The sequence below is a fragment of the Triturus cristatus genome, chromosome 1_1 (genome assembly GCF_964204655.1).
Source record: "Triturus cristatus chromosome 1_1, aTriCri1.1, whole genome shotgun sequence".
NCBI lineage: Eukaryota > Metazoa > Chordata > Amphibia > Caudata > Salamandridae > Triturus > Triturus cristatus.
In genome coordinates, this window is record NC_140579.1 from 597,238,044 (window position 1) to 597,382,222 (window position 144,179).

Sequence of the window (144,179 nt, forward strand, 5' to 3'; positions counted from 1 at the left end):
TGCTCTCTCTTCACCAGTCAGGTGCCAACTGACAGCTCCAACTGTCAACTCTGGCTTAGCTTCCCAACATTCCAAACCGCCTCCAACTGTCACAGGGTTCTGGAATGTTCTGGAAGGTGCTGGTAGGTTCCAGTGGGTTCTGATGATGTCACAGGTGGCCACCATTTTGTGCTCCAGGCCCTCAGACAGAAGTTCCAGGGGTAGATAAAATGGCTCCCTGAATCTGCATCAATACTAAAAAGTCTGGTGGTTCCCAAAAAGGAAAAAATTACTAACAGGGTTTGAGGCAAAAGTGGGACAAAATAAATAATGATGAGGAGGGACCACCCAAAGGGCTGACAGGTCTAACAGTGCACTTCTAAGGAAGTCTTCACTTCTGACACCTTTTTACTCTCTTGCCTGGGAAAAATGCTAAGTAGGGATGTCACCTTAGAGATAGAGTAGGGATAGGCTAATTGATCTTTTTCTTTTTAGGTTGATGACTTCTAATTTAGAGATTGGAGCAGTTATTGGTTGTCTAATGCTTCTGGAGCTAACTATTCTTCTTATTCTGAGTCGGATGAGACTCCTGCGTAGGATATTTTTTGTATTAGTGCCCATTTATTTCCTTAACCTCATGATGAGGTGCTTGTATGTTCAATTATTTTTGGCTTTGAAATAAACCCCTAAAATTTGAAATTCGGAGTCAGTAATCTTTTGTAGTTCTAAATTTGATTTGCTTGATAATGTGCTAAAATTGGATTTTCTCCCCTTTACACTATTTAGCAGATAGAAAGATCCTGGCGACCTGAGAGGATTCTTGGTGATGGTAAGATAGATAAGAATCTGATTTTATCAATTGCCTTTGAAAGAGCCTCAGGACTGGGGCAGAGTCAGTTGCATGTCAGACTTATGTGATCCGAGTTCTTCGCATGTCTGCAGAAGAGCACCCACCGAAATGTGATCTCAGACTATACTGGGGGATGGAACACCCTTTGGGAAGCCTTCCGTTTAGCAGAGGTTGTTGTAGTTGTTGAGCATATTGTTATTAAACTGTTGCTCAGCATACAAGGACAGGTTCGTGCATGTAAAATCACGAGTGGCTGAGCAAAAATAGAAATACACCTCTTTTACAGTGTCCATTACATGATGTAAGTTTACTAACTCTGATTTTTCACGTGGCAAATCTCGGTTTACTCTGCTTGCAGTTCATGCATGTTTCGTTTGTTAATGGGTTTCCTTGGCAGTGGTCTCGGCTCCAAGAGTTACATGTAGCAGCACACGCAGCAATGTGTTTGGGTCTGAGGGGGAAACTCAACACTCATTCTAGAGTTTCTTTTTGACCAAAATCCATCCACATTTGTAAAGAAACTTGCAGCAATCGCGGGTTTCTAGTCTTCTTATCTGTGTTTAGGTTGATTTAAATCTAGCATGAAATGCACACGATTGAACCAGCTTGTGTTCCTAATGTTTTAACCCTCCTCCGCATACTTTTTCTCCGTTGTGCAGGCGCCGCTTGCTGTATTCAGGAGTCTCTCTTGTGGAGCAAGTGGCATGTCTCGTAATTGTCATTTTAGACAACAATTGCATGAACATACTTTTGAATGCGCTGCACATGGGGGCACTCGTTTATTTAAGCTAAAAACTTAAAATATGCTAGCTTTCTACCACTTAGGGATGTCCCTGCTTTCCTTTGCACAGCCTCCCCCGATGCCTCCTGAATTTGCCCCCACAAACTGGTCGGGCCTGCCCTCGAACAGCCCTCTGTCCGTTTTTTCCGCCCTGCCCTCTGCAGACTTAAGGGTTTGTACCTGTATTGACTGTTTAACAGTGCACCATTTTATAAAACGTGCAATATGTTGATGGAAAAGTAATGGTTGTATTTATTTAAACATATTTTAATGCCTCATACCCCTAACTAATTCCTGGCTTTTAGAATGCAGCGTGGTGTTTCAGAGGTACAAGCTTGAACATTTGAGATGGAAGGGGGGGGAGGAGGCTGAGTGTCTGACTATTTGTCTGCATTGGGTGTCTCTGCTTTACAGTTTCAAGACAGAGATGTGTCTGCTTGTTAGTTGTGTATTTGTCTGTCTACTTGGCAATCCCCAGTAGAGAAGTGTGTGTACACCTGTGAGTGAGCATGGGTCTCTGTGGAGCTGGGTGAAGGGACAAGAGCAAAGCTGTGTGAAGTGAGGGGAGGGGAGGTGCAGTGACCGGTCTATGTTTATTAGGCCCAGCACTAATTGCTTTATTAACCTTCCTGCTTCCTCTAATTTGCTTAAAAATGCACTGTTTGTCTACTCTTTTTTCAAAATTTTCTTGGGGGGAGAACAACCCCATACCCCCCCATAGGTCGTTTGAGTTCACTCGCTATGCTCGCTCGCCGCAGTGCAGTACGACATTGTTATGCCACACCACTTTCAAATGTCAGCAGCCACCACTGGGTTCAGGCCAGCTGCTGAACAGCTGGCCAAAGCCAGTGGTCGCTGGCCACCTTTGGAAGCACTTGGCTCGAATCCCAGTGAGCTAGCAAGCGAGCCTGAATTCTTATTAGAGGGTCACTGGGGGTTCTCCTCCTGAAAAAACACATCATGATTCAACCCCATCATACAGTCTTCAAGTCCTGTATGGATGGAGAAACTGTTTGTGGGGGAGTGAGACTAAAAGTCAATGCAATGAGTGAGAGTGATGGGAACAAATAAGTGATTGAGAGCGCACGCAGGAGTGAGAATGAGTGAGCAAGAGAGAGTCAGAGTGGGTGAGGAAGACGACAGTAAGTACAAGTGACTAAGGGCCTCATGTAGGAAGCCTAATACCGGTCGGTAACGGCCGATTTTCGGTAAATATACCATTACCGACCGGTATTTAGGCTTTTGAGATGTAGGGGGATCATTTCATGATTCGGTATTTACCGAATCGGTAAAATTACCGATTCGGTAAATACCGAATCATGAAATGAGATGTAGGGGGAGTGTGTGGTGGGTGTGGGGATTCGTTATTTACCACCAACTAAAGGTTGGTGGTAAATGACGAATAGGTGTAAAAAAGCATTTTTGTGCACGTTTAAGTGTGCAATGTGGCAGACATACATGCCCTTAGGGCATGTATGTGCGCCACATGTGCACACATGGCCAAATCAGGGGTGCAACAGGGTGTCAATGTGACACCCTGCCACCCTTGCATGTGCTCCCCCCATTACCGAATCGGTATTTACCGAATCGGTAATGAGGCATACCTTCCCATCAATGGGAAGGTATGCCTCATTACCGAATCGGTAAATACCGATTCGGTAATTACCGAATTTCTACGAATCGGTAATTTTTACCGCATAAATACCTACATAGCATTTACCACTTCATAAATACCGAATCGGTATGATTCGGTATTTATGAAGTGGTAAATGCCAGGCCACCTACATAAGGCCCTAAGTGAGCATGTTAAAATGAATGAGTGAGAAGGTGTGTGAGAGAGTGCGATTGAGAATGAATATGAGTGAGAATGAGTGAAAGTGAGTGACGGAATGAGTGTATCATAGTGGGAATAAGTGAGACAGAGTTAGAATGAGTGCAAGTAAAAGTGAGATAAGGTGACTGTGAGTGAGTGGGCAAGTATGCGTGTGAGTAGCAGTGAGTGCAAGTGTGAATGAGAGTAAGTGAATGTGAATGAGTGATACTGAGAATGAGTGAGTGAGAATAAGCAAGTGTGATTGAGTGTGAGTGCAAGTAGGTGAGGGTAAATGGATGAGAGAAGAGTAAGAGTGATGGAGTATGAGTGAGAGTGATAATGTGTGTGAGTGAGGGAGCATAAGTGAATATGAGTGAGTGAGTGGCTACACAGCGGAGTGCTATCACTAGGCCCATCTTGATGCTTTAGACATACTTTGTGTTTATTTTTCCTGCCACTTTAGACAATCAACACCACAAACAGTAGCAAAGTTAGAACCAACATTGTAGCAGAAAAGGCTATTATGAATTATAGGTTACATTCATGTTTAGTGCACCCCCACTCTGCATAAATCCATAATGTCACTCATCTCCCAGGGCTCTGTCCAAGGCACCTTGTGTGCTCACTAGCAAAGTTCGCAACCAAGGAGGACAGTGGTAGGAGGGCAGTGGCACTCCTAAAATAAGTGGTCTACAGTTTAAGAAAATGGTATAGCACACATCGAGGTAGCTCTCATTTAAAGCAAAGCTGACAGTTAGGGTAACCACTGCACCCCATGTCACAACGGACACACACACCTGATAGTAATGTTTTGTAGATTAAAGGTTTAGGATTGGAAACTATCTGTGCTGACGAAGAGTGATGGAGTCACCCAACTGACAGCAGAGAAGGCCAAAAAGTGAGCTTACTGTATGTGAGTGTTCTGCTTGTTCTACAACTTCAGTGCAAAGAAAGCTGTAAATTACCTTAGACCATTCAATGACAAGCAGACGATGTTCTTAAGGATGAATCAATAATGTCCACTGGGGGTCTATCACATCACTCCAATAGAACATGCCACTGAAGTACACCAGTGCGCTTCTGCATGTGTGTGTGCGCACACACACACACACACTCTGCAACATAGCACACCACATAGCACATCTTGCAGCCACAAACAACTATTCCTAGACGCCACACAGCCAGTAACCCTAGGCATGGGCTATATTTACCTCTTAGTGGCGGGAAAAGGATACTTAACGCACCCAAGAGAATTGGTCAATTCCCTCCGGCGGAAATCTCCAACAAACAAACACCACACCCAGAGTTCATTGAACATCATCACACATCTGCCCAACCAGGGCACACCATAACATAATACCAACTACTTGACAAACGATCACCTGATCTACGATAGAGATCACGGAATTCCATGCAGCCAACAACTCAGCGATGCCCGATGGCAGACTGGATATTATACAAATGCCAATAACAAAAACATAATATAATATGACATAGTGTTTGGGCTCTTGAGGGCCGGGTTCTGAAAGTGGCGAACCATTAAAGCACACCGTCTGGCAGCACTTGACTAAGCCAACACATCTGACTTCTTTTTGAATCTCAACTAAAACTTCAAAAAATAGCCTGATGCAGGGAAAAATGATTGTTTTCTGTAGATCATGCATCTATGAGATAAGTAATTTAATTTGTCATGAATCAGATGACTTATGAGATGCATTGCAAGCGCTCCATGAGGCGGAATGAAGCACCAAATAGCCATTAGCATGAGGCAAAAGAGTAATAATCCCCTGAGTAAACTGCACAAATCTAATTATGCACAGCTTCGCTGGGGACCGCAAGTTAACACCACCCCCAGGTTTCCAATCCTTAAAGGGGTGCAAGAAGGGTGCGTTCTGGCTCCCACCCTGTTTTAATCGTTTATAAACGGGGTGGTTAAATATTTTTCAGAATTCTCCACCGACGCACCCTTAGTTGCAGGCAAAAAGGTCCCAATACTTATGTTCGCTGATGATTCCCTAATTCTATCAAAAACACAAGTTGGGTTGCATCGAGCATTAACCCACTTCGAATCATTCTGCAAGGCACTCAAGCTAGTGGTAAATGTGGCCAAAACTAAATTCATGGTGCTGCATAAACCTTAAAGTAATAAAGTCAAGGGTAGTTATGAATGAGGAACCACTGGAACAAACAGATATATTCACCTACCTTGGAATAACTGTTGGCCGTAAACTAGACTGGAAACCCCAGACAGAAATTATGGCGCTTAAGCATTCCCAGCTTGCAGGAGCACTTCTGAAAGAACATTGGCTCTCCCTGACAAGCCGGTTGGACCTGTACTTAAGATATACAACTCCAAGGTTATGGCCTCCACTCTCTATGGTGCGGAACTCTGGGGTTTTGAATATCTGTCCCCATTAGCCCTGGCCCAAAACAGATTTGTGAGAAGTCTTATTGGCCTCCCCTGAAGCACTCCACTCACTCCCCTATATTTTGACCTGGGGTGCAACACTCTGGCAGAGGTTGCTAGGTGTAGACCATTTGCCTATTGGAGAAGACTATGGTCCACTCCGGAGCTAACTCACTATTAGAGATGCCGATAACTCTCACAAGATCAGCTGGTTACAGCGGGTGAAAAGCTCCCTAGCGAACATGGGCATGAGGTACCTGTGGGATGACCCGGAAAATAATACGTTACCGCCCCAAAGGTTTTTAAAGAAGCATACTGGGCTATGATTAGAGCTGGCAATCTGTGTTTTTCTAGCTCATCATCACTGACCAGTATCTTCCTGGAACACAAGGTGGAACCTTTGTATGAAGACTTCTGGGACTTCATAACTAAGCCCACTGACAAGAAACGTTTCTTTCAGTTTAGGACAGGTACTTTACCGATTAAAGATTTCACCAAAACCTGGCACCACTTCCAAGACAGTAAATGCACATACTGCCAGAACGTGGACGAGTCAATTCCTCACATTTTATTTGTATGCCCAGCATATAGCTCTCCACGGAGCAAATGGCTCAAACCAATTTGCTTGAATATGGGCACCAGGTCAAGTGCTACAACAAACAAATGATGGACGGAATGCTGACAATGCAGACATTCTCCCCCAGTCAAGAGATCTGGGTTAAATCCATCGTTCTTTTGCCCACTACACCACCCCAGTTTAGACATGGCCATATGCAAATCAGTCTTGACCCTGTGCCTCATGGGAACAGTCCAGCCCGAACTGCCAAGCCATGTCTTCCCTGGACCGGAATCAAGCATCCTAGGACCGGTTTCTGGATATCAGCCGTCATCAGCCAGGATAGCTTGACTCCAGTGGCGTAGTGAGCACGGGTCCCACGTCTGGGAATACCCATCCCACTTAGGGCGAAAAGCGTTACAACAAACAAATGATGGACGGAATGCTGACAATGCAGACATTCTCCCCCAGTCAAGAGATCTGGGTTAAATCCATCGTTCTTTTGCCCACTACACCACCCCAGTTTAGACATGGCCATATGCAAATCAGTCTTGACCCTGTGCCTCATGGGAACAGTCCAGCCCGAACTGCCAAGCCATGTCTTCCCTGGACCGGAATCAAGCATCCTAGGACCGGTTTCTGGATATCAGCCGTCATCAGCCAGGATAGCTTGACTCCAGTGGCGTAGTGAGCACGGGTCCCACGTCTGGGAATACCCATCCCACTTAGGGCGAAAAGCGTTACAACAAACAAATGATGGACGGAATGCTGACAATGCAGACATTCTCCCCCAGTCAAGAGATCTGGGTTAAATCCATCGTTCTTTTGCCCACTACACCACCCCAGTTTAGACATGGCCATATGCAAATCAGTCTTGACCCTGTGCCTCATGGGAACAGTCCAGCCCGAACTGCCAAGCCATGTCTTCCCTGGACCGGAATCAAGCATCCTAGGACCGGTTTCTGGATATCAGCCGTCATCAGCCAGGATAGCTTGACTCCAGTGGCGTAGTGAGCACGGGTCCCACGTCTGGGAATACCCATCCCACTTAGGGCGAAAAGCGTTACAACAAACAAATGATGGACGGAATGCTGACAATGCAGACATTCTCCCCCAGTCAAGAGATCTGGGTTAAATCCATCGTTCTTTTGCCCACTACACCACCCCAGTTTAGACATGGCCATATGCAAATCAGTCTTGACCCTGTGCCTCATGGGAACAGTCCAGCCCGAACTGCCAAGCCATGTCTTCCCTGGACCGGAATCAAGCATCCTAGGACCGGTTTCTGGATATCAGCCGTCATCAGCCAGGATAGCTTGACTCCAGTGGCGTAGTGAGCACGGGTCCCACGTCTGGGAATACCCATCCCACTTAGGGCGAAAAGCGTTACAACAAACAAATGATGGACGGAATGCTGACAATGCAGACATTCTCCCCCAGTCAAGAGATCTGGGTTAAATCCATCGTTCTTTTGCCCACTACACCACCCCAGTTTAGACATGGCCATATGCAATTCAGTCTTGACCCTGTGCCTCATGGGAACAGTCCAGCCCGAACTGCCAAGCCATGTCTTCCCTGGACCGGAATCAAGCATCCTAGGACCGGTTTCTGGATATCAGCCGTCATCAGCCAGGATAGCTTGACTCCAGTGGCGTAGTGAGCACGGGTCCCACGTCTGGGAATACCCATCCCACTTAGGGCGAAAAGCGTTACAACAAACAAATGATGGACGGAATGCTGACAATGCAGACATTCTCCCCCAGTCAAGAGATCTGGGTTAAATCCATCGTTTTTTTGCATTTGTCACCCCGAGTGGGAAGGGTATGCTCAGACGTGAGTCCCTTGCTCTCCATGCCACTGGAATCAAGCTATCCTGGCTGACGAGGGCTGAAAGCCCGAAACCGGTCCTAGGATGCTTGTTTCCAGTCCAGGGAGGACCTGGCTTGGCAGTTCGGGCTGGACTGTTCCCATGGGGCACAGGGTCAAGACTGATTTGCATATGGCTGGGTTCAAACTGGAATGGCATGGTGAGCAAAAAAACGATGGATTTAGGCCCAGATCTCTGTACTGGGGTGAATGTATGACATTGTTCTGCATTCTGTCCATCAATTGTTGTTTTTGCACCAGGTCAAGTGCTACTGCACTGCGAATACTAAAGACAAGCACACAGGAGGTAATCGTGATCGCCCTAGCGAAGTTTCTAGGATGTGTGTGGAGAATTCGACACAAGATTGAAAGCAAGTAGACTGCGACAGTGATTATTTGTAATCACTGTCTTCTACTTTGCTTCTTCTGCCCTGGCATGTATTATACCCCTCAGGCAGTATTGGGATCAGTGATTTTAGAATTTTAGACGTAATGAAAGATAATTTCCTATAGCCACCGTCAACGGCCTGCACCGTTTTAAAACTTTTTAACTCATAAAATATTTGTGTACTTTTTTTAAACAAAAACAAATTTGCTTGTCTTTTATCATGTATTATTATTTTGTCACATACTGTCATTGCTAAGCTTTGGAGACTATGTATATATTGTTTCTTTTTTTATTCTTTTTTTGTGATGTTATATATTTATTGTCTATCATGATCAGTATGGTCGAAATAAAGACTTATTAAATTATACAAATGTGAATAACAAAAACATAAAATAATATGACATAGTGTTTGGGATCTTGAGGGCCGGGTCCTGAAAGTGGCAAACCATTAAAGCACACCGTCTGGCAGCACTTGACTAAGCCAACACATCTGACTTCTTTTTGAGTCCCAACTAAAACTTCAAAAAATAGCCTGATGCAGGAAAAAATTATTGTTTTCTGTAGATCATGCATCTATGAGATGAGTAATTTAATTTGTCATGAATCAGATGACTTATGAGATGCAATGCAAGCGCTCCATGAGGCGGAATGAAGCACCAAATAGCCATTAGCATGAGGCAAAAGAGTAATAATCCCCTGAGCAAAGCCAAAGTCAATTCAATGTACATTTTGAAGAATTAGTATCAATAGGTCAAGCAGATGTGTTGTAAACCAGACTTAAAAAAACGGACTATATGTTTCTCACATGTTGAGAGTCCGAAAACACTGTTATTTTATTTAAAAACAGTTTTTTAAATTGGGATAGGAACTGGTGAAGAGCTGTCCTATGGATGAAGTGGGCGACTTTACCTCTCTTCAGGATCCCTTAATGTCATCTGAGAACTGACACCCAAGAGTCAAATAGAAGGGACAGTCTGTCTCCTCCAGGCTAAGAGACCTCTGACATGGGCGGATGGTAAAATTGAGCATGAGCTTCAAAACCATTACACAAAGACATTGATTTCAAAGAGCAAATCAAATTTACTTGACTCGTCCACATTCCCATTTGCTAAAGGCAGGATGCTCATAAGGAAGGCAACCTTTACAACATGAGAAAATGTCACTTTTAAAGCAAACCATATGAACGCTACGTGTGGGTGCATGCAGTGTCTCACAGGATGACCTTGAAACCACCTCCGGGGCATGATTTTCATTTAAGCAACCCTGTGGTTTCAGATCAGGAACCTCCTATGGCATTGAAACCTATGCTGCAGAACAGAAACGGACATCATGTAAGTTTGCTTGTGCTTTCACAAGAGAGATATTTAGGGTGGGCAGCTTTCCTATCTACAGAAGAGTGATTCCACGTAGAAGGTTCAGGGTTGCCAGCTTGTGCACCCCTCCAGGAAGGAGATTTAAGGATCCTTAACCAGTATGATCACCCAGGAGTGACACAGAGACATGCATTCTCGTCGTATTCTACACCAAGCGACCAGCACCTCGCCCCTTGCCCAGAGTGTGAAACAAATACACACACCACCATTTGGAGGACTGACACTCCACCTGAGATTGAAAGACATCCCAACACCAGCATTGTTGACATATCAGGACTTCAGGGTTTATTGCACCATTACACAATCAAAGTAGATATATTTATATATATTTATATTTTATATAGATCTTTACAAAACACAAGTCATGTACAAAGTGGGTGCAATGTAGACGACAGCAGCATCCGGGGGTTTGTTCGAGTTTTGCAGGAGAAGGGGTGGGCAAACGGGGTCTGATACAGGCTAGCCACATAATCTGCTGAGTGACAAGCAGGGGCGCTCCCCATGCAGGAGCAGCCCTTGGCTCAGAGATGCAATGGGTAATGTCAACGAAGTGAGGACCTACAGGAGAGTTCTACACTACATAAATAAGAGATTACATGAGAGCATCTGGGCTTGCATGTGTTTACAGAAGATTAAGAGGGTGGTCCAATCCACTGTGTGAGTGTGCCATGAACATTAGAGTCCTTAAAGATCATACGGTATATCCTGAGTGGTTTTGGTGTTGGAAGGAGCGCCATCATTCCCTGCAGCATATCTTGACAGGCGCCAAAAGTGAAAGTATGTCCAGCGGACACTGGATGTCCAGAAGCTATATCAGTGCGACTATAGCAGTCTTAATACAGAAAGGTTTCCCAGAGGGCTTGCAACAAGACTAAGGGCTAACAGGACGCTAAGGATCTCTAGGGAAGCCTGCAGCTCCTTAAACCCAACAAGAGCGGAAAGGTCACCAAGGTAATTCCAGCACATCTCTTGACTGATCTCAGGGAGGTTATGGAGTAGCATCTTGCAGCAGATGGTAAGGTACAATGAATGGGGGAGGGGCTATATCAAGGGGCCCTTCCAGCAAATCTTGAGTTTAACCAGGAAAGGACGGACTCCCATGGACCCTTTCTGTGAATCTTGAGGGGGGGGAGAAGGGTTAAGGGAGGCCAAAGGGGATGTACACTGTAGCCTGGGGGTAATGGCCTGTGCCCACCCCATGTCCAGTACCTCCGGGAGTTCCAGGATTGACCAGTGGCCCCTGCAGCACATCATAAAGGGGACTCTGGAGGCAACGAATAGATTCTCGCTGGCCACTGCAGAATATATTTAGGAGCATCAAGGAGAAAATGCTTGCCGGCTGCCTCTGCTGTGCCTCATGAGGGGTACCAGAGAAGAAGGCAGTCCCAGAGCCAGGGCCCCCAGCAGAGAGAGCCACAACTGGTGACAATGTATCTGCAACATCCACAAGGACGATCCACAGGGAAGTAATAGACAGCGGCTCCTGCCTCCGTTGTACTAGGCATTTAAATGGAAAGGATTCAAGGAGACACCTTTGGTGTTTCCAGGGGCCCCGATGGCAATAATGAATTTTGGAGGCCATTGCAGCACAATTGGAAAGGTCACAGTGAGATGAGCAATCAGATGGCTCATTATAGAATACCATGAGGCATGCAGGAAAAGAAGCCCTACATTGTGCCATCACACATAGGGAGTCAGATCAGGAGTTCTGAGGCCTCCTGCAGCTTGCATTGATGCACATTTGTAGGGGTCTCCACAGTATCTCAGAATAAAATACCTGGAGTAGATGGGCACTAAAGGACTCTAAGAGGGGTCTGCAGCTTGTGTTTTGTTAACTCTGTGACTCTATTGCAGAGATTGTCCCATTCTCTCCAAATAATTATTGTTGTTTCTTATTTGTTTATGAGGTGATCTCACAGCTAAAAGGGACAGATGGGGTTCAAGCTAACAGCAGAATGTAGAAACTAGGTGAAACTGAAGCTGGAGCTAGTGGAATATCTTGCAATTAGGTTTGCTCATCTGGAGCTGTAGTTGGTTGGGAGTATCTCATTCTTGGAATGATGGTTCTCCAATTTTGAACTGCTGGGGTACTTCACCATCAAAATGGAAATTTCCACTTACTTCCTTGATCTTGTTAAGACTGGTATATTGATAATCATTCTCTATTGGGGTTTCACCATATCAGACTAATGAATCTTCAGCAGTGGTTGGTCATGGAATCTCATAATGAGAATTGAGAATTTCCTGTTGTATTCGATGTGAGTAATTCATTAATGGAAAGATGAATCTTTCCATTGCTTGCATAATTCTTAATCAGACTCGCAAATTTCCTGATTTTGTTGGTCAGAGGAAATGGCAACCTGAAGGGTAAATTGTGGATGCAATTAGGTAGCGGTATACTTGTGGTGTGGCGTAAACCTAGCTGGTCATCACTTGAGCACTGTACAACAGGAGAGATGCCTAGGACAGGATTCCAGAGAGTTTATACTTCCTATCAAGTAGGGGGGTGGTGCTTTTAGAAGATGTGTCTTTTGTTAGGGAGAACTGGTGTGTTTCTTTATCCATACTGACATTCTCCAGCCATGATTAGTGGAATGATAGCTCTGCAGCTGTGGTAGGCTGGGAGATTTGTTCCCCGACTTGCAAATCTCTAGATGCAGTTGATGTTGTAACTCCGTATTGGGCTCATGAATCATCAGCATGCTGTTGCATTAGAGATATTGTCATTGGAACAAATAATATGCATGTGTTGTTCATTGGGATCTCATTGCTGAACTAGTCATTTTTGAGTTGTTTAGTTGTAGTAACTCGTTATCAAAATGGTAAATCTCCAGCAGTAGTTGAGTGTAACTTCAATCTTCTGTTCTTGTGAATACGCAGCCATTCAGCCATTTTTTGAGGGTGACAACATTATACAAATGGCCAACCTCCAGCTGTGCTTGTTTGGGGGAATGCATGATCAGACTGGTCAGCTTCTGTAGTTTTGGAATATCATTAGTGTAATGGTGAACTTCAGCTGTGGTTGGTTGGGGTAACTCTTTATCGTTATGGCAATTCTCCAAATGTAGTTAGTTGGAAATGTCCTTATCTTATGAATGTTCAGACATCATTAAGGGTGGGCGGAGTTGATGGAGCGGCACTATGCGGAATTCCATAGAGTTGCCTAAAAAATCAGCAGAATTTTGCTCCGCTCCGCTCTATGCACACAGACCTCAGCTTATCTCTGCTGTCACCCGTGGCAGTGATCCTGGTGTTTCCTCTCCACTCCTTCCTGACTTCTAGCTGGGCCTCCTCGGTGCAGTATTCTTCTTCTCCTCCAGTCCTGGGCTGTGAAAACTCCTTTGCTTCAGGACTTGTGAGGACTGCGCATGTGCGCACATGGAGAATGGAGACCTTAACCCAGTCTCCACTCTCCACGCGTGCGCATGCGCAATCCTTGCGAGTCCTGCAACAAAGGGGTTTCACCACCCGGGACTGGAGGGAAAGAATAATCCTGCACTGAGGAGGCAGCTCAGGCACGGAGGACGTCATGCGGAGATCCAGGTAAGGAGAACTTGGACAGGGGCAGGGCTTGGTTGCTTGGTTAGGGGTGGGTGGCAGGGGCAAACTCCGCCAAGTGGTAGAATCAGTGTTTTTTTGCTGAACTTCACACTCCCAGTGGAGTGCGGAGTTGGCAAAACTCCGCAAACTCCACTGTCTGAGCAGAGTTCGCCACCCACCGTTAGATATCAGTAAAACAGTTTACATTCTGAACATATAATCCCTCTATTTCATCCTACAGCATTATGCTAACAGTGCTCTTCCACATCACCTCCTTCCCCTTTGTCTCCCTGTTTCAATACTCTCTCTCAGCCTCCTCGTTACCCCTTAACTCGCACCAGAAAACATATCTTTTGATCTGCTTTGTTAATGGAAGCTGAAATGCTTTAAATGTAATCTATTAACTCTCCTTGTTGACTTTTCCATCTCTATCAGGCTCTGCACAAAAATATCAGGCCACTGATAAACCGGTGTGGCTCTACAGGGCGAGGGTTATCTGGTAATTAGTTGCCTACTGAGCTTCTCAGGAAAATACTTCAGTGAGAACAAAGAGACCTGGGGAAGCACATGTAGAACAGGATCTGTGCAATGTGGTTCATCTGAGTGCAGAGCCCATCCCAAACGTCCTGTACACTGGCCCAAATCACCAACGCACCATATGGGGAAAGAAGAGTATCCCAAGGCCAACTAAGCGAAGTTTCGACTCCACCTTCAAGACTAACAAACTGAAACCAAACTATTCCCAACCATACCAGCTAAGCCTAAAAGCTACAAGCCCCTACAAAAGTGGGAGGAGGAATTCCCCACTGCACTTAAACTAAGGCTACTATCCTACAGAGATAAATAAGACCAGGCTACTCATGTGTTTGATTACTTGGCAACACATACCTCAAGAGTGCCATCTTACCTTTTCACCTGGAATGTAACAGCCTTGGTGGTCAGAGGTTAGGGTCTGTAAAAAGGTTATTATAGATTCAGAAGTGCCAAATTATAGATATTAGAGAACCTCGTGGTAGCATGGGAGCAGAGATTAATACCTTGAAATAGATTGCAACCTGGAATAAGCGATCTGGGCACAAATTCAAACAGATGTGGAACAAGGAGATTGAGAAACCTTGAGTGAGGAGAGAAGAAATTAGAACGCCACGGGGCAGAGAGTCGAGATAGTGTGAAAAAAGGAAAAAGAAGGACACATAGGACTGAAAAACAAAAGCAACAGAAGAATAACATGAGACAACAGAACTGAAAGCACCAGCTCGACTTAAGCAAACATAGAGGACCTCTGGGGGAGAATAAAGGTAAGACTAAATAGTTTTTAAGGCAGGTTCAGGCCACACCAGGAAGACAAGAGATCTAGTTATTAAGTGGCGTCTGACTAGTAGGACATAATGAGGTTGCCAGGGTGACCTTAAAACATTAATCAAGGGACTCAAAGGACTGTGCAGTGAAATCAGGGACCTCATGCAGATGGGAGAGTAAAGTTCATGAATGCCAAGAACATTTAAGAGGGGTCTTCCAAGACTACGAGGAGCGGCACAGATTGAATTTCCATGAAAACACATTTTAAATCTGCACCAACATTTGGGTCACATCATTCTAAAACTATCCCTGGCTACCTTCAGTACAGAATCTAGTATTTCAGCATCCTGGAGGGTCTGCTCCTTCATTTGTCCCATCATTGCATGAAAAAAGAGAGCAAAACCTGCGGGCATTGTGGAGCCGAGGGACCATCCAAGCAAATCATCCTAACGAGACCCCAGCACAGCTGGAGATAGTAACATCTAGCCTTCGACTGAGAACATCTCCTCTTTCATTGGGTTTGGAGACCTGCCGAATCCATATACCCATGACAGAAAGACATCATACCACTGTTCCAAGCTACTTAAGGAGGGAAAGTGAAATCTGAAACAGACACATTTGCCTTTAAGGAGATTTAAGAAAATATAAAGTTGCTCAGAAAAGAAGATATATTTTTCGGTTTCTGTCCATGAAGGAATCACTGGAACCAGCAGGTTGTCTAATGAAGGAAGTAAAAGTGGATGGAGGAGACCACATTGTTAGATAGACTCGACATAATTGGCTGGATAGAGGCCAAGCTGCCCATTATGTAGACGTCCTTTGCACCATCCCTGTTCATCCTCCTCTCCTAGCTTGGTGAGCTCCTCACCTGCAAAAATAAAAATAAACCATTTCAATCAACCTTTCTGGGATCTACAATGCATGCACAAAGCACTAGATGTGGGTGTGGTGAGGGAGACTGGCATCAAACACATGCATACTTGTGTGATAGAGGTGAGAGAGACTCGGGAAATAGCTTTTACATTTTTGTTTAAATTAGTTTGTACTGTTGGCTGATTTTCCATAGACGTGATACAAGATCTCCTAATGAAAGAGGTTGGTGATAGAAGTAATGTGGATGCAGTAGGTTTTAGGGTATGAAGATCTAGGTTTTGTGTCTTCAGATAAGGTAGCAGAGACTGAGAAACATATTGTAGAGATTTAACTAAAGACCAGGATGGAGGTTTTGGAGACCTTGTTTGAGATCTTGAAGAGCCAGACAGGGGCACTTGAGACCTAGATAAAGGCTTTGAAAACTGGGATGCAGACTTTGGAGGGTAGCTTGGAGAATAAGAGAGAGCTGATGCTGATGGATATGTAAGTTTTGGTATGTAGACTTTGCACCACGTCTTTTTTGCAGACAGACATTTTGCTGCTTGCACTACAGCTTATAATTAAACAGCACTGCAGTTGTAGGTTGAGAAATGTCCATCACCAGGGTGGGAAGGGGAGTGGCGGTACGGGAGGCACCCCATAAAAAAAAGAAACTGACAATCACCACGAGGCAGATACTAGTGCTGAGAGTGAGTCGGTCTTTATACCGCTGTGAAATGTCCACAAAGCAGTCGAATTGGGTCCGGACCTTAATGTGGAGGAAATGAAGTGATAGAGAAGAAAGACAGTAACTCGTCTGTTAAAATAGTTTTGTAACATCAGCTAATGTATTTAGGTGGAAAAACCTTGCATTATTTTTCCATTTAGTGGTTGGGTTTAGAAAAGAATCTAGCTAAATGTAAGATGGATGTCAATACATGTGGCTACTTCTGCTGACATTGACTACAAGCCCACAATGCCACAGAATGTGATTGCCATCTCTAAATTCTATTTTAAGAAATCAAAAAGAAGTAATAAGAGACTGAAATGGAATGGAGCAAGCAGAGATTGAGAATGATGTGCTGATATTGTAATAGAAATTACGGCTGTTTTGAAACTAAACCTGGAGTGGTGTAGAATGAAAAGCTGAAGACTTGACTTGAAGAATATTAAGATAATGGTAATGAAGAATGAGAGAAACCTGATTCAAACTGAGAGGAGATTAAAGTGGCATCAATTGAAAACGATATATTGGCATTGAAGAATGTAGAGAACAGAGACTGGAGATTGTAGTATATGTCTTGGCAATTGAGTAGGAGGGGGTAGGTAATAGGATGAAAGACGTTGCCTCTGTAATGAAGATTTTAGTGTGTTAGATGGAGGTCGGCTGAGGAAGATTTCAGTGGGGAAAGTGGCAGCTTTCACTGAAGGGTGGGGATTCCTATTTAGGTGCTGATAAGTGTAATAGGGTTGGTGAAGATTGAGATTGTGGTAACTGATTTTGGAGATTATGGTAAGAATATTGAAGATTGTAATGCCATGGTAGAAGTGGATGTGAATTTGTTGAAGAATGAGACAGGTTGAAGAAATTCATAGAAAAGGCTTAGGGATGAAATCGAGAGAAGATAAGAATGTAGTGATAAAGCCCAGGAGAGAGGTATCACTTAAGAGGAGCAAAGGACCAGTTAGTTGTACGACCATTTCATTTTGTGAGTCACAGGTTGCGTCGAATTGCTACTCGCAAAATGGAATGTACAACAATGTCTTAGACACCGTTTGTGATTCCAAATGGGGTCTCAAATTGCATGCCTCAATAAAATCCATGAGGCAGGCGCAATTTGCAACCCCATTAGGAATGGCCAGCACTCACAGGGACGGTGGCCTGCTGGGGTCAGTAGACCATGTCTGTGACTGCTTTTTTAATAATTCCTTAAAGGAAAACGGGATGCATATAAAAAAAAATTAAAAAACTTTTCAGTTTCATTTTTTAAGGGTAGTCAGTGGTCCCTGGGACCACTGCCGTCTCTTAAAAAATATTTTTGCACATACACACACAAAGAGGAAGGGGTCCCCTGGAGACCCCTTCCCTTTTGCGAGTAGTTTACCACCTACTTGAAGTAGGTGGTAAACTGTGAGTGTTTTGCAGCTGCAAATGCTGTCCCAAAACAATAGTACATTGCATGGAGACTCGCCATTAGGAATGGACGCCCATTCCTAATAGCGAGAGTGGCAAACGCTATTTTGCGAGTCAGTGACTCGCAAACTAGCGTTTATACTTGCCGAGACCCTTTTTTGCGGTCGCAAACGGGTCGATCTCCCGTTTGCGACCGCAAAAAATGGTTATAGATCTGGCCTAAAATATTTTGTTGGAGTTTAACATGAACATAATTGTTATAATCTGCACCTGTTCCCTTCCCTCCTCTTCCCCCCCCCCCTCCTTTCCTCCGCTAATTGGTATTGCCCAGCCTTAGAACGTTGGGGCTGAAGCTCCTGTTAGAATGTTGTATTCTCACTACGAGAGGCTGAAGGATCTGTTCAATAAACTTCCATCTCCTGACAAACCTATTGTGGTGGAAGTTATTACAACATTCATTTGGCGACGAGCTGTCTTACCGTGCTGGGGACGGTTTGGATCCTTCCCCCAGTGCCCTACCGCCTCTCGTTGGACTTCTCAGGCAGTATTGGCTTCTTTCTTGCCATCGGTCCCAGTGCCGGTGTTGGGGGGGAGCTTTCCCCTTTCATTCCGCCGTTTGAAGTCTCCGGCTGCTGGCTCCTTCACGCCTCCTCCGGACTCCGTTGATGGGAGTTCCCGGCTGCTGGGCTCTTTCGTGCCTCCCCCGGAGCTCGCTGCCTGCGTGAGTTCTTCTGTTCTTCTGATGTTCTGATCATCCCCCGGTGAGTCCCTGCCGTTGCTGCTCGGCGCTGCTCCACGGACTTGCTGTCCGTCCTGACTGACAGGGAGACGCCTACTCTCCCCTAGAGAGATCGCCTGTTGTCTTCTGTGTGCCGTCGTTGAGGAGTGAGCGCTGTGAGGGGAGGTTGTGTTGCGGATGGTCGGGGACGACAGTACTGCTCTTTGTGTGTGGCTGAGGCGACGCAGCAACTCTCCTCACAAACTTCTGGTTCCTGGTGTTTCCGCCTCTCCTCAGACTGAGCGCTGTGAAGGGAGGTTGTGTTGCGGATGGTCGGGGACGACAGTACTGCTCTTCGTGAGTGGCTGAGGCGACGCAGCAACTCTCCTCACAAACTTCTGGTTCCTGGTGTTTCCGCCTCTCCTCAGACTGTTCTCCACAGAGGACGCTCCGCAGAGAGACACTACTCCCTGTTGCTTTTACGTCTGCTCCTCCTGCTGGTGGAAAATAATATTGCACGTGTCTTCCCTCATCCAGCCTGCTTCGAAATTTTCGCTGACAGGCTCAGCCCATGGAAATGTAGTGTTTTTATTTAACACTTCCCACGTTCGAATGTTTCCATTATACGGTGGGGGTGTACTGGTGGTTTTTTGTCATTTCTACTGCTACTGCAACTTTCTGTGAATTTCACACTTAGCTTTCCCTTACGCTTTTATTCCCAATCCTCACCCCTATCTCCGTCTTTTGCCTCTTTCTTCCCTATCCCTGTATTTTCCTCTTCCACTACTCTCCACCATGTCGGCATTCGCTATGTCCCAACCCCCCCCATTCCTGGATGAGAGTGGAGATCCGGTGATCCCATGGAAAAAATGGGTAAACCTGTTTGAATCTTACCTTATCGCCATTGGTGGGGACAGATTTTCGGCGGTGCGCAAACAACATGTTCTACTGCATAATCTAGGAAAGCAAGGGAGGGATATTTTTGATGACCTGCCAGATTATAATGTAGAAAATGCTAATGAGGGGGCTGGGGGTGAGGGTGATATCCAGTATGATGTGTATCAGTTAACATTATTGAAACTGGAAGCTCAATTTGGTGACAAAATTAATATTGTGTTAGAACGCCACAAATTTTTTTTGCGCATTCAAGGAAGAAATGAAAAAGTGATAAATTATATTGCTGTTCTGAGAGGTTTAGCCTCTACGTGTGAGTTTGGGATATTAACTGAATCACTAATCAGAGATCAACTAGTTAGATGTACCTCTAACAAGAAGATACAAGAAAGACTCCTAGCAGAAGCCCCTGATTTAAAACATGTGATTGATATAGCTAAAAGCATAGAGCATACAGCGTACTGTATGAATGAAATGAAGGAAGCGGGGGAAGTAAAACAAGTGGCGGAGAACAGTGTACACAAGATCTCCAGTAAAGTCCACAAACACAAACCTTCACCTTCCAATCCGGAAGCACCTACAGCATCAGGGAATAAGCCAAAATGTTATAGGTGCGGAAATCCAAATCATCTGGCCAACAGCGTTAACTGTCCTGCAAGGGGCGTTGTTTGCAGCAAGTGTAAGAAAAGAGGCCATTTCTCTAAAGTATGCCACAACGCAACGAACAGTGTCACCCACATGATAGGCAGTGATCTGGATCCTCAACTACCTAGCGAAGATATTGTTTATCAAGTATCTAATTTTTCAGAAGGCAACAGCACTCCTTACCCCAAGTGTGAAATATTTCTGGACAATGTAAAGTATGAGGTCTACGCAGATTCCTGTTCCCCATATACACTTGTGAATGAAGCTACATTTCAGGCTAATTCGGGGACAAGGGAGTATACCCTCGTACCTCCTGATGTCAAACCAGGGGGCTATAATCAAGATCCCATACCACTAGTAGGAATGTTACTCATGAACATTAATTTTAAGGATAGGTCAACCGTGGGAAAAGTCTACATCACGAAGAATGGTTCCAACTTACTAGGGTGGAAACACCAAAAAGAGTTAGGAATCAGACTAGACCCCAACGCGTCGGAACCTGTGTATCTTATCGACAGGACCAACATTGGGATGGAAATCTGCAATCGGTTCCCAGAGGTGTTCACAGACAAACTCGGACTCCTAAAAGGCTTCCTCCACAAAATCAAACTTAAAGCCGATGCCAGACCTATCATCCACAAACCAAGGTCTATCCCGCTGTTGACCAGAGAACCGCTTAAGAAGGAGCTGGACAGGTTGGAGGAGTGCAAAATCATAGAGAGGATTGAGAGCTCTGAATGGTTGGTGCCCATCGTCGTAGCAGCCAAAGGTGGAAACAAGGGGATCCGCCTATGTGTTGACCTTAGGGATTTGAACTCTAACATTTGGGTGGATCGACACCCCCTCCCCAACATTAATGAAATGCTGTCAGCCATCCATGGAGCTAAAGTCTTTACTGTTCTAGACCTATCCTCGGCTTACCACCAAGTCGCTCTCCACCCAGATTCCAAGCCCCTCACTTCTTTTATAACCCCGCATGGAGCTTATCAATTTTCCAGATTACCATTTGGCCTGGCTTCTGCTGCGGCAGTATTTCAACGCGTCATGCAGCATATCCTGCAAGGTCTGGAAAAAGTTCTCTGTTTCCAGGACGACATCCTGATTCATGGCTCATCCGAGGAAGAACACAATAAGACTCTGGAAGCAGTGTTGACCAGACTTAGTAAGGCAGGTTTCACCACTCAGAAAGACAAATGCAGAATCGGGGTGGAATCTGTAGTATACCTGGGTCACACCATCTCAAGTGAGGGAATCAAACCCAGATCCAGTCTGGTGGACTCCGTTAAATTAGCCCCGGCACCCACCAACAAAGATGAACTCAAATCGTTCCTGGGGCTGGTGGAATACATGTCAAAGTTTGTCAAAAACTTTGCGGATCAGGTGTGTCCCCTCAGAGAGTTGCTGAAGAAGGGGTCTGAATTTGTTTGGAAGCAAGATCACCAATCAGCCTTCCAACTCATCAAGGAGGCCATCGTTGATGCACCTATCTTGAGTGCTTTCGATCCTAATGCTAAAACCACCCTCACCACAGACGCTAGCGCTAAGGGATTGGGTGCTTCACTCACGCAGAGGACGAAAGGTCAAGAGACGGTGATTGCTTTCGCTTCCAGAACTTTGAGAGATGCCGAGCTGAACTACTCGACGATAGAGAAAGAAGCATTGGCGTGCTATTGGGCCATAAACCACTTCAAATATTTCTTGTGGGGCATCCCGTTTGTGCTGAGAACGGACCACAAACCCTTAATTCCGTTATTCTCCACTAAGCGCCTGGAAAATACCACCCCACGAATATCTAAATGGGTGCTGAGTCTGCAAGGGTTCAACTACACCATGATATACGTCCCAGGAAGTGAGAATAGGGTTGCGGACTGTCTCTCCAGACTACCAATCACCAATGGGAACCCGATGCAAAACCCTCCGGAGGAGACTATTCTTCTGGTGGAAATCCCGGCCATCAATCGGGAGGAGTGGGAAAAATCCATGAGTGAGGACAGTGACTTAGCCACATTAAGGAATATGATTCACAGTGGTTGGCCTGTTAACAAGCAGGAGGTGCCGGAGTCTGTTCGGCATTTTTGGCCGATGCAAGATGAATTATCCATCGTTGAGAACCATATTTGTAGAGGAAGCAAGATCATTCCTCCGAAAAACATGTACGAAAGAATAATACAGATTGCCCATGAGGGCCACCTAGGGAGGAGCATGACGAAAAGCAAAATCAGGCAACACTATTGGTTCCCCGGGATGGATTCGCGAGTGGAGGAACAAGTAAAGAAGTGTTCAGCCTGCGGTTCCTGCGACAAAACCAAAGTTGTCCGGAAGTCTCCACTATTCCCGGTGGAGGTCCCCACGGTACCTTGGGAGAAGCTGGGATTGGACATAATTGGTCCCTTAAACCTGCTAAACCAATCCAATAGATTCATGTTTGTTCTTATAGACTACCACTCCCATTGGATTGTAACAAGAATGGTATCTTCCATCACCACCGCGTCGCTGTTGGACTTCCTGAGAGACACCTTTTCAAAGGAAGGTATTCCTGGGGTCATAATAACGGACAATGGTGTTCAATTCGCTTCAGAGGACATGAAGCAGTTTATGTCCACGCTGGCCATCACACATCTCAAATCCCCACTGTATTGTCCCAAAGCCAATGGTCTGGTGGAAAGGGCGAACAGGATGATAAAGAACACCATCCAGCTCGCATTGAATTCCCAGGTTCCAGTGGAAGACGCCATAAGGAAAATGCTGTGGTCGTATCATACATCGCCCAATGCTGTCACGGGGGTGTCACCTTTTGTCTCTCTTAAAGGCAGGAACCCGAGTTCCAAACTTACTCCTAACTGGCTAAATGGTGGATCCCCGGTGTGGGTGGATAGAGACGTTGGGCGGGAAAAAACTCAGAAACATCAACAAGAGTACAAGCTCAGGTACGACAGTCGTTGGGGAGCATCGAACAAAAGGTGGAGAGAAGGCCAGTGGGTGGTTGTTAAGAGGCCGTCCCTGTCCAAATCCAAGATCTCCTCATTTTCCAAACCACTGAGGATAACGCGGGTCAACAACAATTCAGTTGTCCTGGAAGACGGTGGCATGTGGAGTATGGACAACATAGCAAGTTGTCCAAGCACTACTGGTTTCAAACCCACTTATGAAATGGACCTAAGTCTTGAAACGCCCAGTGGTAGTGAACTCAGGGTGACTAGAGTACGTAAACCCCCAAGTTGGCAATCCGACTACAGAATGGGATCTTAATTGTTCCACCTTGTCCCATCTCCTTACCCGTTGGTGTCATATAGGCTCCTTTCCGTAGGGTATTTGGGGGGATTGCTAATTATGTACTTCTCTATCGCTGTATATTGTGGAAAACGTTTATTCCTTACATTCATGTACTTGGAACGTTTGAATTGTTGATTTCTCTCCTCTTTGCTTTGTTAGGCAATGTTATCTGAGGAATTCATGTGCTGTGTATATTTTTCTCTGCTCCGCAGGGAGATGTGTTATAATCTGCTCCTGTTCCCTTCCCTCCTCTTCCCCCCCCCTACTTTCCTCCGCTAATTGGTATTGCCCAGCCTTAGAACGTTGGGGCTGAAGCTCCTGTTTGAATGTTGGATTCTCACTACGAGAGGCTGAAGGATCTGTTCAATAAACTTCCATCTCCTGACAAACCTATCGTGGTGGAAGTTATTACAACAATAATCAAGATAGACACAATGGAAACTTAGTTGTAGCTGAAGAAGATTAAAATGGAGCTAATGTAGATCAAAGATGTGATGGGGCAATTTAGATTATTAAAGAGGTAATAGTAGTGGAATTGAGGATTGCTGCAGTTGCGGTAAAGATATGACTTGGTGAATATTGAGATAGAATTAGTGAAGATGTGTAAAAGATTGCAGTAGATTTGGCAGAGCCTGAGATGGCTTTGAAAAACTTGAAAACCGGATTGACGAAAATCAATGTGATTATGAGAAATATTAAGATGCAGTGCTGAAGGCTGTGATTGAGATGATGGAAATCTATATGCAGGCACTGAAGACTGGGATGAGATGGTGAGAACAGAGAAGATGGTGATAGTGACCTAGATGGGCACAATGAAGATTATGAATAAGTGGCCAAGACTGCGATGGAAGGAGTGGATTTAGTGTTAGTAAATGCAACTCACAAGCTGGTGAGGGGCACCAAGATGAAAATGAGATGATGGTATGGGTGAATGGGATGGAAGGATTAGAGATTAAGTGCCTCAATTTGTCAGATGTCCTATCTTCCCAACCCTAAGTTATCCTATAATTTTAAATGTGTGATCAGCAGAGTTACCATCCATTCAATGAAGGCAGTTCAGAAAATAAAAGTCCACTAAAGTTCAAAATGTGTTGGGAGACTCTCTGTATGTGGAGGACATTAGTTATTACTTTTCTAAAGAAATACCCATGTTTTAGGGGTGGTGTGTTCAGAACAAATATAAGGGATGAAAGGTCTGCTATGGCATACAGGACCAATCGTCATTGTTTTTCCCACACAAAACAGCTCCTGCCATGGAGAAGAATGCCACTCTGGGAGGAAAGACCACCAATTGGTCTACCATGCCTAAATTTAATGGGCAGGCTGGGGTGCTGGATGCGGTGCTTCTGTCACCCCAGTGTACGGCAGGTCATAGTATAAATGACCTCCTATTTTTGTGACTGAAATACATATTATCGGTCTGCAAGGTGAGCTTGAAGGACTACAATGAGATTTTGGAAAATAACTTGAAACTTTGGAGAGGGATATGGCAATTTTAAGAACTTCATTTTGAGGCATCCATAGTTGAAACCAAGTGGATGTAATAATCGGAACTCTTAATACACAGGTGTGTGGCTATAAAGCAGTGCATGATGCAAGACTTCACTTGTTCCTGTACCTACAACAAGAAACACAACATATGACAAAGTAACTGATCAATGTATGAATGATGTGTACCAAAGACTACAACATTGTGTGTGCACTACACATCAAGGACCTTCAAAAACACAGGGTACAATATCACTAAAATAAATTACGGTCAAAACACTTTTCTCACAAACAGCCCACAGCCATCTAAACAAAGTATAGAATAGATATCACATTCATTTGTGCCTGGAGCATCTGAAGCAAAGAGAAATGGGTCTCCTTTCCCCACACTTATTCCTTTCATAAGGTGTTGTGTGCTATTACAACTCAATCCAACAACCCATACTAATCTCTACCAGGGCAACTTGTGCACTCAGAAGCAGGAATTTTGCAAACAGCTCTCTTTGAATACAAACACTGCTCTCTGAAACAATAAATACATCTTGCAAAGCACAAACAATAATGAGGAATACACACTCACAACATTTGTCTATCAAAAACGTTGGTACTCACACATGGACTGAAAGCTCAATTAATTGGGTTCCACAATCCTCAGTAGCCTCACCATAAGGGAGAAAGTATAAAGAAAGTATAACTGCAGAACCATGGTAAATCGCATACCAAAAACATCATTCCATTGTATACGTTATCACTAGCATTCAATAACCACATATAAAGTCTACTGAATGAGCAACAATGTTATCTGAGTTGTCGACTACATGTTGATCATAGTGCTTTAGAAAAACAGATTTTCATAGCGGAAACCATGACAGTACGCGCTTTATTACTATTTTCCTTCTTTCATTTTCCTCCAATCACCTTTTCAGTGTTTTGCCCATCTATATCTAATAGACCAATGGCCTTGATCATGAGACCAGCTGGACCGCTCTTATACTTTGATGGCTTCTGGTGCATTTTGACACTGGTAGGAAGTCAGCAGTTTTCTTGATTGCTAGTTTCAAGATGTTTAGTCACCTTTTCCAAGTTTCAGCACATTTAGATTATCCATTACAATGACAGGCGATAGAGAGTGAAGTGCTGGAGATAATAATGAAGATAAGAAGGAATAGATGGTTGTTCATTATAATTTTCGTGATTTCAATCTTTATAATCTCTGTCTTTATAAGAGATAATAATGAACTGAGGTCATGACAATTATAATTAACAAAGTGATGTATTGTAGATTATACCGACTGAGGTGATAAATATTAACATGATCACAATGATTTAGGTTTTCCTGATCAATGTGATGGAGACTATATTGACTGAATATACCAAGATTGTGATTTTAATGATGAAGAGATTATGATATTCATGTTGACGAAGACTAGGGGATGGGGATTATAAAGATTTAGATGAGGGACATTCTAACAATGTAAGTGATGGAAATTATAAAGACCCAGTTAATTGAGGTTAGTAAAAATAGGGTTGCAAAATCAGTAATCATTGTGGTGGCAGGGACTGTATTGGTTCAGGTGATAGAGACTGTTAAGAACAAGGGGGTGGAATCTACACCCCTAAGGTAATTCATTACAAGACAATGGAGGTGGTTAAGACTGCAAGAATACTTTTATATAAAATATGATATAGGAGTGAAGACAACTTAGATGTTGACAACTAGCATGACTAGACTGAAAGGGGTTTGTTGAACAATGTGATGATGGGTTGTTTAATGAGACAAAAACTATCCCAGATCACTGAGGCGGGTACCATGAGACTCTTTTCCATGGTGCAACCTATTTGAGGTTAGTACCTCGTTGAGCTTGGTCATGCTTTCTGTTTCAACTTCCCAAATTATTTTCTGCCCATCTTACAATCACCTCATCTATAAGTGAGGATCCACTGAAGGGCAAAATCACTCACGCCCACATCAGAAATGAATGTTGCGGACATAGCCTTGTCTCAAACTATTTTAAATCTGGCCAACTAGAATCAAACCCTCTTCACTGTACCTGCTTTGAAGCTCAGCTCATCCTGCTCCTGCCCATCATAGTCATACAGAGCCCGAACGCGGGACCCCTTTCCAGCTGCCACGGAATCTTCTTCAAATGGGTTGGCACTGCCGTTGGCCTCGCTGGTAGTGAGTGAGTTGCTGCCTTCATCATCGGACCACTCCTGTGTATACGCTTGGCTCCGGTCATAGCTGCTCACACTATGAAGGCGAAAGTCACAAAGACACTGTCAAAGGAAAGACACTGAATGGGAGAAAAAAAAGAAAAGAAGATCAAGGTGGGAAGCTAAACTGAATGAATACACTAGAAAAATGGGATAACCCTCAGGAAGGGTTGGGAAGTTAAGTCTTGCTAGAGTTAATCATCAGTATAAGATGAATGCATAATGAAAAACTAGGGATGCTGGAGGATATTTTAATTATTCATGATTATTTGACACTTTCTAATATACCAAATGACCGGCTCAGTTTAGTATTCAGTCCATTCCAGCACCTTCTTTTGCCTCCAGCCTGCTCCTTTGGAATTTGATTACATCTAAATGAGGGGGATCAGAGGGAAGATCATGGGCTTCTAGGGGATTGGACAGACATCCATATTGTGATCGGTGTCTAATCAACTATGTCATTTAATATGTCATGAGGAATGTATTTTGTGAGGTCATAAGCTGTGCAAGATGGTGGAGCAAGTTATAGCTAGGTGGCAAAACTATAAACAGCTTGTTCAAGTGGTGTTCGGTAAATTTATCATTAGATTGTGTCATTCATATATATATATGATGAACTTTTCCATTACATACCCGTATGAAATGATGCATTCTGGGAGCTGGATGCCAGGATCAGTCAGGTGACCAGAAACATTATAAATTTGTACGCACAGACACTATGGTTGTTATTTCCTGCCCGTGACCAAGGCTCAAGGTGCCGAAACTAGTTGGGACTACAGGAATGCTGTGCTAAAAAGCTCGATTAAAGGCTTTCTGTTTTCTGAAGTGGGCCTCTTGTGTGGTGCTTCATTGTTGTGGAATTGCCAGGGAATCTCCGTGCCCTGTTGAAGAGGCCGCCCTGCAGGGTCGCGGGTTCCCTAGTCGGAGATGTTTCTGTGGATGTTAAAATGAGGGAGCATGACCCACACGCTGCGGTCAGACCTACTGAGGTAATGCCAATTGGTAAAATGAACGGCAGCGCTGGAAGGGGTTTGGTCTGGGATGATTCCTCTTCCAATCGTTCAGACGACAGAGGCATGAAAACCGAGCAGTTTGTTATTTCAGCAGTGTGCTTTTTACGAGGAACCCTGCCTGATCACCACTTGGATTTTAATTTCTCACTATCAAGAATGCACAAGGGTGCTGAATAGTATATTTTGCTAACTGCCAACATGATGAACTTTTCCATGACTTACCCGTATGAAATGGTGCATTCTGGGAGCTGGATGAAAGAATCAGTCAGGTGACCAGAAATGTTATAAATTTGTAGGCACAGACACTATGGTTGTTATTTCCTGACCATGACCAAGTGTCTATATAGGTTATTAGTTGTTTTTTTGAGTATCAGTATCAGTGTCTGAGTGTCTGTATGGTTCGGTGGGGGGTATTACGTAGTGCATAGGTGCAGGAATGAGTGAGTCACAGTTTGTATGTGTTGAAGACAGCATGTGTGCAGGACTGTATGGGTGGATGAGTGTGTGCTTGGGTGTGTTAGTGAGTGAATGACTGTCTCAAGAGTGTCTTTATGAGTAACTACATATGTTTTAAACTAGTATATGGGACTATTGGTGTATATAAGTGAGTATATGTGAGAGTGAGAGATTGGAAGAGTTCCTGTATGAATAAGTATGTGTTTCTATAAGTGATTGTTTAAAAGACTAAGTATGTGTAAGTTTCTGTAAAAGTAAGTGTGGTGGTGTGTGTATAACTGTATATGCAAGTAAATGGATGTTTGATTCTTTATTAGCATGAGTGGCTATGTGTGTGAGTAACTCTATGGATGAGTGGCGTTGTGTAACAGGATGTATAGGTGTATGAGTACATATGATGAGTGAGTACATGTATGAGTGACTGTATAGGACTGTTGGTGAATGAGTGGATGTGTATGTGGATCTTAGAATTATTGAGTGGGTTGTTGTAACTGGTATTGGTATGTCCATTGTTTTGAAAATTTTAGTTTCTATTTTTGAATGTGTTTATCAAAGTTTATATTAGGGTGAGAGGAGGAATGCCACTCTATCACAAGGTTGATGTCATCAGGGATGTCATCAGTGATGTCATTTGTCATTTGAGATGTCATCAGTGATGCCATGAGTGATGTCACTGACCATGTCATGAGTGATGTAATATGTGACGTCATCAGCAGTGCATTGCGGGCGCGCGACTTATAGTTAGGAGGGAGTGCGAGCAGCAGCTGTGCACGTGCACGTCATCGTGCACTCAAGCTTTAGGCCTGCCAAATCATGTGGGTAGCACTTTTGAAAGCCCACTTACAAAATGTCTCAAAGGGACAGCTTGTGCTGTCTCAGCGAGACCTAAAAAGGGGCACGGCCTAGACCACCTCTCTGCAACGCAGCGCAGTGGCGCTTACTGGAAGCACCTGGTGGGCTAGTTGGCCCCCAGGGTCCCTCAGAATTGAAGGTGAATTATTTCCCCAACTTAAAACGCGTCACAGGGCGTGTTTGCACACGTTAACTCAGGCCCCATCTCCTCCCTTCACCACTGTGTAAACACGCCCTGTGACCATTTTTAGTTGGGAGATTAAGTTCATTTGAATCCTGAGGGTCCCTAGGGTCCAACTAGCCCACTAGGTACCTCCAGTAAGCGCCACAGAGCTGCGTTGCAGAGAGGTGTAAAAAGTGGCACAGCCTGGACCACCTCTCTGCAACGCAGCTCAGTGACGCTTACTGGAAGCACCTGGTGGGCTAGTTAGCCCCCAGGGGCCCTCAGGATTGAAGGGGAATTATTTCCCCAAATTAAAACGTGCCATAGGGCGTGTTTGCACACGTCACCTTAGGCCCCGTCCACTCCCTTCCCCACTGTGTAAACACACCCTGTGGCCGTTTTAAGTTGGGAGATTAAGTCCCCTTGAATCCTGAGGGTCCCTAGGGGCAAAATAGCCCACTAGGTACGTCCTGTAAGCGCCATTGCAGAGAGGTGTAAAAAGGGGCACGGCCTGCACCACCTCTCTGCAACGCAGAGCAGTGGCGCTTACTGGAAGCACCTGGTGGGCTAATTATTTCCCCAACTTAAAACGTGCCACAGGACGTGTTTGCACACGTCACCTCAGGCCCCGTACCCTCCCTTCACCACTGTGTAAACGCGCCCTGTGGCCATTCTAAGTTTAGAGATTAAGTCCCCTTGAATCCTAAGGGTCCCTAGGGTCAAACTAGCCAACTAGGTACCTCCAGTAAGCGCCACAGAGCTGCGTTGCAGAGAGGTGTAAAAAGAGACGTGGCCTCCGAACACCTGTCTGCAACGCAGCTCCCTGGCACATACTGGAGATACCTGTTGGGCTAGTTGGCCCTCAGGGACCCTCAGTATTGAAGGGGAATTAATTCCCCAACTTACAACTGGCCAGGGGGCGCGTTTGCAGAGTGCTGCAAGGAGGGGGCGTGGCCTCCAGCGCGATGCCGGTCTTTTATTTTTTTAAGAAGGAGGGCTGTGTGGCCCCCCTTCTTTTTCTAATTTATTGGCCCTGGGGACCCCATCCCCCAGGGCCTGCCCCCTAATTTTTTTTTTTAAAATAATTTGGAAGGGGGCCGCGTGGACCCCCTCCCAACCCCCAGGGCATGGCCTTTTTTTTTTATTCTGTAGGAGGGGGGCTGCATTGCCCCCCTCCTCAGGCCACTTATGGCTCCAGGGACCCCATCCCCCGGGGCCGGCCTTTGTTTTTTATTATTTAAAAAAATATATATTTATAGAAACACCTAGGACATGCTGGACAAACCGTATGTACCTTTCACCATGACGATTTCCGTGATATTCATTAAAAGGCGACTATGCATACAAGGAATCCACATGGAATGTATTTACACCGCTAGTGAAGCTCTGACGTGTCTGACGCCCTAACGTGCCTAATCCCGGCGCCCCCGCCGGTGGGTACTCTCCAAGTAGACACCCTTGTAATTTATTTATACAAACATGGGTAGCTATTGACGAGCACATTTAATACACATGCACACCAAGCCATTCAAAGGGGATTCGACAAAAATTCTACCAAAACTATGCAAGAAACCCCCCTCACGGTTAATAAAACACACATCCACCGCCGGATGTGTAATACTTTTTATTTTACTCTCTGGAAAGGAGACGAACCTCACTTGAGAGTCACAGCGCGCTCCTGGCTGAGCCCAATGCTGTGTTACACCCACCAGTGCCCGCTGAGTGCCACACACCTCTGTGTTGTATTCCACCAGCTAGTGCATATGCTATGACACTCTCTAGCCCATGAGCACTGTAACACCACCCCATGAATATGTCATGCCACACTTGCCTTCGCACAGGTTATATTGCCCCATCTAATGTGCCTTCCTTGATGCCTATGTTATAACGCACAGCGCTATGCCATACATATTACAATCTGGGATCCATATCTTTGTCACAGTGCATATGCAACGTTACACTCCCCAGCACATATTTTATATTACAACTTTAGAGACTAGTTAGGTTACACAACACTGCCCTGTGCATATTACACTCCAAGGCGCATATCGCATAGCACGTGCTAGTGCCTGTGCTATCTCGCGCTCTCCAATGAATCTGTCATTGCACACAATGTATTGCATATTATATTTCACGCCCCGGTTCATCTTATTTCACACTTTTTGGTGCATAGTTCATACCATACACTATATCTAGTTTTCATTTCCAATCGTGCTCTCAGGACTATGTTCTATATAACACTGCGTTCACCTACCCTTTTCACGGGCATTACATTTTGCGATGGGGGTGGAGGGTCAGGGGGTGTTTCTGCCAAGTGAGCCCGGAGTCACACTCACAAACGTCCTCTTCTTCCTGAATAAAAGTGAGATTCTGCTGCATACTTGTTCATATTTTAAGTAGTTTGCACAGACACACATTTTAAAAACAATAACGTTCCTAATACCCACCTTCTCTGAACAGTTAGCTGCCCCATCCACCTCCTCCCTATCCTTGTCTGAATCCATGGACTAGCCTCCTCCCTCCTGCCATGCATAGTCTGATGTGCTGCCACTGCCCTCCATTTAGCATGATGTACCAGTCCACTCCTCCTGCCCTCCATTGCTCAATTCTATGACCCATCATTGACCTCCTGCTTAGCCTCTGTGCTTAGCTTGCTGCCCCTATTCTCTTTCCCCCTGCCCTCCGATGTCTTTGTGCATGCCCCTGCTTTATCCTTTTTGCCCACCATGTTCCATGGACCTATCTACTCTGAGTGTTCTGTTGAGCTGCCCATCCCCTCCCACCTTCCTAGCATTGTCAGATGACTGTAACCTGTCCCAGCCACCTCCACCCTGCCTACATGCCATGCCCCTATCCCCTTCCTCCTGTCCTCCATGGTCCACTTTACTGCCACACCCTTCTGCCCTCCCTGGTCTGTTGTGCTGGAACTGCTCCTCCTGCCTGCCCCGCGCGGTCTGTTATGAGGCCCCTTCCCCTGAACTCTCTTGTCTGTGCCCATGTCCTGATCCTCCCGTCTATCCTCCATGGTCCTTTGCGCATGCCCCTGCACCCCCTTCTTACCCATCATAGCCATTGTGATGCCACTAACCCTCCCACTTGCCATGCATGGTCTTCTGTGCTGCCACGGCCCCTCCCACCTTCCCTGTGTGGTCAGCTAGCTGCCCCTGACCCCCTCCCACCTTCCCTCCACGGTCTATGTGCATGCCATCATCGTCTCACTATTGCTCTCCATGGTGTGTCTTGTTTCTAGTGCCCATCCTGCCTTACCTCCATGGTCATCTTGCTGCTCCTGCCATGCCCCCTTGCCCCCAGCCCTCTGTTTCCATGTGCATACCCCTATTCCCTCCCTCCTGGCTTGTCTGTTCCATTGCAATGCCCCTGATCCGTCCCTCCTGCCAATTATGGTCTGTTATGCTGCAGCTTTCTCTCCTGTCTGTCCATTATGGTCAGCTAGCTACCATTGCCTCTTTCCCCTCTGTTCTCTGTAGTCCATGTGCATGGTCCTGTCCCCTCCCTATTGCTTTCTATGGATTGTTGTGCTGCACTCCCGTCCCGCATGCCCTGTGTGGTGTATTGTGCTGCTGCAAACCCTGATGCCTGACCTGTAGGGTCAGTTTGGTGCACCTCTCCATGTCTCTCCTGTCCTCTGTTATCCGAGTCCATGTCCCTACCCCAATTCCTCCTGCCTTCCATGATCCAATGTACCATACTTGTGAACATTTTGAACAAGGTAAGAGGGAGATTTTGAAAAAAAACTGGGGTATTGATTTTCCCCTTTGAGTTGCATTGAAAAAGAGGATATTGTAGACAGGAGACAGATCAAATAAAGCCCATTTGAGCTTAAAAACATTGGACGTTTCCTGGCTGAATCGGGTCTGTAGGCATGTATGGTTGTACTACCACTGCCTCTTCCTTCTGCCCACAATGGTCTATTATTTTGCCACAGCCTCTCTTGCCAGTCCTGTATTGTTGGTTTGTTGCCTCTGCCCCCCTTTCCACTGCCCTCCATAGTCTGTTGTGCTGCCACTGCCCCTCCTGCCTGCCCAGTGTGGTCAAATTGTTGCCTCTGCACCCTCCTACCTGCCCTCAATTTTCAGAGTCCGTGCCCCTGGCCTCTGCCTCTCAACAGTATCCTAATGAACAACTAGATTGCTAACATTCTATATTTATTACAAAAGTGTGGAACGCCTGACGTCATCTTGATGTAATCAAAACTGTAATACCTAGAGCATTTCCTTTAGAAATTACATATATGAGAGGGTCTTATTTGCATCAAAGTTATGGTTAGTGCTCTAAAAAACTAAAATGAGGACATATTTTCGGAGTTTTCAAATAGCGACAAAGCACTTTTAAATTATTTGTTATCTTTATGTTTTTTTATCCAGTTGACCACTTGATTAAATGTTGCACCTAGGGGAGAGGATGTGGTGTTACTTCCAGAGCTGCAGACTTTGCAACTGGGGAACCAGGTTGGGGTTTCTGCTTCAGCTCAACATTCTGTGAGTCTGGTCAAATCACTTAATCTCCCCATGTCTAAAACCAAAATGAATTTGATCTTGTGCGATGTAACCAATGCTCATGTAAAGCACTCCAATACCTGACAAGTCTGCACTATATAAAACTACACAAACACAAAAAATAAGTGTTTTGCACACTTCTGTCATTGGGCTACATGTGGGCTACATCTGGGTGATATTTGTGCTGTATTTGGGCTCTTTTGTCTCTGGTGGCCATCTTGGGAGATTTATTTGTTATGAAGTTTCCTAATTTCCTCATTTACTGCAGTCTCCTCAGTAGGAAATACTTTCAGTTTTTTACTTTGATTCCACCAAGAAGGCATTCAGATGTGTCACACATTTGCCATAAATTCTGAATGTTAGCACTCTAGTTCCTCATTAGATCACTGTAGTAAAGCTACTGCTCACCAGGGAAGGCTGCTGCTGGTATTCAAAGTGCATGTTTCACTCTGCATGTCAGAATTTTTTTATGAAATAGAAGAGGATTTGAGAAGTCAAAATGTGCCCTAATTTTTCTTTCTGCAGCACTAATCATAATTTCTATGGCAAAATGAACCCCCTCATTTTTTTCCTTTACAAATTAAATGTTTTAGGTGTTACCACTTTATTCCAATCAAGATGGCTTCAGGTGTGCCATACTTTTGTCATAAGTAAGACTGTTAGTGCTCTAGTTGTTCGTTAGAACACGCTGGGACATTCTGTCATTGGGCTATACTTGGGCTACATCTGGGTGATATTTGTGCTACATTTGGGCTCTTTTGTCTCTGGTAGCCATTTTGGGAGACTTATTTGTTATGAAGTTTCCTAATTTCCTCATTTACTACAGTCTCCTCAGTAGGAAATACTTTCAGTTTTTTACTTTGGTTCCATCAAGAAGGCATTCAGATGTGTCACACATTTGCCATAAATTCTGAATGTTAGCACTCTAGTTCCTCATTAGATAACTGTAGTAAAGCTACTGCTCACCAGGGAAGGCTGCTGCTGGTATTCAAAGTGCATGTTTCACTCTGCATGTCAGAATTTTTTTATGAAATAGAAGAGGATTTGAGAAGTCAAAATGTGCCCTAATTTTTCTTTCTGCAGCACTAATCATAATTCCTATGGCAAAATGAACCCCCTCATTTTTTTTCCTTTACAAATTAAATGTTTTAAGTGTTACCACTTTATTCCAATCAAGATGGCTTCAGGTGTGCCATACTTTTGTCATAAGTAAGACTGTTAGTGCTCTAGTTGTTCGTTAGAACACGCTGGGACATTCTGTCATTGGGCTATACTTGGGCTACATCTGGGTGATATTTGTGCTACATTTGGGCTCTTTTGTCTCTGGTAGCCATTTTGGGAGACTTATTTGTTATGAAGTTTCCTAATTTCCTCATTTACTACAGTCTCCTCAGTAGGAAATACTTTCAGTTTTTTACTTTGGTTCCATCAAGAAGGCATTCAGATGTGTCACACATTTGCCATAAATTCTGAATGTTAGCACTCTAGTTCCTCATTAGATAACTGTAGTAAAGCTACTGCTCACCAGGGAAGGCTGCTGCTGGTATTCAAAGTGCATGTTTCACTCTGCATGTCAGTATTGTTTTATGAAATAGAAGAGGATTTGAGAAGTCAAAATGTGCCCTAATTTTTCTTTCTGCAGCACTAATCATAATTTCTATGGCAAAATGAACCCCCTCATTTTTTTCCTTTACAAATTAAATGTTTTAAGTGTTACCACTTTATTCCAATCAAGATGGCTTCAGGTGTGCCATACTTTTGTCATAAGTAAGACTGTTAGTGCTCTAGTTGTTCGTTAGAACACTCTGGGACATTCTGTCATTGGGCTATACTTGGGCTACATCTGGGTGATATTTGTGCTACATTTGGGCTTTTTGTCTCTGGTAGCCATTTTGGGAGACTTATTTGTTATGAAGTTTCCTAATTTCCTCATTTACTACAGTCTCCTCAGTAGGAAATACTTTCAGTTTTTTACTTTGATTCCATCAAGAAGGCATTTAGATGTGTCACACATTTGCCATAAATTCAGAATGTTAGCACTCTAGTTGCTCATTAGATCACTGTAGTAAAGCTACTGCTCACCAGGGAAGTCTGCTGCTGGTATTGAAAGTGCATGTTTCAGTCTGCATGTCAGAATTTTTTCATGAAATAGAAGAGGATTTGAGAAGTCACTTAAAATGTGCCCTAATTTTTCTTTCTGCAGCACTAATCCTACTTTCTATGGCAAAATGAACCCCCTCATTTTGTTCGTTTTTACATTTAATATTTTAAGAGTTACCACTTTATTCCAATCAAGATGGTTTCAGGTGTGCAATACGTTTGTCATAAGTAGGACTGTTAGCGCTCTAGTTGTTCTTTAGAACACTCTGGGAAGCTGCAGTAGAACACAAAGGAATCAACTGACAGTCTCTGCCCTTGTTGGATGTACATGTTTTACTGAGAATGTCAGACTTCATTCTCACATGACTGAGAAAGATAATGTGAATTTACAGAAAATATGCTCTCAGTTTAGCTTATAGATCACCTTCCAAACCTCTGAGAAAATAGTTTTCTCTCAAACATGATTCATGATATCACAGCAGAAGGCTTTTTCACATGGTAAAATCACCCTAGAACACACCACAATTCCTAAAATGAGTATGGTACTATCAATAAATGATTTATAATGTAACTAAAGTCTTAAAACCTTCTATTAACTGCAATGCTTTTTAATGAGGTGCTATAATGTATATTGGTTCCAAGATGGCTGCCAACACTTCTTGGATGAAGTACTGACAGCCAATCAGATCTCACGATGAGATGTGTGGTTAGGCTCCGCCCAGATATATATGTGATTTTGATTTTCGTAGAACTACTGAACGAATTTACACCATTTAAGCAAAAGGCATGACTCTGAACCAAGGTCTACCTTTCTGCCAAATTTGGTGTAATTCCGTTCAGCAGTTCGGGCTGTAGCTGCGGCTAAAGGTCCTATGGGAAATTGCATGGGGAAAACACGTTTTGGGACCCCCATTTTTTCTCAGCCCCCGCTACACAATCATCCCGAGACTTTCAGGATAGGAGCGGACCGGAGCTGGCCAAACGTTTTGAAAATTTCGCGAAGATTCGTCAACGGGCGCCAAAGTTATTCCAAGTAGAATGTTGCGGATTTCCTATGGAAAATAGGTCCTAACTATAACTACCTACTGGCGACCTCCAGTAGGTAATATATATATATAAATATATATTGCAATTGCAATTATATAGCGCTTTCTACCCCTGACGAGGCGTCAATGGTGCCTTTTGGTGAGTAGCAAGCTACTCCGGAACCCAAGAACTATTAGTGGTGAATTAGTAAAGGTAAATCTGAAATTATGGTGAGCAGTGGACATGTGAGTCTGTTAGTTGGATTGAAAAGGATAGCGTAGGGATAGAAGAGGGAAGGGTCTAGAAAGTGTTCATTTGGAGATCATAGCAGTAGGAGGAGGTTTGGGATGAGTCAAGGAAAGAAGGAGGAGGGAAGAGTCTCTAGAAGTGGATTAGGAAGAGAGAGGAGAAGTCTAGCAGGGATAAATGAGGGAAGTGCTTATAAAGGTTTATTTTGGGAGGTCTGAATAGTAAAAGAGGTTTGAGATGATGCAAGGAGAGGTAGAGGAGGGAGGAGTCTAGAAAGGCTTATTTTGGAGATCATAGTAGTAGAAGGGGATGAGTGAGAGTGGAGGTAGAGTATATATTGAGAGATGTATAGGGTGAGAAATGGGGTAATGCACTGGAGAGAGTATTGGAATGAGGTTTGGATTGAGTCAGAGAGTGGAGGTAGAGGATATATTGAGAGAGGAATAGGGTGGGATATAGGGTAGTGCATTGGAAAGAGCATTGGAATGAGGTTTGGAATGAGTCGGAGAGTGGAGGTAGAAGATATATTGAGAGAGGTATAAAGTGAGAAATAGGGTAGTGCACTGGAGAGATTATTAGAATGAGGTTTGGGATGAGTCAGAGAGTGGAGGTACAGGATATATTGAGAGAGGTATAGGGTGGGATATAGGGAAATACATTGGAGATGCTGAATTAGGAGTAAAGTAATAAATATAAAGATACATTAGTACATGGATGGTATATATGTATAAGGATGGTAATATATCTAGATTTAAGTTGTATTTAATAAACTCAGACTTTCACGTGTTGCTGTAGTTTAAGCTAATTTGGTTGTTTTAAAAAAACATTCTTTTTTTTCTTTTAATAATTCAATGGTGAAGCGATTGTGGATAAATAGCTATGATAAATATTTACTTGTTTATACATAGAATAATATAACCATATGTAATTTGTACATTTGTTAAGCAGACCTAATGAATATCTATATATTTATAAACATAATTACTATACACATTTATACAAAGCAATAGACATATATAGATGTATACGTTTAATCCAAATAAATGCTTATATACACAGGGATTTGCTGTACATTTACGTTTGAGTATGGTGGTTATGTGGGGAAGAGACAACTCTTGTTCTTCCGAAGAAAAGATAATAATCCATGAATGTTTGGGGCTAAAGAGTGCCATAGTTTGGCTGCTTGGACAGAAAAGGATGTGCCACCTGTTGTTTTTTTTTCATGTATGGTGGGATTCTGAGCCGAGGTGCCAATCTAGAGTGGACATTCCTTTGTTGAATGTATTTGGTGATTTTATTCCTGACGAAGAGAGGCCCTGTTCTATGCATCGCTTTGTGGGTGATATAAATGAGCTTGAATGTGGATCTTTTGGCAACTGGTAACCAATGTAGGGCCTTCAGCACAGGGGAGATGTGGGCTTGTGGCTTTACATTCAGAAGAAGTCTGTCAGCAGAGTTCTGAATCTGTTGAAATATTTTCATAGTTGTTAAAGACGATCTATGCTAGAGGCTATTGGCATAGTAATGAAGCTTGCTCTTGCTAGTTTGTCCACTTCAAAAAGAACAATTGATGGACATAATGCAGAACAATGCCATACATTCACCCCAGTACAGAGATCTGGGACTAAATCCATTGTTGTTTTGCTCACCATGCCATTCAAGGTTGGACCAAGCAATATGTAAATCAATCTTGACCGCGTGCCCAATGGGAACAGTCCAGCCCGAACTGCCAGGCCACATTCTCCCTGGACTGGAAACAAGCATCCTAAGACCGGTTTTAGGCCTTCAGCCCTCATCAGCCAAGATAGCTTGACTCCACTGGCATGGACAGCACAGGACCTACGTCTGGGCATACCCGTCCCACTCGAGGTGACAAATGCAAAAAGAAAAATTGATGGACAGAATGCAGAACAATGTCGTACATTCACCCCAGTACAGAGATCTGAACCTAATTCCATTGTTTTTTTGCTCACCATACCGGTTCAGGGAAGACCTGGCTTGGCCGTTCGGGCTGGACTGTTCCTATGAGGCACAGGGTCAAGACTGGTTTGCATATAGCTGGGTCTGAACTGAGGTGGCGAAGTGAGCTAAAGAATGATGATGGATTCAACCCAGATCTGTGACTGGGGGGGGTGAGTGTTTGAAAAGTTTCAGTGCTCTGTCCATCAACTCCTTGTGTTTGCTTTGTTCGCCCTAAGTTGGCAGGGTATGCCCAGGCATGGGTACCTTGCTCACTTTGCCACTGTATTCAAGCAGCCTGGTTGATGAAAGGTGTTACCCAGAAACCGGCCCCAGGATACTTGTTTCCGGTTCAGGGAAGACCTGGCTTGGCAGTTCTGGCTGGACTGTTCCCATGAGGCACAGGGTCAAGACTGATTTGCATATAGATTGGTCTGAACTGAGGTGGCGAAGTAAGCTAAAGAATGATGATGGATTAAACCCAGATCTGTGACTGGGGCTGAGTGTCTGAAAAGTTTCAGTTCTCCGTCCATCATCTCCTTGTGTTTAGTTTGTCCACTTGGGCATCCATTGATAGCTTGGAATCCATGGTAATTCCAAGGTTCTTTCTTCCTTAGATACTTTAGGCAGTGTTCCCAGATCGTCAGGCCAGGCAGCGAGTGGACCATTACTTTTCCAATTGCCACATGTGAGTATTTCTGTTTTGGAACCATTCAATTTGAGATGGCTTCATGTCAATCACTGATCCACAGCTCTAAGGCAACTTGAAATTTGTGAGTTTCCAATGTCCATGGGGCATTCCATTTTAAGGAGTATTTGTGTGTCATCTGCATAGATATAGCATGTGAGGTGAAAATCATTGATCAGCACCGGTAATGACTTCCTGTAAATGTTGAAAAGCATGGGTAAGATGATAGAGCCTTGAGGGACCTCTGCTTTTGTGAAGTACAGCTTGGATGAGAAAGGGGGGGTATGGGTGACATTTGTTCTGTTTTGAAGGTAGGATGTGATCCAGTTGAGAACAGTCCCCTCCCTCTTTGCTGGTTTCGTAGAGTCTTTGTATTAGAGTGTCATGGTCTACTGTGTCAAAGGTAGCTGATGGATCCAAGAGGAGTAATGAAGCAACCCAGTTCCAGTCAACTGTGTTCTTAAGGTCATTCCAGTTGGCAATGAGAGCAAATTCTGTACCTATTCCTGGATGGAATCCTGTTTGGAAGTCTGAAAGTATGGAATTATCTTCAATGAAATATGACATATGGGGAATGCTGCTCTTTCTATCAGTTTGTCCGGGAAAGGTTCATTTGTAATCGGCCTGTAGTCGTCGGGGTTAAGCGGATCCTGCTTTGTTTTCTTTTTTTAATGGGCATATGTATGCATTTTTTTTAGGTCTTCTATAAATATTCCCTTAGTTTAGGAATTGTTGATGACTCTTCTTAGTGGTGCAGCAGCAGAGGTAGTTAGAAGAATTATTTTGAAGGATTGTGGTGGACATGGGTCAGTAGGGCTGTCGGAAGGCTTGCTTGCTGTGACCAGATCCATGAATCCATTGTGTAATATGTGTTGGAAGAAATTCTGAGGCTAGGTTAGCCTACTTCTGGAGAGTGCTTTTGGAAAAGGGTGGATGCTAGTGGTTTTCCTTTGTTTTAGGTTTAAATCTTATATTAACATGGAGCAAGGGGTCAAAAAGTATTGAGTGACTGCGCTGCACAGGGCGCAATATGGCAGATGTCCATGCAGTGAGATATCAAACTCCAATATTATATCAACTACCCCCCACCCACCCACATATATAAAGAGTGGAGAGGAAAAGAAGAGAAGGAAAGGCAAAATAAAGAAGAGGGAGGAGAGGAGAAGGAGGGGAGGGGTGCCATGCCTTTAAGAACGGAGCGTGTCACGTGACAGGCGTACAGGTTGGGTGGGCGATAACGCTTCGGCAGGAAGGGGATCTTCATGAGGGACACACCGGCAACGGCCCGATCTTGGAAGAGCCAATGTTTCTGTGATTCCGCTCTACTCCACTCAACCAAGTACCGGAGTTGCGTGGCATTGTAATAAAGTGTCAGGTCCGGGACCCTGAGGCCGCCCTCATGGGGTGGGAGGAAGCTTACCTGTCGCTTCAGTCTCGGCTTACGCCCCTGCCATATGAAGGAGGACAGTTCTGACTGGATCTGTTGGAGCCATCCGACTGAGAAAGAGGCAGGGTCTGGAAGAGATATAGAATCTTGGGAAGGATGGTCATTTTGACAGCTGCTATACGCCCCAGCCATGATATCGGATATCGTTTCCATTGTGAGAGAGCGGCCCGAATGTGTGTTTGCAGGAGGGAATAATTGATGCGGCGCATGTCTTGCAGGGTAGAGGCCAGCCGTACACCCAGGGAGGGGACCGACTTGATGGACCAATGTAGTGGGTAACGGGCTTGTAGGTCCGCCAGAGCTGCCGGCAGCAAGGACAGACTAAGCGCCACTGATTTCGGCAAGTTAATCTTAAAACCAGAAGCCTTCCGAAGGACTCTAACTCCCCCAGAAAACAGCCTAGGGCTGTCGTGGGGTGTGTGAGGGTGGCTAAGACGTCATCTGCATAGAGGCTGACGGTGTGGGTGTCACCGCCAAAGCGAATGCTGGAGATCTGGGGATGGTCACAGACCCTCTGAGCGAAAGGCTCCATATATAGTGCGAATAGCAGGGGCGACAGAGGGCACCCCTGTCGAGTGCCCCTGCTGATGGGGAACGATGCTGATGTATAGCCGTTCACTCTGACCGTTGCAGTAGGGAAGCGGTAGCAGTTCAAGATATGCGTTCTCATCTTTTCCTGGAGGCCGGCACGTGTTAACGTCTGCTCTAGGTATGGCCAGTGGACACGGTCGAAAGCCTTCTCCGCATCCACGGCCAGCAGCATGTATTCGCCCGGGATACGGGAGGCCTTTTCAATTAGATGTACTACTCATTTTGTGTTCTCGCTCATTTGGCATTGCGATATAAACCCCGCTTGGTCGGGATCTACTAGGCCCTGCATAAAGGGAGACAGGCGAGCGGCTAGGATCCCGGTGTATAGCTTCAAATCAATGTTTAAGAGTGAGATGGGCCGATAGGAACTGCACAGTGTCTTGTCTTTCCTTGGCTTCGGGATGACAATGATCGCCGCCTCGAGCATGGATGCGGGAATAGCGCCAGGTTTGACAAACGAGTTAAAAAGCCGGGGTAAGCAGGGGCGTCAATGTGGAGCAAAATTGTTTATAGAAGGCCGCGTTGTAACCATCGGGCCCAGTGATTTGCCCAATTTCAAGCGGGCGATGGCGGTGATGACCTCCTCGACCCTGATGTCTCTCTCTATGTGGGCCGCCTGATCAGGCGTTAAGCTAGGGAGATTGGCCCGAGCCAAGTAGGAATCCATGTCCGAGGTTGTTCAGTGTATAGCTGCGTGTAGAAGTCACAGAAAGACCCAGAAATAGCTGTGGGGTCCCTAATCTCTCAGGCCCCATCTCGCTGTCGGGCTTCTTGGAGTCTGTGTGCAAGCTGTCGCCCACACTTGTTCCATCCACATAGAAGGAGTGGCGCAGGCGCATCGCCGCATACTCTGCCCTATCCCTGTCTAGCGCCATCAATTGCGTTCTGGCCGCTGTTAGCTGTCTCCACGCCCACGGGGCTCCCGTGCGGCAGTGCATCTGTTCTAACTCCTGTACTTTCAGCGTCAGTTCCTCCCTTTTCTGTTGGTGTTCTTTGTTGTCAGCCGTGGAAATAGCTATAACTTCCCCCCTTAAGAAAGCTTTGAGGGCCGCCCACCGTGTGGAGAGGGGAGTGTCCGGGTTGTCATTATGTGTTAGGTAATCGTCCAGTGCCTGCTGTAACATCGTGACCGTGTCCTGGCGGTGGAGGAGGGAGTCCTGAAATCGCCAATGTCGGGTCGGGGGAGGTGTCTGGGGAAAGGCTAAAGAGAGCAGCACGGGGGAGTGATCAGAGAGGGTCGCCGGCAGTATGTCCACTGAGCGCGCACTATCTAGAACGGGCCTAGTGCCCAAAAATTAGTCTAGTCTGGCGTATGTTTTATGGGCATTGGAATAGAAGGAGAAGTCCCTTGTGTCAGGGTGGAAGTGTCGCCAGAGGTCTTTGAGGCCCCAATCGTGTAATTTGGCGTGGCCAGCCGGGGAAAGTGAACCAACCCGACTAGTGCATTGCGTGGAGCGGTCTATGACATTATCGAAAACCAACTTGAGGTCAACCCCAATTAGTATGTGATGCTCCTGAGTGGCCATCGCTTCCATCAGTGCTTCAGTCAAAAAGTGTTCCTGACCCTCGTTAGATGCGTAGATGGAGCCCACCGTGAATGCGCATCCCCCTGATGTGAAGTGGTATGTGAGAAGCCTGCCCCGTATTTCAGCCCCTTTAAGTGCTACCCCACCCCGGATGTTTCTAGATACTAGAATGGCCAACCCCGCTCTCTTTGCCGGGCCAGAGGAGTGGAATTGGGTGGGGAAGAAACGAGATCTAAGCCTGTGACAGTCTTTGGCGAGAAGGTGGGTCTCCTGGAGGAGGCAGATGTCAGCCCCCGTGCTCTCAAGATACGAGAGGAGGGTCCGCCTCTTGATCGGGTTGTTTAGGCCCCTCACATTCAGGGTTAGGATCTTGATGGTGGGGGGCGACATGTCATCCTATAGGGGATGGTTGTGCTCTAAATGGAACCCTATCCGGCCAAAACTCCAGACTAGCCCAGACCCCATGGAGGAGAGGTGAAGGGAATGGCAAGGGACGAGGAAAGGAAAGGGGGAACCCCAATGACAAAAAAGGAAGATGCATAGAGAAGAAAAGAAAGAAACCCCAAATACCGCAACAGGCACTAGGGTTGGTATAGTGTCCAAACATTGTCTGTCATCCAAGGATAGACAGGGAGGAAGTCGGTTAGGCAATCGCATGGCCAACATCAGATTAACCATCCTCCCTCCTCCACCCTGAATGAAACACAAACAGGATACAGCAATAGAGCCAGATGTGATCACTTAGCTGAAGCTTTAGCCAAAGTCCCCGGGAGAGTCTCCAAGGCCCCTGTTGCTCCATCTTAATTGCTGTGGGGTCCGGTCTGTGGGCCGAACGCCGTCATCCCTGCTGTCTCCATCGCAGCCGTCCCTCACCAGAGCACTGAACAGGGCGGTCGCCGTCATCCGAGTCATCCGGTAGAGTGATCCAGAGGAGTTTGCAAGCCTCCGACAGTGAATGGATCTGGAATAGCTTGCCGTCGTGCCAGAACACCAGGTGAAACGAGTGGCCCCAAGAGTAGGGGACATTACGCTGACGAAGAACTTCTGTAATGGGCCGAAATGTCTTACGTTTCTGGAGGGTGATCGACGCGAGGTCCTGATAAAATGCGGGCGTTTGGTTACGGAAGGAGATCGGTTGTAGCGAGCGTGCCTTGCGCAAGATCTCCTCCTTGGTCTGGAAGTCCTGGACACAAACTAATATGTCCGCTGGAGGTGCCGTCGCTGCCCTGGGAAGACCCACCCTGTGAGCTCGATCAAGCTTCAGCGGAGCGTCGGGGGGGGTTACCCAGGATCTGGTTGAAGAGTGCCCGGATATAGGCAAAGATGTCCCCGGCTTCCTCGTTGGTGCCTACCCCTCGGATCCGGATGTTGAGTCCCCGGGAGCAATTTTCCAGGTCCTCGAAGTGGGACTGCACATCCACCTGTTGGTCATGGATGCGAAGCACCTCCTGCTGGAGAGCCTCCACCTCGGTGTCTCTAGAGTCGCTCTTGCCCTCAAGGGTCGCCACCCGCTCCCCTATGGCATCCACTGTAATGTCACGCTTAACGGACTGGAGGTCTTCCCGGAGGGTGGCAAATAAGGACTCCAAGAATTCTCGTGTCACCGGAGCGTCTGCCTGGTCCTGCATCTGAGACGGAGGGTCCGGACGAGTCGGGTCACCGGACTCCTCAGTTTGTAGCTTGGCAAAGAGGTCCTTAAGTGCGTTTTTTTCTCTGGTGGTGGATTTGTCCCTATGGCCCTTGACCGTGGACATGGCCAGGATCCTCCCAGCCCCGAGAGGCAGCGGGGTGCAGGCGGGGTCTGTAGCGATAGATGAGGGGCGCCGGCTGGGGCAAGGCACGTCTTGTGATGGCCGTGCGGAAGCCCCGCTGAGGGACCAACGGACTAGGCTGGTGCGGCCCAGTAGTGTGGAGCCTGTGGAGGAAGCTAAGAGGGCAGTCTCAGTAGAGCGCTGTGTTGAAGGCGTCGGGCAAGACTCCCAGGGCCTCAGAGGCCGGAGCGATGGAAAGCCAGAGGGCCCAAGCGTGGAAACAGTCCAGGAGGCAACCGCGGTCACCCCCGAGAGTCGCCGACGTGGGCCCACGGGCCGGACGCTGAAACACCCCTCTCAGTACTGCCCCCCGGGATCAAATGGTGTCACCGCGCCAAGAGCGGGGAAGCAGCGATGGTAGTGTCCAAAGTGTCGATGGCGTGGGGCCGGCCTGGAGCAGCAGAGCCTCTCCCCGCTCGAGTAAAGGCGACACAGGGCAGTTGGCAGGGTGGGGGGTAGACGGCTGGTGTTCGCCGGGTCCAAGGCAAGCTGATGACCACACAGAGGCAACCACCAGCACTCCGGAGGTCCGCAGGTGTGATCGAGAGCCCACTATCGGAAGCGCTAATATAGCTCCAGCCCAGGAGTAGCCCCCGCCGTGGCCTGGCAATGGGCCGGGGAGGTCACCGCGATGGTGCTCAATGCCCAGGCTCTTCTGGTCCCCAGTACTGGTGAGGGCGGCTGCAGCCGGTGGCCCTCCCACGCGCTTGGACAGCAGTGGGTGATGGGTGGTCAGGGAGGTCCCCAGCGGAAAACAGAGCCGCAGGCTCGAGGAGCTGTAGGCGCGAAGTGTGGAGTGCGGAGGAGTGCTTAACCCACCCCCCGGCGTCACGCAAGTCTGCTGCCTCTGGGCCCAGTAGGCCTCACCTGGGCTTGCGCTGAGATGCTGAAGTCACTGTGGCTTCCGGCTGAATCTGGCAGGTTTCCGGGCCCCCAGGCCAAAGCAAGTGGGTGATGAGGGGTCGCCACCCCCACGAAGGAGAACCGTCCGCTCTTGCGGCTCAAGGTCACGTCCGTCCCTCCCGGCGGCAATCGTGGGGCCAAAGGCTGGCGTGTAACAGCAGCCGGGCAGACCCCCGCGGAGGCATTTTGAATTCTATTTGAATAGTATCTTTTTAATTTCGCTTTTTTGATTGCTGACTTGTATAATCTGTTAAATTTATGTAAATGAAGTTTGTCTTGAATGGTGTTTGTTTTGAGCCAGGTGAGTTGCAGCTGTCTAATTTGCTGTTTTATCTCTTTTACCTCTGTATTTCTCCAATGTATCTGTTCTTTTGTCCTGTTTTGTTGTCCTTAGTGGTGTTAGGATATCAAAAGCTTCCTGTAGCCACTCATATAGTTGTTTAACATAATTTATTGTGCATAGATCTGTATTGAATGTAAGTTTTGTTTCTAAGTGTTCAAAATTAAGTTTGTTCAACGATTGATAGGTGGATTCCTGTAAAGTAGTTTTAGGTGTGTTGCTTTGTGTTCTTTTATACTGGAAAGCAAGCAAATTGTGGTCTGACCGTGTGACTGGAGTCATCGTTTGAAAGGTAACTAGTTTTGTATTTGCAAAAATGACATCTTGAGGGTATCCAGCGATGTGTGTGGGCTTGTGGATGATCTGATATAGGTTCAATGCGTCTAGGCCAGTGATGATTGTTTTCGGATGGGGCATATTGAATTTGTCGTACCAAATGTTTAGGTAACAAGGAATGCGTAGGTAGGAGTGCCATATTATAAGGTTTGAAATTGTGTCTAGAAGTGTGTTTGGGAAAATTGCATTGCTAGATGGTGGTCTGTAAAGGTGTAGGAAGCTACAAGAGGAAGATGGTGTAGGGTTGCATCTGGTGTAGAGGGCATCACCACCTTGCATGGAAACGTTGTCAGCTTTAGTAATATTTAATGTTTGCTTGAAAACAACATCTAGGACACCTCCTCATTTGCCTATATGAATTTGTGTGATAGGTTGATAGCCTAGAGGAATGGCTTCATGCAACACTGAAACCATGTCATCTCCCAACCATGATTCAGTAATGAAGAGTAAGTCAGGTTGTGTGTCAATGAGAAGGTCGTAGATGTGATGCTAATTTTCAGAGAGTGATCGAGCATTTATTGGTGGGTAGTTTAGAGAATGTGTTTTGGTGATGGTGTGACTTTGTTTTGTAAAAGAGTGACCAGTATTTTGTGGACTTGTAGCAGGTGTGTCCTTAGTGCTGGTATTAGCTGTATGAGTATAGCAATAGTGTAGCTTTTCTGTATTGTATTCTTCATCCAAGAGGCTAAGAAGGCATTTTGTTGAGTCTGCGTGTGTAGGTAAAGGAGATGTTGGTTGAGAGTGAGTTGGTGAGCTATGTTGTTTTTGTAGAGTAGCCTTGTTGTGCATTAGATATGGAGTTGTGAAGTTGTGAAGATTGAAATGTTGTTTATTTTGTTAGTGTCTGTTTAGGTTGGACGGTGTATGAGTTAGGGGTGGTGGTGCAGCATGTGGGTCATGTTGCAAGGTTCAAAATTGTCCAATGGTTGAGAGGCAGTTGAAAGAGAGTTGCTGTGTTGCTGTATATTTGTTAGGTGTGGGGGAAGAGAGAAAGCTTGTCACTCCAGTAGAGTTGGTTTAGGGTGTGTATTATTTGTGTAGCCAGGATGGTGGGAGTGGGGTGTCTGTTTGTGACAGAATGTATTATGAGGCAGTGTGTGTGTGAGAGATTTTGTTGTGTTGGTGTGTGTGTTATGTTTTGATTTTGAGGAGTAGTGAGAGGAGATGTGAAGATTTAAGAGTGTTTCTGTTAGATATGATCGCTGGAAGAGGTAATGTGTTTCGTAGAGTGGAATATAAGGGTTGTGTTTTTTGGGTAAAAAGAGGAGGAGGGTATTGGTAGATGGAATGATGGATGGTTGAGTATAGTTTTGGTTGCTACAGAAAGGGGTCTGTCAGGAGTAAGCAGAGGGCAGAGCTGGTGCTTTGTTTGAGGAGGGAGTGTGTGTCTGGATGGGATAATGTTACAAATAGTACAGATTTGGGTTGTATTGGCGATGTGTGGATTTGTTAGAGGTATATGATAGAGTGGTATTTTGTATGTGAGTGAAGGCGCCATTTTGTGCTAGTTGGGGTAAAAGGGTGTATAAGTGTGGTTGGTGGTGTTTTTTGGTAGTTGTTGTGACAATAAAAAACTGGTTAAGGTTTGTCTGCAGTGCATTTGTTGTGAGTGTGTTAATATGTTTGTGGATGTGGATGGGTTAAGGTAGGTGCTGGTGAATGTAAAAAATGGCAACATTTCTAGCCCTAGGCCCGACCATCCAATCAGGCACTCATATATCAACTGATTCACCAATACACCTTGGTATGCATAATTAACACTCATACACTTTTTAGAAACACTCAGTCATTTGAGAAGTCATTAGTGATGTCATGAGTGATGTCACTGACCATGTCATGAGTGATGTAATATGTCAGGTTATAAGCAGTGCATTGCGGGGGAGCGACTAATAGTTAACTCAGGTAACTAAAATGGCTGAATTTCTCTGGTTTCGTACGAGTGAAATGTCAGCCTAACTTTAACGTTCTTGAAAGCTTTGGGTTTTTTTCAGCGAATTTCTAAGTTTTTTAAAAATGTTAATTTCTAACTATAATTTCCCTGAAACCTTTTTTTCAGTGAATTTCTACAGTTTTCTAAATGCAAATTCCTAACAACAACATCCCTGTAACCTTTGGCTTTTTTTGTGAATTTCTAAGGTTTTTAACTAGCAGTCGCATTTGCAGAGTGGTATAAGAAAGGGGCCTGGGCCTCCGACTTGCTCTCAGGAATTCTGCTGCGTAGGGCTTATAGTATGTACCAGGAGGGCTTATTGGCCTCCAAGGTCCCTCTGGAGCCAAGGGTACTTTATCCCCCAACTAGTAGTGCACCGGGAGGCACATTTACAGAGTGAGGGAGAAGGGACGTGGCCTCTGACAGCAATCCTGCTGCATGGAACCTAGTGGAGGTAACAGGAGGGATAGTTGGCCCCCAAGGACGTCCTTGGGGGCTAACTAACCCTCATATTACCTTCAGTAAGTCCCATTCAGCAGGATTACCGAGTTCTGATAGCAGGCCACGCCCCCTTTCACCACCACTCTGCAAACGTGCCTCCTAGTGCACTCTTGGTTGGGGGATGAAGTCCCCTTCGGTGGTGAGGGTCCTTAGGGGCCAACTAGCCCACCTGTAACCTCCATTAAGTCCCACACAGTGGGATTGCTGAGAGGTCATCAGAGGCCACACACCCTTTCTCCACCACTCTGCAAACGCACCTACTGGTGCACTACTATTTGGGGGATGAAGTCCCCTTGCCTCTTGAGGGTCCCTGGGGGCCAACTAGCCCTCCTGTTACCTCCAGTAAGCTCCACACAGCTGACAGATTGAAGGATCGCCTCAAAACTTTCCTGGAAGGAGCTGAGGTGAATATATATATATATATATATATATATATATTGGGAAGGTTTTGCAGACATTCTTCAAACAACACCAAAGATATAAGCAAACCCAAAAATGTGCTTCCTGTGGAAACTCCATCCTATCTATAACTACTAAGTGGCTACTGCCACTGGTTAATATATATGCTTTCCAGAATTTAAAGCCTAGTGTCCAGGCACTAGTTCCATACTTGCATCCACGTTTCCTCTGCATGTTAGGTACCATGCAATGCACGCAAATAGATTACCCCGTAATGTGAGATACTGAAGGGAGGAGGGAGAATATGGCATGAGACTGCAAACAGATACAAGAGGAGAAAAGGAATGTAGAAAGTGAGACTGTACTGGCAAAAGAGGGACACTGCAAGAGTAAGGGGGCATAGAGAGGGAAGGAAGGGTAAGAGTGATCAATAGTGAGTGAAAAAGGAAGATTAGGAGTGAGGTTAATGATGAGGAATAGAGTAGGGAAGAGAGATACAGAAACAATGCAGTCTATAGAGATTGGTACACTCACCTGCCCCGATCTCCGGCTGGTGTTCCTGGATCACCGGTAGCCCCAGCATTGGTCAAGACCACCCCTTTTGCTCCTTTCTTGGGCTTCTCACGCTTGGTTATCGTGTGTGTAACATCAGGGTTATACTCCTGTGGGACCGAAAAGAGAAACCACATGATGGGACAAGCATTGGGCTGTCAGTTTATATTCAGGCTCAACGATAGGGAACATCCCATCTTCAGGTCATGCATCTCACAGCACCACTTTCTCCAACTCCGACTAAACATAGGTCCCCACAGGGGGCAATATAACCATGAGCTTTGAAAAATGTAAAAAAACAGGGCTTTCGAGGAAAGTTCAGATCCGTTGGCAACCCTAACAAAGATGCATGCACCAACCCTTTCCATAAAGTATGTCCATGAGCACCCTTGACAGCAGACAGACGGCAGGTACTGTGTAACATAAACTACTGATTGGAAGAGCGTGCCCTGAGCCATGGGATCCACTTACTCAAGGCTGTCCAACTTTCCAGCCAGCCGTCTTAGTTCCTGTGAAGAGTAGCACATTGATCCCAGGTGGGGTGGTAGTATGTATCTAACAGAAATGTTCAGGGAGATCTTAATATGTTGTAACCTACAGAGGATTACATCCAACTCCTGCAGAGCTAAACTGTGCTAAATCCTTCCCACAACAGGTACCAACGTGCCGACATCTGCACAAGGCACAGAATGAGTAGTACTGTTGGAACGAATCTCAAATATGCACAGAAGACAAGGTGGAAAATTAAAATGAGAGAAAGGGAGTGAGACATTTTAGAAGAGAAGGTGGTGGAGGAGATCAAGGAAATAACGAGGTGATGGATAGAAGATGGGGTAGATAGTAGGTGGCGGAGGACGAAATCGGGGAAAACAAAATATGAATGAAAATGAGGGGACAAGCTTGGAAGACCAGACCTGGATGAAGTGATGAAGTTGAGATCTGAGTAAAATGTGGCTGTGCAGGTGGGAAGGAGCAAGACTCATAATCGGAGTGGTCAAGCTGCTGCGTTAGGTTCTAAAAACCAAGCCTCTAACTTCCACATCTTCATAGGCATGCACTGTGTGATATACTGCAAGGCCTTGCACCTCAGAAACTCAAATACAAGGGGAGAACTCAGAGAGGTGTTTGAAAGCACATATGCAGACTATCACATAAGCACTTCACTTCTCCTCTGAACCCACTGTTCACCATGGATGGTACCCTGGGCGAAAGCTTGAAAAGACAAACCTACAACCTTTTTCAGCACACACAGACCAAAGGCAAACTTCTTCCAAGTCCTGCACTTTCCTTCTTGCTATATACATGTATTGATGTTGATGCTTCTGAAATGTGCTCATTGGGTTGTGTGATCCAAGGATGTGTTTGACACAATGTGGCTACTTTATCTGACCAAAGGATGTGGCAGTTCTTCTTCTGAGGGTAGTCAGTGGGAAGTAGTTTGGTCAGAAGAGACAGCAGAGGTAGGGACAGAGCAGTGTACATCCAGCAAGGGTTGTAAGCACAGCCCTGGTGGAAGAGGCGGTGAACAAGGGAGGCAATACTTTCAGGCTAGATAGGGCAGCGTTAGGGTCTGAGAGTGTGTGATGTTGGATGTGGAAGAGAAGCCTTCACTGTTGGGACAGTGTCAGTGTGAGAACTGCCTACTCTGACAGTAGGTGAGGCTGTGACTGGAACAGTGGGCCAGTCTGACAAGTGTATGCCAGTGTTGGGCCTTGTCGCTCTTATGGTCACTCTGCCAGCGCAACTGATATTGGGTGAGAAAGCTGATCTCGGGGAGGGAACACTTCAATCATAGGGCAGGAGCAGGGTACGGTCTGAGTGCTCTCACGGAGTTTAGATGACGAATGCTACCAAAGGAATGCTTTTGTGTTGGTCTTGGACCACAATTAATGCATGTTAGAATACAAAGTTATCAAGCTGTGCAAATAATTCTGTGAAGCTGAAATGTCGGCCCTGTGCGAGCCAGAGCTACCTGGGGCAGGGCGCATTCAGCGATGAATACACTGTGGAGTAACATGTAAAGATAAAGTTTATGAAGTGGAATGCCTGAAGGGTTCATATTTGTGGCCTTCGTTCACACACACCGACACCCACTAACCCTTGAGAGTTGCACTGGCACACTCTGCTCACTGTGCACTATCCCTCTGCGCTATCACGCAAGCTCATGAAGCCTGTCCTGACTGAATCGCTTGAAAACCAGCACATTTTCAAGTTATCTTAGGAACATGGTCAAGCTGAACTCACAATTTATTGAGAACAAGTACAATTTGAAGGAGATGTATTGTGCAATATTTACCAACGTTTACACACGCGTTTTGATGGCAAACTTTTAGCATTGTTTAAAGAACTGAGGAAGAGGCCCAGAGAGGAAAGTGCCCAGGGAGCATTGGGCGTCGCTAAGAAGGAAACAACAATAGCGGGAAATGTTCACTTGGGTACTTTAGGAGATATTATAGTGTTTATTGTTTGTGTGAATGTGTATTTAATCAAACTAGGTGAAAGGCTCGTCATGTCTTGTTGGTTCTTTGTCTGTTCGTCTTCCCAAAGTATGTCAAGCAAGCAGGCAAGAAACAACACAATCCTGGCTCAGGGACATGAACCAGCTGCATCATTGACAAAGCCAACCCGACCACCACCTGCTTATCTTGCAGACAAGCTCACCACCTCAGGTGGCTCTTGGCCAACCGACAGACTGACTGGAGACTAAGAAACGTAAAGAAAAAATGAATAAAACAAGGTAGTTGGCCTTTTCCATCCATGCACCACCCAGAATATGGACCATCTCCGTAGCCATGAGGTCCGACCAGCACTGCTCCAATTTACTAAAGAGTTGAAGACTCACCTCTTTAACTAACACTACATCACAGTGCATTAACAGCACACAGACCGGACACCTCTCCTGTCACTTATTGTCTTAATTCTTGTCCATGACCCTGTACAGCGCTCCTCTGCCGGTTTGGCCAAGTTTGTGATATACAAATACCAAATACATACATATACGTACATACATACATGCCAATCTAAGTTTCATAAAAATAATTTTATGGATTGTCTTTCTGAACACATAATTGAAAAGTTACTATTAACTCTGAATATCTTTACAAACTGCTTATCAATATTCACCATTTGGGTAACACACACAAACTAGCAAAACAACATAAATAAGTCAAGTATGCTGAATGTGAGGTATTCATCTTTTATTGTTCACACTGCTTTGATAATTACAAGTCTTTTGCGGGTCATTACTGTTGAATTTACAACTGGTCTTACTTTCAAGCTTCCTTGCTGTTTACATTCACTTACAAATCTTCATAAAAATATATAAATACATAAAGTATCTGTCCATTGAGATTATGCATCACAATTCATATTGTTTATATATCAAATGTTCTTAATGTGCTCTGAGTCCACATTGGCTTTTAATATTTTACGTATGTCTCACTCATAATTCAGCGACTTCAGTTTCTGGTAATATTTTTCGTCCATTCTTTGGTGAAATATGTTTGCGTGAGGCTCACCCTGATAGCTAACTAACACAAATGTAAAACACTCAAAAGAAACCCGCACGCTCGGGCGAAAGGAGCTTAGTCCGTACTACCAACGTGTGTTTGTGAGTGTGAGTGTGTTAGTGACCAGTTCCTACTCTGCCTACTTGGTCATGCGTCTAGTCTGCGCTGCGGCAGACCCCGAGCCCCAGGACCATAATAATAACTACAGATACATAGCGCCCTCTACCATTTGTCTAGTATCTAGGCACTGACGAGTGGAAGGATAAGTGGAACTGTCGGGATCAGATTTCACACAGGTTTCATTCTACAATGCATGCATTAGTCTCACCAGCCATAAGGCACGTGGGAGGCGCGAGATGGGAGGTGAGTTTTGAAGGGAGTGTTGGGAAGCCGCAGTATTGCCAGTAACATTCAATTTGATTTGTCCCAATGGTAACGGGTTTTTCCATTACATGAGCATGTGATAATACTTGCACACCGTGGACCGCTGCTATTATTTCTTTTCAGCCTCGGACACGCACTCCTCTGGTGTGAGACCCCTCCCTCTGTGGTGTTTGGGGCCCTAGGCCCACATGGTGTACACAATGACCACACAGACACTCAGCAGGGGGTACTGTAACTGGCCCAGGGCACGTGCGCCGGCGCCTTTTATTAACAGGGTCACCTGACTGGTGACGCCTTTGGTGGGTGGGTGTAGAGTGTCTTACATCACAGGCTAAATACTAGAATGTATCCAGCCGGATACTACATCCCTCCCAAACTTTAATGAAAAAAAACAAACGAGAGTCCAACCTGTAATGAAAACAGATAAATAACACATAGCACCAAATGAGTCTATACAGGCCGTCAGCCAGGCAGCGCAGGAGCCTCGGACTGCATTGTTGGTATGCCTTCAGTCACCTTGGCGATGTTCTTTAGACCTGCCTGGTCTCGCGGTGTGTATAAAAGTTCAGTGTTGGTGTATCTGGAGCTGTGGTGGAATCCACTCTGGATTTGGAGATGATCTCTGTGAGTGAGGCCTTCCTTTGGAGGTGGCGTGCTCGGTGACCCTCCTTACTCCTGACTGCTGAGCAACGTCTGACATGCCTCTCTCGCCTGGACTCCTCTGCCACTGGAGCCTCTTGGAGGGCTTTTCTGCTGGCTGTCATGGGACTGTGTGGACCGTGCGGGGCTTCGCGTGAGCCGCGCAAAGGCGTCGCTGAGGAACTGCCAATGAACTCACAGCCAAGTCGCTCATGTAGCATCCGATGGTGCTTTCTTCGTCGGGGCATCCTCACCGTCTGGAGTCGGGTTGTGCGCCTTCCTCTGGCGATCTTGTGGGTGACCAGTCTTCAGCAGTGACCTTCGTGTTTCCTGCGCCTGACGTGGAGTCACGGCCGACACATCTCTCCTACTCTGATTAACTTTGTGCGGGAATTCCGATGAGGCCCTTGTCCCCTGGACTGCCACATGACCGCGTGGGCTGTACGGGCCTTTGCGTAGGCCGCGTGTAGGGGTCGCTGCGGAACTCCCAACAGGGCCCCAGCCAAATCTTGTGTAGTCCCCAAGGGCAGATCTTCCAATGGCCGGGTCTGCTCGACTCCGGCAGGCTGTCGGTTGACTGGGGTGCACAGACTGTTCCTGGGTGATTTGCCTCCTTGCGCTCCAGTTGTTCTGGGCGTGTGTGGATTCACTCGGGTGGTACAATGCTCCTTGATGATGATGCACCTGGAAGGTGGTAACAGGATGTTAGTTTTCTTCAGTGGGCAGACAGGCGGGGATCTTATGTCGGGGTGACCTTAGGGAGTGAGAAGGACTTGATGGACTTCGTGGCACCGCTCTGTTGACTTCAGGCAGGTGTACTGCGAGGTGTGGTGCTGTCGATACCAAGCAACCGGTGACAGGTGAGAGGACGGTCAAACTGCGAAGCGTGGGGCCAGGACGCAGATCGCGCTTGCTAGCAGCTTACGGTAGGTCCTCCAGCGGAGCTGTCTCCAGTGACGTCTCTGCACCCCGGTGGCTGTCTTGTGTGGATGAACACCTTCCTCAGTGCTGGTGTGCGTCCTTGGTCCTGTCGCTCTTCTCTGTTCCATCTTGCGCGCCTGTGGTGGTTGTCTGCCCTGTGGCGTCGTGCCACTGTTCTTTCCTCATTTGCTGAGTGGCGTCGTACCACGATCTTCTCCTTCTTCCAACCAGGTTTTTCCTTGGATGCGGCGTCCTGCCACCTGTCTCAGGCTTGCGCCACATGGACATCTCACTGGTCACGTCGCTCGTGACGGTCTTTCCTTTTCTTTTGCGGACCTATTGCAGGCCTGTCCTGTCAGTAGTAATTGCATGTACCTCTTGGGGACTTCCAGTGGCACCATCCCCTCACAGGGATTTCATGGCGTCCCTCTTCTCTTCGCTCGAGGGCGTCGTGCTTGCACCTCAAGGCTGCGCCGTCATGGTGGCTGCTTCTTCCTTTCTTTCGGTGCGCTTGTCCAGACTGGTCACTTTGCGTGACGGGCTCCTTTGTGGCTGTGCGCTGTGACGTCCGGTCACGTGTTGCCATGCTGTCGGAGCGCCAGTCGCTGTGGCGACCTGCCACATGGAGTGGCGACTCCTCTCTTGCCTGTCTTGGGTCCCTACCGACTCCGTCTTGAGGCAGTGCGAGGGAGGACACTCGGTGTTTCCTCGGACCACTGCGGGGCTTCGCTGGGGCGGTGGAGATGTGGGGGATCTCCCAACAGCAATCCTTGTGACCGTCTGGCGGGTCAGCTTCTTCGTTGCAATCGTTTGGCCGGTCGGCTTCACTTTTGACGCGCATCCGACTGCGCCCTTCGTTTGCTTCACAGGACGTGCTGGCTGCGCATTCTCTTCGGTCTATCCCTCCTCGAACGGTAGCAGCTGTCCCTGTGCTGCTGTACACTTGCTTGGTGCTGTGTTCTCTTCTTCAACCTCGGTGCAGTAGAGATGTGGTCGCTCTCTGTACTGCATTCAGCAGTACTTCTCTCGGTGGAGATGTCTTTATCTCCTAGGTGCCTGCCCGTGCTGGCAGGTTCATTGGCGTTTTCTTCTGCGCGCATCTGACGTAGTGTCCTTCGTCTTCTTCTGGGGCACTCTCCTGGCTGGCAGTGGTGGCTATTCATCACTGGGATAGGTGGCGCACTCTTCTCACTTGCGGTGGCTTAAGACAGCCACTGGGGGTTGCATGCTCAGCACGCGTCTTTCTCGTGCCAATCGTGGGCTGGTAGCTTTTAGCTTTCCTGCTTGGGTTTATCTTGGCGCTTGGTGGCTCTCAACCATGGCAGTCTTTTTCCTGGCAGAGGCAGCTTTTGACTTCGTGGGCCGAGACAGGTCGTGCAGGGCTAGGAATGCCCTGTGAGTCTTTGGTCAGCGCTTAGACCCGGGCTGCTTCCTTCACTTGCAGGCAGTGTTGTGCTGTCCTGGTGCAAGGGTTGAGCAGGGCAGCATTTTCCTGGGACTGTCTCGCCTTGACCCCTGGGTGGCCCTTTCAGGCTGTTCTCGGGACCTTTGTACTGGTGCTTCCGCTTGCAGGTGGGCGGTTGCAGAGGTGTCAGCAGGTAGGTGAGACAGTGTCATGGGCATCGCGGGTCTCACATGTCACTTGTCTTTAGTTTTCTCCTCAGTGCAGTAATTGTAATAGCCACTAGGTGGCGCTCCAGGCAGTTCCCCGGAGGCCCGGCACTTCGCTGGTGCTGCAGACTGCTTGGTTGTCTTTTGGTATTGGAGGCCTTGTGGCTCACATAGGCATGGTGCAGGAAGGTGCTGAAGAGGCAGGGGAGACACTGCTGCGGCAAGGTAGGGCTGCGCGCTGGTGCGGACTCATCTACCTAGTGCTGAGTAAAGTACCTGTCTGCTGGCCAAAATTTCTACCATTGACTGTCACTTTCCCTACAGTGTCTCTCGGGTTGGAGTGCGGAGCAGGATATTGCCATTGCCGCCCTCTGGTGCTACTGATGCCTCGTTTGGCCGCTACAGTTTCTCCAGTGCTGTGAGCCTTCCTGCGGTGTACTCAGGTGACCAATAGGTGGCGCTCCCTCCACCATTTCTTTCAGTCCACGGTGGCTTCCTCCAGCCGCAGGGGATGCTGGTTCGTGGCCCTGTTCAGTGCTGGCTGCTGTGGCCCCCAGCTCTCTATCACTGATCCCAGGCGTCTTCTCCGCCGGTGGGTCCGTAGCGCTGCACGGTGTATAACACGGCTACAGGTAACTCCACCGTCTTTTACCTTTTGCTCGTGATGGCCCTACTCCACTGCGAGGTTTCCTGGGCTGCAGAAGGGTCACTCTTCCCCACCACACGGGCTCTGCCACAGACAGAAAACAGCCCCGTTGGAAGCAGGATCACAGGGCGGGACGTGTCTCTTCGGGGTCGCTACACTTTCTCACACCGATCGGTGACACAGTTTGACGAGGTGAGAGGGGCTGCTGGAGTGGCGCTGCAGACGTGGGCAGCACCATTCAGGGCAGGTAATCTGTCCCATTCTCTCCGGCTTCTTGGGCAGCAGAGGGAAGCCTTTCTTCTCCGCAGCTGTCCCTTTCGCAGGCTCTGGGCTGCACGGAGATAGCAGGTGCGAGTATGGGGTCGCGGGTTGCAGGGGCAGCTGGGCGAGGCTTGTGCATCTTCACCCTGCTCCGGGTGAGGCCTCAGCAGGCGGCCGACGCACCTCATGTCCCGTTGCCTGCCTTGGGCTGGTGCGGGAGTGGTGGTCCCCCTTCCCTGGTGCCGTTTGCTTTGTCGCGTTGGGTACTGTGGTACTTGTAGGCGCCTCGAGCATTGAGGGCCCACGTCGCTCCTTTCGGCCCTTCGTCTCTAGCTTTTTTTTGTCCATTGTTGGTCAGCACAGCGGGGGCTGCAGATGGAGGCTGCGGACCCTTGCTGGTGGGCACCTGCGTGCTCGCCCTCCGGGAGGCTTTACTCTAGCTTTCCTTCAATCGCAGTCATGTTGGCAGTAGGTGCCTTTTGATTGGACTACTCTTCTTCCACCAGGTCCTGCGGCCATCACACGCGCGGGACCCACCCGCTCATCGCCATTGTGGTGTTTGGGGCCCTAGGCCCACATGGTGTACACAATGACCACACAGACACTCAGCAGTGGGGTACTGTAGCTGGCCCAGGGCAGGTGCGCCCGGCCCCTTTTATTAACAGGGTCACCTGACTAGTCACGCCTGTGGTGGGTGGGTGTAGAGAGTCTTACATCACAGGCTAAACACTAGAATGTATCCAGCCGGATACTACACCCCCCTTGACTCTCCCGCGTTTGTTTCCAGAGGCCGGCAGCAGCAGGCTCTGGCAGGCCTGGATCCATGATAGATTTAGTGCAGCACTGGGGGGTGGGGGAAGACTTACAGGCCAATGTTTCCATCAGAGGCACACAAACATCACCTCAATGCGGGGGTTCGCCCACATATTCTGCTCTGGCCTCTGATGTAGCATCCTAAAGGTGGCGCTGGCAGGCGGTGCTCGCCGCCATTACCCGTCGTGCCTGCGGGTCCCGGCTGCGGCCGGGGTGGAGTGTGAGTGCTTCCGGGCACCCTACAAGTGAGGGCCTGGAGGGTCCGCTCCAGGGGACCGTGCTCCCTGAAGCAAACACACTGGGAGGAGGGCTCAAATGCAGAGTTATCACCTGTGACACACACCTGGGGCTGTAATCTAGCAATGCTGCACCAGCACCACATGTATCATGTACATGCCAGCAGTGGATTCTCATAGACTCGGGAAGTGGGGGTTAGTCATCAATAAAACAAGGGTGTTACAATGTCCTGGCAGGGACGCCTGTCAGAGTTTTTATATTTATTTTTGTTTCTGACTGGGAATGGAAAAGCGCTTCAGCCATTCAGCCTAATATCAGTAATGTAAACTTAACAGGTGTGACGTCAGTGCTGCGTTCGATTCCGAACAGGTGTGCAGTGAGAGGGACTCTGGCAGTGCCGAGCCTTGAGTGTACACCTTTCCCTCTCCACAGCATCTTCTGTACCATACACTGAGGGGCTGCAGCTTCAGGGAGGCCGCTCTCAGCTACCCAATGAGGACGGAAGTTTTTCTTGAAGGAGGTAAGTGTGTGCACGTGCACAGCATTGAGAACAGGACAAGGGCTCTGAAATCTGTAGACGCCCTTGGACTGGGAGCCAGCGAAGCTATTCATGGATCCAGTGATCTGGTCAGAGGGAGCTGAGCTGAAGATGAGATGGCCACCTGTTGTATCTCTCTTTCTTAGGTTCACTACCCTGTTCCATTTCTGTACTCTGTCATAGAATGTTGTGGTTGCTTAGTAATGCATGGTTTGTTGTCATTTAAACTGTTTGTGGAGCTGTTGGTGAAGGAGACAGCCTTTCATCGTGCTCCTGTCTGCTGTGTAGCTGTATCTGAATAAACCTGATTCAGAACCACCTGCGTCTATGAAGTCGCTTACTACACCACCATAGTTTGGAACCTCTGACCACCTAGAGGTGGTTTTCTTTGGGAGCCCCAGGTAGTCGAGGGGGAGATTAATAAGAGTCCCCCACCCAACAGAATGGGATAGAAGTTGAGGATGAAAGGTGTGCTCGAGGCACCTGGCAGCAGGTGGAGAGGCTCTTGCCATGAACCTGCTCTTGAGTATATTACTGCTTTGCTGTTTTCAGGTGCTAAATGTAAAGGAATGATGGAGCCTTACAGATGGGTCAATGCATGGTTGATGCTTGTATACAGAGAGCTATGGTTGAGTATAATGTTAAGTGCCAGTTTTTGTTGATCAAAAGGTGCACCTATTTCTCCCCATTCCCTCAACTCTGTGACTATGTCTAGACCCTAGTTATGCACCACCTGCTTACCTGTGGTCTATACAGTATTGATCGGCCACACAACTGTGGTCTGTACAGTATTGATCGGCCACACAGACTATCAAGTGAGGGCTAACATTGTCGAATAGAAACAGCATCATTAATAAAGTCATTCAGTGACAACTACAAATATTGGGATGCCAGACAATCACCTCCCCACAGCACGTTTCAACAAACGTGTCCTTTAAGTGGAGTTAAAGTGGTGTGAACATCAACAAGCACACAACACATACACACATACACACACACACACACACACACACACACCGATTGGCAGTTAAGGATGTTTAAGATAGAGAGGCACGCTCCCTACTGCATGATACTGCATAGAAATCAACACAGAAAACTATTCCGGTTCCTACGGACAAGAAGAAGATGGCGTCTAGAGAGTGCACACATTTGCCACTTGCAGTCTCGGGCTGTGCTCGCGCGTCAGGGCTCAAGGATCCAGATTCAAAGGCGCCACCGGATCCGTCGTCAGGTCATAGTTCTAATGTCCTGCCTCTTATCTCTCTGTGACTCCCACGTCCTGTCTTGTCACGAATTCCTGTCAGTTCCAAAGAGAGGGGTGGGATGAGATGACACCAGCAGATATGATGGAAAAACAAGGGAGAAGAGAGTTGCTGAGGTCTAGCCTGCATAATATGACTAGTCATCAAAATCTGATCGCACTTGGTGGGCACATCAAGATGCAGGCACAGAGAAAGGCCTTTCTGACAATGTTTGATGACATAACACACATTGGGCAGCCATTTTGACAAGCAGAGTTCGAAAAAGCAGAGGTCTTGTGAAGTGACAAGGTGAACATGGGACACAAGGGCAGGCCCCTGCGTCAGAACCCGGAATAAAAGGGACTCCAGAGGAGTGGAGCATAGAAGGGATCTGATGCAAGAGAGAAGGTGGTTGGGCATAAAAGAGACTCACAAGCTAAAGAGACTCATGAGGTAATAAGTGGTACCCAGAAGGAAACAGGCTCTACATGCAGAGGACGCCCAGGTGGGTAGGGGCGATAAGAGGAAATCCTATAACGGAGGGAAGAGTATCCGGAAAGAAAGGAGGTCTATGTTGGAAATAGCTCAGATGTTTACCAGTGGTAGGAGAGAAGGAGACCCATCTAGGAAAGGACCTAGGAAGGACTGAAACCAGAGAGAAAAAAGTGCCCTAGAGAGAAAGTGTCCCTGGGATGGCATAAAACACACAGACAGTGACAGGAAAATTGACCAGGAGAGAAAGGGACAGTATGGAAAGCATCCGAGGTGGAAACAGGGGTCCAGGATGGAAAGCTGTCCAAGAGGGCAACGGGAAAGCAGTCGAGAAGAGAAGACAAGACATCTCAGGAGGGAAAGGTTCCTAGAAAGAAGGGAGGCAGGAAATAATAAAATGCATAAATGGGCCCAGCTATGAAAAAGGTCTAAGAGGGAAGAGAGACCAGGATAGAATAGGGTTTGGTGAGAAAGGGGCTCTGGAGGGAAAAGGAACCTGGATGGAAATGATGAAGCTGGAAAAATGGGATTCAGTGACCGAGAGAAATTAGAGCGGCAGGACAGCCGGGAGGATGCAGCAAGTACTATGAGCAGTGGGGACTCAGGATGCTAAATGTTTAAAGATAACAGGAGAGTCAAGCAGGATTTGGGAAGCTCCTTCGAGATGATAAGACTTGCTGCACTCAACAAGCAATTCACAGGAAAATGGAGCAGAAAATGTCAGGCCTCCTCATTACATAAACTGCAAAGACATCACCAGCCACGTAACTAGTGGTGTTGTAGCTTCTAAATCGAAGCTGAATGTATCAACGCATTGGTCCGCTGATTTTACTTCACAGAACTAAATTGTAATACAGCCATAGTGCTGTGGTGGCATGCAATGGAGTTTGGTGGAATAAGAGATTCATGAGACTGAATGAGATAGGTTTAAATAGATGCATGGCCAGCGGATTTTGCCGGTCATTTGTTTGCCAGCCTGATTGTGAGCACGGACTCCAAGCCCCAGGACTCTGCGGAGCACAAGCTTCAGTTGCGGCCCTCCCCCAAATCAGGGGGGGCTACATCTACTGCTCGCGCCGCCCGCTTCGCGGGAGACGCATCGCCAGCGGATTTTGCCGGTCATTTGTTTGCCAGCCTGATTATGAGCACGGACTCCAAGCCCCAGGACTCTGCAGGGCAAAAGCTTCAGTTGCGGCCCTCCCCCAAATCAGCGGGGGCTACATCTACTGCTCGCGCCTCCCGCTTCGCGGGAGACGCATCGCCAGCCGATTTTGCCGGTCATTTGTTTGCCAGCCTGATTGTGAGCACGGACTCCAAGCCCCAGGACTCTGCGGGGCACAAGCTTCAGTTGCGGCCCTCCCCCAAATCAGCGGGGGCTACATCTACTGCTCGCGCCTCCCGCTTCGCGGGAGACGCATCGCCAGCGGATTTTGCCGGTCATTTGTTTGCCAGCCTGATTGTGAGCACGGACTCCAAGCCCCAAGACTCTGCGGGGCACAAGCTTCAGTTGCGGCCCTCCCCCAAATCAGCGGGGGCTACATCTACTGCTCGCGCCTCTCGCTTCTCGGGAGACGCATCGCCAGCGGATTTTGCCGGTTATTTGTTTGCCAGCCTGATTGTGAGCACGGACTCCAAGCCCCAGGACTCTGCGGGGCACAAGCTTCAGTTGCGGCCCTCCCCCAAATTACGAGGAGTATATTTTGGAGCCTGGAATGCCGCCTCGCGGGACGCGCGCGGGCGGTGCCGGGCTAAGCCCGGGCAAAGGGCGGGCCGTCTGTGGCCGTCAGGGGCCAAAGGAGGCCGGGCTGGGCCACGTCCCTTTCATTGTCACTGGAGTACTGTCATTTTGGAAGGATCCCTGGCCACACATATGGACATCAATACTCTTGCGTCCCGTCCCGCTACCCAGGTTATACTATAATAAGTTGCACGTATGATTCCCACTGCTTAAAGTATTCTTTACTGGGGTTGATGTGACCAAAAGCGGTACTTGTGAGGAAATTTTGATTATTAGGCACCCTAACTCTTCACCCTTGATTCTATATAAAAGGGCGGGGTAGCACCGCACATCCCAATCATGGTTAAGTCAAAGAACTCTCAGCCTAGGGCGGAGGGAGGGGTAAAGGGTACCCTTGATGTCTTTATCATACGAGCTCAGTCGTTGCTAGCACATGAGATTCAGCTGACTGAGCAGAGACTCTCATTGGACTCCCTAATAGCTAAGAAACGGTCTTCACTGGGCAATATAGCTCTCTGTCCCACGCCCTGTGGAGGAGTACATTTAACTCAAGCCAATCAAGTCCACTCAATCCAGCCTGACCCCACTGACGTATTAACGTCGGTCGAGTCTAGCTCACAGGGGGACCCAGACATAGTTGGCTCAACCGGGCTGGTATCTTCTAATCAAAACACATCAAAGCGAATGCCCAGTACTGTTGATACCCAGCTGGGTATTCAATATAAAACATCGGAAGAGGAAGACTCGCGGGAGGGGCCTAGTGCTCAACTAGCAGTGATGGACGGAGATCCCACACGGACCCCCATTAGGGAAGTAGGCACATGCTCTAAAAGATCCCTAATGTTGGTGGGGCCTTCAGATCCAGGTGGGTTGCATTCATCAACTCGCGCCAGTAAGCCTAGCCGTAGAGGGCCGACAAAGTCCAACAAAGGAGCTATCAAGAATCCCGAGAGTATAGCATGTCCAACCTGTCAAATTGCAAGTGGGGCGGAAGGGCTTCATGAAATCACCTCAGCATTTGAGAAAAAAATTGAACAGCTTTTACTCCAATACTTAGGCCCAGTAATGACAGCAATTTCCAATTTGGAAGGGAAACTAAGTAGCCTGGTAGACCTTGATAGGGGACAGCCACCCGGGAATATCCTACAGAGGAGGGAGGAGGGGTCAGCAGTGGTTAATTGCGGGAGAAAGGACGTTATTAATATTGATCCCGAGCCTAGAGAGCACAGAGAGACAATCTTGGAGCCAGTAAATACTAGTAACAGGAATCTGCGCAATAAGGCCCCAGGTAATACGCAGACTCTTTCCGACCCTAAGGATAATTGCCTGGGACTAAAGGAGCCTGAGAAGGCTTTTAAGAACAATAGCACTGACTGTGCCCAGAGCACCCCAGGCCTTCAGACATTGGATTTACCCCCTGCATCCTGCCCCTACTCGGTAGTGCTAGTAGGCGTGCCTGGTCTTAATAAAGATAGTGAAGAATCGACCAGCACACTGATAAATAAGGCCTCGCATTGGTTACTCAATAACACAACTGCAAGGAGACTCCAGCACAGGCACATCCTTATGGCCAGGAGGGTGGCTTGGATTGGGAGTAGTGAGAAAAAATTTGCAGGCGACTGTGTCATTGTAAACTTTAGGCATCCCGAGTTAGTAAGAGACCTGCTTGATAACCACCATGGGGAGGGTGCAAGTGGGTCCTGCATAAGGATGTTACCCCTGTATTTCTTTTACAGGGATAGCGCCTCAGAGTTCGGGCAGAGATGGCAGTGGCCCCAGGTTACTAAGAAATGTAGGGAGGATGCCCCTGGCCATGCAATGAATAGATTTGCCCCTCTCTTTAGTATTTCCGCCCTGGACGAACAAGACTGACTGCTGAGAATAGGGTGCGGGGAGACTGAGAAAGAACAAGATAACCATTATAAACCTGGAGTTATAAGCCCATTAGAGGCACACGATTTGGAATTAGCAGCCAGCACCCTAGTAGGGCACGTGAGGGGCGAGGAAGTTATGTCACCGACAGTAATTTGCTCAGAAACGCGCCCCCCACTCAAGAAAGATGACTGCAGCGACTAGTGGCCTTGACTTAACCCCCAAGGACTTGAGGATGATCTCCTGGAACATTGCAGGACTTGCAGCCAAGATTCAAAACACAGAATGGCTAGACTTTATTAAAAAAACACCATGTCATTTGCCTCCAGGAAACATGGGAAATTAACAACAGCGTGTCATTTCTGGAGGGATATAAAATGTTCTTTGTCCCGGCTCGGAAATCATCAATGGGCCGTGCCAAGGGTGGCTTAACTATGTATGTGGCATTGATGTTGCAAGGGAGTTGGCAAGATCTGGGGTGGGATTCAGGCTGTCTCCAGGGTATAAGATACTCTAAGAAGGGCTTAAAGCTCATTTTTATAAATTTTTATAATGCGGGACAATCTTTGTTAAATTTGGCCGAGTTGGAGGAGAGATTGGCCAGCTTACATGACACAGGGGATTTAGGTACCCAGTTGATTCTTATGGGGGATTTTAACTGCCATCAGTGTCCTTATTTGAAATGGGAAGGAGGTACCTGGGATGCATGTCCCTCCACCAAGGGATGGCACCCTGAGCATTCTAGAGAGGGTTTGGCATTAAGTACAATTCTGGGCAAGTTTGCCTTAACCCACACGATGGATTTGATCGATTGTGGGTTGCCCAATACATTAACTCCCTCCTTTAAGGGAAGGGGAAGAGACTCAATTATTGATTACATCTTTATATCTAACGTACTAAAAGGTAGGGTTAGTCATTTTAAGATAATGCCCAGTGTGTTTAGTGACCATAATCCCCTGGCACTGTCACTGAGGGATACTAACTTAATCACTAAAGTGGATAAAAGGACTACTGTGGGCAAATATAAGGCAAAGGACCAGGGTAGGAGAATCAGATGGAGTAATATTGACGGGGTAGAACTCCATAGAGAGCTCCTCACCAATATTGACAACCATACCTGGAGGTGCCTAGACCCCACTGTAGAGAGGAATGATTTGATCGCAGCGGTTGAGGGCACCGCTCAGCATATAGATAGCCTTCTAAGGAGCAAATCAAAGATGCAGGCCGATTTTTGCCCCAGGTGGTTTGATAAGGAGTGCTCAAGGGCCCATAGGGACCTGAAGTTGGCACTTAAAACAGTCCCAAAGGATAGAGGAAAGATCGTTGCCTGCAGGACTCGGTATAAAAAAGGCCACCAAGTTGCGGAAAACTTCCCTACAATTCGAGGCTTGGGAGTCACTGAGAGAGGCTGCAGAGCGTCATGATATGAATAGCTTCTGGAGGGTAATATATGACCCGTGCTTCCAACCCCCAAATAAACCTCAAGTGGCGTCTCACATTTTGCCAGAAGCATGGGTGGCGCATTTTATAAGCTTATATAACCGAGGTGAATTAGAGGAGCAGCCAACTCTAGTCACAGGACTCCCTGTCTGTGACTGGATGCTTATCACGGTAGCCGAGGTCAAATTAGGAATAGATGGCCTGGTAATGAGAAAGGCGCCAGGGCCTGATGGGATTCCCCCAGATCTATTCAAAAGTCAGGCAGACCTTTGGGCTCCCATATTGACTAGGGTATTTAACATAGCCATTGAAGTAGGCATGCCCAGATCTTGGTCCACGGCCGTTATTGTGCCAATATTCAAAAAGGGTAATAGAAACGACCCACAATGCTATCGCCCAATATCCCTTATAGATGTTACGGCGAAAGTCTTGGGAAGAGTCATTTTAAACCGTTTAATGGTCTGGGCGGATGAAAATAATATTATCACAGATGTTCAGTATGGGTTCCGAAATGGGCATTCTACGACTGACCAATGTCTCAACCTCTATCACTTGGTGGCAAAGTATACCATGGCCAGGGAAGGCACTGTTTACCTGGCATTCATGGATCTCTCAGCAGCATTTTTTAACTATCTGGGGATTTTATTCGATAAGGACCTTAACTTTAAACCCCTAGTAAGACACAAATGTAGCCGACACCCCAGTGCGGTGGGGTCGATTATGAGTTATGCGACCAGACTCGGCCGCTGGTCACCTAATGAAATAGCGCAACTATATAGCTCGGTATGTTGCGCTAAGACTCTGTACGGGAGTGAGGTGTGGGGTTTTACAGATGGAGAAAAACTCCAATCGGAGGAAAATACATTTTTAAGAAGACTTCTGCAAGTGCCTCAATGTACCCCTTCCTTTATTGCTCACGAGGAGTTGGGCATTTCCTATCTTAGTGAGAGGGCTTGCCTTAAACCCATTATTTGTTGGATCAAAATCTGGACAAATCCAGAGGCAAGTCTAAGCAGACAAATTCTGGAGGACTGTATGAGGGGGGATAAGGGGTCTCAAATACCCTGGCTCAAACACGTAAGGGAAGTCTTGAGTAGATTGGGCCACGTAAACTTTTTTAATGAACCTTCTACATTAGTCAGCAGAGACAAGGGTGTTATAAAGGCAGATTTTCTGCGGCATTTAGCCAGGGTCAGAGAGGATAGAGAAGGGCGGAAAAGTACAGTAAGACAATATCAGCTCACAAAATCATGCTCGGGCATGGAATTTTATCTCTCTAATATGTACAATAGACAGGACAGATTTCTGATGACCAGATTCAGGTTAAACTTCTTGCACCATATCCTGTCAGTCCCAGCTGGTTTTGTAAGTGACGCAAGTATAAAAGGGTGTTGCGGCTGCGATCTAAGATCTCCGCAAGATACCCTTCACTTTGTCCTAATTTGCCCCTTCTATGCTCACCCAAGGTCTCTGTTTTTAAAAACCATCCTAAGACGCTCTAAAATTAGACAGGCTAAAGTGGCTCTTTTATTTCTTAAACTCTCCCCTGACCCCTTTGTTTTATTTAGCACAGTACACTTTTTGCGATTGGCTGTAAAATTAAGAAACACTAGAGGAGAGGACTAACTGTGTTGGTCTTATTAAAGTCTTGCAGGATTTAAAGATTTTTATTCAGATTTGGCTTGTAATCCCTATTGCGAGAAAGGTGTATTATACAGGGTCTCTCCTTTCATGTTATCGGGGAAACCCTATATGGTCGAATGAGTTGAATATTGCACACGATTGTCCCGTTTTAATTTGTTTGTATTTTTGGGTTTTTATTATTATTGTATTTATGTGTAATGTGTATATTGATTCAAATTTTTAACGGAAGTAGGACTGTTTTATGATATGTATCTTTTATGGATATTTTTAATACCCGAATAAAGATCATTTGATTGATTGAAATAGATCCCAGAGAATATTTTTATGTCATGATTCACAGTCACATAGTGTAGTGCTGCGCCACTCTGTACGGTCCATGGCTGCGCACTGACCCAACCACAAGACGGACAATTTTACAAAAGCCTAAGGAACCAATCTCAGGAGAGCATGTGAGACAGGTCACTGGATGTCAGGTTCAGAGGAGGGCATGGGAGAAGCCATGGAGCTATGAAGCTCAGGGGAGGGTAAGGAACAGACTAGAAGACTTCAAGGCCGAGGAGAGAACACTTGCCAGACATTAAAAACCTTATAGGAGAAGGTGTGTGCATGACACAGACCATAAATGATGAGTCTCACTTGAAGACGCAGAATAACAGGCAATACAACTGTGCAGGATTATTGGAAAGACACCACAGGAAACCGGCCTCTGAAGAGTTTATGATACACTCTCAAGGAAGTTTAAAGGTTACACACACACACACACACACATAAAATACACAGATGTGCATGGCACAGGCCATACGGCGGTCGAGCTCATGGAAATGTAAGGGATGGGCCATATGGACACTACATGAATGAAACCAGTTGGCTTTTTCAGAGCACAGTGCCAACATACTTTGCATAAATGAGGAACGATGAGTGTATAGCAAGGGAGCAATTATACCGGTAGGCTTCATACAAATGCAACATTGTACACTACAATCAATAAATGCACAATAAGAGCACTAAGAGGCTCTTGTGCAGCAAAGTCTTACATTTCATCCAGAAGGCAGAGCCTAACACTGCTAGGCAGAGGGAGGCAACTGGACGGACCATTTGGGAGTGAGGCCCAGAAGGGGATACACGAGAGACTGATGGACAGAGGTTATCAGATCATTACATGAGATACACCACAGGATTCTCATGTCTGGGAGATAGGCTGAAGAGGGCACAGATTGAGCCGGTAAGGAAGAGCGGTCTTCATAAGCATATGTTCAATTCTGTATTAGAGAGATTTGACTTGGTAAGTGTAAGTGTGTAAATTAGTTAATACTGTGCTTTTGTGTAACTTTTTTAAGGCTATTAGTTTTACATTGTTTCTATTTATACCCCAATGAACCTTTGAATGGACAAGAAGCCACCTACACTTAAATACAGAGCGGCAGGTAGATGCCACCTCTTGACTGTGCTATACGACCTACTACGCATGTGCTACCCGGACCATTATTGCATGTGCAGGACTCTGCACATTTTATTCCTCAGTGGGTGTGCACAGTGCCGTATCCACTTGGTGAACCCAGTTCATGTGTGCTCTAGAGGAACCGGGGACCAGAACCTCTGATCTCTAGCTGTACACTTATTCAGTACTATTTCTCCCATTTCTCTCGCCCTACCCATTCCATAACAATATACTGCACCGGTCTCTGCTTGGATGGAAAGCTGCTCTGTGTATTGCCTACCCATTCTACCAAAGCATTTTTTCTAAAACCATCTTTGAGCCTTTCCAGTCATGAATTCTATCATCAGTTGTGTCTTGCACTAATTCACCTTGAGAGGTGAAATGTCCCAGTCACTGATTCCTCATCACTTTGCTGAAGTTCCCATATATTTCAACTCTTCACCCTCTCATTGTTAGGCTTGTATTTGAAATATTTCATTATATTATGAGGCAACCTATGAACTGTGCCAACTCTGCCTTTATCCTTCTTAATATGTAGAACTGGACACAGTTGGCTGGGTAATTCATTCGTTAGCAGCTGTCTGAATAGTAGTAACACACCCAGGGGTAGATTTACGAACCGTTCATGCAAGGCAGTGCAGCAGCCAAAGTTTTTCTACAGTGTGAACTGGATAGAGCAGAATCCCTCATATCTACTAAACAATGGTGCTGTTTCCCTCTCCCCTTTGCAACTGCACCATGGTGCAAGGGGGTCTGTATGATGTCTAGCACTGAATTTTGTACTGGACGGTTCACCTTCCAGTACAAAATACTATACTTAGACATATTTTAAATTTGTCCTAAATTGCATGTGTGCTGCTCAGTACTGCACACATGCAATGTTGGAAAGGTTAGGAGAAATGAAAAGATGCACATTGATGAGGCGTTATTTTTTAATGCAAAGTCTTGTCTTCCATTTTTAGTAGCTAGGGCTTTGCGTTGAACCCCAAGGGTGGTTGCGTAGGAACACCTGTGTACCACCCATGGTATGCCCCCTTGATGTAAAGTAGTGCAAAGTTGTGCATAGTACTCCCTGACATTACTTGATGGCTACTTTCCAGGGCAAAACAAGCTGTTTGCTGGAAAGTAAACTCCAAATCCACACTGTGAGCCAGTTTGCATCACTTTTTTTGATACTTCTCCTTGTGCAGGAAAACTATCGGCAGATCCTTTTTACACTCATCAGCCATTAAGAGTCCCCTCAAAATGTCTCTCCTGTCTGAGGATCTTACACACTCCATTCCCTCTTTATTGAAATCAAAACTTCAACCCTCAGACCAGCTGCTGAGCTTTTCCACTCTTTTTCCACTACTCAGGGGTCTGTCTAGAACTTTTTTTGAAAGGTGCTTAGACAAATGGATAACATGGAGGGCTCGCAGGCTAGAGGGAGTAGCGCTTTCTCATCTATAGCAAAAGAGGATCAATTTGCTCACCCTGAAACCAGCTATAAATATCTTTCAACAGCATTCGCATCACACTGTATCTCGGTCGGGTGAACAGTCACAGATCACAGAACAAGCATTTGCAATGCAATAGGTCTTGCATTTATGAGAGTTTGAGCTATTTGGCATTGTAAATGACAGAGCCTTTTATTTATGTCTTGCTTTTAAAAACAGATAAATAAAAGGCCTTGTCATTTACAATGCCTATAGCTTAAACTCTTGCAAATGCAAGACCTATTGCTTTCTAAATGCGTTCGGCGCTCAGGCTATAATTTGTTTTGAAAAAGCATTATGTGAGAGCGTGTCTTGCCTGCAACAACAGGCAGGATACAGCTATTTGAGAAAATAGTGCTCGGATGCTGTAATTAAAGCCTACCGAGTATCAACACACGTAACAGGGGGTGTCACCATGGGAGGTTACAAAATGAGACAAGGCAGTACTAAGGAGAGGCTACTAAGTCTATTGACCAAAGAACAGCCACAGTTTACAGTGGACAGTGACACAAGCCAATGAAAAACAGGGGCGGAGCTTCTAGTCCCTATCTGAATACAGCATGCCTCACAGTGCAGCGCATGTGCTGCCCAGGCTCGACCTAAAAAGGGAAGTGTAGGTCCTTTGACCCAAAGACCTCTGAGAAGGTAGGCCGGGGAGCCTGTCAGGTGCACACACAAAACACAGAAGAAGGACACTCTGCCCACCTCAAACTGCGGCCAGTTCATGTGCATCCCCGGTCCATGCGTGTTGCGGAACCATTTGAGATCCTCCTGGACATCTGCTGAACGAATTGTCTGCTCCAGCTCCCTGTAGACCGCTGCGTAACTGAAAGAACAATTGGTACTGACCGTCAACAGACCTTTTAACATTGCTTTAAAATATAAAGGCTAAATTATCCACTGTAGACACAGACCACATGAGACAGACTGTGCTTCACTATATCCTCCTTGTGATTGCTCCCATAACTGCAAAAACATGAATGTTTGTAAAAGGTAATAATGCATAGGATGTATAAAAAAATTGTGTATTAACACATTAGTTCGTGAATTAAAAGAATCCATTTTTAGAACATCCAGAAAGTATGCAAATTATGTGATACATGTGGTAAATCCATTATTATGCGGTAAACGCTCACTCTGCAGCCACAGAATCACGTAAATGTTCTGGCCCTCACCATTACTCAACTCTCTCTCTCGCTCTCTCTCTCTCTCCCATTTACTCGAGAGAATGGTGCCATCTAGTGTCCTGCTGAGTAATTGTCTCATACTGAGTTTTTTTATGCCGATTCCTTCGTTGAGCAAAATAACCTGCCCTGTCCCCTCAAATGACAAAATGGATAACTTCTCTGGCACAAGTAGTACTAGAAATGTTAATTGTTTGCGAGCAAACGAAACCGTTGTAGCTTAACTTAGGAACATTTCCTACGAAACATTGCAAGCAAGCAATATATTTTCAAATTAAATTGGGAGAGTGCATCTTAAAAGACATGAAAAGATCACGAGGACATTCTGTGTTAGTGTGCTTTTTTGAATTGAAAAAAAACAAGCAGTGTTTTGGGGGTAGTTGGGGGTAGTTTCTGATGGACTGTCCTGCAATAAGTTTAGATTACAATAAATGTTGAATATTGCCTTTTAGTTTCTCATACTAACATATCTAACATTTCAAACACTGTAACAAAGTTCAGTTTTTGCTTTTAAAAGCACATTTTTCCATGCACATTGTTAAAACGCTATTGATTTCCAGCGGGGTACTTATTTAGTAGGTGAGGAACCCCTCGTCGACATAGCCTCTCACACCCTAGTTCATCCCTTTGCACCTTGAAAGAAATAGCAAGGGAGCACCACAGATTTTGAAGGTCGCTGCTGTTATATGAAAGAGAAAAGTAAAAAGAGAATGAAATGGGTCATGGTTCAAATTAAAAAAAGTTCAAATTAATTACGTGTTCAAAAAGAGAACATTCCAAAGGGAAATTAAACGCCTCACATGATCAAAGCAGAATTTTAGATTTGTATGGTGCAGTAATGTCCCAAATTGACTACTAGATGGCAGGAGAGTGTGGACCATATTGTAGAACCGCACACCAGTGTAGAACCGCACACCCCGCGGCCCAGTATTGGTCATAGGCTGCGACTCGTGGCCTCGAGGAACACAGTCAGCCCACACAGTTACTTCCGATTGGAGACCTCGCACCGAGCGGGCGGCTCCTTTTATTGATGCCCCGTGGGCCACGCCTGGCCCGCGGATGAAGTGGGTGGTCTCCTAACAACTAGACCGTAGGATACTACATCCCTATCCAACTCGGTCAATGAAAACATTTCAACTCAAATAGTCCCAACATTTCAGCCACATAAGTGGTGGTACTTGCGTGTCTTCCTCCTGCCGCCTCGGGACGTCTTCAACAGGCGAAGTCCTTCAGCCTCTGGCTAGGACGAGGATTCGGTCTCAGGCTGTATCGTTGTGGAGAGCATCGCAGTCGCGGGCTGGTGGGAAGTCCGCTATCTGGGGCCGGGCTGGCCCCCGACCCGGTGATGGTCTCCGTGGTCTCGGGTGTTGGTGTACTGGCGCTCTCTGTTGGTCCCTCTGTGGGCCTCCCGGGGTGTTCTGGGGGCACTTCCTTGAATCAGGACACATTACGTGATACTTCCTCGCCTCCTCTTTGGGCGGTTACCATGTTCCCGCGATGCGCGGTGACTGTCCAGGGCTCTGGTTCATAATTCGTTCGAAACTTTCCTCCGGGCCGGCAGTCCTTCAGAAGGACGGTGGTCCCCCTGTATAGTGTTCTCGGTGCGGCCCGGCGACGGAGGCTTGCTTGTTGATTTCGGCGGGCTCGCCGCTCTTGCACGTCCTCGGCATCCATTGGGGGTGGTGACCACCCCGGGCACATGGGAAGTAGATCTCTCTGTGGGCCTTGAAGCATCAGTGCCCATGGGCTTCGCTGCGTGGTGCAGTGAGGCGAGCTCCGGTATTCTCGCAGGAACTCGTGGAGCCGTTTTTCCGGGTCCGCTTGTTCTACGACGGCAATGCAAAACACTTTGTTCAGTGTGCGCATAAAGCGTTCCACATCGCCATTGGCCTGCGGCCATTGAGGGGCTATCCACCGGTGATGTATTCCTCTCTGTCTTAGGAAGGTGGCGAACTCGGCTCCTTGAAATGGCGGTCCGTTGTCGCTGCGGATTTCATGTGAGAACCCAAACAGGGCGAACACTTTCTCCAGGATGGGTTCTATTTGGGCAAACGCTGTGGATGTCACTGGTTCGACAACGGGGTACTTTGAGAATGCGTCTACGAGCACCAGGGTGTGTTTCCCTCTGGGAAAACTCCCAAAGTCTATGCTTACTCTTGACCATGGAATGGTGCACGCGTCTTCGGTAATCACCGGAGCAGGCGTTTCTGGGCTGTTGGTCAGCTGGCTCAACGATCATCGCCGGACATATTCTTCCACCATGTGCTCCAGCTCCGGGAACCAGACTTTATCCCTCATTCTGGCTTTCATTTTCGTGATTCCTTGATGCCCTCCGTGGGCTAGCTGCGTCGCCTTGTGCCTCAGGGCTCGCGGTATCACCAGCCTAGGTCCTCGGAGCAGGATCCCGTCGCTTGTGGCGCTGAGTTCATTCCGTATGTGCCACATTTTTGATATGTGTTCTCAATCCTCCAGACTCCAGGTGTTAGATTGTCGCAGATAATTTGTCCACGATCCTTCTTGGACTGCTTTCAGGGTCTTGGTATATACCGCATCTGTGGTGGCCGCCTCTTTGATATCTTCCAGGGTCATGTTTAGGGGACAGGCTGCTGTGGACACTAGGTGCACGTATTGCTCGACGTCTTCCTTGTCCTCCTGTGTTTCCCCCGGGATAGGGTGTCTGGTCAAGAAGTCTGCAGGATTTTTGGCTCCTGGCCGGTATACCACCTCCATTTCATACGGCTGCGCGGAGGTGGGTGAGGCGCCGTCCCTTAAAAAAAAGGGGCACTAGTGGTTGGTGGTCTGTAACCATCGTGAATGGTTGTCCTTTAAGGTATAGATGGAAGTGGTTGCAGGCCCACTTGATGGCTAGCACCTCTCGTTCAATTTGCACGTATCTGGTTTCGGTGGCCGTCAGGGACTTGCTGGCGAATGATAACGCTGCCCAGTGACCTGGTTCGTATTCCTGGGCCAGCACGGCGCCGAGTCCTACTGGGCTTGCGTCTACCAGTATTTCCGTTCGCTTCGTTGGGTCAACATATGCCAGCGTGGCTTCCCCTAAGAGGGCATCTTTTATTCCTTGGAACGCCTCCTCTTCCTTTTGGCCCCATTGCCACTTTGCATCCAATTTGGTGAGGGCTCGTAGGGGTTCCGCTCGAGTGGCCAACCCTGGGATGAACCTCCCGCAGTAAGTTGCCATACCTAGAAAGCTGCGCACTTCCATCGGTGTTGTCGGGGCTGGTGCGTTCTTGATGGATTGTGATTTCCTTGGGTCTACCTGGATGCCTTCTTGGTTGAACACGTACCCAAAGAACTCTAGAGAAGGCTGGAAAAACTGGCACTTGTCCTTGTGTAAGGTCGCTCCGTGTTCTTTGAGTCGTGTCAGTGTGTTGCGAAGGTGTTTGTAATGATCCTCAGCCGTTGCCGAGTGCATCAGGATATCGTCGCTAACGTTTAGCACACCGGGTAACCCTGACAGCATCTCTCGTATTGTGTTTTGGAATACTTCCGCCGCTGAGGATATTCCGAAATTGAGGCTTTTATACCTTCGTAGCCCTAGATGGGTGCTGAACGTGGTGATGTAGTGGCTTTCCTTGGATAACCGGAGCTGGTGGTATCCTGCATTTAAGTCAATCTTTGAGAACCACTTTGACCCGTTTACATCTGCGATAATATCATCCATTGTTGGCGTGATATGTCGTTCCCTCCGTATCACCTTGTTCGGCAGCCTCATGTCGATGCAGAGCCGTATGGCTCCTGGCTGCTTCGGCTTTTCCGCGATGACCATTGGGGACACCCAGGGTGTTGGTCCTGACACCTTTTCAATGACGCCTTGCTTTTCCAGGGTCTCCAGTTCTTTTTCCACTAGCGGCCGCAGGTGGAATGGGACTCTCCTGTGTCACAAGGCGACTGGGACCACTGTTCGGTCAATGTGTAGTTTTACCGGGTCGCACTTGATGCGTCCTAATCCTTGGAATAGTTCCGGGAATTGGTTGAACAGCTCCTCTACTTGGTGGGTCTGGACTCTCTCCGTGCGAAAGAAATCAGTCCAAGGTCCTCTGCGGTGTGGCTGCTCAGTAGGGTGACTGCTTCCCTATCAATTACGTGGATTGTTGCCGTTACCTCAATGTCATCTGCCTTGATGGGGACTGCGATTTTTCCCTTCAGTGGGAGAGGTGTGTCCGCTCCATAGGCGTAGATTTTGGATGGTGTCACTGGAGGGCAGGGCCTTAAGCGTCGATACTGTTGAAGGCCCATCACATTGACTGTGGCCCCCGTGTCGATGATTGCTTTCACTTCGGACCCCGACACGCGGACCACGTACGTCGGTTGGGGCCTGCGGCGTAATTTGAGTTCCCGCGCAAACGAGAACAGGTACACTTCACCGTCGTCATCGTCCGACGAATCTTCACTTTCCTCTTGGTATCTCCTGCCCTTCCTTTTCGAATCTTCTGGCGGCATTCCTTCTGCTATTGACAGTTGCCGTACTGCTTTTGTTGGGGGCCTTTAGTTCTGGAATTCGCGGCCTCTGGCACGTCTCCGGCACACGGAGGCGAAGTGATTGGGTATTCCGCAGTTGACGCACGTTTTCCCTTGTGCGGGGCAGTCTTTTGCGGCATGTGGTTCATGTCCACAGTACCCACACTTTGGCTTGGTTCCTTCCGGCTTTGGACTTCTGAATGAGTCTCCTCTTGGCTTGACTCAGAGGGCGTCGGCCCGTTCTGTCTTGATCGTTTCGGCCCACCCCTGGGGCTTGATGAGTGCTTGGTCCATCTTGTTTGCCCTGGCTACCGACAGGTCGTGTGACCTTGCTAGTACTAGCATGTCTTCGAGCGCGATCTTTGGTTGGCGCAGGATGAGCCCTCTCAACGTCTTGTCTCGGCACCCTTGGATTAGTTGCACGCGTATCTCCTTTGGCTGGTCGTCTTCTGTACAGGTGCTGGCGAGTTCACGAAGCCTGGCATAGAATACGTCCATCGACTCCCCCTCTCTCTGCCGAGCTTGGCGCAATTTGAATCTTTCGAAATCTGGGTTTAGTTGAGGATCAAAATGGGCGTCGAGGGCGGCCACCGCCGCTTTGTAATCGACGGCTGCTCCTGTGTTGGGCAGGTGCTTGAATAGCTTGAAGATTTCGTCCCCTGCATAGTGCAGGAGTAGGGATCTTTTCACTGCGTCGTCGGTTTCCCTTGTCGCGATAAAGTACTTGTTGAGCCGTTCTATCCAAATCTTCCATCGGGGAGATGCTGTCGCGGGGTCTTCTAGTTCACTGAACGGGGGTAGGACGCCTGACGCCGCGTGTTGGAAAGGGGTGTGGGCCGGTACTGCTGCTTGCCCCGGTGCAACCCTGGGCCTGGTGCCGCTCCTTGGTCGTTGTCTCCCATTGTGTTTGGTGGGGGTTGCTCTCTTGTCTTAGTGGGGGGCCAGGCCACTTATCTTTCCCTTGCCTGCAGATGATGTTGATTGTAGTGGCCTTAGGCGGGTATCCTGCTTCTTGCCTTGTAATACTGTGATGTTGTGGCCTGTGCTCCTTCTCCTGTTTGTTCCCTCTTCTTTTTTTTTTCTTCCTTTTCAGGCCTCCCCTGGGACTCAGCTTGATGTTGGCATGCCTTATTCTGGGGACAGTTCAGGCCTTGGGCTCATTTGTGGGACAGTTCAGGCCTTGGGCTAATTTGTGGCACCCTACTGCATTGGGGTGCGGTCCTCCTGAGGTACACGTGTGGAGATGCACTCACCGTGTTGGTTTCCCCTCTTCCTCACGAGATTTCGAGGCCTTATGCCTTCAGTGAGGCCTGGTGCGCGTGCGCGCGCTGGTTTCTTCGGTGTTCCGAAACCTTTCGCGCTCTGAACCGCTTTCGTTTTTTTTTGTTTGTTTGTTTTTTCCGTTTGCGGCGGGCGCTCAGCAGCCGATGCGCGGGTCATTCAATATCCCACCCTAGTCGCCAGTGTAGAACCGCACACCCCGCGGCCCAGTATTGGTCATAGGCCGCGACTCGTGGCCTCGGGGAACACAATCAGCCCACACAGTTACTTCCGATTGGAGACCTCGCCCCCGAGCGGGCGGCTCCTTTTATTGACGCCCCGCGGGCCACGCCTGGCCCACGGAGGAAGTGGGCGGTCTCCTAACAACTAGACCGTAGATGTGGATACTACACATATGAGCTACAGTATCGTATGCTGCAGTTATTAGGTGCATAATTAGGAATAATTGCACTCACAATTTTGTATTGGGGTGGGATTGTGGGCAGTCCCGCGTGGGCAATCTGTAAAAGCATATAGTATAAGTATAACTGCAGATGTATCAGGGTTGTTGCAGTAACGACGATGACGAAGGTACAAGATACTAGAAATACACATACATATAAATTAGTCACCATTTGCATTGCTGCACTTCGAAAAATAAAAAGCGAAAGATTCTGCAACGAACTGTGGCGCTCGCTATCGTTCCTGTGTCGGAAGAGGTTGTCTGTCCGAGACTTTGTGGAGTTGTGGGGAAGCGGAAATATATACACATGCACACATATATATGCATATATGACTAAGGAAGGTGCAGGATACTAGCAATAGATATAATAATAACGCAGTGCTGTGAACCCCAGGTGCTGCTGTTCCCATCCGCCTTTGCTGATGAGAAGCCTGCTGGGGTTCATCGCTGTTCTTCAACGGGGCTCTGCAAGGACTGGGGTTGTGTTCAGCTACACAACCGAGGCACAGCCGGAGAAGGGTGGCTGAAGGGGTTGCCCCTGTATGAATGTGTGAGGATCCAGAAGGCCCCCTATCCTCTCACGTACCCTTGCCACCGTGTAACACTGCCCCACCCGTGATGGCACTGCTTAGTACTACTGAGTAGTCAGTGCTTTAAATGGGAAAAAATAAGAACAGGTACTCATTAAAATGAGCTAGAGGTGTGGCAAGTGGGCGGGATAGGGGCGGGGCTAAGGGCAAGACATGATTATACATAATGACTTCTATGCAAGTTGCAGCACATATTAAAACACGAGAAATGTGTTTATGTAAACAAAGCAGGCTTAATCATTACACAAAATGAAAGCCAAACAGGATGATATTTTAACATTTACACACATATATATATATATATATATATATATATATATATATATATATATATGCTTATGGTGTGGTTGTAAGTCAACCTTTTCGGACCAGCTGCCCTAGTGGTAGCGTAGGCTAAGCAGTCTTTCAGGCTAAACTCGTTTAGGCATGTAAAGCAAGCTGTTTTACCATATGTAACCCCCCTTTATACCAATGAAAGGACACCACACAGATATATATTCAAAATATATATGTATTTATTACTCAAAGTATCCCCTAGACTCTTTATGAGCACAGGAGCACAAATCGTTAAACAAGAAAGTATCACAATATACAGAAGTTGCACTTTATATGGATAGGCCCTGGTGGCCGCTCAAACCATATACTAAAATAGTGGTATAAGTACCACGAATAGGAAAGGGAAAAGGCCTAGGGCCTCTAGAATCGCTGGGCCTACAAGGAGCTAACTTCAAGTTAGTGACCAGGAGGTACACGGGTCGCGTGTGCAGTGAGGAAAGTTACACGCGGGCTCCCATAGGTTTTCAATGGGTGCGTAAAAGTTCAAAAGTTACTGCTAGAAGGGTCTTCTGGTTGGACTACGAAATCAAGACTTCAAACCTAGACATTAGAGATGTTACTCTACACTTGTGCACCGGAGTGCCAGCTTTACCTCACCCACAGGAAGCGGGTGCATAGGTCTCGAAGTGCGTCGGGTTTCGTCTATCTGTTCAATGGAGCCTGACGACAAAGATGCTGCAGGCGGTCGGTCCAGAAGAGATGCGGTGGATCCAAGGGTGGATCGGAAGTGCAGAAGACCTGTAAGCAGAGGGGACAGTGTTCACAGTCACTAGCCAGTGACCGGCGTGGCACCAGGTAGGTACCAGGCGATGTCGGGTGCAAAAAGGTGAAGAGGTGTAGCTTGTCTCTGCAGCCACGTGGTCCCTGAAGGTCGACGACGTCCAGGAGTCGGTTCACAAGCTGCATCATGCAGGCTCTCGCTGTCGGCGGTGTCGGCGACTCAAAAGAAGCAAACAAGCCTTGGCAAAAGCAGGAGTCGCAGGATTTGAAGAAAGCTGTTAGCTCTGATCAGCAAGGTCAGAGGGGCTGCTCCTTTGGAGGGAAGCAGGGGCCAGTCTGAAGCAACCAAACCAGCATCATAGTTTTCAAAAAGGGTCGCCAAGATGGCCAGTAGCCAACGGGCCAGGGACCGGTTAGGCGCGTCGAGTCGCAAAGTGCAGAGGGGCCCCACGCAGATCGTGGAGATGCTGGAGGGCTCACCTTTGGTGCAGATGCTGCTCGGATGTTGGGCTTCTCAGGACCCAAAGCACAACTCAGAGGGAGCCTCTGTTGACGCGCTTGCAGCTTGTCGACTGTCTTCCAAGATGGCTGGCTCCACGTGTCTCGGTGCCTCCACGGGTTCCTTCTTTGCAGGGACTGTGGATCGGGCTGTGAGAGGTCTGGAGGTCCAGGTCTTGTTGGTCTTTGGGCTCGGGCTCCGGCAGGAGGCGGCGGCAAAGCAGACGTCGATTCGCTGTTTGGTGCTTGCGTTAGCAAGATGGTCACTCCCTGACCATAGGGGAGAATTCCTTCAGTCTTCTGTGCAGCAGAACGTCGAAGTTCCCGTCTTCTTCTTAGTGTTAAGTTGATTCCAGGATGTCTGAAGTCTTAGGACACAGCTCCTACCTTTAAGCGGATTCTAGGGGCCGGACTACCTGCTAGGTCCCTCCCTAAGGGTGGGACCAGGAAGGGGGGTGGTTACACCCCCAATCCTTTGTCCAGCTCGCCCCAGGTCCGGGGCTGGTATGCCCCAGGACCGGATTGAACTGGCATATGCACCGAGGCTCCTTGTGAGCCTCAGGCATGTCTGATTCTATTCAAGCCCTACCTGACCAATACACAAAATCCTGTCTGGGGTGGTGCTCGCACCTCCCCTGGCAGGAAACCCTTTGTCCACGTCTCCCAAGCTGGAAGGGCTCCCAGCAGCAGGAGGGCAGACTTGTGTCGGTGGTGGCAGCGTCCATTTTGTGGAGCTGAGGCTATGTCTGATTTTACCCGGGTTTCAGGTTCTGTACATGTCGTGTCCCTCTAGAAGGGTGGAATGCTAACCCAGTCGCCAGAATTGGCGAGGGGTTAGTATTCCAATTCGTATGACACCTTACTCGACATGTTTTGATAAAGCCAAACCAAAGATAGCATTTAACCGCGAGGTTCATAATGCACTTAAGAGTATATGGTATGGCGATATCTGGAAACGGTAGAAGGAAGTGGTTCCGACTACTGCAGACAGGCTCAGCTCATGCCAGAGCACCATCTCACATGAAACCAAGCACTCTGCCTTCAGGATTGTTAAGGCCTGCCATAGGAGTGCCTTATAGGTTAACATGTGTCCCATTTAAGGTTAGGTATAGGTATACTACACCTAAGTAAGAGGTGGATACACCAACTTACCCCAGCTGAGTGATCAGCCAGTTGTGTCAAATTGTTAGGCCAGGCCAGGGGTGGCACAATACATGCTTCAGCCCCTGGTAGGCCTTAGATACACCAATGCCCTGGGTACCTAGTGTACACTGGTACAGGGGCTCACAGGCTGATCCAATTCCAATTGGTTATGCACCTAAAGTGCATAGTGTCAATTTAGTAGAGAGAACAGTAGGCTGGGGGTCTGATTAGCAGGCCCACAGCCTCAGTATGTCAAAAACCAGTGAAGCAAAAAGCAAACATTTGGGGTGACCATAGGATAGCAGACCCTACTCTCCTACACAACCCCCCCCCAAACGCAGGGACATTAAACTAGCCTTGACCAGTCTTGTCTTCATTTCCTAAGTGGAAGTACCTGGAGAGATCATCTGCATTCCCATGGTCTGTACCTGGCCGGTGCTCCACTGTAAAGTCCATCCCCTGTAGGGAAATGGACCACCTAAGCAGTTTGGGGTTTTCACCCTTCATCTGATTTAGCCACAAGAGGGGCTTATGGTCGGTCTGAATCTTGAAGTGAGTGCCAAACAAGAATGGCCTCAGCTTCTTCAGGGCCCACACCACAGCAAATACCTCCCTCTCAATAGCTGACCAATTCTTCTCTCTGGGGGTCAACCTTCTGCTAATAAAAGCAATGGGTTGGTCTTGACCATCTACATTAAGTTGTGACAGCACAGCTCCCACACCCAACTCAGAAGCATTTGTTTGGACAATAAACTCTTTGGAGTAGTCAGGACTTTTCAGGATAGGTGCAGAGCACATGGCCTTCTTCAGGTCTCCAAATGCCTTTTGACAGCTAACTGTCCACTGAACCTTTTTGGGCATCTTCTTGGATGTCAGATCATTAAGAGGAGTCACAATGGACCCTGGTTCTTAACAAACTTCCTGTAGTACCCAGTCAAGCCCAAGAAAGCTCGGACCTGAGTCTGGGTGGTTGGAGGAGACCAGTCCTTGATGGAGTGTATCTTTCTCTGCAGTGGTTGAACTTGGCCTCCACCTACAAGGTGGCCCAAATACACAACCTTACTCTGCCCTATCTGGTACTTAGTAGCCTTGATAGTGAGGCCTGCCTTTTGCAGAGCCTCAAGTACCTTCTTCAGGTCGATCAGGTGATCCTCCCAGGTGGAGCTAAAGACAGCAATGTCATCAAGATATGCTGCACAAAAGTCATCCAACCCTGTAAGGACTTGATTCACCAACCTTTGGAAGGTGTCAGGTGCATTCTTCAGACCAAAGGGCATCACCAAAAATTGGTAGTGCCCTCCTGGGGTTGAAAATGCTGTTTTGGCCTTGGACTCCTCAGCTAACCTGATTTGCCAATAGCCAGCTGTCAAATCAAATGTGCTCAAAAACTTAGCAGAAGCCAGTTTATCTATGAGCTCATCTGCCCTTGGAATAGGATGTGCGTCTGTCCTAGTGACAGCATTGAGTCCTCTGTAATCCACACAGAACCTCATCTCTCTCTTGCCATCTTTGGTGTGAGGTTTGGGGACCAGAACCACTGGGCTAGCCTAGGGGCTCTCTGAGGGCTCAATGACACCCAGATCCAGCATTTTGTGTACCTCAGCCTTTATACAGTCCCTGACATGGTCAGGTTGCCTGTAAAGTTTGTTCAATACATCTTAATGGGACTGGAATACTAACCGCAGCCCCAGCCTAGGCCTTTTCACGCACCTGACGGGGAGGGGGGTGGCTAAAGCACTTTCACCTGAATGCTCGTTGCACGCCTAATTAACAGTGCAGGGTCTGCCTAGAGTCGACCCTGCACTGTTAATCACAGCGTGATGCAAGCCCTCTCAAACCCCTGCAGTGTGGGTAAATTCAAAGGGGCGCCTCTAGACTTTAGCAGCGTCCCTGCAATAGTCTACTTCAGCCCCTCAGTGCGATTGTCAGATCCCCTGTGTTGGAGGACATACCGAACCTGAGCCTGCCGTGCCATCAATCAGGGTACCTGTACTCTCCCTGACAAAAGAAAAGTGCCGGTACTGACGGCTAGAAAATTTGGAAGTGCCGGGTCTCAGTATCAGTGAGTACCGGCCCATTTAAAGCACTGTGAGTAGTGTGATGTGGAAGGGGCCAAGCTCAGGATGTGTATTGTTGGTGCTGTTTGACTGTGCTCCTTGATAATGCTGTAGAGCGAACAAGAAGAAGGGTCACCCTTGGTACGCACTAAAGCATCTAGGCTGTGTGCGCAGAAGTACTTCTCTGACAGTGTTGGAACAGGGCAGGTGTCGCCACTAGGGAGGTTAAGCTGAAGTTCTGTGATCCTAACAAACACTGCTTCATGGTTTGTACGCTGTGGTAAAGAACATGGGAGGGGTAGTTTTCAAGGCCCACAGTTAGTCCTCATGACGGTGTTTGTAAAGTAGTGTCAAGAAAAGGAATCCATTGACTGAACTCTAGAAAATGTCTACATTTCCTAAGGCCTAGAGTCTATTGTGCTTACACCTGGTGACCTCTGTTCCAGACCCCTCCCCAGAAAGCTGCACACTCTGCCAATCTATGAGCACTCAAGATGCCTCTCCTTTCATGCACCAGAAGGACTCAGCCTGGGGGACATGTGTGACTGCCTGACTGACGATAGACTGAGGGTCTGCTTCGAATAGTGGAGTTCTGTCTTATTCTGTACCGCCCTCAACCACTAATGTAAATCAGCTGTAGGCACGTCTGGTTGACCCTTTCTTCTGTAATGAGGGCTGTATATATGTTAACCATGGTTCAGGCATGCCACACCTTACTGTTTCCTAGGGATAGACGCTCACCGGATCTAATGTTCCCATTTTTGTGTGACCCTGTGGATTTGGCAAATTGCCAGAGTTGATACTGGGAGGTCACTGGTGGATGTGATCTTCTTGACATAACAAGGGCTACATTATTTCTCGGTGAGCAGTGGCGGCTCGCAGAGGAAGTGTTGCGGGTAGGTAGGGCGGGACAGGGTGGGGGGAAGTGGAGTCGGACATACGACGGCAAGGAGTAAAGTAAGTAAATAAAGAAATTAAACTATTTACCTTGCGCTCGCTGCATCGCCAACTCGGCGGAGGCTATGACTCTCTCACCATTCCCACACCTGGAGACCAGCTGTGATGTCTAACGTGCTCATTTACTGAATCTATGACATGCCACCATTCCACTGTGCCTTACTCCTGAACCATGTCTTTCAACGTTTCCCCAATACTCTCCCGGGAATTCATGGTTTCATCTATTGACAATGTATTTCCTCTAAGTGAGCCCCATGCTCCAAGCATTCCATTTGTGGCCCTGCCCCTGAATTCACGATTCTTCACACTGCAGTTTATCTTTTTACCCTATTTCCATCATGAATGTCAATTCACCAAAAGGTCAGGGGTAGCAAATGTGACATCACATGGCATTTGACCTTTAGATTCACTCACACACACATGCTTACACATACACACACAATCACACACATATACACACACTGCCTATCACATCAACACACTCTCACCTGCACTCATGCACCCAAAATACATTTTAAAGCATTTTTACCTACCTCTGCTGCCAGACAAGGTCATATTCTAGATAATTGTACTCTATTTTTATATTACACTAATAGTGATTGATATATTGCTATTCACTACTAGTGTAATACATTTTTTACAAAACACAAGGAGATTTGAGCCCCAAACTATGCTCATAAGGACGAGCTACCCCTGTGTTCCTGGGACTGATTTTGCTGCCTGGGAGGTTAGGGGTCGCAAATGCAGTGCCAGGGGTCCCAGTTGTGATTCCTTGGCAACCCCTAAATAACGTCCATGATTCCTATGGAATTGCGCCATTCCTGTTGCCCCTTCCCTTGAACTAGTACCTTCCAGCTTTACCAGTTCACACCCTGGAAGTATGGACGCCCACTATTGCACTGACGTTCCTTCTCCAATATGTATGGGCTTACACCATCCCCACCACACTTGAGAGGAGCTCTCACCATTACGTCACTCCTATCAAGCCCCCATCGGTCCACTGTGCTAACCCCCCACTCTCCCTCAACAGAACCTTGTGGTCAGTCTACTGTGCCCCCCTAAAAGGTTTCCCGCCTTCCCGCCCCATGCTTGCTTTAATGGCAGAACCTTCGGCATCTACTGCTGGACCTACCTGTTGCTCTCGGCCAGGTTCAGGTGCCACTGGATATCCAGCAGCACCTCCTTCAGGAAAGCGAGACGCTTGTCCTCAAACTGCTGGCATTGCTCGAAGACCTGCTCCATGCTCTCGATGTACTGCGGGTTGGAGCGGTTCAGGTCTTCCAGAACCTTCTCATACTTTTCTTGGGTCTAGAAATGAGAGCACAACAAAGGTGAGATTCCTGCTATGCGATTAACTTGTACTGTCACAAGAGGGTGGAAGAGAAGAATGCAGAGAGGCCGCGGAGAGGTCTAGGAGGATGAGGGCCGCTGTTTCTCCGTTGTCAAGCAGAGCTCGGATGTCATTGGTGGCTGCGATCAGGGCGATCTCGGTGCTGTGGTTGGCCCGGAAGCCAGACTGCGAGAGGTCGAGGGATCCGTTCGTCTCGAGGAAGGCGGCCAGCTGCTTGTTGACGGTCCTCGATGACTTTTGCAGGAAACGGGAGCAGCGAGATGGGGCGGTAGTTCTTGAGGTCGGTGGGGTCGGCTGATGGCTTCTTTAGTAGAGCGCTGAGTTCGGCGTGCTTCCAGCTCTCCGGGAAGGTAGCGGTGTCGAATGAGGTGTTGATGATGTCCCGCAGGTGGGGTGCGTGACAGCGTCGGCCTTGTTGAAGACGTGGTGAGGGCAGGGGTCGGTAGGAGATCCGGAGTGGATGGAGTTCATCGTGCGGACGGTGTCTTCGGTGCGGATCGGGGTCCAGGCGCAGAGGGTGGTGGTGGGGGGCGGTGGTTCGGTCGTGGCGTGCGTCGGTTGAGTGCTGAAGCTGTTGTGTATGTCCGCGATCTTGTTGTGGAAGTAGAAGGTGAGGGAGTTGCAGAGGTCTTGTGAAGGGGTGATGTCGTTGTTACCGGCGTTGGGGTTGGAGAGCTCTTTGACGATGTTGAAGAGTTCCTTGCTGTTGTGTGCGTTGTTGTCCGGTCGTTCCTTGAATGCGGTTTTCTTGGTGGCATGGATGAGTTGGTGGTGTTTTCGGGTGGCGAGCTTGAGGGCAGTCATGTTGTCCGGTGTTGGGTCTCTGCGCCAGGTTCTCTCGAGGGCTCGGCAGTTCTTCTTGGAGCTCTTGAGTTCGTCGGTGAACCATGGGGCTTTCTTGCTACCGGGTCTGCTAGTCGGGGTCTTCAGAGGGGCGAGGTCATCTGCGCAGTCGCTGATCCACTTCGTGAGGTTGGTGGCCGCTTGGCTGGGGTTCGTTGCGCTGGTGGGTGGGTTCTTGCTCAGGGCGGTCGCGAGCTGGTCGGCTGTGATCTTGTTCCAGCTTCTGCGTGCAACCTGTTGCTGGTGGTGGTGGATCGTGGTCCTTCTGAAGCTGAAGTGAACGCAGCTGTGGTCCGTCCAGTGGAGTACGGTGGCGTGGCTGAAGGCGATGTCCTTGCTGGATGAGAAGACGGGGTCGAGTGTATGTCCGGCGTAGTGGGTGGGGGTGGTGACCAGCTGCTTGAGTCCGAGGTTGGCGAGGTTGTCCAGCAGGGTGGTGGTGTTGCGGTCGTTGTTGTTCTCGAGGTGGAAGTTGAGGTCCCCGAGGAGGATGTAGTCAGCGGAGGGGAGGGCGGGCTGATGAAGTCGGCGATGTCTTCGCTGAATTGTGTGCGTGGTCCCGGGGGTCTGTAGATGAGGGTGCCTCTGAGGGTGGTCTTGGGGTTGATGTGGACCTGGAAGTGCAGGTGCTCGGCGGGTGCGCGGGTGTCGTCGGTGTTGGTCGTGATGCGGATGGTGTTCCTGTGGATGATGGCGAGGCCTCCTCCGGTGTGGTTGATGCGGTCCCTTTGGATGATCTTGTAGCCGTCTGGGATGGCGATGGCAATGTCGGGCGTTGAGGAGGCGTTCATCCAGGTTTCCGTGAGGAAGGCGACGTCTGGGGCTGTGGTGTCGAGCAGGTTCCAGAGCTCGACGGCGTGTCTGTGGACGGAGCGGGTGTTGAGCAGGATGCATTTCAGGTGGCTGCTGCTGTTGCTCGTCTTGGTCTTGGTTGGTGCTGGAGTAGTGCAGGTCCGGATGCAGGTGAACTTGCAGGAGTTGCAGCAGAAGGGTCCGTGGGTGCGTCTCGGGGTGGCTCGGTAGCATCCTTTGCTTCGGCCGGCGTTGAGGGTGGCGGCGTCGTACATCCGGCGGGTGGGCTGGGGTCTGCGGGGGCCAGGGGTCCTGGCGCTGGGCGCGGTCCAGGTGCGGACGGGCGTAGACGGGCTTACCTTTGGCGCACCTTCGGCGCTCAATCGGTGCTCCCACTGCGCGCGTCCGCTGCGCGGTCGCTCTGGGGACGTCATAAGAAGGGAGCCGGTCGGGAGGGTCTGCGGGGAGGTGGGAGCGCGAGCCAATCGGCTGGTGGGGGGGGGCGGGGCCACGGGCTGGGGCGGCGGGAAAGCTGGAGCGGGCTTGGCGGCCCTTGGGTGGCTGGGGCTGCGGGAGGCTGGTGTGGGCTCGGCGGCCCTCGGGAGGCTGGGGCTGCGGGAGCAGGCACAGGCACAGGAGCGTGGGGGTGATCAGGCCGGAAGGCCTTCGACACTGTCTGCCACCGTACACTAGTGCAGCGACTCAACAACGTCGGAATCCAGGAGAAGGCACTGGAGTGGATCATCTCCTTCCTCGCCGGAAGGACACAGAGTCTGCCTCCCCCCGTTCAGATCTGAAGCCACCGAAGTCATCTGCGGCATTCCTCAAGGCTCCTCGCTCAGTCCAACCCTCTTCAACGTGTACATGAGCCCCCTCGCAGACATCGCACGCCAGCACAACCTCAACATCATCTCCTACGCCGACGACACCCAGCTGATTCTCTCCCTCACCAACGACCCCGCCACCGCCAGAGCCAACCTCCACGAAGGGATGAAAGAGGTAGCCGAATGGATGAAGAACAGCCGCCTGAAACTGAACTCGGACAAGACTGAAGTCCTCATCCTGGGATCCTCACCCTCCGCCTGGGACGACTCCTGGTGGCCCCCCGCCCTAGGCAGCGCACCCAAACCAACAGACCACGCACGCAACCTGGGCTTCATCCTGGACTCCACCCTCTCCATGACCAGACAAGTCAACGCAGTCTCCTCGTCGTGCTTCAACATCCTGCGCATGCTACGAAAGATCTTCCGGTGGATCCCCACCGAGACCAGGAAGACGGTCACCCAGGCCCTCGTCACCAGCCGTCTGGACTACGGCAACTCCCTCTACGCCGGAACCACCACCAAACTCCAGAAAAGACTTCAGCGGATCCAGAACGCCTCAGCACGACTCATCCTGGACATCCCCCATCGCAGCCACATCTCCAGACACCTGAGAGACCTGCACTGGCTCCCGGTCACCAAGAGAATCACCTTCCGTCTCCTCACCCACGCACACAAAGCCCTACACAACCAAGGCCCAGGATACCTCAACAGCCGCCTCAACTTCTACGCTCCCAAACGCCAGCTTCGATCGACCGGCCACGCCCTCGCCACCGTCCCCCGCATCCAAAGAGCCACCACAGGGGGACGGTCCTTCTCCTTCCTCGCCGCCAGGACGTGGAACTCCCTCCCGACCCACCTCTGCCTGACCCAGGACCACCTCGCCTTCAGGAAGCAACTCAAGACCTGGCTGTTCGAGCAGTAGCGGACCCCCCTCCCCTAGCGCCTTGAGACCCTCTGGGTGAGTAGTGCGCTATATAAATGCTTTGATTGATTGATTGATTGAGAGATGCTGTGTGTACCAGGGTTGTGCTAAGGGGGCAGTAGCTGTAGTAAAGCATGAATAAAGTGTTTTGCAGTTACCCTCCTCCCTCCCCTACCTAGTTAATACTAATGAATCAGTAAACACCTCTACTCATGTAAATACAGCTGTACTAGTAGGCACAACTATCCTGGTAACCACAATTATCCAAGTGTACATCCCTGACTGGTACAGTCCAAAATCTGTATAAATCCACAACTCATGTAACTATATCTGTGCCAGTAAACACAACTACCTTAGTATACACACGTTCCCTAGTGTACATCACTGACAGGCACATTTGTGAATTATTTGTGTAAATCCACTACTCATATAAATATAACTGAGATAGTAAACACAACTATGTTAGTATATACAATTACCCTAGTGAATGGTACACAATCACTCACTGGTACATTTAAATACTTGTGAACAACCGCATGGCTATTGTGCGAGTTAAGGATTGTGCTCCTTACAATAATTTGCAAATTTCAGTTGTTTTTCAGCTTTAATTTGTAGCCATAACTGCACTTTAACTGTGTTTTTAAGGGAATTTCGGAAGTGTTTTTTAAAACATATATTAAGGTGGTTTAACAAAGCCAACCACAACTTCACTTTAATCTTTCGTTTTATTCAGTGATTTTTTTAAATCATATACCACATCCAAGAGTTCTCTAAGCACAATGCTCTGAGGGTGGCCATCCCATCTGTGCATGGCCTTTTACTCTGGCCTGTCCCTGGGCCCATCCCTCAATGGGAAGCCAATTCCCACTGTGCACAGTCTTCAGCCATATTCTGCTGGTGTTGACTGCAGGGCTTGTTCTCTGGTCAAGTCCTGCACCCAATCCTCCGTGGGGGGCCTACACCACTGTGTAAGTGGGATTGTGGCCATGCCTCCATGGGTAGCCAGCTCTCACTGTGCACACATGAAATGGGAGCTGATGGCAGGGCCTGGTCAGAGTTCTTCCCTGTGGAGGTGGCCAGCATCCACTGCAAAAAGCCCTGTGTGCACCCCTTTGCAGGCGGCCAGCCCTCTGGCCAGGACCTACATCCAACCCTCTTCACATGGCCAACCCCTGCTATGGATGTATGGAGCAGGAGTTGGAGGCAGGGCCTTACCTCCCACTGGAGCTGCAGGCATACCTCCATGGCCAGCACTACCCCCTGCACATGACCTTTGCCAACCAGACCCTGCCACAACCATACATGGGCAGCCAACCCCCAGAGTGCATAGCCATTGGCTGCAGGGCTTGGTCTACAACCAGGCCCTTCTGTCTTTTCTTTAAATTGTTTATTGGATTTTGCAGATCGAAAATTGGATGTGCGAACGAAATGCAAGCTTTTCAGCCTGTTGCTGTGAACTCAGGGCAAGTTTTACGGACCCTTGCTGGATCCACGGTTCCAGAATTGGAGCCATAAATCTAACAACAGGCTAACAGTCCAATGTGAAGTTTGTCTCAGTTTCAAAGTACAAGGCTGCAATACTTGTCTTGGATTTCCGGCTCCTAGTTAGCGTCCATGGTACCTGGAACCTTGCTGGGAAGTGCAGATCCAGCCAGTGGATCCACAAATCCCAAATTTCATTTTATAATTTCAAGCCAATGAGAGGGGGGGTCTCTCTGGTGGCCCCCACATAGGCCTGGGGTCAGGGTGTGCTCCCTCTGCCCCTTACCTCCTCCATTACAAATATTTTCAGGACTTGATCACTGCATCAGTTATAGCGAGTGCAAGATTTTTTCTTTATGTTGCGAGCAGCCAATCAGATCATTTTAGGTCCATGAATTCTACACTGAGTCTGCAATCCTGAAAAAGTTGATGGGAGAAAAAGTCCCCTCCGTCAATCAGATTCAAGGATTTTCCGGAATTTTGGAGCCGCAGAGGCCCGTGGTACCAGCCCTGCATAAAGTCAGCAAAATAATGGTTCACATATCATTAAAATGTAACATCTTTATGCCCAACCCAAGCATCTTTTTCACGCTAAATTCTCAAAAATGAATGAATGGATTTACACCAACTAAGAAATTTACAATCCTTGAGCAAAGGTCTACTTTCATGCCAAATTCTTTGCAGACATGTTTTCTGTATTGAGCATAAAAGAATTCTCAAGCAAAATTAAAATGGGAAATGCCATGGCACTTGGCCCTCGCTTGTTGGATCTGCATGAAACTTGCTTTAAAGGACCAAAAGGGGATGTACTTCATTTTCTGAAACGTTCAATCAGATTGGTGGAATGGCACTAAAGTTAAGAAAACAACAAATCTTTACCTATGAAAACTCTGTCTGGATCAACCATAAGTGCACTGGTGCTATCGATGCCTGTGATTTTTATGTGTACATACACATTTTTTTAAGATCTACATCCTTTATTGATCTCTGAGAAACATGTATGTAGCCCATACAGTGACATTTCAGTCTTCATAGTAGCACACAACAGTAAATATGAATGTGGAATCTGCAAAAACAGAGCACCGCTGTTTCATCACAACTCAGAGTGGGAACTGCACCCTATTTTGGTTTATGCCTTGACAGCTAATCTTCATAATGAGGAAACTAAATCTACCTTTTGCACATCTTGCTTGCACTTTTCCACCTTGTCCTGGAGTTTCTTTTTCTGGTCTGCTGTCACTGACTGATCTGCTTTGCCATTGGTCTCTCGGGTGACAGCCAGTTTCTCTTCTTTACATGCCATATGATATGCTTTCTTTGCTGCCTCCAACTGTAGGGGGCAGAATAGAAAAGGGTGATGATCATTAGCCAATAGCATCATACTATGCCCTCTTTCCAATTAATTTACACTCCTGTAGCTGTATATTTAATTCACCCTTGACCTGTATGCATTGTGTGGATACCAGACTAAGCATGTTATGTGTGTGCGTGCTGGTACAATGCATGATATTTGCTTGTGTGCTGGGCTACATCTGTGTGCCTGTGGATGGTACATAACATGGAGGCCTGTGGTTCCATTTTGTAGCACAGGGCCTACAGAGGCTGGAGAGGCGCAGACTAAAAAACCCCAGACAGGATATGTGTATTGCCGGCATTCCTGAGGGCTGGGGTGAGTCACACACATTGAAGGGGGGGGGGGGGGAGCAGAACATCATCTGTGCACATCAAAGGTCTCTTTGACTACAGGAAGAATTAATGGTCAGTGGGGCCTGGGATCATTGTCAAAACGTTAGTGCGACTGATAAGGTTGGCACTGTCAGGGAATATCATACAGAGGAAGGGTTAGTCCACTTAATCTTTTTGGGGCATATTTCAGTGGAAACTGAGAGCCAGGTATGAGCCGCGGTTACTCACTTGGCCTGTGTTGTGGTTAATTCAGAATTGGGAGCACTCCGGCTGTGACAGGCTACTATCCCTTTTACAAAGGGCAATGCAGAGAAGAGATCATTTCAAATGAGCTAACTCCCCAAAATGAATTTCAAAGGTCAGACACTAAATCACAGATGTATCTGGACGTGGACTATAAAGTTGGGAGCACATGCCCCATACTCAGTTGAGCAGCAGCATCCCATTAGGAGAGAGAAGACCATCAAGGCTTCTTTGCTGCTAGAACCAGGACTAGGGACCAAACTCTTTCAGTCTCCCTGCTGGGTGAGGGGACATCAGCCGGGGAGTCAAGATAGCTTGTTCGGAGCCTGGAGCATCAACCCTCTGGCTGCCTGCCAAGACCAGAGAGCCCTGGGAGGAGGGGAAAGAGGAAAGCAGCCTTGAAGCCACCAGTCTGCCAAGACCAATGCACTTTGTAGGGAGGAGAGGGGCTAGGGTCTGTCTGCCTGCCAAGACCAGCGGAGCCCTATGAGGAGAAGAGCACCTGGAGAGAAGGAGGCTCAGCAGGGTTCGTGGTGATTGGATCTTGGTGAGTGAAGTATGAGACTGGTCGGTCTGACAGAACCAGGGCGGCAATGCAAGCCATCCGCACTGACCCTGCTAAGTCTATGGTCTCCCATGTTGCCAAGAAGGAGACAGCCATGAATTTCGAGGTGTTACGTGTGTGTGCGCGCCAGTCCGTGATCCCCGTTTGAGCAGGTAAAGCATGGCCCTGAAGTGTTGGTCATTGCCTCTGTGATGGAAGCTGAGGACCCTCCTTGTTGCCAAGAAATTCGCTGCCTTGAAGATCAGGCCATGTCTTTTGTGTGGGCTGAGGTCAGAGATCCCCATGTGACCAGGAAGGGGGTCACCTTGAGATCAGAACTGGTGCCCTGGTTCATCATGCCAAGGAAGAAAGACAAAAACTAACCAATCACAGTTGAAGCTGACCCTGGATGCCTGACATCAATACAGGCAACCCAAGGACATTTTGTCAGCAGGGAAAGGACACACGAGGTCTCAGGCCTTCAGTATGGGGACAGCAGGGCTCACAAAGGACCGTCAGGGGCCTCCCCAGATTGCTGGATGCCATCGGGTTGGGTAAGACAGCTCTAGGCTGTGGGGCCTGCTTGGGACATGCACAAACGTAGCTCTTGGATTCTGCTAAACCTGAACTCTTAAGGCAAAGCATGAAACTTTGGGATGTGTGGGACTTAGGATGGGCCACAATAGGGAGAGTTGCTTTCAATATATAATGCGGAATAACTACCCATTCTAGAAGGATTGAGGGACTTGGGGATTCCATCCAGGAGAGTGCTATCGTGCTGACCATAAGAGGTACTTGGCCCAGTTACTCAGGGCCCATAGTAAATCAGGCCTCAGGACATTAGGAGTCAAAGCCCTCAACCCCATTGTTGTGCCCAGTAGTTCTTGCTTGCTCCGTGGCCCTCCAAAAGGGGTTCTGACACTTGCATTCACGGTCTTTTCCCAGTTCCTTTTCAGATCGCACATAAAGCATCTCATCAATGCTTTTTTAACATGTGTAAAAAAGCTTCTGAGTACTTATGTAAACAAAGAGACCCTCTCACCATTCCTTCTCATCAGTTCTCTTTACTATTTTTAGAGCCACTGATGCGGTCTTGTTATTATTCCTGATTACATATGGGGTCTCCTCAGTCTCGGCAGCTCCAGTACACATAAAAGGGGTTTAGCCATGGACCCCACAGTACATACACACAGCCTTCTCAGTGCTTCTCCACTGAACTCGAACAGTTTTCTAGAATACCTCCCATTCTATTACCTCTTTTATCTTTTTGGCCCATGGTTTTTGCGCCTTTCGGAATCCTTCCTCTGCTTCACGTGTCGCTTTGAAGCCACCCATCATCTGCTTGTGGTAGGCGTCTGTAGGAGAGTAGGGTTTGCTTTTTGCTTCACTGGTTTTTGACATATTGAGGCTGTGGGCCTGCCAATCAGACCCCCAGCCTGCTGTTCTCTCTACTAAATTTACACTATGCACCCTAGGTGCATAACCAATTGGAAGTGGATCACCCTGTGAGCCCCTGTACCAGTGTACACTAGGTACCCAGGGGATTGGTGTATCTAAGGCCTACCAGGGGCTGAAGCATGTATTGTGCCACCCCTGGCCTGGCCTAACAAATTTGACACAACTGGCTGATAACTCAGCTGGGGTAAGTTGGTGTAACCACCTCTTACTTAGGTGTAGTATACCTATACCTAACCTTAAATGGGACACATGTTAACCTATAAGTCACTCCTATGGCAGGCCTTAACAATCCTGAAGGCAGAGTGCTTGGTTCCATGTGAGATGGTGCTCTGGCATGAGCTGAGCCTGTCTGCAGTGGTCGGAACCACTTCCTTCTACTGTTTCCAGATATCGTCATACCATATACTCTTAAGTGCATTATGAACCTCGCGGTTAAATGCTATCTTTGGTTTGGCTTTATCAAAACATGTCGAGTAAGGTGTCATACGAATTGGAATACTAACCCCTCGCCAATTCTGGCGACGGGATTAGCATTCCACCCTTCTAGAGGGACACGACATGTACAGTACCTGAAACCCGGGTAAAATCAGACATAGCCTCAGCTCCACAAAATGGATGCTGCCACCACAGACACAAGTCTGCCCTCCTGCTGCTGGGAGTCCTTCCAGCTTGGGAGGTGTGGACAAAGGGTTTCCTGCCAGGGGAGGTGCATGCACCACCCCAGACAGGATTTTGTGTATTGGTCAGGTAGGGCTTGAAAGAAACCAGACATGCCTGAGGCTCACAAGGAGCCTCGGTGCATATGCCAGTTCAAACCGGTCCTGGGGCACACCAGCCCTGGACCTGGGGCGAGCTGGACAAAGGATTGGGGGTGTAACCACCCCCCTTCCTGGTCCCACCCTTAGGGAGGGACCTAGCAGGTAGTCCGGCCCCTAGAATCCGCTTAAAGGTAGGAGCTGTGTCCTAAGACTTCAGACATCCTGGAATCAACTTGAAACTAAGAAGAAGACGGGAACTTCGACATTCTGCTGCACAGAAGACTGAAGGAAATCTCCCCTGTGGTCAGGGAGTGACCACCTTGCTAACGCAAGCACCATCCAGCGAATCAACGTCTGCTTTGCCGCCTCCTCCCGCCGGAGCCCGAGCCCAGAGACTGACAAGACCTGGACCTCCAGACCTCTCACCCCCCGATCCACAGTCCCTGAAAAGAGGAGACCCGTGGAGGCACCGAGACACGTGGAGCCAGCCATCTTGAAACGACCACGACAAGCTGCAAGTGCAACAACCGAGGATCCCTCCAAGTTGTGCTTTGGGATCTGAGAAGCCCAGCCCTCGAGCAGCATCTGCACCAAAGGTGAGCCCTCCAGCATCTCCACGATCTGCGTGGGGCCCTTCTGCATTTTGTCACTCGACGCGCCTAACCGGTTGCTGGCCCGTTGGCTAGTGGCCATCTTGGCGACGAACTTCAAGAAACACACCACTGGTCTGGTTGCTCCAGACTGGCCCTTACTCCCCTCCAAAGGAGCAGTCCCTCTGACCTTGCTGGTCAAAACCCCATCAGCTTATTTTGTTTTCCACAACAATTGCTTTTGCCAAGGCTTGTTTACTTCGACAAAGTTGCCGACACCGCCGACAGCGAGAGCCTGCGTGGGACAGCTCGTGAGCCAACTCCTGGACGTCGTCGACCTTCAGGGACCACGTGGCTGCAGAGACAAGCTACACCTTTCTTCCTGTTTGCACCCGACATCGTCTGGTACCCACCTGGTGCCACGCTGGTCACTGGCTAGTGACTGTGAACACTGTCCCCTCTGCTTACAGGTCTTCTACAACTCCGATCCACTCTTGGATCCACCGCATCTCTTCCGGACCGACCGCCTGCAGCATCTTTGTCCACAGGCTCCACTGAACAGATAGAAGAAACCCGACGCACTTCGAGGCCTATGCACCCGCTTCCTGTGGGTGAGGTAAAGCTGGCACTCCGGTGCCCAAGTGTAGAGAATCATCTCTTGTGTCTGTGTTTCCAATCTTGAGTTCATAGTCCATCCGGAAGATCCTCTTTGCAGTAACTTTGTAACTTTTACGCACCCATTGAAAACCTATGGGAGCACGCGTGTGACTATTTGCTCTGCACACGCAACCCGTGGACCTCCTGGTCACTAACTGAAGTTAGCTCCTTGTAGGCCCAGCGATTCTAGAGGCCCTAGGCCTTTTCTCTTTTCTGTTCGTGGTACTTATACCACTATTTTAGTATATGGTCTGAGCGGCCACCAGGGCCTATCCATATAAAGTGCAACTTCTGTGTATTCTGCTGTAATCTTGTTTGACGATTTGTGCTCCTGTGCTCATAAAGAGACTAGGGGTTACTTTGAGAAATAAATACATATATATTTTGAATATATATCTGTGTGGTGTCCTTTCATTGGTATAAAAGGGGGTTGCATTTGGTAAAACAGCTGGCTTAACACGCTTCACGAGTTTAGCCTCAAAGACTGCTTAGCCTACGCTACCACTAGGGCAGCTAGTCCGAAAAGGTTGACTTACAACCACACCATAAGGGTTGCTTGGCATGGTACAAGGTGGTCACTTTAACTAGTGAACATCATATACCAGGCCAACTTCTCACAGCGTCTTTCTGCCAGTTTTTCACCTTCTCCATGTCGTCGTTCAGAAGGCTGTTCTTCACCTCCTGGTGCAGCTCGCTCACCTTCTCCACCTCGGTCATCATGGCTGCCCATGCCTTCTCGAGGGTGCCATACTGGGGACCTGCACTCAAAAGCGATAGAAGGGGATCAGGACTACTGATATGGAGGTGAAGAGGAATGGGTGTCTGTAAGCATGGATCTTCATCTCATCAAACACTGACTTTGTCACCTGAGGGCAAGGATGTGGCATATGGATATCGCCAGCACGCAAACATATGTTTCAGAGAGTCCCTCATGTTGCAAAACAATACCTTTCAAAATTCACAAACCTTCTCAGCTGTCATTTTAGGATTACAAACAGGTGAGGAAATTGTTAATTGGCTGCAAAGGAGCAAAAACCAATTTCCTGAAGTATTATTAATGAACAACAATATCCGCTTTGACCCAAAGATCTCAATGAAAACAAGTGTCACCTTTGGGGGTCAGCTGCTGAAAACTGTGGAAAAGAGTAGAAAGTACTTGGCAAATTAGTGGCAGCGATAGGTGTCATGGTGTTGTGTTGCTTGCTTGTTGCCAGCGTGGGAAGGACATTGGTTTACATTGAGTGCTTGCCATGATTGGGTGGTCATCGGCTTATACTGGAGGATGTGAGACCAAGAAAGAAAGGTTAGAGGCCCTGATTGAAGAAAAGTGGCCAGAGGATAGATTCTTTTGATTTTTAGTTGATTGAGGGATAAGTAGCTTTAATTGGCAGATTATCTGAGGACAGGTGGCCTAGATGTGAAGGCGATTGGTGTCTCTTAGAGGGTAAGTGGACCAGATTAAAAGGCTATTGGTTTATATTAGAGAATACATGGCCTAGATTGAAAGGTTATTGGATGTGACTGGGTGAGTTGTGACCCAGAGGGGAAGTTTAATATTTTAATTTCGGGAATAAATGGGCTAGATGATGAGCTTATTGGGTTAGATTGGAGCATAAGTGATGAATGGGAAAGCTAATTGAATTACATTGACAGACAGGTGGCTTAAATAGAAAACGTATTGTTTTTGAATGAGTGGGTCAGATGTGAAGGTTGCTGGCTTATATTAGAGAAGAAATGGCTCAGATTGGAATATTATTATAATACGGAAACGCAAAACATCTAAAATATTAAAGAATATGCATTAAATGCTCTCTCTCAGGATGCATTTACACTGTAAAATTAATCTTCTGGCATTCCCATGTATTACCCATGTTGTACACCTTGAAAGGTTGTGGTCTATTCCTTGTTGAACATGGAGTCCCTTTACAGTGCAAAGGGATAGACACTGCAATAAAAAGTCCTCTGCAATTATCTGCCAAAGAGCGAGGAAAGATGGGGAGCAGACGCAGTCTTTCATCTGTAACTAGTGCGGAAGATGCATTGGTACTGACAGTCCTTTTTGTAGTGTCTAACTCTCTTGTTCCTTCAGACTGTCACAGTACACTGCTTTCTGACTCTGTTTGTCTAGTGCTACACACATAGATGAAAGATCTGGTGCATCACTCAGAGTTTGGAGGGACCAGAAAACCTCTAATTTCTGGAGGAAATTCTAAATCAAGAATAGAGTCTACCGGCGGAATTTCCTCCACATATATAGCATGATGGAGGAAATATAGCCTGATGATACTATTCCAAATTTAGAGTTTCCTCCAGAAATTAAAACATTTTTAATACCACCTAAACTCCAAATGAGGCCGCCACTGACCAGTCATTGGTTCTGGATCAATGTAATGTCTCTGTTTTGTATGAAATAATTTCAAGGTTTTACAGTTTGCATTAAAACTTTGAGTCAAAATTAATTACCTCTAAATGTAAGTATAATTTTGAATGCTGGAAAAATAAATATCAATGTGTTGGTGTACTAATGCAACGTGTGGCCTGAAATCAAAGTTGTGGACGAGAGGGCACAAATTCCATTTTTGACCTATTACAAATATTATACAGAGAGGGTACTACTAATGAGACCTTAGAAATCAATGAGGTCAAATTTATAATGCACAAGATGCAACAAATAAGCAAGTAATTACTGCATAATAGTGCAGCATTAGCATAATCTGCAGATGAATTGCTTGGCGGAGGTTCTGAGTCATCCAACAGTGATCAGCCCTCATATGACAGAACCGTTGGGTGGAAATAAATTGTACAGTTAATGCTGCAGCAATCAGAGCCACAACAAACTCTAGCACTCACTGCACTCCCTTTGCGGCTCCCAGAGATAGAATCCCCAAAAATAGGAATGCTCTAGGGTGCTTGGACAAGGCACGCAGAACAAAAGTATGTTATAAAATGACAAACTTGTCATGGACCAACACACTAAGGTGCCGTTTCGGATCCTGGAGAAACCGGGTACGAACCGTCGGACGGAGCATTTTCTCAGTCCGACTCGTACCCGGTGAAAAAACATTACAAAAATGCAAGTACGATTCGTATGGAAACACCATTTCCGTACGAATCGTACAAAACACCGACCGACGAAAATATACATACAAATGTGATCCGGGAATGCTCCGACGTGACGTCGGGACGCCTTCAGGCTGCGTTTCACGAACCAGGAAGTACGATCCGCACCGACGTCACCCCGCACGGATTATATTTTCCGGCTGCCAAAAACTGCCGGGAAATCAGGACGACGCGCACAAGGAGCACCTGTACGCGACGGACAGCCATGGACCCGAACCTACGTGTCATCCCAGCCCTCATAGCAGTCCACCTGCTCTACAGGTACCGACGCAGATGCCGCAGACGGTCAGAACCACACCCAGGGGCAAAGGGGGGGGGGGCAGGGGCAGGAAACCAAACCCCCACCCATGTCACAAGTCATACATGCCCTGCACATACCTGACCTCCAGGGTCTGGTCACCTCGAGGGGGTGGGGGCGTGTCCAGCAACGCCAGCGTCCGCCACAACGGAAGTGGGTGATGACGCGAACCGCCAACACAACAAATCCGGTACGTACCGTACACACGCCTTAAGAGCGTGGGTACGGGCTGTACCACGCACACACCTACGTCACACCAACAATGGCGGTACGACCCGTACCCACGTTCGAAAGGCCTGGGTACAGGCTGTACCAGCATTGTTGGGGTGACGTAGGGGTACGCGTGGTCCGACCCGTACCCACGCCCAGAAGGCCCGGGTACGGTGCGCACCCCTACGGCACCCCATTGGCGGTCTGCACCGTACCCATGCTTTAAGAGCGTGGGTACGGTGCGGACCCCCAATGTTGGGGTGTCGTAGGGGTCCGCACCGTACCTATGCTTGAAGAGCGTGGGTACGGTGCGGACCCCCATTGTTGGGGTGCCGTAGGGGTCCGCGCCGTACCCAGGCCTTCAGAGCGTGGGCACGGGTCGGACCACGCGTACCCCTACATCCCCCCAACAATGCTGGCACGGCCCATACCCAGGCCTTCCGAACGTGGGTACTGGTCGTACCGCCATTGTTGGGGTGACGTAGGTGTGTGCGTGGTACGGCCCGTACCCACGCTCTGAAGTGCTGGGTACGGCGCGGACCCCTGCGGCACGCCAACATTGGGGGTCCGCACCGTACCCATGTTCCACAGGCATGGGTACGGCCCGTACCCAGGCCCGCAGAGCGTGGGTATGGGTATGTACGAAGCATACCCCCACACGTGTATGAATGGAGCGTACTGCCACCCCACCAGTGTATGTCCGGAGCGTACCCCCACCCGTGTATGTATGGAGCATACCCCCACCCGTGTATGCATGGAGCGTACATGGCCAGACATAGGAGGGGTGGTTGCCTATCACTCCCAGCAGTGCCCAGACATGGGAGGGGTGGGTGCAGAGTCCCCCCAGCAGTGCCCAGACATAGGAGGGGTGGGTGCAGAGTCCCCCCAGCAGTGCCCAGACATAGGAGGGGTGGGTGCAGAGTTCCCCCAGCAGTGCCCAGACATAGGAGGGGTTGGTGCAGAGTCCCGCCAGCAGTGTCCAGACATAGGAGGGGTGGGTGCAGAGTCCCCGTAGCAGTGCCCAGACATAGGAGGGGTGGGTGCAGAGTCCCCCCAGCAGTGCCCAGACACAGGAGGGGTGGGTGCAGAGTCCCCCCAGCAGTGCCTAGACATAGGAGGGGTGGATGCCTATCACTCCCAGCAGTGCCCAGACACAGGAGGGGTGGGTGAGAGTCCTCCCAGCAGTGCCCAGACATAGGAGGGGTGGGTGAGAGTCCTCCCAGCAGTGCCCAGACACAGGAGGGGTGGGTGCAGAGTCCCCCCAGCAGTGCCCAGACATAGGAGGGGTGGGTGCAGAGTCCCCCCAGCAGTGCCCAGACATAGGAGGGGTGGGTGCAGAGTCCTCCCAGCAGTGCCCAGACACAGGAGGGGTGGGTGCAGAGTCCTCCCAGCAGTGCCCAGACATAGGAGGGGTGGGTGCAGAGTCCCCCCAGCAGTGCCCAGACATAGGAGGGGTGGGTGCAGAGTCCCCCCAGCAGTGCCCAGACATAGGAGGGGTGGGTGCAGAGTCCCCCCAGCAGTGCCCAGACACAGGAGGGGTGGGTGCAGAGTCCTCCCAGCAGTGCCCAGACATAGGAGGGGTGGGTGCAGAGTCCCCCCAGCAGTGCCCAGACATAGGAGGGGTGGGTGCAGAGTCCCCCCAGCAGTGCCCAAACATAGGAGGGGTGGGTTCAGAGTCCCCCCAGCAGTGCCCAGACATAGGAGGGGTGGGTGCCTATCACTCCCAGCAGTGCCCAGACACAGGAGGGGTGGGTGAGAGTCCTCCCAGCAGTGCCCAGACATAGGAGGGGTGGGTGCAGAGTCCCCCCAGCAGTGCCCAGACACAGGAGGGGTGGGTGCAGAGTCCCCCCAGCAGTGCCTAGACATAGGAGGGGTGGATGCCTATCACTCCCAGCAGTGCCCAGACACAGGAGGGGTGGGTGAGAGTCCTCCCAGCAGTGCCCAGACATAGGAGGGGTGGGTGAGAGTCCTCCCAGCAGTGCCCAGACACAGGAGGGGTGGGTGCAGAGTCCCCCCAGCAGTGCCCAGACATAGGAGGGGTGGGTGCAGAGTCCCCCCAGCAGTGCCCAGACATAGGAGGGGTGGGTGCAGAGTCCCCCCAGCAGTGCCCAGACATAGGAGGGGTGGGTGCCTATCACTCACAGCAGTGCCCAGACACAGGAGGGGTGGGTGAGAGTCCTCCCAGCAGTGCCCAGACATAGGAGGGGTGGGTGCAGAGTCCCCCCAGCTGTGCCCAGACACAGGAGGGGTGGGTGAGAGTCCTCCCAGCAGTGCCCAGACATAGGAGGGGTGGGTGCCTATCACTCCCAGCAGTGCCCAGACATAGGAGGGGTGGGTGCAGAGTCCCCCCAGCAGTGCCCAGACATAGGAGGGGTGGGTGCAGAGTCCCCCAAGCAGTGCCCAGACATAGGAGGGGTGGGTGCAGAGTCCCCCCAGCAGTGCCCAGACATAGGAGGGGTGGGTGCAGAGTCCCCCCAGCAGTGTCCAGACATAGGAGGGGTGGGTGCCTATCACTCCCAGCAGTGCCCAGACACAGGAGGGGTGGGTGAGAGTCCTCCCAGCAGTGCCCAGACATAGGAGGGGTGGGTGCAGAGTCCCCCCAGAAGTGCCCAGACACAGGAGGGGTGGGTGAGAGTCCTCCCAGCAGTGCCCAGACATAGGAGGGGTGTGTGCAGAGTCCTCCCAGCAGTGCCCAGACACAGGAGGGGTGGGTGAGAGTCCTCCCAGCAGTGCCCAGACATAGGAGGGGTGGGTGCAGAGTCCCCCCAGTAGTGCCCAGACACAGGAGGGGTGGGTGAGAGTCCTCCCAGCAGTGCCCAGACATAGGAGGGGTGGGTGCCTATCACTCCCAGCAGTGCCCAGACATAGGAGGGGCGGGTGCAGAGTCCCCCCAGCAGTGCCCAGACACAGGAGGGGTGGGTGCAGAGTCCCCCTAGCAGTGCCCAGACATAGGAGGGGTGGGTGCCTATCACTCCCAGCAGTGCCCAGACATAGGAGGGGTGGGTGCAGAGTCCCCCCAGCAGTGCCCAGACACAGGAGGGGTGGGTGCAGAGTCCCCCCAGCAGTGCCCAGACATAGGAGGGGTAAGTGCAGAGTCCCCCCAGCAGTGCCCAGACATAGGAGGGGTGGGTGCCTATCACTCCCAGCAGTGCCCAGACACAGGAGGGGTGGGTGAGAGTCCTCCCAGCAGTGCCCAGACATAGGAGGGGTGGGTGCAGAGTCCCCCCAGTAGTGCCCAGACACAGGAGGGGTGGGTGAAAGTCCTCCCAGCAGTGCCCAGACATAGGAGGGGTGGGTGCCTATCACTCCCAGCAGTGCCCAGACATAGGAGGGGTGGGTGCAGAGTCCCCCCAGCAGTGCCCAGACACAGGAGGGGTGGGTGCAGAGTCCCCCTAGCAGTGCCCAGACATAGGAGGGGTGGGTGCCTATCACTCCCAGCAGTGCCCAGACACAGGAGGGGTGGGTGAGAGTCCTCCCAGCAGTGCCCAGACACAGGAGGGGTGGGTGCAGAGTCCTCCCAGCAGTGCCCAGACACAGAGGGGGTGGGTGCAGAGTCCTCCCAGCAGTGCCCAGACATAGGAGGGGTGGGTGCAGAGTCCCCCCAGCAGTGCCCAGACATAGGAGGGGTGGGTGCAGAGTCCCCCCAGCAGTGCCCAGACATAGGAGGGGTGGGTGCAGAGTCCCCCCAGCAGTGCCCAGACATAGGAGGGGTGGGTGCAGAGTCCCCCCAGCAGTGCCCAGACATAGGAGGGGTGGGTGCCTATCACTCCCAGCAGTGCCCAGACACAGGAGGGGTGGGTGAGAGTCCTCCCAGCAGTGCCCAGACATAGGAGGGGTGGGTGCAGAGTCCCCCCAGCAGTGCCCAGACACAGGAGGGGTGGGTGAGAGTCCTCCCAGCAGTGCCCAGACACAGGAGGGGTGGGTGCCTCTCACTCCCAGCAGTGCCCAGACATAGGAGGGGTGGGTGCAGAGTTCCCCCCCAGCAGTGCCCAGACATAGGAGGGGTGGGTGCAGAGTCCCCCCAGCAGTGCCCAGACATAGGAGGGGTGGGTGCCTATCACTCCCAGCAGTGCCCAGACACAGGAGGGGTGGGCGAGAGTCCTCCCAGCAGTGCCCAGACATAGGAGGGGTGGGTGCCTATCACTGCCAGCAGTGCCCAGACATAGGAGGGGTGGGTGCAGAGTCCCCCCAGCAGTGCCCAGACACAGGAGGGGTGGGTGCAGAGTCCCCGTAGCAGTGCCCAGACATAGGAGGGGTGGGTGCCTATCACTCCCAGCAGTGCCCAGACACAGGAGGGGTGGGTGAGAGTCCTCCCAGAAGTGTCCAGACATAGGAGGGGTGGGTGCTGAGTCCCCCCAGCAGTGCCCAGACACAGGAGGGGTGGGTGAGAGTCCTCCCAGCAGTGCCCAGACATAGGAGGGGAGGGTGCCTATCACTCCCAGCAGTGCCCAGACATAGGAGGGGTGGGTGCAGAGTCCCCCTAGCAGTGCCCAGACACCGGAGGGGTGGGTGCAGAGTCCCCCCAGCAGTGCCCAGACATAGGAGGGGTGGGTGCAGAGTCCCCCCAGCAGTGCCCAGACATAGGAGGGGTGGGTTCCTATCACTCCCAGCAGTGCCCAGACACAGGAGGGGTGGGTGAGAGTCCTCCCAGCAGTGCCCAGACATAGGAGGGGTGGGTGCCTATCACTCCCAGCAGTGCCCAGACATAGGAGGGGTGGGTGCAGAGTCCCCCCAGCAGTGCCCAGACACAGGAGGGGTGGGTGCAGAGTCCCCCTAGCAGTTCCCAGACATAGGAGGGGTGGGTGCCTATCACTCCCAGCAGTGCCCAGACACAGGAGGGGTGGGTGAGAGTCCTCCCAGCAGTGCCCAGACATAGGAGGGGTGGGTGCAGAGTCCCCCCAGCAGTGACCAGACATAGGAGGGTTGGGTGCAGAGTCCTCCCAGCAGTGCCCAGACACAGGAGGGGTGGGTGCAGAGTCCTCCCAGCAGTGCCCAGACATAGGAGGGGTGGGTGCAGAGTCCCCCCAGCAGTGCCCAGACATAGGAGGGGTGGCTGCAGAGTCCCCCCAGCAGTGCCCAGACATAGGAGGGGTGGGTGCAGAGTCCCCCCAGCAGTGCCCAGACATAGGAGGGGTGGGTGCAGAGTCCCCCCAGCAGTGCGCAGACATAGGAGGGGTGGGTGCCTATCACTCCCAGCAGTGCCCAGACACAGGAGGGGTGGGTGAGAGTCCTCCCAGCAGTGCCCAGACTTAGGAGGGGTGGGTGCAGAGCCCCCCCAGCAGTGCCCAGACACAGGAGGGGTGGGTGAGAGTCCTCCCAGCAGTGCCCAGACATAGGAGGGGTGGGTGCCTATCACTCCCAGCAGTGCCGAGACATAGGAGGGGTGGGTGCAGAGTCCCCCCAGCAGTGCCCAAACACAGGAGGGGTGGGTGCAGAGTCCCCCAGCAGTGCCCAGACATAGGAGGGGTGGGTGCAGAGTCCCCCCAGCAGTGCCCAGACATAGGAGGGGTGGGTGCCTATCACTCCCAGCAGTGCCCAGACACAGGAGGGGTGGGTGAGAGTCCTCCCAGCAGTGCCCAGACATAGGAGGGGTGGGTGCCTATCACTCCCAGCAGTGCCCAGACATAGGAGGGGTGGGTGCAGAGTCCCCCCAGCAGTGCCCAGACACAGGAGGGGTGGGTGCAGAGTCCCCGTAGCAGTGCCCAGACATAGGAGGGGTGGGTGCCTATCACTCCCAGCAGTGCCCAGACACAGGAGGGGTGGGTGAGAGTTCTCCCAGAAGTGCCCAGACATAGGAGGGGTGGCTGCAGAGTCCCACCAGCAGTGACCAGACATAGGAGGGGTGGGTGCAGAGTCCTCCCAGCAGTGCCCAGACACAGGAGGGGTGGGTGCAGATTCCTCCCAGCAGTGCCCAGACATAGGAGGGGTGGGTGCAGAGTCCCCCCAGCAGTGCCCAGACATAGGAGGGGTGGGTGCAGAGTCCCCCCAGCAGTGCCCAGACATAGGAGGGGTGGGTGCAGAGTCCCCCCAGCAGTGCCCAGACATAGGAGGGGTGGGTGCCTATCACTCCCAGCAGTGCCCAGACACAGGAGGGGTGGGTGAGAGTCCTCCCAGCAGTGCCCAGACATAGGAGGGGTGGGTGCAGAGTCCCCCCAGCAGTGCCCAGACACAGGAGGGGTGGGTGAGAGTCCTCCCAGCAGTGCCCAGACATAGGAGGGGTGGGTGCCTATCACTCCCAGCAGTGCCGAGACATAGGAGGGGTGGGTGCAGAGTCCCCCCAGCAGTGCCCAGACACAGGAGGGGTGGGTGCAGAGTCCCCCCAGCAGTGCCCAGACATAGGAGGGATGGGTGCAGAGTCCCCCAGCAGTGCCCAGACATAGCAGGGGTGGGTGCCTATCACTCCCAGCAGTGCCCAGACACAGGAGGGGTGGATGAGAGTCCTCCCAGCAGTGCCCAGACATAGGAGGGGTGGGTGCAGAGTCCCCCCAGCAGTGCCCAGACACAGGAGGGGTGGGTGCAGAGGCCCCCTAGCAGTGCCCAGACATAAGAGGGGTGGGTGCCTATCACTCCCAGCAGTGCCCAGACACAGGAGGGGTGGGTGAGAGTCCTCCCAGCAGTGCCCAGACATAGGAGGGGTGGGTGCAGAGTCCCCCCAGCAGTGACCAGACATGGGAGGGGTGGGTGCAGAGTCCTCCCAGCAGTGCCCAGACACAGGATGGGTGGGTGCAGAGTCCTCCCAGCAGTGCCCAGACATAGGAGGGGTGGGTGCAGAGTCCCCCCAGCAGTGCCCAGACATAGGAGGGGTGGGTGCCTATCACTCCCAGCAGTGCCCAGACACAGGAGGGGTGGGTGAGAGTCCTCCCAGCAGTGCCCAGACATAGGAGGGGTGGGTGCAGAGTCCCCCCAGCAGTGCCCAGACACAGGAGGGGTGGGTGAGAGTCCTCCCAGCAGTGCCCAGACATAGGAGGGGTGGGTGCCTATCACTCCCAGCAGTGCCCAGACATAGGAGGGGTGGGTGCAGAGTCCCCCCAGCAGTGCCCAGACGCAGGAGGGGTGGGTGCAGAGTCCCCCCAGCAGTGCCCAGACATAGGAGGGGTGGGTGCCTATCACTGCCAGCAGTGCCCAGACACAGGAGGGGTGGATGAGAGTCCTCCCAGCAGTGCCCAGACATAGGAGGGGTGGGTGCAGAGTCCCTCCAGCATTGCCCAGACATAGGAGGGGTGGGTGCAGAGTCCTCCCAGCAGTGCCCAGACACAGGAGGGGTGGGTGCAGATTCCTCCCAGCAGTGCCCAGACATAGGAGGGGTGGGTGCAGAGTCCCCCCAGCAGTGCCCAGACATAGGAGGGGTGGGTGCAGAGTCCCCCCAGCAGTGCCCAGACATAGGAGGGGTGGGTGCAGAGTCCCCCCAGCAGTGCCCAGACATAGGAGGGGTGGGTGCCTATCACTCCCAGCAGTGCCCAGACACAGGAGGGGTGGGTGAGAGTCCTCCCAGCAGTGCCCAGACATAGGAGGGGTGGGTGCAGAGTCCCCCCAGCAGTGCCCAGACACAGGAGGGGTGGGTGAGAGTCCTCCCAGCAGTGCCCAGACATAGGAGGGGTGGGTGCCTATCACTCCCAGCAGTGCCGAGACATAGGAGGGGTGGGTGCAGAGTCCCCCCAGCAGTGCCCAGACACAGGAGGGGTGGGTGCAGAGTCCCCCCAGCAGTGCCCAGACATAGGAGGGATGGGTGCAGAGTCCCCCCAGCAGTGCCCAGACATAGCAGGGGTGGGTGCCTATCACTCCCAGCAGTGCCCAGACACAGGAGGGGTGGATGAGAGTCCTCCCAGCAGTGCCCAGACATAGGAGGGGTGGGTGCAGAGTCCCCCCAGCAGTGCCCAGACACAGGAGGGGTGGGTGCAGAGGCCCCCTAGCAGTGCCCAGACATAAGAGGGGTGGGTGCCTATCACTCCCAGCAGTGCCCAGACACAGGAGGGGTGGGTGAGAGTCCTCCCAGCAGTGCCCAGACATAGGAGGGGTGGGTGCAGAGTCCCCCCAGCAGTGACCAGACATGGGAGGGGTGGGTGCAGAGTCCTCCCAGCAGTGCCCAGACACAGGATGGGTGGGTGCAGAGTCCTCCCAGCAGTGCCCAGACATAGGAGGGGTGGGTGCAGAGTCCCCCCAGCAGTGCCCAGACATAGGAGGGGTGGGTGCCTATCACTCCCAGCAGTGCCCAGACACAGGAGGGGTGGGTGAGAGTCCTCCCAGCAGTGCCCAGACATAGGAGGGGTGGGTGCAGAGTCCCCCCAGCAGTGCCCAGACACAGGAGGGGTGGGTGAGAGTCCTCCCAGCAGTGCCCAGACATAGGAGGGGTGGGTGCCTATCACTCCCAGCAGTGCCCAGACATAGGAGGGGTGGGTGCAGAGTCCCCCCAGCAGTGCCCAGACGCAGGAGGGGTGGGTGCAGAGTCCCCCCAGCAGTGCCCAGACATAGGAGGGGTGGGTGCCTATCACTGCCAGCAGTGCCCAGACACAGGAGGGGTGGATGAGAGTCCTCCCAGCAGTGCCCAGACATAGGAGGGGTGGGTGCAGAGTCCCCCCAGCATTGCCCAGACATAGGAGGGGTGGGTGCAGAGTCCTCCCAGCAGTGCCCAGACACAGGAGGGGTGGGTGCAGAGTCCTCCCAGCAGTGCCCAGACATAGGAGGGGTGGGTGCAGAGTCCCCCCAGCAGTGCCCAGACATAGGAGGGGTGGGTGCAGAGTCCCCCCAGCAGTGCCCAGACATAGGAGGGGTGGGTGCAGAGTCCCCCCAGCAGTGCCCAGACACAGGTGGGGTGGGTGCAGAGTCCCCCCAGCAGTGCCCAGACATAGGAGGGGTGGGTGCCTATCACTCCCAGCAGTGCCCAGACACAGGAGGGGTGGGTGCAGAGTCCTCCCAGCTGTGCCCATGGAAAGAAAGGGGTGGAGTACCCACAGATATAATGCCCACAATTGTCAGTCAGGTGCTCAAAGACCCAGCAGAACACGAAACACATGTGTGCGAGGCTGGGAGTACACACATGCATAGTGCGGAAAAGGTAACATGTACACATGAAGTCATGTCAATATACTCCAGTCACAAGTACAGTGACCCCTAAGGATGCCACAAATGATGCAGGTGGAGACCTTGCCCAGCATGATTGCCAAAGTTGAAGGGGTCTGTCACACACCCAGCAAATGTAGACACAGCACTGCACAAATGTCTTCACAACACCCTGCAGGGAATATGTCAGGGTCCACAGAGGAAGGTACACACCTTGGGACAATGTCACCATGCAGTAACAGCTTACATGAGCAAAGTTTGATAGCAAATACCGTGTGATGGCACACAGATTACAGGGTCCACCCCACGACCAGCACACTACAACATATCCCAGACACCTAACACATTATCGCCACCCCAAATCATGGAGCAGCACCACCAACAGCAATGCCAGAAAAGCAGTAGTGTGCCAAGGAAAATAAAATAGCTTTATTCAGCAATGTTCTAAAATGTATTGTATGAAAAGTTCCATATGCACAAGGCCCATAGGGCAGTCCATAGTTCCAATCCAGGTGGGGGACACATTGGGATGATTGTTCCCTAGCTTACCTGCACAGTTCAGACTACCTTGTCATCCACAGGGGGGGGGCTTCATGTGGGGGGAAGGACCAGGCACCGCAGGGACAGGAGGGGCAAGGGTAGGTGTTGTGAGTGCAGGGACGGACGACTCCAACACAGGGGGTGGGGCAGCGCCAAAGGTGGATTCGAGCACGGTGCTGCACACTACTGCCAGGTCGCCCAGCGTCTCCCCTGCACCCGAAGGAACCACAGGACCCAAGGAGGGGGGGGGGTCGGAGGGATGGGTCGCAGCGCTACTGGTGGAGGGTGTGGACAGGGGGGGGGGGGACTCAACTCCCCTGCCGGTGTCCTGCCTCCATCGCTTGCGGGGTGGTGCCACACTGGGGCTGATGGACACACTGGGCAGGACTGACCCTGTGTCCGACTCTTGGCCAGGAGAGCTGAGGGGAGTGGATTTGGAGGGTGGTGGTCGTGAAGAATGTGGACTCCCACTCTGGCTGCGTGTCTTCCGTTTCCCCCCGACCCAGTGGGTGTGCCTACTTCACCCTGTGTGTGCATGCCAGGAGGTGTGCGCTTTGCCTTCCCTGGTGGTGTGGTGCCTGTGTCTGGTGGGGTGCGTGCATGGGGACGTCTGGGTGTGCTTTGGACAGGCATGGGAGTGGGAAGTGTGAATGGTTAAGGGGTAGGGACGTAGTGCTGCAGGAGACCCACTGCTGCAGTCAGTGTCGAGTCTATGGACCTCAGCAAGTTGCATTGGTCAGACTGCGCAGCTGAAATGCCCTCCATGTATGCCTCCATCTGGTTGAGCACTCGGCTGTGGCCATGGAGGACATTAAGCATCGCAGTCTGACCAACCTGCAACTGCCGCAGGATGTCCACAGACTCGGCATTGGTGGCAGCAGTGGAGACAGGGGCAGGGGGTGCGGTGCCTGGCAAGAAGGAGACACGTGGTGACCTAGCACGGCGGGAAGGGACACGAGCAAGTGGGAGGCCGGTGATCGGAATGGAGGGGGCGGGTAGTGATGGAGTGCTGCTGTCAGCTGTGGGAGCAGCCTCCGCCCCCTCGAAGAGCTCAGCCTCGGACCCGTCAGCGTCATAGTCGGTGATGGTTTGACTGGACAGGTCCTCCGCTGCACTCCCATCGGCCTCCGTGCCACTCGATGTGCCAGCCAACTCAGCACTGCTGGCACTGGTGCTCGCTCCCTCCTCATGGTCCGTGCCAGTGTCTCCCTCGTAGTCCCCCGACGATGCTGTGGGCAAGGTGAAGAGACAGGAGAAATCAGACACCTGTATACATATGTCACATGAGTCAACTCTACATAGGTCACAGTGCATAGCCTGAAAAGCAACAAGAGTAATATCTACAATACAAGGTACATATGTAGTCCCTGCAACACACAGTTTGTTGACCCACCATGCCACTGAGAAACAATGGAGAGCATGACACAATAGCAAATAACTTGATATCAAATTGTACAGAGGAGCCAGGCTCTGGGGACAATCTAGCACAGCATCTGCGACACACAGCGTAGCCAAGAAAGGGATGAGCAGGAACCATGTCTATCAACTCTTGGGACATGCTGCAAAGGTAATACTGAAAACCATGGCCAACATGACTGGGGCACTGCACCTTGAGTGTTTGGCCACACAAACATCACACACTGGCCAGACCGAGCAAGGAGACTTCAGGTTTGGACATGTAGGCCTAGCCCGCACCAACCCCCCCTCACCTGAGACAATGTGATTGAGACAGAGGAAGTACTTACACCTCTTAGTCTGGGATGAAAACACATGGCCTGCAATTAATCCTGATCGCACACAAACTACCCCTGGTGCGCCTGTCCACATATATCACTGACAAACAACCATCATCAGATAGTTGTACCAAGACACACAGGCACTGGCCCCTGTGAGTATGCACCAGCTAAATTAGGTCACCCTGTACAGTGAACACATGTAGCACAGTATACGTGAATACAAATGAGGCCAGGGTACTATGCCACAGGGCCCAAACTATGCTGAAGACACAGAGAATGTCCACGTTGTCTGATGACACACATGATACCTAGGAAAAGGTGCCCCAGGGGACTGTAGTGGCCACACTACTCCATGGCCCTGGATGGATATGACTGGAACACAAGCCACCATCCCTGCACTATGCATATCTCACACTCAAGCACATCATGTCAGAGGGCACAACATTCGACATGCAGGCAGTAAGGCAGTACACATGAAACACACACTCCCATGTCGGGACGCAGCATCAGTGCCAACTAACATGGACCCCACAATGACAGAACTGGCCAGGGCACAGGCAACGTGCAAAAACCTGTTACACACCACCCCCACACATGATGCTGCAAGCATTGGGCACTTGGAGTAACTGCCAGCCTAGATGACCTTGTGCAAGAGTGACTACACACAGACCAGGGAACACATGGCAAGGAGGAGAAGGGAGGCAGAACAGCACCGCTTTACTTTGGGGAACAGGATATGCACTGCACATTTAAACCCTGGCAGTGTATCCATGCAACTGCGCACTTCCAAAAGCTGGTCACACACAACAAACACACATGTACCTACCCCCTTCCTGCTGCTGCTTCTCCAGTAAGCGCCTGTCCAAGTCAGGGAAGACCACCGCCAGCACACGCTTATGGATGTGGGTCAGACGCCGGCGCCCACGGTTTTTGTGGCTCTCAGGTGAGTCCCCCAGCAGGACCCGTGCGATCCTCCGTGTCCAGCACCGGATGTCCTCCCAGCGTTTCCTCACCTGGGCTAGGTGCCGCTTCCGACCCTCCGTCCTCCTCACGGCACTGACGGCTTGCTTCCAGATCTCCCCCTTGGCACAGACGCCTACCTGTGAGGATGCAAAAGTGACAATACATCAATCCACCTTATCAATGATACAGAGACACACATATTCCAAATTATGCATGTTTGAACTGGCCATAGTATGCAGCCAACTCATTGCACCTTTGTCATAGTGACATCAGCCTCCTGGGAATGGGCAAATGCAGTAGGTACCATTGAAAGTACACAGGTGGCATGAGGGGTGCAACACAATCAATGATGCAGGCTCACACTGTGCATCCCAAGCTACAACAGGAATCTGAACAGTACCCCTAAGCAGTCACATGCCCCAGCCCACTTACGCTACCTCAGCAGAGTACACAGACACACACAGGCACTGAACAATCACCTGGCATTGGCAACTGCCGCTACAAACCTCACTCTGCACATGTGCCACTAGACTGGGGGTGTCACAGATGTGGGGCTGTCTCAGCACGGCAGACATCCAGCACAGCTCCCTGCTCACATCAGATGGGCAGGGTGTATCCATCCCACATGCAGCTGGGGTGCAACACTTCACATATGCAGACACCCAAATGACAGGGGTCTCACACACACACACCAATGTCCAGGGGACGACCACATCATTTGGACACTCTCACCACAGGTACACTGAACAGACACACATTTGTGGGTACTGGCACCTGTCACCCTGGGGGTCCCTATCTCTATGGGGGTGCTCGCCGTACGTGTACGCCATAGTAGTTCGGACCGTACACACGCGTGTGGAGGGTCGGTCCGTATCACTATTGCGTACGCATACGCCAGCACTCCCATAGTGATAGGGACCCTACACACGCGTGTACGGTCCGTATCACTATGGCGTACGCATACGCCAGCACCACCATAGTGATAGGGACCCCACACATGCCCTCAGAGCGTACGTACGGTGCGTTTCACACCTGACAGTGGTGACAGGCGGCACACAGGAAGGAATTGAGCTGTCATACATGGCCAAGGCTGGACATCAAGGCATTGTCTGTGCAGTACTACATGTGTCGGGCACAGGTGGGTCAGGCTGTGATGTAGCACCATACTCCTGAGGTGTGAAGCTAATTACAGTATGATGAGCTGTGTACACATGTCACGTGTGATGGTGCCCTATGTGCCACACATCCCCTTCACTCCTTTGACATGTGTGCATGTAGTACAGACTTGGTGGGCCATGTGTCACTGGCATGGCACAGTCACCGACACCCGCAAATGTCCCCTGATGCCAGGTACACGGAATGTTACCCCTGACAAGTGAATGCCCGCGTTGCACGCTGTAGCTATGTCATGTGTGTGTCATGTGTTCCCATAGGTTTGCTGTAGGTGTTTGGTCAAATGCATCTGCAGTTGCTGCAACCAACATGTGTCTGTGTGTAGATGGGCATGGCACACTGTTACGCACACCAGCACACATGTGTAATCCGACGTTAGGTGTGTATGTATGCATCGACACAGAGTTCCAAAACAAGGACATATCTGCATACTCTCAATGTATGTGTGATCAGTCTTGACATGTAATCCTTCATGGCAAGGTGTGTGGTCTGTCCTTATTCTATGACATGTGACCTGTGCCTCTAGTGTTCCGCAACCTGTCTGTACAATAAACATCCTTCTTCTGCACATATTTGGATGTCTGTAACTTCTGTAATGCGTCTGCCTGCTCACTTACACTGGCCCACAGCTAGTTTCATGGCATGGCATATTGAGGTTGAGAATCAACGTTTGTAGCTGGCTCTTGGTAGGAGTGTCACATGCCTGGAATACGTGTCCAGGGCATATTGCACCGACCTGACTCTGTATGTAGCATATGTGTATTGCCTGTTGAGCATGTGCTCAGTACATTGACATTGGTGGTGTACTGTACTCACTCTTCGTTGTCCCTTCTAATTCACTGCAGGGCTCCGCCACTCCCTCGACCAATTCCGGACTTGGCTGACCTGAGGGAACATAACTGTATACGCCGCTACCGCTTCCCCCAACGTTTAATTGAGGACTTGACGACACGGCTGGCACCACACCTCCAACCGCTACACAGGTATCCTACTGCACTGACACCCAAGATGAAGGTGATGGCAGCCCTACATTTCTTTGCCACGGGTACCTTTCAACATACCATTGCCCATGTCGGTGGCATGTCCCAAACCATGTTCAGCCGTGTTCTGCATGATTTTTTAGAGGCCATGTTGGATCATCTGGATGAGTTCATAAAATTCCCAACTCCTGAGCAGTTGACAGGTGTCAAGCGTGAGTTCTATGCCCTGGGAGGGATGCCCCATGTCATTGGGTCCATAGATGGAACACATGTGGCTTTGGTACCACCACAGGCACAGGAGGTAGCGTATAGGGACCGCAAGCATTACCACTCCATTAATGCCCTTGTGGTGTGTCTTGCCAACATGGTGATTTCACATGTCTGTGCTCGTTTTCCAGGATCAGCACACGATGCCTACATCATGAGGCGTAGCCGGGTGCCTGAAATGATGCTGCAGCTGCGCAATGAACGAGCATGTATTATTGGTGGGTATACTCTGGCAGTCCTGTATTTAACGTCATCTTCCTGTCTTACTGCTTCTCCTGACCCACTGTTGTCCATGATGTTTCCATGTAGGGGACGCTGGCTATCCCAACATGCCATGGCTGATCACGCCTCTCCGCAACCCCAGCACTGCTGCCGATCACCGCTACAACAACGCCCATGGGCGGACCAGGTGAGTGATAGAGAGGACGTTTGGCCTCCTGAAGAGCCGATTCCGTTGCCTCCACAAGACCGGTGGCGCACTCCCATATGCACCGGTGAAGGTCTGCAAGATATTCCTCGTGTGCTGCATGCTGCACAACATGGCAGTGGAGAACGCTGTGCCACTCATCCTGGATCCAGATGAGCAGGACCATCCACCCGTGGAGGATGAAGGGCTTGGTCACGAGGCAAGTGATGTGGAGGAGAAGGAGGCGGTAGAGGACATCCGGAGTCGGCTCATACGCAACTTCTTTGCTTAGTGGTGAGTTCCAGTGTCTGAGTGTGCACGCATTGGGCCGTGTGTAGGAGAGTAGGGTCTGCTATCCTATGGTCACCCCAAATCTTTGCTTTTTGCTTCACTGGTTTTTGACATATTGAGGCTGTGGGCCTGCTGATCAGACCCCCAGCCTGCTGTTCTCTCTACTAAATTGACACTAGGCACCCTAGGTGCATAACCAATTGGAAGTGGATCACCCTGTGAGCCCCTATACCAGTGTACACTAGGTACCCAGGGCATTGGTGTATCTAAGGCCTACCAGGGGCTGAAGCATGTATTATGCCACCCCTGGCCTGGCCTAACAAATTTGACACAACTGGCTGATCACTCAGCTGGGGTAAGTTGGTGTAACCACCTCTTACTTAGGTGTAGTATACCTATACCTAACCTTAAATGGGACACATGTTAACCTATAAGTCACTCCTATGGCAGGCCTTGACAATCCTGAAGGCAGAGTGCTTGGTTCCATGTGAGATGGTGCTCTGGCATGAGCTGAGCCTGTCTGCAGTGGTCGGAACAACTTCCTTCTACCGTTTCCAGATATCGTCATACCATATACTCTTAAGTGCATTATGAACCTCGCGGTTAAATGCTATCTTTGGTTTGGCTTTATCAAAACATGTCGAGTAAGGTGTCATACGAATTGGAATACTAACCCCTCGCCAATTCTGGCGACGGGGTTAGCATTCCACCCTTCTAGAGGGACACGACATGTACAGTACCTGAAACCCGGGTAAAATCAGACATAGCCTCAGCTCCACAAAATGGATGCTGCCACCACAGACACAAGTCTGCCCTCCTGCTGCTGGGAGTCCTTCCAGCTTGGGAGACGTGGACAAAGGGTTTCCTGCCAGGGGAGGTGCGAGCACCACCCCAGACAGGATTTTGTGTATTGGTCAGGTAGGGCTTGAAAGAAACCAGACATGCCTGAGGCTCACAAGGAGCCTGGGTGCATATGCCAGTTCAATCCGGTCCTGGGGTACACCAGCCCCGGACCTGGGGCGAGCTGGACAAAGGATTGGGGGTGTAACCACCCCCCTTCCTGGTCCCACCCTTAGGGAGGGACCTAGCAGGTAGTCCGGCCCCTAGAATCCGCTTAAAGGTAGGAGCTGTGTCCTAAGACTTCAGACATCCTGGAATCACCTTAGCCACAAGAAGAAGACGGGAACTTCGACGCTCTGCTGCACAGAGGACAGAAGGAAATCTCCCCTATGGTCAGGGAGTGACCATCTTGCTAACGCAAGCACCAACCAGCTATTCAACGTCTGCTTTGCCGCCGCCTCCTGCCGGAGCCGGAGCCCAGAGCCCGACAAGACCTGGACCTCCAGACCTCTCACCGCCCGATCCACAGTCCCTGCAAAGAAGGAACCCGTGGAGGCACCGAGACACGTGGAGCCAGCCATCTTGGAAGACCGACGACAAGCTGCAAGCGCAACGACAGAGGCTCCCTCCAAGTTGTGCTTTGGGTCCTGAGAAGCCCAACCACCGAGTAGCATCTGCACCAAAGGTGAGCCCTCCAGCATCTCCACGATCTGCGTGGGGCCCCTCTGCACTTTGCATCTCGACGCGCCTGCCCGGTCCCTGGCCCGTTGGCTAGTGGCCATTTTGGCGACCTATTTAGAAATCAACGATGCTGGTCTGGTTGCTCCAGACTGGCCCTAGCTGCTCTCCAAAAGAGCAGCCCCTCTGACCTTGCTGGTCAGAACAATCAGCTTTCCTCTCTTTCCACGACTCCTGCCTTTGCCAAGGCTTGTTTGCTTCTTTCGAGTCGCCGACACCGCCGACAGCGAGAGCCTGCGTGGTAAAGCTCGTGACCCGACTCCTGGACATCGTCAACCTTCAGGGACCACGTGGCTACAGAGACAAGCTACACCTAACCACCTGTTTGCACCCGACATCGCCTGGTAACTACCTGGTGCCACGCCGGTCACTGGCTAGTGACTGTGAACACTGTCCCCTCTGCTTTCAGGTCTTCTACAACTCCGATCCACTCTTGGATCCACCGCATCTCTTCTGGACCGACCGCCTGCAGCATCTTTATCATCAGGCTCCATTGAATCGATAGAAGAAACCCGATGCACTTCGAGACCTATGCACCCGCTTCCTGTGGGTGAGGTAAAGCTGGCACTCCGGTGCCCAAGTGTAGAGAAACATCTCTAGTGTGTGTTTTGAATATTAAGATCGTAGTCCATCCAGAAGACCCTTTCTGCAGTAACTTTTTAACTTTTACGCACCCATTGAAAACCTAGGGGAGCACGCGTGTAACTTTCCTCACTGCACACGCGACCCGTGGACCTCCTGGTCACTAACTGAAGTTAGCTCCTTGTAGGCCCAGCGATTCTAGAGGCCCTAGGCCTTTCCCTTTCCTGTTCGTGGTACTTATACCACTATTTTAGTATATGGTTTGAGTGGCCACCAGGGCCCATTCATGTAAAGTGCAACTTCTGTATATTATAACGTTGTCTTGTTTAACGATTTGTGCTCCTGTGCTCATAAAGAGTCTAGGGGATACTTTGAGAAATAAATACATATATATTTTGAATATATATCTGTGTGGTGTCCTTTCATTGGTATAAAGGGGGGTTGCAATTGGTAAAACAGCCTGCTTAACACGCTTTAACGAGTTTAGCCTCAAAGACTGCTTAGCCTACGCTACCACTAGGGCAGCTAGTCCGAAAAGGTTGACTTACAACCACACCATAAGGGTTGCTTGGCATGGTACAAGGTGGTCACTTTAACTAGTGAACATCATATACCAGGCCAACTTCTCACACCGTGTGTGGCATGTGTTGCAATGTGTGTGTCCATCTGCATGTCTGCCAAGTGAGTCAGAGGTGTGTTTGGATGTGTCACTCGAGTGATGGTGCAATAGAAGAATGTTTTTCCAGAGTCATTGTCACCTAGCATGTTGACAACCTTATACGTGTCGAGTACATGCACATGCATGCGGATGTGCTTCTTTTGGCTGACTTCTGGTGTCTCTCTCATCCACAGGTACTAGCATGCTGTCTGCTGGTGGAATTGTTGTGCTCCTGCTATTCCTCATGAACACAGCAACATGTGCTGAATCAGCGTTACATGCACGGACAAGTTAGAAAATCTCCTTAGGGTAAGGGAGGCAGCACGGCTTTTTGGGAGTGGTATTTGTTTTGAATGTGTGTGCACTGCTCCTGTTCATGTTTGGATACTTTACATACATGTAGAATCACCATGGGGCACATGACATGGAGCTGAATTCACCTGAATTGATGGTCAGACTTGGTGACAGTCATCTGTAATGGGATTGTGGATTGTGATGGAGCCATCAATGTGTGTAACACTGCCCTCGGAAACATACGGGTTGCACCGGGTTGACATGGTGTGTGAATTCCCCATTAGGGGCTCAATGGTGTATAGCAGCCTCTCCGTGAGCAGCAGGGGGTGTTTAGCTGTAACCCGTCACTTGTGTGCCAGTGCCATGGATTTCCAGCATCTGTGGTGGTAAGGGGGGTGCCAGTGTTGGTCCCACGTGTTCATCCACATGACCTGTGTATGTGTTGACAGAGTTGCATTAGCATTCCGACACACATGAGTAATAAAGGTGTCCCGCTGCCTCCAAGGTGCCTCATCACTGTCAATGGTGGTCTGTTGCCACTGTGCATGCGGCATGTCTGGCATTGTTCTCAGAGATGGTGCATATGAGTCTATGTGTAGAGTAGCAAGATGCAAGCTGTTTGTCAGGGATTAGATTCTGTATTGTGCATGATGTCCATGGCTGTGTAGGTATTGTGGCATGTCAGTCTCCACGACGGCCACTGTGCTGCATGTGAATCCATTGTGTGTGTGTGTGCCATGTTGAACCAGACATTCCTTCCTTGACATACACCTTTTGCATAGTTCCTTCCTGAGATCCTTGTCTTTGTGTGCTACTTGTGGCATTGTTTTCTTGACATGGCGCATGCTGCTGCAGGCCCTGCAGCAAGGGCACCCAGTGTCCACGCAAACGAGCTGGTGTTCATCATGGATTGCTTGCTGACATGTGCTATGCTGATCAGCAACATCTGTGCGTCATGCGGCAGCACATTCTGCATTATGCACAAGATCCCCAGTTCCATCAACCTCAAGGCAAGAGGGAGACCATCCCCCAGGTCAACTACGACATCCGTGTCTAATCCTACCCTGCACTCTGCGGACATGTGCGTTAGAAATCCCATAATACTTGTCCACATACAGGGTGCATCTGCACAGCTCTGCTACTACATCCGGCGACCGGGCCACATCAACGTCCAACAGAGAAGGTGGGGAGTGGATCACTGCCAGATGCAGGATGACCTTCTCAATCCACGCACACACTCAGGATGCAGCCCACAACCACAACACAACCTTGTGGCACTGTGATCCAACACCCAATTGTGCCATCTCCATGCATCCAACCTTGGCCGGCCCACCATTCTCCACATCCACCTGACTCAAGCATGCAGGACATGGTTCTGCCACGTGTCTACACATACCTGGGACTCCCACCCCAGGACACTCCACATGATCCCTGACCTCTGCGCATGACTGTTGCTCTTCTAAATAGGTCTGTAGGCACAGTTGTGCGGGCACCCCCTCAGCTGGTTGGGCCCATCACGGGTGAGTATGGTGCTCCATGTCTGTCTTAGATGGTACATTGTGACCCATGTGTGTCCTGTGCCAGACTCAGACCCCAGGGTATGGATGTTTGGAGTTACTTCTGAAATCAGGCATGGTTTGACTTTACAACACACACATGTAGTGGAATAATGCAAAATGACGGCATCATCTTGTGATTGTGATGAATTTTATTAGTGCTGGGGTACGTGTTTGGGGGGGTGACAAGAGGTGCTTGGCGGGGGTGTAGAATCCAAAGTTCACAGGGGGAGTTGGCATCCTGCCATTGAAAGTCATCAGAGTCTGTGCCACAGTCTTTGTCAACATTGGTCAGACAGTGACCAGCAAGGCCATGTGGCAGAGAATGTCATTTGCTGCTGTGCTGCTGTTGGGCCAGAGGGCCAGGTGCCAGGCCAGGTGACCTGGGAGATGGTGATGTTCCGCTGACTCTCACGGTCTTTTGCGTGGACGACCCACCTTCCTGCGGGGACCCTCAGAAGCAGGCCTTGACGATGCTAGGGGCGCTCCGTCAGATGAATCCTCCTCCTCCTCCTCCCTCCCTGTTTCTGGTGCTGGTCTACGCCTGGTGGCACAGGGAGGGTTTGCCAGGTTTTGGGCGATCTGACGTAGTGATTGGCTCACGTCCCTGTGCACCGCCAGGAGCTCAGCCAGCATTGCCTCCATCCGTCCATGGTGTTGTAGATGACTGGCATGATGCTCGACCTGCAGGGTCTTCATCTCATTGAGGGTCTCCACTACCTGGTCGATGCCTCTGGAGTCACGCCGGTATGTGTCCAGGATGTTGTGGACGTGTGACATTACCGGTTCCTGAGCCAACTGGACAGGTTCGCGCCTCCGCCGTCCTCCACTCCCACCACCCCTGCCCACTTGCGCCTGACCTGCCGTTGTGGGCACATCGGGTCTCCGGGACCCCTGAGGGATGGCATTTGCGGTGTCGCCTGCCTCCTCCTGGGTGCCCGGAGCACCTTGTCCCTCGTGGACAGACTGGCTGTGTTGTTGTGTGCGGGCAGGGCTCCTGGGTGTCTCCTGGGATGTGGCAGGAATGGGGGTGGTGGTTGGCACAGTTGTACCTGACGCAGGTGCTGCAGGTGGTTGGACACCAGAGGGGCCAGGTTGGTCTGGGTCATCCACGGAGTGGTGAGAGTCGTCGCTGCTGGTGGGGTCCTCTTCACGCAGAGCCTGGTCGTGTGAGTCTTCCCCCCCAGTGTTGGGGGCAGATCGACGATGTTGACCTGTGTGTGAGAGATACAGTGTTAATTGTGTTACATGCGACATCCATGTTCATTCATTTTTGATTAGGCGCAGTTCCTCTGGGTGGTTGGATTTGGCTAGCATTCCTCACACAGTGCACTTGTGCATGGGTATGTCCCTTGGCCACAGCTGTCGACACTTTACCTATGTGTGACACAATCTTAGTTGATGCATCTTTTGGGAACGCAGTCAGCAGTGTAGTGAGCGGGCGTAGCAAGCCATGCAGGGCCGCCTTACGTGTTGCACTGTACGTGGCCAAATGGTGTTTTTTCCATGCTATTTGAGAATGCAGGTAGGTAAATTAACAATTTGTGACAGGGTACTCGTGCACAGATTGACACATGGCCCAGTGTTTATCAAAGGTTGAAGGGGGGGTTCACGCACTGCCAAACCTTGTCTACATGCACACAGTCCACCTGCTGCTGACATGGCCACACCACCCAAGGGTGATTTGGTCTCCCTCTGTCTCCCTTTCTCCCTCCCTCTGTCAGCCTCCTCCCACTGTCCGTCTCCCTCTGTCTCCCTTTCTCCCTCCCTCTGTCAGCCTCCTCCCTCTGTCCGTCTCCCTTTCTCCCTCCCTCTGTCAGCCTCCTCCCTCTGTCCGTCTCCCTTTCTCCCTCCCTCTGTCAGCCTCCTCCCACTGTCCGTCTCCCTCTGTCTCCCTTTCTCCCTCCCTCTGTCAGCCTCCTCCCTCTGTCCGTCTCCCTTTCTCCCTCCCTCTGTCAGCCTCCTCCCACTGTCCGTCTCCCTCTGTCTCCCTTTCTACCTCCCTCTGTCAGCCTCCTCCCTCCCTCTGTCTGTCTCCCTGTGTCCACCTCTGTCTCTGTCCCTCTCTCTGCCCCTCTCCCTCTCTCTGTGTGTCACCCTCTGTCACCTCAGCCCTGCTTCCTGGGCACACACAGTTTGCAGGTGTTTCAAAGGCCATTGGCTTGTTCATGTGGGTTTGTTTCTTCTCTGCGGGCACACATTGGGCGGAGTGTCTAAGTCTGCGCTGCTGCTGTGGCGGTGTGTGCTAACACTCTTTCAGAGTGATACGTCTTCATTAGCTGCTGTTATGTGCAAATTGTGCCTTCATACCCATGTCGTCCTGCAACGCGGCCACCATTAGCAGGCAAAACAGTATTGTGTGGGGACACACTATTTGTATGGCTGTGCCCTAAGCCATATGGGCTGAGGGCATTGTTGTGTGCTTCAGAGTTGCTCTATGTTAGTTTTGAGGCCCACCCTCCCGGCATCGGGGACATTCTGTCTTGTGTTGGTGTTTTGTGTGGCCTGTGACTTGGCATGGCCTTGCTTGGGGCATGGGGCATGGAGGCGCTAGTGGCATGTGTGTGTTTTTGGAGTGTGGTTGTGTACGGTGCAGGCTTTGGGGGGGTTGCGTGCATGATTGGTATTTGGGTTGTAGATGGCATTTCCCCCATGTGAGGTGAGTTGTTTGTGTACTCACCAGGCTCTCAGACTCCTTCTAGTCCGTCTACTCCCACCGGCGGCAGCGTGGCCATCACCTTCTCCTCCCAGGGATGGTAGTGTACCGGTCTTTATTATAGATAATGTTGTTACTTTGGCAAATGAACTGCTTAATGCTGTAAAATATTACTGTATTTTTATTAAAAAATGTAGCATACCTCGGCACTACAGTAACATCACCAAGCAGAACTCTAGTGCAAGAACATCGTCTAGGATAGATGACTGCTGTTCAGAGCCTGACAGGAAGTATTTTTTTCTGTACATTATATATCTGCTCTCAATAAAGAGCCTTCAAGCAATTTGAATAATTGGGATAAATGTATGTGATATACTTCTTTAATCGGCAATTGGTTATCATGATTTCAGGTGTGGCCTAAAGACAGCTTTTTTTAAATTGCTTTATTTTTTGGTTGTACAGAAAAGAGAACATAATTACCAAACATAATTAAATGCACTCTTGAAAATCGATGAAGGTAATTACGCCCTTCCGCTTTCTAAGTTCACCAGTCACCACTGGTAGGCGGAATGTTTTTATTATGCCTGCGGAACTTGTAGAAGATGATGATCCGTGTTACTTCCAGTCAAATTCCGCCAATTACCACGTGGCATTTTTAACTGTGAGGTTCCAGAAATGCGAGCGGGATTTGGCATCCCCAGCACTATTTGCTAACATGGCCGGTCGCTGGCGATCACGAGTAGTCGCAGTGAGAGGGCTGCGTCTTGGGTAGATTTGCTGCTGCTCTAGTAGAGTTTCTACCCCAGCAGTAGCAGAATCAACTCGAATGGCTGCACGCTCTTGTGTGCAGCATAATGCCTTTTGTGCTGATTTTGAGCGCTGCTCTTATTACTGGCGCTAAAGTGCAGCGTGACATGCATATTTCCACCCATTGATGGAACTCCACGGAATCTTGTGGAGTTTTTATGTAAATCCGTGGAATTCTGCAGGGTAAAACTCCACGAATTCCACCCACTACTAATTAGGAGATGATGAGACGCTCTACCAGCACGTGAGGCATAACATTTGGGAAGAAGTTCCCCCAAAGAAAAGGGAGAAGACAGGAGGATGATAGATGAGTATAATATACACAAATATTTTAGACATAGAGACAGAGCAAGCAATAAATTCAGCTAAATTAAACTATGACAGAGCAATTTGAAAAATGTCAAAAGAATTGGAAAAAATTAAATCAGCTCTATCGCTTATGCCAATATAACATTTTATGCCGTGTAGTCAAGGCAAGAGAAAGTCCGGGGGCTAAAAAGGGTGAAGCAAGTTTTTCATGAGAGCCATGTAATCAAGTTTATGCTCATTATAATATCATGAAGATAGTAGCTCGTGGCACAATCCATAGGAAAGGAGTGCAGATTGAGCAACATGCTTTTTTAATAAGGGAGAAGTGCTAACTGAGCGAATCGAACTGTTGACCATGGTGGAGCTACGCAAGTTAGGGCTAACATGCATGGCCTCAAAGCTAGGGTTAGAAGACCACAGAAAAAGCTGGCGTGTAGAATAGGAGAACTGCAGGTAAGTCTGCGTAGGGTGGGCGAACAAAAAGTCAGTATGGGTCCACAGCCAAGTAACCATGGCGCTACAAGCTCCAGCAGATTGCCTTTTGCATGCCAGTGGCAAACTCACTGTGCACCTCAAACTCCTTGTTACACTAGACTAGCCATAATTTAGGCACTAGAAGCATTTTCAAGAGGACGTGGGAGGGACCCATGAATTAAGCGGGAATGTAAAACAAGCATTGGCAAAACCAATAGAATTGACACTCTCACTCCAGCACTGGCAATAGCAATATAAACAAGCATAGGCAAGGTGAATACGTCTGGGTATAATGTACTGATGTATGCAGCAGCATAAGAATATTAAAACCAAATAACAAACAAAAGGAGGACTATACTGAAGGCTCACTTGCCTTACATTCAGCCATTTTTATAGACATGAAATAAAACAAGACCTCATGAAGCTCACTGAAAGCACTCAAGTGGAAATGAAGGGATACATCCAAACAGCTTTAGGTGAGAGATGAATACTCACTCTACTGGGCTGATCCAGGATGTTATTGACAAAGTTCAAGACAATTGTTTAAAGAGACTGCCCAATGAATGCCAATGGTTTGAACTAGCTAGATCCCAACCTCACTCTAAATATATTGTGAGCAGTAGGTCAATTTGACAGCTGCACTACCAAAACCTAGGCCTAAAAAGGTCTTCTCCAGATCAAACATTATTAAACAAGCATTTGCAATGCGATAGGTCTCACATTTAGGAGAGTTTGAGCTATTGGCATTGTAAATGACAGAGCCTTTTATTTACGTGTTGTTTTTAAAACAGATAAATAAAAGGCAACTCTTGCAAATGCGAGACCTATTGCATTGCAAATGCGTTCAGCGCCAGTGCTATAAAGATTATTTTTTAAAGTGTTAGGAGAGATAGGAGAGCGTGTCCTGCCTGTAACAGCAGGCAGGACAAAGCGACTTGAGAAAATAGTGCTTGAAGGTTGTAAATAAAGCCTACAGAGTAACATCACATGTAATGGGGGTATTCTCATGGAAGGTTACAAAATAAGACAAGGTGGTACTAAGGAGGGTCTACTAAGCCTATTGATCAATGAAAAGTCACACTTTAGAGTGGACAATGACACAAACCAATGAAAACAAATATGGGCAGTGAGTGGGCGGAGCTTCAAGTCCATACCTGAATACAGCATGCCTCACAGAGCAGTGCATGCACTGCCCAGGCTCCACCTAAAAAGAATTGTTTTGTGCATACAATTCATGTTTGAAATAAAGATTTAAATATGTGATCATAGAGGGTACTATTCAGATTTAAAAGAATTCCTCATGCAATCCAGTATAGTTGAAAGGACATATCCAAAAAGCCAATAGTAGGAAGGTGAAACTTAATTACTCCTGTGGTTGATCCAAGATATGAATGACAATGTTTAAGGCTGGAAACTCAAAGTATGGCCCTGGTGCTGAATGAGGCCCTCCTGACGTGTATATGCGACCCCCTAGTGAGCAGTAGCACTGGGCTGCTATTTACCTGACAGAGCATACACTTTTAAAAAGTGGGCAAGCATTTATTTAAACCTTAACCAAAGTAATGATATAGAAGCAAAGAAGGTACCCTACACAACTTATCTCTAGGAACACCATCATGTTTAAAAACATCATGCTCTAATCATGTAAAAATATGAGAAACTCTTCAAAATTCTAAAAACTGAATTTCATTAACATGCAGAGGCATTTTAACTTAGTCCCTCAGATTATAGCACTGCATTGAGAGGCATTTATTAGAAGTGATGATTTCAAACATGAGCTCTGTAACATTCGTTACACCCCCATCCTGACAACAATGCCATTAGTGAAGCAAGAGGTTAGTAATTTGTTAGGGTCACCCACTGTGTGGCCTAGGTTGTTATTATAACTGGAACAACATTATAGTTTATTAAATCAAGAACAAGAGAAGGTTTCATACAGCATGCATCCTGAACCCATGTATTTCAGGGTGCTGTCATATGAGGTTAGGAAGAAAAGGAAGGCAAAGTGAAATAAAACAACTGCTTAAGATCATACAATTTGGCCAACTGGCGAAGCCGGGATTGATCCCAGGATTTCTGGTTTCACGTTGAGCAATTTATCTCCTAGATGAGTATTTTAAATTTTTAATCGAAAGTTAATGTTTGTCTTTCATTCTTGGCGCATGAGGTTAGAGCGTAGCTGGCAAACAGAAGCTTGGTGAAACGTAAAAGCTTGGTTTGTTTTCCACACCATGTACATAGGATGACAAACAGTCCGTAAATTTCACGGACCGTCTGTTGTTTCGGAGTCAAGTTTGCTGTTTGTTATATCTCTTTTTATGGATGCCTTTTGTCTGTAATTCTGGGGATTGCAGAAATCTGTGATACCCCCTGCTAGAATCCTCAAGAGATTTAAAGCATTCACTGTTGGGGGCCAGCTCACATTTCTTTGAACTGAAGTGGCTTCAATAGCTTCTCCCGAACCACACAAAGACTGTGACTGATTCTCTCATACAGAATGACAATGGGCCATGATGCAGTTACAGCATGAGGTCATCTGCTCCTGCAGCAACCATAGAGGGAAGGCAGTCTGCTTTTGTTGAGGGGCCAGTGCCACTGAAACAGGAGCCATGCTTTGAGGTTCCATGTGCGCTGCATTTTGAAGCATTTTTAAATATCTGACAGGGCTAATGGCAAAGACTTCTGAGTTCTTTTCCTGCCTGCAATTATATGGCCATCATAAAAATGGTAAATTCAACTCTGATGATTAATGTATTTCTTGGAGAGATTTCTGAGTTTTGACGAATCCCAGTTTTGACTCATCATAAAGTAGAGCAAAGGGATAATGAGTCACTCAAAGAATAGTTTTTATGTAGACACTTCAGCACCTTCCTTTGGATAATAATGAATATTTATTTGTAAGGACTATCCAAACCAGTATGCTATGTTTTAAACCCTGAGTTTGTATTTCTCCAGACCAAGCTCTATTAATATATAATCAGGGTAACTGAAATTATGCACTTCTGTGGCCACAGCTTTTTTCTCATAATTACTGATTTGCTGCCTTTGCCATATAATCCTTATCTGTTGCATAATCTGCAGATTTTAGCAAAAAAAAAGTTTAGTTTAAATGGATCAAAAGTTACTAAAAAAGTAGTGAGATGTGTTCACCCCCAGTCAAAGGCCCTTCACAAAGGGTTAACTGTTCATCTTTACATTGCTTATTTATGTATTTAAAAATACAAAATAATTAATACCACAAAATATGCGCCGCATTATGCCATATTGTGAGAAGTATGCCTGGTATATGATGTTCACTAGTTAACGTGACCACCTTGTACCATGCCAAGCAACCCTTATGGTGTTGGGTTTCTTCTATCGATTCAATGGATCCTGATGACAAAGATGCTGCAGGCGGTCGGTCCAGAAGAGATGCGGTGGATCCAAGAGTGGATCGGAGTTGTAGAAGACCTGAAAGCAGAGGGGACAGTGTTCACAGTCACTAGCCAGTGACCGGCGTGGCACCAGGTAGGTACCAGGCGATGTCGGGTGCAAACAGGTGGTTAGGTGTAGCTTGTCTCCGCAACCACGTGGTCCCTGAAGGTCGACGACGTCCAGGAGTCAAGTCACGAGCTGTCCCATGCAGGCTCTCACTGTCGGCGGTGTCGGCGACTCGAAAGAAGCAAACAAGCCTTGGCAAAGGCAGGAGTCGTGGAAAGAGAGGAAAGCTGATTGTTCTGACCGGCAAGGTCAGAGGGGCTGCTCTTTTGAAGAGCAGCTAGGGCCAGTCTGGAGCAACCAGACCAGCATCGTTGATTTCAAAATAGGTCGCCAAAATAGCCACTAGCCAACGGGCCAGGGACCGGGCAGGCGCGTTGAGATGCAAAGTGCAGAGGGGCCCCACACAGATCGTGGAGATGCTGGAGGGCTCACTTTTGGTGCAGATGCTGCTCGGTGGTTGGGCTTCTCAGGACTCAAAGCACAACTTGGAGGGAGCCTCTGTCGGTGCGCTTGCAGCTTGTCGTCGGTCTTCCAAGATGGCTGGCTCCACGTGTCTCGGTGCCTCCACGGGTTCCTTCTTTGCAGGGACTGTGGATCGGGCGGTGAGAGGTCTGGAGGTCCAGGTCTTGTCGGGCTCTGGGCTCGGGCTCCGGCAGGAGGCGGCGGCAAAGCAGACGTTGAATAGCTGGTTGGTGCTTGCGTTAGCAAGATGGTCACTCCCTGACCATAGGGGAGATTTCCTTCTGTCCTCTGTGCAGCAGAGCGTCGAAGTTCCCGTCTTCTTCTTGTGGTTAAGTTGATTCCAGGATGTCTGAAGTCTTAGGACACAGCTCCTACCTTTAAGCGGATTCTAGGGGCCGGACTACCTGCTAGATCCCTCCCTAAGGGTGGGACCAGGAAGGGGGGTGGTTACACCCCCAATCCTTTGTCCAGCTCGCCCCAGGTCCGGGGCTGGTGTGCCCCAGGACCGGATTGAACTGGCATATGCACCGAGGCTCCTTGTGAGCCTCAGGCATGTCTGGTTTCTTTCAAGCCCTACCTGACCAATACACAAAATCCTGTCTGGGGTGGTGCTCGCACCTCCCCTGGCAGGAAACCCTTTGTCCACGTCTCCCAAGCTGGAAGGACTCCCAGCAGCAGGAGGGCAGACTTGTGTCTGTGGTGGCAGCATCCATTTTGTGGAGCTGAGGCTATGTCTGATTTTACCCGGGTTTCAGGTACTGTACATGTCGTGTCCCTCTAGAAGGGTGGAATGCTAACCCCGTCGCCAGAATTGGCGAGGGGTTAGTATTCCAATTCGTATGACACCTTACTCGACATGTTTTGATAAAGCCAAACCAAAGATAGCATTTAACCGCGAGGTTCATAATGCACTTAAGAGTATATGGTATGGCTATATCTGGAAACGGTAGAAGGAAGTTGTTCCGACCACTGCAGACAGGCTCAGCTCATGCCAGAGCACCATCTCACATGGAACCAAGCACTCTGCCTTCAGGATTGTTAAGGCCTGCCATAGGAGTGACTTATAGGTTAACATGTGCCCCATTTAAGGTTAGGTATAGGTATACTACACCTAAGTAAGAGGTGGTTACACCAACTTACCCCAGCTGAGTGATCAGCCAGTTGTGTCAAATTGCTAGGCCAGGCCAGGGGTGGCACAATACATGCTTCAGCCCCTGGCAGGCCTTAGATACACCAATGCCCTGGGTACCTAGTGTACACTGGTACAGGGGCTCACAGGGTGATCCGATTCCAATTGGTTATGCACCTATAGTGCATAGTGTCAATTTAGTTAGAGAGAACAGCAGGCTGGGGGTCTGATTAGCAGGCCCACAGCCTCAATATGTCAAAAACCAGTGAAGCAAAAAGCAAAAATTTGGGGTGACCATAGGATAGCAGACCCTACTCTCCTACACAACCCCCCCCCCCCCCCAAACGCAGGGACATTAAACTAGCCTTGACCAGTCTCGTCTTCATGTCCTAAGTGGAAGTATCTGGAGAGACCATCTGCATTCCCATGGTCTGTACCTGGCCGGTGCTCCACTGTAAAGTCCATCCCCTGTAGGGAAATGGACCACCTAAGCAGTTTGGGGTTTTCACCCTTCATCTGATTTAGCCACTAGAGGGGCTTATGGTCGGTCTGAATATTGAAGTGAGTGCCAAACAAGTATGGCCTCAGCTTCTTCAGGGCCCACACCACAGCAAAGGCCTCCCTCTCAATAGCTGACCAATTCTTCTCTCTGGGGGTCAACCTTCTGCTAATAAAAGCAATGGGTTGGTCTTGACCATCTACATTAAGTTGTGACAGCACAGCTCCCACACCCAACTCAGAAGCATCTGTTTGGACAATAAACTCTTTGGAGTAGTCAGGACTTTTCAGGATAGGTGCAGAGCACATGGCCTTCTTCAGGTCATCAAATGCCTTTTGACAGCTTACTGTCCACTAAACATTTTTGGGCATCTTCTTGGATGTCAGATCATTAAGAGGAGTCACAATGGACCCATAGTTCTTAACAAACTTCCTGTAGTACTCAGTCAAGCCCAAGAAAGTTTGAACTTGAGTCTGGGTGGTTGGAGGAGACCAGTCCTTGATGGATTGTATCTTACTCTCCAGTGGTTGAACTTGGCCTCCACCTACAAGGTGGCCCAAATACACAACCTTACCCTGCCCTATTTGGCACTTAGTAGCCTTGATAGTGAAGCCTGCCTTTTGCAGAGCCTCAAGTACCTTCTGCAGGTGGATCAGGTGATCCTCCCAGGTGGAGCTAAAGACAGCAATGTCATCAAGATATGCTGCACAAAAGTCATCCAACCCAGTAAGGACTTGATTCACCAACCTTTGGAAGGTGGCAGGTGCATTCTTCAGACCAAAGGGCATCACCAAAAATTGATAATGCCCACCTGGGGTTGAGAATGCTGTTTTGGCCTTAGACTCCTCAGCTAACCTGATTTGCCAATAGCCAGCTGTCAAATCAAATGTGCTCAAAAACTTAGCAGAAGCCAGTTTATCTATGAGCTCATCTGCCCTTGGAATAGGATGTGCATCTGTCCTAGTGACAGCATTGAGTCCTCTGTAATCCACACAGAACCTCATCTCTCTCTTGCCATCTTTGGTGTGAGGTTTGGGGACCAGAACCACTGGGCTAGCCCAGGGGCTCTCTGAGGGTTCAATGACACCCAGTTCCAGCATTTTGTGTACCTCAGCCTTTATACAGTCCCTGACGTGGTCAGGTTGTCTGTAAAGTTTGTTCTTCACAGGCAGACTGTCACCAGTGTCCACCACATGGGTACACCAGTCAGTTTGACTAGGTATCAGTGAGAACATATGTTGAAACAATTGTAGAACCTGTCTACATTCAATCTGCTGATGGTCAGTGAGGTTGCCTCCAAGGGTCACTCCTTCAACTGAGCCATCTTCAGGGTTCTGAGACAACAAGTCTGGGAGAGGGTCACTCTCTTCCTCCTGTCCCTCATCTGTAGCCATTAGCAAGCCCATGTCTGCCCTGTCAACATATGCTTTTAACCTGTTAACATGGAGTACCCTGTGGGACTCCTGGGAGTTCCTAGGTCCACCAAGTAGGTAACCTCTCCCTTCTTTTCCAGGATTGTATGGGGTCCAGACCATTTGTCTTGGAGTGCTGCTGGGGCCACTGGCTCCAACACCCATACCTTCTGTCCTGGCTGAAACTCAACCAAGACAGCCTTTTGGTCATGCCAAGCTTTCTGTAAGGCCTGGCTTGCCTCAAGGTTTTTGGATGCCTTCTCCATATACTCAGCCATCCTGGAGCGGAGACCAAGTACATAGTCAACTATGTCTTGTTTAGGCTTTTTGAGAGGTAACTCCCAGCCTTCCTTCACTAAACACAGTGGGCCTCTTACAGGGTGCCCAAACAACAATTCAAAGGGGCTGTAGCCAACTCCTTTTTGTGGGACCTCTCTGTAAGCAAACAGAAGGCAGGGTAGAAGGATGTCCCATCTTCGCCTGAGCTTTTCAGGTAATCCTTTGATCATACCCTTTAGGGTCTTGTTGAATCTCTCAACAAGCCCATTGCATTGTGGGTGATAAGGAGTGGTGAACTTGTAGTTGACACCACATTCCTTCCACATAGCTGTCAAGTATCCTGACATGAAGTTGGTACCTCTGTCAGAAACCACCTCCTTAGGAAACCCCACTCTGGAGATTACTCCTCGCAGGGCCCTGGCCACAACAGGAGCTGTAGTGGTCCTAAGGGGAATTGCCTCTGGATACCTGGTGGCATGATCCACTACCACCAGTATAAATCTGTGCCCAGATGCAGTGGGAGGATCCATGGGACCCACTATATCTATTCCCACTCTTTCAAAGGGGACCCCCACCACAGGTAGTGGTATTAGGGGGGCCTTTGTTGTGCCACCTGATTTGCCACTGGCTTGGCAGGTTACACAGGAGCGACAAAACTCCTTGGTATCTTCATTCATGTGAGGCCAGTGAAAGTGAGGGACAAGCCTGTCCCAAGTCTTGTTCTGGCCTAAGTGTCCTGCTAGAGGAATATCATGGGCCAAGGTAAGAAGGAAGCCCCTAAATTGCAGAGGTATAACCAACCTCCTGGTTGCACCAGGTTTTGGGTCTCTAGCCTCTGAATAAAGGAGCCCATCATCCCAATACACTTTATGGGTACCTTGAGCATTCCCAGCAGCCTCAGCAGCAGCCACCTGTCTGAGGGGTTCAAGAGATGGACAGGATAACTGAGCCTGCCCCAAGTCAGCCCTGGAAGGTCCCCCTGTCCCCAGAAACTTAACCTGATCAGGTTCAAGCTCTTCAGGGACAGTTCCTTCAGGGTCCTCTAGATCATCTTCCTGGGAAGGCTGATCATCACTTGGAGGCAGGGGGGGAAGGCACAGCCTTAACCCTCCTGTTCTTCTTCTTGGTAGGTGCTTGGTCCATTGTTCCAGGATCCAAGACCTGTGGTTCAGTATGGCACTTTTTGGCCTGTGACCTGGTCACAGCAAGGACATGTGGTGATATACCTAACATCTCTGCATGTGTCCTGTACTCCACTTCTGACCATACAGAACTCTCTAGGTCATTGCCCAACAAACATTCTACTGGGAGGTCTGCACTAACCACAACCCTTTTGAGGCCAGTTACCCCTCCCCATGAGAAGTTAACAACTGCCACACTATGTGAAGTAGTGGCATTGCTGGCATTGGTCACCAGGTAATTCTCACCTGGTATGTACTGTCCAGGGTCCACAAAGCCTGGTCTCACCATAGTGACACTGGCACATGTGTCCCTGTAGGCTTGAGCCACTTTTTCATTTATTAAAGGAGTCTGTCTGTACTTGCCCAGGTTACTGGGGCTCACAGTCAGGGACAAATCCATGTCCCCATCACAGATCAAGACTGCCTGTGTCAGGGTTCTGTCTAAGTCAGAATCTCCTTCAGTTCCCATAGTGATTCCCACTACACCCTTTGTCTGGGGACCAACACTGCTAACAGTAGTACTGGGAGCAGGTGCCTTAGGGGCAACAGTGTTGGGGGCTCCACCCTTCTTACAATCACTAGTCCAGTGAGTTGTATTCTTGCAAGATTTGCACCAGGGTTTCTTTGGACCTTCTTTCTTCTTCCCTTTAGGTTGGGACCCACCCTCGTTAGTACTAGTTTGGGGCCCTGTTGAAGACTTCTGGTCTTTGGATTTCTGATCTCCACCCTTTTGGTCTGTTTTCTTCTGATCACCCCCTTGGCCCTGGTTCTGGTTCTTTTGCTTAACCCTGGTTCTGACCCATTTGTCTGCCTTCTTTCCCAATTCTTGGGGAGAGGTCAGATCTGAGTCAACCAAGTGTTGATGCAGTTGCTGGTTCTGACAGTTATTTAAAATCTGTTCCCTCATCATCAAATTGTACAATCCTGTATAATCAGATACCTTACTTCCCAGCAACCAACCCTCCAAAGCCTTAGTGGCACATTCAATGTATTCAGACCAGTCCTGAGTCTGTCTTCTGGGTGACTCTGAACATTAACCAGTACTGTTCCATGGTTAAGCCTAACCCATCAACTAGGACACTCTTCAGGGCTCTGTAGTTTCTGACATCTTCCTCCCTAACAGTGAGGAGTCTATCTCTGCCTCTTCCTTCAAAGGAGAGCCATAAGATTGCTGCCCGTTGGTCTTCAGGAACCTGCTGCACTTTGTAGGCTCTCTCAAGAGCAGTCATCCACTTGTGGATATCATCCCCACTTTTGTAGGGGGGCACATCCTTGGACAGGTTCCTATTGTCAAAGACCCTATCTTTGTTCTTAGGGACAATGCTGCCACCAGTGGGTATAGACCCACTCTCTCTAGGTTGCCTAGCCTTGTTCAGTTTTTCTTCCATCAGGGCTACTTCTAGCTCCTGTCTCCTGATTCTCAGCTGAGCTTCCTGCATTCTGGCCTCATGTTCCCTCCTCTGAGGGGTGGTCATCCTTCTTCTGGAGTGACCTTGAGAGCCTCTAGAGGCATGAGAAGCATTAGACTCACCTGAGTGATTCCTCTGCCTCCCAAGCCCCTGGTTAAGTCCACTGGGGAGATCCAATGGGATGATCCCATTGTCAGTCCCCAATAGCCTTAGTTTAGCTGGGCCACGTATAACACTTGGCACTGGGCTAGTTCTCCCTTCATCCCCACTACCTTCTGTATCAGTACCCTTATCACTCTCATCCTCTGTAGTATGATTCTCATCTAAGGGGTGACTATTGGAAAGGGGTACCTCAGTAGCATCTTCAGAAAGGGGGGCCTCCTGTTCCGGTCCCTAAGGGGCCTAACTGGGAGGCTTTCTTGAGAGCGTTCTGATCTTCATCAGCTTGTAAAAGCTCCCTGAGTTCAGCAGAGGTAGGGTTCTTGGGCTGTTTAAGGCCCCTGATATTTGCCAACTGCCTGAGCTCATTTTGGTTTAGGGTAGCAAAGATGGATGGTGCCCTCTGGGGGTCACTCTCAACAGAGATGGGTACATTGGACCCCTCTGCCCCAGCCATTGCTCTTAAGTGTGGGTGGATGTGTTGCAATCTACCTACACTTGGGTTTTCCTACTAAACCTATCTAGTAGTTGTAGTCAGGGTGTGCGACTCCCTTTGCTCTACAACAACTAAGTTCAGTAGAACTTAAGTATATCTATCTTGTTTTATATGTACCTACAGGTACCTATGTGATCTTTCAATTAGTAACCAAGAGATGACAATGGTAAAACACAGCAAGCTCAAATCCAACCGCTGCTCACCAATGTGAGAAGTTGGCCTGGTATATGATGTTCACTAGTTAAAGTGACCACCTTGTACCATGCCAAGCAACCCTTATGGTGTGGTTGTAAGTCAACCTTTTCGGACTAGCTGCCCTAGTGGTAGCGTAGGCTAAGCAGTCTTTGAGGCTAAACTCGTTAAAGCGTGTTAAGCAGGCTGTTTTACCAAATGTAACCCCCCTTTATACCAATGAAAGGACACCACACAGATATATATTCAAAATATATATGTATTTATTACTCAAAGTATCCCCTAGACTCTTTATGAGCACAGGAGCACAATTCGTTAAACAAGACAACGTTATAATATACAGAAGTTGCACTTTATATGGATGGGCCCTGGTGGCCACTCAAACCTTATACTAAAATAGTGGTATAAGTACCACGAACAGGAAAGGGAAAAGGCCTAGGGCCTCTAGAATCGCTGGGCCTACAAGGAGCTAACTTCAGTTAGTGACCAGGAGGTCCACGGGTCGCGTGTGCAGTGAGGAAAGTTACACGCGGGCTCCCATAGGTTTTCAATGGGTGCGTAAAAGTTTAAAAGTTACTGCAGAAAGGGTCTTCTGGATGGACTACGATCTTGAGATTCAAAACACAGACACTAGAGATGTTTCTCTACACTTGGGCACCGGAGTGCCAACTTTACCTCACCCACAGGAAGCGGGTGCATAGGTCTCGAAGTGCGTCGCGTTTCTTCTATTGATTCAATGGAGCCTGATGACAAAGATGCTGCAGGCGGTCGGTCCAGAAGAGATGCGGTAGATCCAAGAGTGGATCGGAGTTGTAGAAGACCTGAAAGCAGAGCGGACAGTGTTCACAGTCACTAGCCAGTGACCGGCGTGGCACCAGGTAGGTACCAGGCGATGTCGGGTGCAAACAGGTGGTTAGGTGTAGCTTGTCTCCACAGCCAAGTGGTCCCTAAAGGTCGACGACGTCCAAGAGTCAAGTCACGAGCTGACCCATGCAGGCTCTCACTGTCGGCGGTGTCGGCGACTCAAAAGAAGCAAACAAGCCTTGGCAAAGGCAGGAGTCGTGCAACGAGAGGAAAGCTGATTGTTCTGACCAGCAAGGTCAGAGGGGCTGCTCTTTTGGAGAGCAGCTAGGGCCAGTCTGGAGCAACCAGACCAGCATCGTTGATTTCAAAATAGGTCGCCAAAATGGCCACTAGCCAACGGGCCATGGACCGGGCAGGCGCGTTGAGATGCAAAGTGCAGAGGGGCCCCACGCAGATCGTGGAGATGCTGAAGGGCTCACCTTTGGTGCAGATGCTGCTCGGTGGTTGGGCTTCTCAGGACCCAAAGCACAACTTGGAGGGAGCCTCTGTCGTTGCGCTTGCAGCTTGTCGTCGGTCTTCCAAGATGGCTGGCTCCACGTGTCTCGGTGCCTCCACGGGTTCCTTCTTTGCAGGGACTGTGGATCGGGCGGTGAGAGGTCTGGAGGTCCAGGTCTTGTCGGGCTCTGGGCTCGGGCTCCGGCAGGAGGCGGCGGCAAAGCAGACATTGAATAGCTGGTTGGTGCTTGCGTTAGCAAGATGGTCACTCCCTGACCATAGGGGAGATTTCCTTCTGTCCTCTGTGCAGCAGAGCGTCGAAGTTCCCGTCTTCTTCTTGTGGTTAAGTTGATTCCAGGATGTCTGAAGTCTTAGGACACAGCTCCTACCTTTAAGCGGATTCTAGGGGCCGGACTACCTGCTAGGTCCCTCCCTAAGGGTGGGACCAGGAAGGGGGGTGGTTACACCCCCAATCCTTTGTCCAGCTCGCCCCAGGTCCGGGGCTGGTGTGCCCCAGGACCGGATTGAACTGGCATATGCACCGAGGCTCCTTGTGAGCCTCAGGCATGTCTGGTTTCTTTCAAGCCCTACCTGACCAATACACAAAATCCTGTCTGGGGTGGTGCTCGCACCTCCCCTGGCAGGAAACCCTTTGTCCACGTCTCCCAAGCTGGAAGGACTCCCAGCAGCAGGAGGGCAGACTTGTGTCTGTGGTGGCAGCATCCATTTTGTGGAGCTGATGCTATGTCTGATTTTACCCGGGTTTCAGGTACTGTACATGTCGTGTCCCTCTAGAAGGGTGGAATGCTAACCCCGTCGCCAGAATTGGCGAGGGGTTAGTATTCCAATTCGTATGACACCTTACTCGACATGTTTTGATAAAGTCAAACCAAAGATAGCATTTAACCGCAAGGTTCATAATGCACTTAAGAGTATATGGTATGGCTATATCTGGAAACGGTAGAAGGAAGTTGTTCCGACCATTGCAGACAGGCTCAGCTCATGCCAGAGCACCATCTCACATGGAACCAAGCACTCTGCCTTCAGGATTGTTAAGGCCTGCCATAGGAGTGACTTAGAGGTTTACATGTGCCCCATTTATATGTATAGGCCTGGATGGGCAATACACTGAATTTAAAAACTAAGAAGTTACGGATTACGCATCTCTTGACGTGAAGTTGTAACAAAATGGATAAAGAATGTCAAAACTTTTTGAAATAAATAAGACAACATTTGGATTACTATGGTGGATGAGTATTAATTTGATAATACCTATGTGTATACGCTGTGCAACCCGTGCGTGACCTGCTAACGCAGCGGGTCACCACCTCTCAGTATAATTGCCCCGGTGTGACAGGAACGGCGCACCGTTCACGGGTGCTGCACGCAAATTTGGAAAAAGTGGATTCGCTGAAAGCATTGAAAAAAGATTAAAGAAACAAACAAAAAAGGTGTGCTTCGGGACATTTTCAATTATGTCGTAATACTGACCGTTTCACCACCCGCCAGCACCCGACCAAGAGGAAGTTACAACTGAGTTAGAAGAAAGTTTCAGTCTTCACGTCAAAAGAGTACACTACTTTCGGATCATCGTGAAGTCATTGACATGGATTTTCGAATAGCACATATTGTTTTAAGTTTGAAGCATTAGATGTGATCTTTATAATTAATAGCACAAAATCAATTGCATTAGATACGGGGGTTCACAGGGATTTGAAACACATTGCGAGTTTTGTTAATATTGATCGACACTTGGGATATTGTGATTGGTGGGCTGTGGAAGAACACGTGACTGTTTACACCTGTGACCTAAGAGGTGGGGCGGGTAACATCAGTTTAAATTTGGGAGAAACAGCATGGTGGCGCTTAACAAATAACGAGTTCTAAGGAGGAGGTTTAAGCGTTGCAAAATTTTACATCAGGTATGCTAAAGGGGGATGGTAAAGGTGTTTAAACTGAGCTAGAGGGAGGATTGGAGTGTAACGGGGGTTTGGTTAATTAGACACGGAGGGGCTTAAGTTCAGGAGGGATTGCTTTTGAAAGGCGGTTTCAAAATAAGCGTGTGGGTTAAAAGCACAGGTTCTTTTCAAGATTTTGATGGAAGGGGAGAATCGTATTAATGGAGGTTTGCATGTCACACACGGTATTTTTTTAAATTAAAGTTTTGGAGTTGGGTCGGGGGTGATGCATTGGAATGTTCAGTAATTTGCTTTGATATGGAGACATTAAGTTTGTTTTGGGGTTCAAATGTCTTGCGATGTTAATAAATACATTTTTACAATTTATAGATACTCCTGACGAAGGTTTTTTCACAAACCGAAATGCATTGAGTAAAGGAAATGTACCGAATCTGGTGGATGCTTGGAAATTCGAATTACATTCATGTATAGGCCTGGATGGGCAATACACTGAATTTAAAAACTAAGAAGTTACGGATTACGCATCTCTTGACGTGAAGTTGTAACAAAATGGATAAAGAATGTCAAAACTTTTTGAAATAAATAAGACAACATTTGGATTACTATGGTGGATGAGTATTAATTTGATAATACCTATGTGTATACGCTGTGCAACCCGTGCGTGACCTGCTAACGCAGCGGGTCACCACCTCTCAGTATAATTGCCCCGGTGTGACAGGAACGGCGCACCGTTCACGGGTGCTGCACGCAAATTTGGAAAAAGTGGATTCGCTGAAAGCATTGAAAAAAGATTAAAGAAACAAACAAAAAAGGTGTGCTTCGGGACATTTTCAATTATGTCAGCCCCTGGTAGGCCTTAGATACACCAATGCCCTGGGTACCTAGTGTACACTGGTACAGGGGCTCACAGGGTGATCCAATTCCAATTGGTTATGCACCTATAGTGCATAGTGTCAATTTAGTTAGAGAGAACAGCAGGCTGGGGGTCTGATTAGCAGGCCCACAGCCTCAATATGTCAAAAAACAGTGAAGCAAAAAGCAAAAATTTGGGGTGACCATAGGATAGCAGACCCTACTCTCCTACACATATAATTCTAGTGGCCCTGCATATAAATCTACCAGTATGAATGGCATGTAACTTCTTCACCTTGCAGCCCTCATTGTCTTAAGTAACATCTCCTCTAAATTGACTTACACACATGAGTCATTATCTCTGAATAATTTGTGCGTGATGTGACATGCTCTTGACACCCTACATTGGGATGAGCACCACTATAAAAGAAATTAAATACACATGGGAGAGGGTATACAGAGAGATGAGGGGTACTGTTGAATGGTGGTACTGAGTGAATTCTTGGAGAAGGAGGTCTATGGAGGGCGGCACCAACAAAGATTGTCACACTGGGTGCAACCAGCACTAAAGCCGGCTCTGCCAGGGGCGTAGCTATCATTCCTGTAGCGTATGAAGTGCCTCAGACTTAAAACAAAAGCACTTCAGGAGCTGATTGTGGGATGGACTGGTAGGAAAGCATAGTCTATGAACGGAAGGATTTATTTTTATAGCAATCATTGTTTCTGTACAGTTTTTAACATTTCTAGTTAATGGAGAACAAAGAGTAAAGCTTCCTGCTGTAGACTTGAATGGATTTCTCTCTCAATATTTGAAAATAAGCCTTTTACTTAACAAATAGTGAATTTCTGTCTAAATGTATATGTTATTTCTAAAGCGAGACCCTAATCAAAAGGCAGAAGAATGCTGCACAAGGTCCAAGACAAAATTTATTTCTGGAATCCTGCGCCAAATCTTTGTGCGGCATTTTACTTACATTTCATGTTACACAGCACAGCGATTGTAGTTGCTGCGCTGCATGAAATTAAACGAGCAGAACAGCACCATATTTTCAAAGATCTGGTGCAGTTCCGAGTACTGTTGCACTTGTGGCTGCCTAGTGGCAAAACATTGTGATCAGGTAAGTTGTCTGAGCAAGAGAAAACCATCCTTTGAGGCTAGTTCCTCTTTGCATGTGTGCTGCAGAATGCCGCCAGGGTGATGTGCAGAGGTTTACTGTGTCTAGCATGCTGTCTCATGGTTCACTGTGTGTAGAGGATGCTATGAAATGGCACACTGTGTGCTCAAGCTGCTAAATGATGATTCATGGTTTGGCTGGTACATGATGATCCTCTGTCTGTCCAGACTACTTTATGATTTTTCCTGTTGTGACTTGGCTTTTGTCCAAAGGATTACTTAGTCTTAGTCAGCTGTCTGATGGTGAAACGTGGCCAGGCTACTGTATGATGGTTGGCAGTGTGCTGTGGCTGCTATCTCATGCCAACGTTGCTGTCATTCGACCACTTTTATGGGTAGGCTGCTGCTTGATGTTACATATGTGCCAAGTCTTGGTCGAGTTATGCCACAATATGTTTTGAGCTAGCCCAGCACATAATATCTTTTAAACAAAACTTTAGTATAGCTTGGAGAGTGCTTGGCAGCTATTTAGGAGACTGTTTGGTGCATATTTGCACTACATTGTATTGTAATTGTATATATACAGCGCTTACTACCCCTGACCAGGCGTCAAATCTCTTTTTCGGTGAGTAGCACGCTACTCCGGACCAAAAAAGGATTTGTGGTGAAGTAGTATAGGGAGATATGAAATTAATTTGATGGGTTGATATGTGAGTTTGTTATTGGGATCAAAAAGGGTAAGGAAGGCATAGAAGAGGGACAGTTTTGCATTTATATAGCGCTTGCTATATGCAGGAAGCATATGTGGGGCTCTGCTTTATGGCTCCATGCACATTTCCAGCAGGGATAGGACATATGTTCCTGCTTTACCGTACAATGCACACCTCCTGCAGGGAGAGTGCGAGTCGTTGCTATGCTGTACCATGCACACCTCCTGCAGGCATAGGATATATGTTCCTGCTTTACCATACCATGCACACATCCTGCAAGGATAGGGTACATGTTCCTCCTTTACTGTACCATGCACACCTTCTGCAGGGAAAGGGTACACGTTCATGCTTTACCCTACCATGCACACCACCTGCAGGGATAGGATATATGTTCCTGCTTTACCGTACCATGCATACCTCCTGCAAGGATAGGATATATGTTTCTTCTTTACAGTAAAATGCACTCTTCCCCTAGGGATAGGCTGTATGTTCTTGCTTTACCATACCATGCACACGTCCTGCAGGGAGAGAGTGCGGTCGCTGCTATACTGTACCATGCTTCACCCTGCCAGGGAGATGTTCACCCTTTCTACACCAACAAATTGGGTACTGATAATGGCAAAATGTTCCTCTTTAACAGAAGTAATGAGATAATTATGCAATGTGATAATGAGCAACAGAAAACCATGTACCTCCTCTACAGTACCAACAACAAGAACACCCAAAATATTCCAAACCCTTTCACAACCAGACTAGGACCAAGTGCATAAAGTGTAGCAAACTATCACACATACATCCCAGCCTTATCATGAGTTTGAGTTGAGAAGGTGAATGGGCAATAAAAATGCCTTTACATTTTGGTTTTAGCTTGTCACATGTGCTATAGGTTCAAGAATAGAGGGCAAATGTCAGGCTGTATAGTCTAACAAATTTCTGTGTATTCATTTAACATGTGGGTTGGTGTATACAAAGTTCTCCAACTTGGTAGTCAAAGACAGAATAGTAAAGTGGACAAGTTGACAGTCTTGTTGTGGTGGTAAAGGACGTATAAAAACAAAGGTTGTAAGCTGTCAGTTTTTTTGTAACACACAACAATTTATAAATATCTGTAAATTAACGGTGTCAATGTTTCAAACAATTTCAGCAGTTAGTAAACCACAAATGGACCGCTTGTTTGTAATTCAAAAGTGTGCTAGAAACAGAGCTTTAATATGATCAAAACAATCAAGCCACTTTACGGGGTGATGTTCAAATGATACATATTTGCTGAAACCACATTTCCACACACTATGGTTTGTGCGCTATATAGTTTTATCAGTAAAACTGCATGTTGGCATTTTGCTTCCATTTCAACAGAAAATGTTTTGTATGTAAAAGACAGTGACTTCTTCCGACCTACAATAATGCCTCAACAAAGTATATAGTTTCTAGTCAGTGGCATACTTCTGTGCATCAATTGAAACTGTAGTTTACAGCTCACAGAAATGAAACGGCTCAATCAGTATACTATTTCCCATATACAGGTAAAATAAGGAGGGCTGATTTATGGCTAACCAGGGCATGATATAGTAATGTCAACTTCTATCTAACCGCTCTGACCCATAATAATACCATAACGCTCAGCAGTGTGCAACCAATTATAGCTCATGCAGGCTGGTTAATAACTCCCTTTTCCTGCGTAATGACCATACCCTCACACATAACCTGTCCACTATGGGTCTTATCCATACTGTATCAGTCCCTAAACCAGTCATCACCAAGTGAACAGACATGGAATATCTAAAGCGATCTGACACATAAATCTGGCTACTCGAAGGACTGCACTCTAGTTCAGCACTGCAGGTGCCAATTAGCTACATTCTATGCGTGCCGCTTTACATCTCACCATGGTACTCAAATATGAGATGCAAGCTACAAAGTCCATCCGAGCAGATCTTCCCGATCACTTCTCTCACCAAACATGCCTGCTCAGGACCATGAACTGCAAACAAAATATCAGACTGGAAAACCCAGTACAGTAACCATATCAATAGATTATGATCATATGAAATACCATGAAAAGACCTGCACAGTTGCTCAAAGCCAAACGCATACCAAAAAATTGTGAAGTGCACGACTGTCTCAACCTAATATGAACTTATTTTGACATGTACTTATTTTGGTTGTCTATTTACTTACTTATATACTATTGTGCAATCTCCTCTAATGTGTCTGCCATACTTACCTTTTGTTCCGAATTTTTGGCCTGAATTTTGATCTTCTGTCCTTAATTTCTATTGTGATTTGACCCTTTGTCCTGAATATTTACACTCACCATCCTGAATTTTCACCCATGCCAGTTGGTCACCCTACATGTACAGGCTTTGCTTCTCCTTGTACCCATGATCATGTGACAGACCAAACTTTTTGGCCTCTGGGAAAACACACGGCTTCCCAAGAAGAGCCAAAGCTTTACCGACATTCTAAAGCC

At 48.9% G+C, this 144,179-nt stretch overlaps 1 protein-coding gene across 1 annotated transcript; it reads right to left on the bottom strand.

The window, feature by feature from the left end:
* Window positions 1-13,037: 13,037 nt before the first annotated feature.
* LOC146870689 (protein kinase C and casein kinase substrate in neurons protein 1-like) lies at window positions 13,038-97,916 on the bottom strand. Its single transcript, XM_085646126.1, has 8 exons — window positions 97,781-97,916; window positions 94,954-95,054; window positions 92,401-92,556; window positions 86,145-86,320; window positions 72,034-72,154; window positions 50,412-50,539; window positions 26,908-27,107; window positions 13,038-15,720 (listed from the first exon to the last, which is right to left on the bottom strand). The coding sequence occupies exons 1-8, from the start codon at window positions 97,890-97,892 to the stop codon at window positions 15,611-15,613; spliced, it is 1,104 nt and encodes a 367-aa protein (XP_085502252.1). The 5' UTR covers window positions 97,893-97,916; the 3' UTR covers window positions 13,038-15,610.
* Between the last annotated feature and the right edge of the window lie 46,263 nt (window positions 97,917-144,179).

Bases quoted from the DNA above. Each gene is read 5' to 3' on its own strand.
- LOC146870689 (XM_085646126.1), bottom strand. From the start codon at position 97,892: ATGGGCAGCCATGATGACCGAGGTGGAGAAGGTGAGCGAGCTGCACCA. The intron at 72,155-86,144 runs GTAGGTCCAGCA...TTGTTCTTTCAG, and splicing joins AACCTGGCCGAGAGCAACAG to TTACGCAGCGGTCTACAGGG. The intron at 50,540-72,033 runs GTGGGCAGAGTG...TCGGTCCCACAG, and splicing joins TGAACTGGCCGCAGTTTGAG to GAGTATAACCCTGATGTTAC.